Consider the following 144,179-nt stretch of genomic DNA (forward strand, 5'->3'; position numbering starts at 1 on the left):
TAGCCAGGAGTAACCCCTGAGCACCAAACGGGTGTGGCCCGAAAAACCAAAAAAAAAAAAATTAAAAAAAAATTTGGGGGTGGGCCGGAGAGATAGCACAGCAGTGTTTGCCTTGCAAGCAGCCGATCCAGGACCAAAGGTGGTTGGTTCAAATCCCGGTGTCCCATATGGTCCCCCGTGCCTGCCAGGAGCTATTTCTGAGCAGACAGCTAGGAGTCACCCCTGACCACCGCCGGGTGTGGCCCAAAAAACAAAACAAAAAAAAAAATTTGGGGGGGCCACACCCGGTGACGCTCAGGGGTTACTCCTGGCTATGTGCTCAGAAATTGCTCCTGGCTTGGGTTACCATATGGGAGGCCAGGGAATAAACCGCTGTCTGTCCTAGGCTAGCAAGACAAGGCAGATGCCTTACCCTTTGCATCACTGCTCCAGCCCCCATACTTAAATTTATTTTGAAATATGATTTCATATAAATGAAATGAAACTAATCTCTTCAATGGCCATAGCTTTGTGACTTTCCTAAGTCTTCTTAGTCTCATGAAAGGATAGGAACAATGCTGGAATGAACCTTGATGGCCTCTCTAAAGTCTAAAGGCTCTGGTTTATTTTCTGTTTGTTTTTGTTGTAGGGTCACATCCAGATGTGCTCAGGGCTTACTTTTGTCTCTGCACTCAGAAATCACTCCTGACAGGGCTTGGGGGAGCATAAGTGGCTATGTTCCAAGTGCAACAGTGCAATACTTACTGTGTCTCTCTGGTCCATTAGTTTGCTGTTTTTCAAAGGTAAAATAACTTGCAACTTCTCTCCAGATTGAATCTTACCCTGATTTGTATAATTTTATACTGCTACCAAAGATAATTTTTGTTTTTGTTTGGTTTGGTTTGGTTTGGGGGCCACACTCCTGGCTCTGTGCTCAGAAATCTCTCCTAGCAGGCTCAGGGGACCACATGGGATGACAGAATTAAGCCTAGGTTAGTCCCAGGTTTAATTTTTTTTTTTCCGGCAAGCCAAAGCCCTACTGCTGCGCTATCACTCCGGCCCAGTGTCAAAGATAATTTATGGGGCCGGCAAGGTGGCGCTAGAGGTAAGGTGTTTGCCTTGCAAGCGCTAGCCAAGGAAGGACTGCAGTTCGATCCCCCGGCGCCCCATATGATCCCCCCAAGCCAGGGGCAATTTCTGAGCGCTTAGCCAGGAGTAACCCCTGAGCATCAAACGGGTGTGGCCTGAAAAACCAAAAAAAAAAAAAAGATAATTTATATGAATCTTCTTGAGTGTTATCAAATTAAATTGGCAAATTGCTATCAAGTATTGGTTTTTTTATATGGGAAGAAGGACGGGAACGGAGGTGGAGGGAGGACAATTTGATGATGGGAATTCCCCTGATTTTATGTTAATATGTACCTAAAATATTATTGTCAATGATATGTAAGCCACTATGATTAAAATGAAAATTATATTTAATAAAAAAGTATTGGTTTTTTTAATTTATTATTTATTTTAAAATATGGGCCCTGAGAGATAGCACAGCAGCGTTTGCCTTGCAAGCAGCCGATCCAGGACCAAAGGTGGTTGGTTCGAATCCTGGTGTCCCATATGGTCCCCCGTGCCTGCCAGGAGCTATTTCTGAGCAGACAGCCAGGAGTCACCCCTGAGCACTGCCAGGTGTGGCCCAAAACCAAAATATATATATATATATATATATATATATATATATATATATATATATATATATATATATATATATACCACATTCATCTGTACTAGAGGGAACAGACAGGCCATGCCTTGAGACAATGACCCCTGCAATGCTGGCCATTTGGTTCAGTGTTTAGCGCAATAACACAATGCTACTTGGGTCCACTGGTGCTGAGGAGGGGAGGCTTCTAACTGAGGAACCTTAGTTCTCATACTTGCTAGGACTGTACACTAGCTTAAAAATAGCATCAATATATTTCTCACCACTGAATGGTATGCCTGCATCCACAAGTTCCTTGCATGCTGGGAAATGGCAAAGGTTTGTCTGAGAGAGCTGGGATTTCCATAACACAAGTTTTGTGGAGAATACTCTCACGTTGTCATAGGCAGCACTGATAAGCTGCCCGGGCCTTGTAACATCTTGTTTAGTACATTCAGCTTATGCTTGATGTCAACAAGAAAAGCTAAGTCCATGAGCCATTTGTGATCACTCATCTCAGAAACAGCATTCCCATCCTTCTCCATGAAGGCTTTCACTTCTTCTCTCAACTCAAAAAATCTTTTCAGGACATTTCCCCTGCTGAGCCTCAGTGAAATAGAGCACATCTCCATATTCTGACTCCATTTCCTCTAAAAAAGCACGACACCTCCTGTGCTTTAAACCCCTGGATCTGATTTGGTTGATGCATTTCACAACAACAGACATCATATTGTCACACGGCAGGCATTTACTGCAAAGGGCCTGCTGATGGAAGAGCAATGGCCTTCTCTACACCCTCCTCTTCAAGGTTTTTTTTTTGAACAAGTGCCACCAGTCCATTTTTCCTCCCTGTCATCGATGGCGCTCCATTGGTTATTATTCCAACAAACCTCTTCCATGGCAAACCTGCATTCTCAATGGCATCACACAGATGCCGAAATATCTCATTAGCGGTGGTCTGGCCATACATTGGAATTATTGTGAGCAGCTCCTCTGTCAATTCAAAATTGCAATCAATGCCACAGACATAAATTGTGAGCTGTGCAATGTCTATCTGTGCCCTCGTCAAGAGCAACTGAGTATGCATCAAAACTTTTGGCTTTCTCACACAGTTGATGATAAATGTCACTTGACATGTCAGAAATGCGCTCTGCCACAGTGTTGGCTGAAAGGCTGATTTTGCTAAACTGACCTTTCTTTTCTGGACAGATAATACTTGCAGCCTGTAACATCCATTTTTTATCAAACTCTCCTTCTGTGAATGGTTTCCCTGCCTCAGCAATCATCTCACTAACCATGTAACTAGTTTCGACTGATGCAACATTCTCTTTGGTTGCTTTCTTAAAGAAATCTTGTTGCCTCATTAGACATGCTTTAAGACTGGCAACCCGCTTGGCTCTCTCATTTCCTTGATATTTTGCACATTCCTCAGCATGTTTAGTTGTATAATGGCGTTTCAAGTTGTATTCCTTGTGCACTGCTACTTTCTCTGAGCAAATAAGACATGTGGGGATGCCCCTGTGCTCAAAAAAGAAATACTGCATCTTCCACTTTTCCTGAAATTATCTGTGCTCGTCATCAATCTTTCTCTTCACTGCAGGCTTTGATGAAGTCATGATGAAGGTATAACAAAATCTAATTCTGTAATAAACTTCTCTCCCTTCTCTCCCTTAGGCCTCCGATAATGCAAGGGACAGCGGGCAGGAGCAGCGGAAATGATGTCTGCATTAGGCGCAAAGTATTCGCGATTATTCCCTTACCGAATATTCGCAATAAAAAATCGCATTAGTAATAAAAAATCGCAAAAAAAAACCGCATTAAACAAAAAAATAAAAAATGCATTAAGCATTTGCATACCCCAAACGGAACTGCTCAGGGTATGCAAATGTATAATGTGATTTTTTTTCTTACTAATGCGATTTTTATTGCGATTATTCGGTAAGCGAATACTACGATATTTGAATGTTGTACGGAGAGCCGCAAAGGGCCCGCGGGCTGCGAGTTTGAGACCCCTGCTGTAAACCAAGTGGAAGACAAGTATTGTGTTGAACATTATTACCTGGAGGTAAGGCCTTCCAGGCAGAAGGACGGTGGTTTGAATCCCGGCATCCCATATGGTCCCCCATGCCTGCATTGAGTGATTTCTGAGCACAGAGCTAGGAGTAGCCCCTGAGTGCTGCCGGATGTGACTCCCCCCAAAAAATTAAAGATACTTAATGGACAAAATATAGTTCTTAGGGGCTGGAACGATAGCATGTAGGGCATTTACCTTGCATGCAGATGACCTGGATTCAATTCCTGGTATCCCAGGCCCGTAAGCCTGCCAGGAGTGATTTCTGAGCTCAGAGCCAGGAATAACCCCTGAGCACTACCAGGTGTGGCCCAAAAACAAAACGAAAAATATATACAGTTGTTGGTTTTTAATAGATAAGGCTAAATTAGCATAATGAAATACAAGATTCATTATTGTAACATTAGAGTCATAGTTATTTTGGAAAAGGAGAGCAAGCAATACCTTATCTTGGACATATGTGAAGGCTTCTGAGGTACCTGAGAAAGTCCCAATTTTTGGTGTGGATGATGGATGCAAAAGTGTTGTTGTTGTTGTTGTTTATGCAAAAGTTTTAACTTATAATTCTTTTTTTGTTTGTTTGTTTTTTTGTTTGTTTGTTTTTTTTTAGTTTTTTTGGGTCACACCCAGCAGTGCTCAGGGGTTACTCCTGGCTGTCTGCTCAGAAATAGCTCCTGGCAGGCACGGGGGACCATATGGGACACCGGGATTCGAACCAACCACCTTTTGGTCCTGGATCGGCTGCTTGCAAGGCAAACGCCACTATGCTATCTCTCCGGGCCCCTGTTTGTTTTTATTTGTGTTTTTGGGGTGTCACACCCAGCAGCACTCAGGGGTTCCTCCAGGCTCTATGCTCAGCAATCACTCCTAGCAGGCTCAGGGGACCATATGGGATGCCGGGATTCGAACCACCAACCTTCTGCATGCAAGGCAAATGCCTTACCTCCATGCTATCTCTTCCACCCCATAACTTACAATTCTTCACTAAATGATGTATTTGTTTTATTTTTTTAAAAAACGTGTTTTGTTTTACAATGAAAAATGAAGTTAACCCCACCAGAAGTGATTCCTGAATACAGAACTAGGAATAAGCTCTGAGCATAGCTGGGTGGACCTCCCTCCCCCCAAAGAATATATTTTAAAAAGTTATATAAACAGAAAATCAACCTGGAATTGGTGTGTCCAACAGATCCTTATTATAATAGATTTGGTTGCTATTATATATTGATGCCATTACAGGTTCATTTTATATCTTCTAAAATTTAACCACATAAAATAAAATATTTATACTAACCCCATAAAAGTTTAGAACATATGGAAACTCAACAACACAAAAAGCTCTTCCAACTCAGTATTTTCATGAAATTGGCCTCTTGGGGTTGTGGATATGGTTGAGGGGATGAAGTACATGCCTTACAAGCATAAGGCTTGGGGTAGATGCCCAGAACAGCAAACAAGAATACAAACTTAGCTTCTTCACAAATTCACTCCAAAAGGGATTAATAAGTGCCATTAAAAAGAAGTGAAGGCTGGGCCCGGAGAGATAGCACAGCGGCGTTTGCCTTGCAAGCAGCCGATCCAGGACCAAAAGGTGGTTGGTTCGAATCCCGGTGTCCCATATGGTCCCCCGTGCCTGCCAGGAGCTATTTCTGAGCAGACAGCCAGGAGTAACCCCTGAGCACCGCCGGGTGTGGCCCAAAAACCAAAAAAAAAAAAAAAAAAAAAAAAGCCTCACAAATAAAAAAAAAAAGCCAGAAAAATTGAGCTAAAAAATATTTTTATTACCTAAAACCTTTGGAGATTTAAAAAATGAGTTTAATTTGAAGCATTAAGAAAAGACTATAACTATATTATTCTCTAAATGAAGTGACCATAGCTTTTTCTTGTCTTCTCTAAAGACACATATGTAGTAACTTTATTACATAAAGTTGTCCCATGTCTAATACCAACAAGTAAGGATTTTATTGTGTCTATTATCTCATAATACACTGTTTACTGAAATTAGAGACATTATTATTATTAATATTAATATTTTATTTGGTTTTTTTTGTTTTTTGTTTTTTTTTTGGTTTTTTGGGCCACACCCGTTAGATGCTCAGGGGTTACTCCTGGCTACGCGCTCAGAAATTGCCCCTGGCTTGGGGGGACCATATGGGACACCGGGGGATCGAACCGTGGTCCTTTCCTTGGCTAGCGCTTGTAAGGCAGACACCTTACCTCTAGCGCCACCTCGCTGGCCCTAATATTAATATTTTAAACTGTGCTACTCAGTGAGGCATGGAATTGGAGGCTGCATCCAGTCCCAATTCTCAGATACTCAACTGTGTGGTCACCGAGGTTTGCATGCCTTTCCTTGTGGTACTTGCATACATGTTATCAGGACTCACATCCTTAGCTGAAGCACATAGTTACAGTTGTGATGTTCACTGATGTTTCTGTGGTACTCATAAGGCTGTGAGGTCACACTGTCTTGGTGCTCAGATATCTTTTATGTTTTTTGTTCGTTTGTTTGGGGACTATACCTAACTGGGCCTCAGAATTTGCTCCTAGTTCTGTGCATAGGGCTCATTCCTCACAGGCTGAGGGAACCACCTAGGGTGCTAGGGTTTGAATACCAATCAGATGTTTGCAAGGCAAGCTCCTTACTCATTGTATTATATCTTTGGCCCCTTTCACATCATTTTATTTGAAGTGCTTGTTCTGGGTTTCGTCTACTTCTGTAGTGTTTACACACAACTGGCTGTCATATAGCCAGCAATTGCTTGAGAATACAAAAAAGTAGAACTTCCAGTATTGCACTCGGCACATGTGAGATACCAGGGATTTGAGTTTATGCTCATATTTTTGCAAGGCACACATTCTTAGCCTCTCCTTGTGCTATTCCTCTGAGACAAGGAACTTACTCCTATTTATATCTCAATACCTAAAGCAGTGTCTGAATACTAAGGAGCTAATAATGCAGTGAAGTCTTTCTTCGCATTGTTAGATTACTCTTTGTTTACACAAAACAAAAATAATTTCTTATTTTTATATGTTTGTTTATAATGTGATTTCACCCAAAACAAAGATAATTCTTGCTTCCTTTGTATCTGTTTACAAATTGGTTTTACCCCCAGAACGAGATTTTCTATTTTTTTTGTTTTTGTTTTTGTGCCACACCTGGTGACGCTCAGGAGTTACTCCTGGCTATGCGCTCAGAAGTTGCTCCTGGCTTGGGAGACCATATGGGATGCCGGGGGATCAAACCGCGGTCTATCCTAGGCTAGCGCTGGCAAGGCAGACACCTTACCTCTAGCGTCACCGCACCGGCCTGAATAGAGATTGTCTTACATGTAAACCTGGGTAGGACTGACTCTGGATAACCTGAGCTATCTGTCCTTAGCCTGTCCTTACTCCCCCACCTGGAGGTCATCTCTATAGTCAATAAAAATGGCAATTCTGGCAGGCAGCTTGCTCTTGATATAAAGTAGAAAAGTGCCAGACTACCTGTGTTTCACTCTTTTTTTTTTTTTTTTTGGTTTGTGGGCCACACCCAGCGGTGCTCAGGGGTTACTCCTGGCTGTCTGCTCAGAAATAGCTCCTGGCAGGCACGGGGGACCATATGGGACACTGGGATTCGAACCAACCATCTTTGGTCCTGGATCGGCTGCTTGCAAGGCAAACGCCGCTGTGCTATATCTCCGGGCCCTGTGTTTCACTCTTAACCTAATTTGGATTATTTCATGTGTGACACTGCTTCAGACCCTGAGGTTAGAAATACTGTGCATGGGGTGAATTTACATGCATTTTACATTACATTTTACAGCATAAAAAGTAGACAGTCCAGTAGGTCTTGTACATGGTCAACCCAGATTTAATCCCTCACCCCACATATGGTCTCCAGGAATGATCCTGCCAGCAATGATTCCTGAACACTTCCTGGTGTGACCCAAAAACTGAAAGAGAGAGAGAAATTTATTTTGCATAAAATCAAACTCACTTTAGTTTTTATGGAAAATCAAGCAAAGATTAGATTAGTAAATAATATCTGATGTCATCTTTGGAACTTAATGTATCTTTCACATTATTATGCTTCCACCAATAAAACTGAAGAAACAATTATCTAACAAAATTATTCTTAAGAATAACATATAGGGCCGGGAAGGTGGCGCTAGAGGTAAGGTGTCTGCCTTACAAGCGCTAGCCAAGGAACAAACCACGGTTCGATCCCCCGGCGTCCCATATGGTCCCCCCAAGCCAGGGGCGATTTCTGAGCACAGCCAGGAGTAACCCCTGAGCGTCAAATGGGTATGGCCCAAAAAAACCAAAAAAAAAAAAAAAAAAAAAAAAAAAAGAATAACATATAAGGGCCGGGAAGGTGGCGCTAGAGGTAAGGTGTCTGTCTGCCTTGCAAGCGCTAGCCAAGGAAGGACCGTGGTTCGATCCCCTGGCGTCCCATATGGTCCCCCCAAGCCAGGGGCGATTTCTGAGCACAGCCAGGAGTAACCCCTGAGCGTCAAACGGGTATGGCCCAAAAAAACCAAAAAAAAAAAAAAAAAAAAAAGAATAACATATAAGGGCCGGGAAGGTGGCGCTAGAGGTAAGGTGTCTGTCTGCCTTGCAAGCGCTAGCCAAGGAAGGACCGTGGTTCGATCCCCTGGCGTCCCATATGGTCCCCCACAAGCCAGGGGCGATTTCTAAGCACATAGCCAGGAGTAACCCCTGAGCGTCAAATGGATGTGGCCCAAAAACCAATAAATAAATAAATAAATAAATAAATAAGTAAATAAATAAATAAATAAATAAATAAAAGAATAACATATATAGGAGCCGGAGAGATAGCACAGCGGCGTTTGCCTTGCAAGCAGCCGATCCAGGACCTAACGTAGTTGGTTCCAATCCCGGTATCCCATATGGTTCCCCATGCCTGCCAGGAGCTATTTCTGAGCAGATAGCCAGGAGTAACCCCTGAGCGCTGCCAGGTGTGGCCCAAAAACCAAAAAAAAAAAAAAAAAAGAATAATATATAGGGGCCAGAGAGATAACGTGGAGGTAAGGTGTTTACCTTGCATGCAGAAGGTCAGTGGTTCGAATCCCGGCATCGCATATGATCCCCTGAGCCTGCCAGGAGCGATTTCTGAGCTTAGAGCCAGGAGTAACCCTTGAGTGCAGCCAGGTGTGACCTAAAAAAAAGAAAAAATAAATTAACAGCTTTAAAAAATTGCCTAAGGGCTGGAGTATGCCTAAAGGAATAGGAGGTAGAGCACTTTGCTTACATGCAGGCAGTCCAAGTTCTATCTCCCATATTCCATATGATTTTTTGAGCTCACCAGGAGTGATTCCTGAGTGAAGAACCAGGAGTATCTTCTGAGTACTCCAGGATATGACCTAAAAACAAGACAAAACAAAAATTAAAATTGATTAGGGATGGCTGGAGAGATAGTGCAGCAGATAAGACATTTGCCTTGTACATAGTGGTCCCCTTTTAATCCCAGAATCACATATGGTCTTCCAAGCTCCAAGAATAGTCCCTGAGCATAGAACCAAGAGTAGTCCTGAGCACTACTGGGTTTACACAAGTAGTTTTCCGAAACTTTCATGTTATTGTTTATAAGCTTGCCTTTGTACCTTGCACCTCTGAAAAGGCAATAGACATCATTGTTAATTGAGATCACAGGCTTTGAATTTAGGCTCTGACATCCCATTCTACTTATTTCCTCCTATTATTACAAGAGGAAATTTTAATACCAAAACATAGTGTGATGTCATGCTAGAAAGGAAATCAATCGCCAGTTGAATTACTGCATGAATCTAAGACTCTGCCCCAGATTGCATTCCCATGGTGTCCCACTCTGCTATTTATTTCAGTTTGGCATTTTGACAGAGAAAAGTAATCTCATGACTTCAGCCTTGAACTAAATTTAGAGCTGTTTATTTTTTCATTTTTAGTAATGACAAGCTTCATTACCATGAAAAAATTAACATAAGCACACTTATTATTTCATCTATAGCAAAGACAGAATTCTGATCTTCAGGGAAACATAAGATGATAAAAATAGCATATATATTTTTATCCAAGCAATTAAAGAAGCGACAGGGTTTAATGAAGAGTGCGGTAGGCTGAAAGAAAATTTGGATTTGTGCTCTGAAATATTTTGATGACTGAGTAAATTTGCACACTATACTGAATCTTTGGGTGCGAATCTGGTTGCTGCTAGTGCTCTTTCAGAGCTTAAAATAATGTTTCAGAGGAAAGATAGATAGTATAACAAAAAGTGCACCTCCCTTGCATGCAGTCAACCTAACTTTGGTGTGGAAATAACCTACACCACATCCCTGATACCTACCACATAAGATTTGAGCCATGCTAAGAGTGATCCCTAAGCACAAAACCAAAATTGGTCCCAAACCAAAACCCACCAAACAAAAAGTAGCAGACTTCAAACAATACTCTGGGATTTATTCATATACATGTTCAAAAATTTCAGTAACTGCTCTTTTATTGTATTGGCTTGTTTTTAGGGAGCCTACATCCAGTGGTGCTGGGAGTTACTCACAATTCAAATTTTGGAGATCACTCTCAATGGCTCTGGGGGCCCAGAGATGGCACTGGGCCTCCCAAGTGCCAAGTAGGGCTGAGCCGATTGAGTTCTCTCCAGCCTAAACCATTTCCTTTATTGTCTCATGCAGGAATCTTCAAGGCACCCAATGACTATTATCTCTTTCCTGTTCAGATTCTGAACCAACTGCAAATAAGATCTTAGAGCTTGGAAGGAGGTTAAAAAAACAACCCTTGGGGCCGGGCGGTGGCGCTAAAGGTAAGGTGCCTGCCTTGCCTGCGCTAGCCTTGGACGGACCGCGGTTCGATCCCCCGGTGTCCCATATGGTCCCCCAAGCCAGGAGCAACTTCTGAGCACATAGCCAGGAGTAACCCCTGAGCATTACCGGGTGTGGCCCAAAAAAAAAAAAAAAAAAAACAACCCTTATTTATAAGCACTCCAGTACAAAATATGGCATCTACCTATGGGTGAGAAGTAATTCATGGTACCCCCTCCCCCAAATATCCTTGAATACGAAGCCAGGAGTAAGTCTGAGATACTCTGGGAGTTGCTCAAAAATAAGAAATGATGAGAATGGGAAGGTCACAAGGACAATAAGAAGAATTTTCATTAAGTTCTTAGTACAAAAACCAGATCTAGGCTGGAAAGATAGTAGAGGGTCTACAGCACATACTTTGCAGGTAGGTTCGAAGTTGGCACCACACAGCCCTTGAGCATCACTGGGTGTAGCCCTGGAGGCCTGCTGATGTGTCTCTGAGGGTCTCAGAAACACAGGATCCAAGCAGTACTAACCCTTGGGCCCTTATACTGAAGAATTGACATAGCTGGCTAAATATTGAAAGTGACTCCAAGGCCTCTGAATTCTACTTGAAAGTGTTGCCACCCTCTGCTCTCATCTACCAATCAGAAATACCAAACATGGGTCTGGAGAGATAGCACATCGGTAGGGCATTTGCCTTGCATGTAGCTGACTCGGGAGGGACCCGGTTCAATTTCCAGCAACTCATTTGGTCCCCCCGCCTGCCAGGGGCGATTTCTGAGTGCAGAGCCAAGAGTAACCCCTGAGTGTTGCTGAGTGTAGCCTAACAACCAATCAATCAATCAATAAAGTTTAAAAAAAAAAAGAAGAAAAAGAAAAGAAATACTGATCAACCAGATCTGGCCAAAAGAATTGAAGAATTTTTATAAGAATCTAATTATTTTCTAAAAATCATAAAATCACATGTATTTTCTTATATAAGATTTAAATTTCCTGAAATAGTGTTCTCTTCAAAGGAAATTTTGAAAATATTTGGAGGCAGACAAATTATGAGACAAGAGTTTTTACTTGGAGTTATTTAAAAGTTGAAAGAAAACAATCCTTTTCCACACCTGAATAGTATAATAAACTGTTATTACAATCCTTTACTATTGGGGGCCAGAGAGATAGCACAGCGGTAGGGCATTCACCTGGCAAGCACTCAGTCCAGGAGGGACAGTGGTTTGAATCCCGGCATCTCATATGGTCCCCCATGCCTGCCAGAAGTAATTTCTGAACACAGAGCCAGGAGTAACCCCTGAGTGCCGTTGGGTGTGACCCCCCCCCAAAAAAAAAACTTTTACTATTACTAAATATGTCTATTTTTTTTTTTTGTTTTTGGCCACACCCAGCAGTGCTCAAGGATTTCTCCTGGCTCTATGCTCAGAAATCGCTCCTGGCAGGCTTGGGGGACCATATGGGATGCCAGATTAGAACCACTATTCTTCTGCATGTAAGGCAAATGCCCAACCTCCATGCTATCTCTCCGGCCCCTAAACTATGTCTTAAAAAAAAAGATAGGGGGCCGGAGAGATAGCACAATGGAAGGGCATTTGCCTTGCAAGCAGTCAATATAGGATGAATGGTGGTGTAAATCCCGGCATCCCATATGGTCCCCGAGCCAGTCAGGAGCAATTTCTGAGCACAGAGCCAGGAGTAACCCCTGAGCACTGCTGGGTAACCCAAAATAAAAAAAAAAAAAAAGATGGAACTGGGCCAGAGAAATAGAAAGTACAATGGGTAAGGTTCTTGCCTTGCACACTGCTGACCAGGGTTTAATTGGTTCTTAAGCACCACTAGGAATGATTTCCTGAGTGTAGACCCAGGAATAAGCCCTGAGAACTGCCAGGTGGCCAAAAAAAATTTTTTTTTCAAAAAACTATGGAACATGTTAATAAAATATCTCTGGGACCAGAGAGACAGAACAGGAGGTAAAGAGCTTCTCATTTATGTGACCTATCCTGTTCAATCTTAGAACTACCATGCTATATAGTTCTCTGAGCACAGAATCAGGAATAGACCCTGAGCTCTGCTGGTGTGGCCCAATGCTCCCATCTCCAAAGAAAAAAGCAATCCTTTCTGATTATTAAAACAAAACAAAGACAAAAAAATCCATCTATTCTTTCAGTACATTTTTGTTTATTTGTTTTTGTTTGGGGGCCATACCTGACAGTACTCAGGTGTACTCCTGGGTCTCGCTAAGGGACCATCTGGGATGCCACAGATCAAACCCTGGGTGGGCCCTGTGCAAGGCAAACATCCTACCTGCTGCATTCTCACTCTAGCCCTAAAAAATTCAAAAATTCTTATTCCCCAAAACCCATCCTGATTCTCCACACCTGCTACATTCCTTTTCCCTTGATAATTTATTGCTTATTTATACAGGACAGCTCAGCAGATGTCATATCTGGTTATCCCATAGATTTGGAACTTTAGTTTATTTTTTGCTGGAGGGCAAGCTAAAGTTTCATGTCTTGGATAAGCTGACAGGACTAAACATTTTACCCTGAACTCTACTTTGTTTAGTATCTTTTCTGAAATTTTAAGATTAGCCTGATAAAGAAAAAAATAAAAATTTTCAAAAGAGGAAAAGAAAGAGGATGGGTGGGGGAGAACCATTTCAGGCCCTATCAGATTAACAATTCACCCAAGATCTGATGCAGTTTTGAATGCTCTATTTTAGGCAACCTAGATCTGCACACTATGCAAAACAATGATAGACTCTCTTACTGTGAATGTTAGCCCAGTTTTATAATCATATTTTATTGTATTTAACTATATGGGTGACTCCCTGATCATGTGGCAGGCAAAATATTAAGTAATTTTCACAGTGTTTACCTATGGGTTTATCTAATGTATAGCCCATGAGAATCTTATCTTTATTATTGTGAAGCACAATGAACAATGGTAAAACCATTTCTTTTGTTTGTTTGTTTGTTTTGGGGTCAGGGGTCACACCCAGCGACGTGAGGGTTTACTCCTGTCTCTTCACTCAGAAATAGCTCCTGGCAAGCATGGGGGACCATATGGGATGCTGGGATTCAAACCACCATCTTTCCTGGATTGGCTGCATGCAAGACAAATGCCTTACCACTGTACCATCTCTCCAGCCCTGGTAAATATCATTCACTACCAAAATGAAATATGACCTAAAACCTCTATAGGGGGCTGAAGCAATAGCCAAGAAGTAGAGAGTTTGCCTTGCATGCAACCGACCTGGGATGTACCTGGATTCAATTTTCTGCATTCCATATGATCCCCCAAAGCCTGCCATGAGCAATTTCTGAGGGCAGAGCCAGGAATAACCTCTGAGTGCTGCTGAGTGTGTTCCAACCCCCCCACAAACCAAAACCTTTAAACACAGCAAAACACACATACATGCATGCATGTACCCAAATAAATGTGCACAAGGCTATCAGTCAAAATGTAATAGTTTGATAAAAAAAATGCTATCTAAATCAAATAACTTCAAAACAAAGATACCAGAGATGAAAAGATATAGGCCCAACAAGAAACCTGTTTACTCCTGCAGGAAGTGGTTATATGATATAAGTCCCTTAAAGAACAATTTGGCAATATCTAGTAAAAAGGTGTGCAGGAGGGGGCAGAGTGATAGCGCAGTGGTAAGGGATTTTGCCTTGCATGTAACTGACCTAGGATGGACCTCGGTTCAATCCCTGGCGTCCCATATGGTCCCCCAAGTCAGGAGCAATTTCTGAGCACATAGCCCGGAGTAACTCCTGAGCATCACTGGGTGTGACCCAAAAACCAAAAAAAAAAAAAAAAAAAAAAAACCCCAAGAAAAAAACAAACAAAAAGGTTTGCTGGATGTATTTTTTAAAAATATATATTGGGCCACACCAGGTGGTTCTCAGGTTACTACTGGCTCTGCAGTCAGAAGTTATTCCTGGCAAGCTTAGGGAACAATATGGGATGCTGGGGATCAAACCCGGGCCTGCCACGTGCAAGGAAAATTCCCTACCCCCTATGCTATCTCTCTAGCCTCAATGTGCAGGATTTTTAATGAGGCAACTTCCCTTTTAGGTAGAGATGCTAGAAAATCCTCAGATACATATGCTAGAAAATTTGTTAAATGCAACATTGTTCTTATCAGAGAAAATAAAGGATAATCTAAACTTTTTTTTTTTTTTTTGGTTTTTGAGCCACACCCGGTGACGCTCAGGGGTTACTTCTGGCTATGCGCTCAGAAGTTGCTCCTGGCTTGGGGGACCATATGGGACGCCGGGGGATCAAACCGCGGTCTGTCCTAGGCTAGCGCAGGCAAGGCAGGCACCTTACTTCTAGTGCCACCGCCCGGCCCCGGATAATCTAAACTTTTAATAACTTTTTTTAAAATAAAAGTAAGTCTCAAAAGGTAATACTATTCCATCATTAAAATGAATATACTCAGTGTACATTTATCAAAGTCTTACTGAATAAACATGATGAATTACATAATGACATGAACAAAAATAGTGACTACATTTTTTAAGAGTATAGGAGAGACTTTTTTGGTCATACCCAGCAATGCTCAGAGGTTATTCCTATCTCTGTATGCAGGAATTACTCCTGGCAGACTTGAAAAATTATTCCTGGCAGGCTCAGGGGCCATATAGGATGCCAGAGATTGAATCTGGGTCAGCAATATGCAAGTGAAATGCCCTACCTATTGTACTATTGCTTCAAGCACTAAGAGATACATTTTAAAACATTTATTATATATCTGTTAATAAATATTAAACCAAGGGCCCGGAGAGATAGCACAGCGGTGTTTGCCCTGCAAGCAGCTGATCCAGGACAAAGGTGGTTGGTTCGAATCCCTGTGTCCCATATGGTCCCCCATGCCTGCCAGGAGCTATTTCTGAGCAGACAGCCAGGAGTAACCCCTGAGCAACGCCAGGTGTGGCCCAAAAAAAAACAAAATAAATAAATAAATATTAAACCAAAAAAGTATATTGGTTAAGTATCAAATAAAAATTGACTTGCTTACTTAGGCTAGACCATATTTCTGTTCTTTGAAAAATAAACAAACAGATCAAGTTTCAGAATATATTAGTTAAAAGTTAACCATAGAAATGTCCTTTCTTGGGGCCGGAGAGATAGCATAGTGGTGTTTACCTTGCAGGCAGCCGTCCCAGGACCAGAGGTGGTTGGTTTAAATCCCAGTGACTCCCAGCGTCCCATATGGTCCCCCGTGCCGGCCAGGAGCTATTCCTGAGCAGATAGCCAGGAGTAACCCCTGAGCGCCGCGGGTGTGGCCCAAAAACAAAACAAAACAAAACAAAAAGTCCTTTCTTTTCTTTTTTGTCCGTTTTTGAGTCACACCCGGCAGTGCTCAGGGATTACTCTTGGCTCTAGGCTTAGAAATCGCCCCTGGCAGGCACAGGGGACCATATGGGATGCCGGGATTCAAACCACCATCCTTCTGCATGAAAGGCAAACGCCTTACCTCCATGCTATCTCTCCAGCCTTAAAATGTCTTTTCTTTTGTAGTTCTAACTAGGGTTAGAACTCAGGTCTCAGATATACATCTAAGAGATACATTTCTTATTCGTAGGAAAACATTTTCGGCACTAAATTCCAGTGTGAGATGGTAGTTTAGTGGGCTAGAGAGCTCAATAAAGTAGAGAACATGTTTTGCACTCAAGAGGCACAGATTTGATCACCAGGACCATATGGTCCCATGAGCACTAATAGGAGTGGCCTCCAAGGAAAAAGCTGAGAATAGCACCATCTAGTGTGAGTTGGAAAACAGGAAGGAAGGAAGGAAGGAAGGAAGGAAGGAAGGAAGGAAGGAAGGAAGGAAGGAAGGAAGGAAGGAAGGAAGGAAGGAAGGAAGGAAGGAAGGAAGGAAGGAAGGAAGGAAGGAAGGAAGGAAGGAAGGAAGGAAGGAAGGAAGGAAGGAAGGAAGGAAGGAAGGAAGGAAGGAAGGAAGGAAGGAAGGAAGGAAGGAAGGAAGGAAGGAAGGAAGGAAGGAAGGAAGGAAGGAAGGAAGGAAGGAAGGAAGGAAGGAAAGAAGGAAGAAAGAAAGAAAGAAAGAAAGAAAGAAAGAAAGAAAGAAAGAAAGAAAGAAAGAAAGAAAGAAAGAAAGAAAGAAAGAAAGAAAGAAAGAAAGAGAGAGAGAGAGAAAGAGAGAGAAAGAAAGAAAGAGAGAGAAAGAAAGAAAGAGAGAAAGAAAGAAAGAGAGAAAGAAAGAAAGAAAGAAAGAAAGAAAGAAAGAAAGAAAGAAAGAAAGAAAGAAAGAAAGAAAGAAAGAAAAAGAAAGAAAGAAAGAAAGAGAAAGAAAGAAAGAAAGAAAGAAAGAAAGAAAGAAAGAAAGAAAGAAAGAAAGAAAGAAAGAAAGAAAGAAAGAAAGAAAGAAAGAAAGAAAGAAAGAAAGAAAGAAAGAAAGAAAAAGAAAGAAAGAAAGAAAAGAAAACAAGCCAAGGTGATAGGAGCAATAGCATAGTAGTAAGGTGTATGCCTTGACCAGGCTGGTCGACTGGGGACAGGCCCAGATTCTATTCCCAGCATCCCTGTGGTCCTCTAACCCTACCAGGAGTGATTTTTAAGCACAGAGGAAGGACAGACCAAGCACTGCTGGTTGTGGGCCAAAAACTAAAAAAAAAAAAAAAAAAAAAAAAAGAAAAAAAGGAGGAGGAGGAGGAAAGAAGGAAGAAAAGAGGTAAAGAAAGAAGTAGTAGTTAATTTAGGACACATCCTTAAATTTTCATAGTGAAAAATAAATCAAAATCAATAGATTTTGTATATATTTGATAAAACCTGAAATGAAGGTATATGATATTAAACTAAAAGGGGAGACTGAAAAACCAGGTGATTTCTAAAAAATTAATTAGAGGAGCTGGAGAGATAGCATACGGTCAACCCAGGATGAACGATGGTTAGAATCCCGGCATCCCATATGGTGTCCCGTTCCCCCCACCCCCTCGTGCCTAGCAGGGGCGATTTCTGAGCACAGAGCCAGGGGTAACCCCTAAGTTACCTGGTGTGATTCAAAGCCAGAATAAATAAATAAACAAACAAATAAATAAATAGAGGAGGTGAGGATATTAGGTGAGGTGAGGAAAAGATTAGCTGAGGTGAGGAAAAGATTAATTAGCTGAGGTGAGGAAAAGACTTTTTTTTTCATATTTAAGCTCGTTCATTCTAAATTTTTAAATTATGTGTGTGCAGTTATTTTTAACAAAATGTAGGCTAAAAATGTAGGCTAACCAAATAAGACAATTTAAAAGTTATCATGACATTAATTTGTATAAGGTAAAATTTTCTAAATAATTCAGACTATAAAATCTACTTGTCAGGGGGCCAGAGCGATGATAGCACAGCGGTAGGGTGTTTGCCTTGCACAAGATTGATCTGGGGAAGACCTGAGTTTGATTCCCAGCATCCCATATGGTCCCCTGAGCCAGGGGGGATTTCTGAGCACAGAGCCAGGAGTAACCCCTGAGCACCACCGGATATGGACCAAAACCTCCCTTCAAAAGTCTACTTGTCAGGATATGACTCAGCAATAAAGCCTTACATGCATAAAGATTTTTAGGGCCAAAGTGATAGCACAGCGGTAGAGCGTTTGCCTTGCACTCTGCTGCCCAGGACAGACCTGGGTTCGATCCCTGGCATCCTATATGGTCTCTTGAGCAGGAGCGATTTCTGAGCTTATAGCCCAAAAACAAAATAAACAAATAAATAAATAAAATAAAAAGATTTTAAAAAATGTTTTCAGATGGCAGGGCTGGAGAGATAGCATAGTGGTAGAACGTCTGCCTTGCACGAAGTAGACCCAGGATGGACAGTAGTTCGAATCCTGACATCCCGTATGCTCCCTCGAGCCTGTCAGGAGCAATTTCTGAGCATAGAAGAGCCAGGAGGAACCCCTGAGTGCCGCCGGTTGTGACCCAAAACCAAAAAGCAAAAATAAAAGAAAAAAAAGAAAGAATGTTCTTAGGTGGGGCTGGAGTGGTAGCGCAGAGCAGTACGGCCTTGCCAGCGCTAGCCTAGGATGGACCATGGTCTGATCCCCTGGCGTCCCATATGGTCCCCCAAGTCAGGAGCGATTTCTAAGTACATAGCCAGGAGTAACACCTGAGCGTCACCGATGTGCCCCCCCCCAAACAAACAACAACAAAAAACAAAAAAAGGGGGGGAGGGCAGAGAGTTGGCTCTAGAGGTAAGGCATCTCCCTTGCTGACATCAGCCTACGATGGATAGTGGTTTGATCCCTGGGCGTGGTGTCCCATTTGGTCCCCCCAAGCCCGGGCAATTTCTGGCGCATAGTCAGGAGTAACCCCTGAGCATCAAACGGGTGTGGCCAAAAAAAAAAAAAAAACAAAAAAACTAAAAACAAAATGTTTTCAGGGACCGGAATGATACCACAGTGAACAGAGCATTTGCCTTACATATGGCCAATTCAGGTTCAATCCCCAGCATTTCCTATGGTCCCTCACACCTGCGAGGAGTAATTCTGAACACAGAGCCAGGAAAGTGAGCATTGTGTAACTCCTGAGCACTGTCGGGCATGATCCCAAAACAAACCCAAAAATGTATTTTCAGTTATCTGAGTTTACATACCATACAAATTTGCTGTTTTGCATATCTATATAATAAAACATTATATGCATTTCATTTTTGTTGTTTTCTCAAATTTGTGAGTTTTTAGTTCTGTCTAAAGATTCATTAATAACTTTTTTTTTTTTTTTTTTGGTTTTTGGGCCACACCCAGCGGTGCTCAGGGGTATCTGCTCAGAAATAGCTCCTGGCAGGCACGGGGGACCATATGGGACACTGGGATTCAAACCAACCTCCTTTGGTCCTGGATCGGCTGCTTGCAAGGCAAAATGCCGCTGTGCTATCTCTCCGGGCCCTTATTAATAACTTTTAATGATCAAACTAACTAATGAATGAATAAAAGGTTTTTGATGGGTTCAAAAAAGAGATAGGAGGGTGGGGTGGGGAGTAGGTAAATCCAGGAAATTAGTGGTGGGAATCCTGCACTGGTGAAGGGGGGTGTTCTTTACATGACTGTCATCATACAACTACTATTATATTTGTAATCGCGGTGTTTAAATAAAGATAATTTATAAAAAAAAAAAAAGAAAAAGAAAAGAGAGAGAGAAGAGTTAAGAAGGCTTCCTTGGGACCAGAGAGATAGCACAGTGGTAAGGCCTTTGCCTTGCAAGCAGCCAATCCAAGATGGAAAGTGGCTCAAATCCCTGAGCGCCGCAGGGTGTGCCCCCCCCCCCGAAAAAAGGGAAGGCTGCCTTGCAGGTGAGTCAACCCCAGTTCAATCACCAGCACCACATATGGCTCCCTAAGGAGGAAGTCATTCTTGAGCACAGAGCCTCTGAACACTGCTGTATATGGTCCAAAAATTCCCATCACTCCACCCCCACAGAAGAAATATTAAAAAGTTAGTTTCTACCTTTTAAAAAGTCCAAATGGACATTTGTCACTGTGTATATGTTGAAAAGTAACTATAAGAGTTGCGTATCTTAAGCAATAACTCAGACTATTCTGAGTTAAGAGAAATCTTAGCTGAAGGCAGAGAGTGTATAGAGATTAGGATACTTGTTTTGCTCACTACCCAACCATATTTGATCCCTGGCACCACATATGGGTCCCCATAGTCCCTGGCCTCCAGGAGTGACTCCCAAGTGCAGAGCCAGAAATAAGGCCTGAACACTGCTGGGTGTACTTATTTTGCATGCAGGTTCAATCACTAGCACCCTATGATTGATTTCTGAGTGCAGAGCCAAGAGTAAGTCTGGATGTGGCCTATCACCCGTGGGAAAAAACTAACAACCAATTCCAAAGCAGAAACAAACAAGGAAGTCTGATGGGGAAATATCTCTTATGTTTGTTTTTCAGAAAGACTCTATTAATTTAGAATTGAGCCAGTAACACTAAAATTTGTCATTCTAGCAGTATCGTTTTGCTAGCAGTATCTTTTCATTTCAAAGTATTTTAATTTAAAATTCACAGTTTCTGGGGAGAGATAGCTATCGGTAGGGCATTTGCCTCGAACACAAACAACCCAGGACAATGGATTGATTCCCGGCATCCCAGAGGGTCCCCAGAGTCTGCCAGGGGCGATTTCTGAGAGCAGAGCCAGGAATAACTTCTGAGCGTCCCCAGGTGTGACCCAAAAACCAAATAAATAAATAAAATAAAATAAAATTCATGGTTTCTACTGATAGACTTTTAAATGCTACTGTTACTATTTGCTAGAATTTAGGTACTATTTATTAAAAAATCAGTTAGTTACCAGAGATATTAAAGGAGTTAAGGTGCTTACCTTGCAATGTTAATCCCCATTTCATTCTAGCACCACATATGATTCCTAGCACTGCCAGGGGTCATTCCTAAGCACACTGCCAAGACCCAGAAGACACTATAGTTGCCCAGTTAATTTCTATCACTTGTTTTTTTTTTTTTTTTTTTTTTGGTTTTTGGGCCACACCCGGTGACGCTCAGGGGTTACTCCTGGCTATGCGCTCAGAAGTCGCTCCTGGCTTGGGGGACCATATGGGACGCCGGGGGATCGAACCGCGGTCCGTCCTAGGCTAGCGAAGGTAAGGCAGGCACCTTACCTTTAGCGCCACCGCCCGGCCCCCATTCTATCACTTGTTTTACAAACATATTAGGAAGATAACTGTTTCCACACCTTCCCCTGTTATGACAATAGTTTACTAAACCAAGCTTTGGTTCACCTTTATTCTGTACTAATAAGGCATATTCATTCTTCATAAAAAATGTATTAGTCATGTAAAATAAGAGGATCATCACACCACAGGGAGACAGATTTTTAAAAAAGAGAATCCTTTATCATCCTTTAATTCCAGTAGACAATTTACAAACCCTTTTATCCTCCTTTCAGTTTTAACCTTTTCAGAAGAATTGTTTGTTTCATCTGCCACACAGCCCCACTCCCTGCTTGTCAGAAACAGAGCTAGCTCAGGGAACACAGGAATATTTTTGTTTGTTTGTTTCCTTGTTTGTTTTCGTTTTGGGGTCACACCTGGCAGTGCTCCTGGCTCTACGCTCAGAAATCGCTCCTGGCAGGCTCAGGGGACCATATGGGATGCCGGGATTCGAACCAACGACCTTTTGCATGAAAGGCAAACGCCAACCTCCATGCTATCTTTCCGGCCACAGGAATATTTTTACCTGGTTTGGGCCTATCTGTGACCAACAATCACCCTTAAGTGGTTACCATCTGACAATCAAGCTCTTTAGGGAGGGAGGATCATGTAACTCTCACAACCATATAAAGTAGGTGTGGGTGTTCCTATTCATGAAGCTTGAGGACAGAAACAGAGCAGCTCCAGGACCAGAGTCCAGATTAGTTAAAACCTAGTTAAAATTTTAGTTATAAGTTAATAACTGGGGGCCCGAGAGATAGCATGGAGGTAGGGAGTTTGCCTTGCATGCAGAAGGACAGTGGTTCGAATCCCGGCATCCCATATGGTCCCCTGAGCCTGCCAGGAGTGATTTCTGAGGATAGAAGTGCCAGGAGTAACCCTTGAGTGCTGCTGGATGTGACCCAAAAACAAAAACAAACAAAAAATTATTACCTATAATTTTCATCCATGAATGACTTTTTTTTTTGCTACTTTTGGGTAATCCGACTGCAAAGTTTGAAGACCCTATTTTGTCATATGTACAAATGAAGTCCTGTGGATGAAGACCACCAGGACTTCACTTGTAGTTGAAGTTTGTTTTATTTACTTGCTGTTGCAAAGGCTACCATAAGACCTCTTCAAGAAGCCTGGATGTCCAAGCAGCTGAGGGTTTAGGCTGTGCTGAGTAATTCTCGTGAGAATCAGGTCTCAGCTCAGGATTTGGTGTTGTTGGGAAGTATGGCAATTTAGAACCTGAGGTTTCTTTCATCTTTGCTCTGATGTCAGCAGAATCACTGCTGAGCAAGGAGTATCCTTGGTGACTGGAAAAGGGTACTTGTACTGTAAAAGAAGGGACTATGTCGTGTGAGCAGTAAAATTATTTACTTAGCCTTGGTCTCTTTTGTAAACTTTTAAATTAGTTTTTTATTTTATTTTATTTTATTAAAACCATTGTGATTTACAAAGTCAGTCCTTCATAGCTGAGTTTCAGACATACAATGAATCAGGGCCAATCCCACCACCTTCTTCCACTAAAGTCCCCTAAGTGCATCCCATACCACACCCCCTGCCCCCGGCCTGCCAGTCTAACAGATCCATTTTAAGTTTAGATTGTTAGTTTGAGTCTCTTTATTCCATTATTGTTGCCTTTGGATTGAATATTTAGTTCTGTCCTTTATTTAATGCTACCAATGCACCTGAGACTGCTTAGCCCCTGACCCTCTCCTTTCATATTTGTGTGTCTCCTCCTTTCAATTTCTTTCCTTCTCCTAGCTATAATCTGGGGCCACCATTTTTCTTTTTTTGGTTGTTGTTCAAAATATTCTTCCAGCCTGATTATCTGTTTCCTTGGAAACTACATTTAAAAATATCTTCTCTGAAGCTCTGGGTTAGAAGTTGAAACTGCTTCTCTGTGTCAAAGTAACCCACAAAGCTCTGATCTTTTTTGTAGGAGTGAGACATTCCATCTCACTGATATTTCAAGTAGTAGTTTCCAATCAACTATAAGCACATTTTTTACTTTTGTAGCTGTGGTAGTTGTTTAGGGATCACACCTGGCTATGCTGACTGTTCTGGGCTTCCTCCTGCTCTATTCTCAGGGATAATTTCTGGCAGGGCTCAGGGGACCATATGTGATACCAGCAATTAAACCTGGGTTGGCTGCATGTGAGACAGCATCTTATCTATCACTTCAGTTCCACTGAGTGCATTTTTAAATAGAAATATAGTGCAAACTACACACAATTAAAATATTTCTAATATCTATATTTTTTAAGTAGAAGACATGGTTAATTGACATAAAGGTGACTATACCATCTAATGGAAAATAAAAAGTCTCTTCAACAAATGATGCTGGGACAAGTCAGATATTAAAAAAGGGAAAGTAGGGCCCAGAGAGATAGCACAGCGGTGTTTGCCTTGCAAGCAGCCGATCCAGGACCAAAGGTGGTTGGTTCGAATCCCGGTGTCCCATATGGTCCCCCGTGCCTGCCAGGAGCTATTTCTGAGCAGACAGCCAGGAGTAACCCCTGAGCATCGCCGGGTGTGGCCCAAAAACAAAAACAAAACAAAACAAAACAAAAAAGGAAACGTAAATCACTGTTTTATTACCATAAGCAGAACTTAACTCAAAATATATTTTTAAATATAAGGCTTGAAACTATAAAATATATTGAATGGGATGTGCAATATTTGTCTTTGGAGACTCAACTCAAAAGCAAAGGTCACAAAACAAAGATGAATTAATGAGGGTCAGGGCCTAGAAATAATTCAGCAGCCCAGGGTCTATGCCTTGAATGCACAGGTTCCTGTGTTCAAATTCTGACATGACCTTTGAGAACCATCCCATGTGGCCCTGGTGGCCTCCAAGCAACTTGGAGTTCAAGTTGTCCTATTGGCCCCTAGCACACACTGTGGGCAACTTTGTTGTCTGTAAGAATATATCAGGACATGGGGGCTGGAGAGGTGGCACAAGCAGTAGGGTGTTTGCCTTGCACGCACTAACCTAGGAAGGATCTCGGTTTGATTCCCCCCCAGCATCCCATTTGATCCCCCAAGCCAGGAGCGATTTCTGAGTGCACAGCCAGGAGTAACCCGTGAGCATCACTGGGTGTGGCCCAAAAAGCAAAAAAAAAAAAAAAAAAGAAAAAGAATACATCAGGACAGGGCACATCTAATCCAGTTCCCAGAGATCAGGAATGATTGAGCCTTCTGATGATTCTGAGTTTTGTTTCTTTATCTGTTTGTTTGTACCGAACCTGGTGTTCAAGGTTTACTCCTGACCCTGTGCCCAGAAATTACTCCTTGTAGACTTGAGGGAACATATAGGATACCAGGGATTGAATCTAGGTCAGCCTCAAGCAAAGAAAACTCCTAACCCACTGTGTATTGCTCTGGCTCTCATATGATTTCTTTTTGTTAGTTTTTTTTGTTTGTTTGTTTGTTTTTTGTTTGTTTGTTTTTGGGCCACACCCGGTAACGCCCAGGGGTTACTCCTGGCTATGTGCTCAGAAGTTGCTCCTGGCTTGGGGGACCATATGGGACACCGGGGGATCGAACCACGGTCCGTCCAAGGCTAGCGCAGGCAAGGCAGGCACCTTACCTTTAGCGCCACCGCCCGGCCCCTTGTTGGTTTGTTTTTTTGGGTCACACACGGCAGCACTCAGGGGTTACTCCTGGCTCTACACTCAAAAATCGCTCCTGGCAGGCTTGGGGGACCATATGGGATGCTGGGATTCGAACCATCGTCCTTCTGCATGCAAGGCAAACACCCTACCTCCATGCTATCTCCAATATGATGATTTCTTTTTCCTTTTTTTTTTCACCTTCTCTCTATATTTTTATTTCCTTTTTTTTTTTTTTTTTTGGTTTTTGGGCCACACCCGGTAACGCTCAGGGGTTACTCCTGGCTATGCGCTCAGAAGTCGCTTCTGGCTTGGGGGACCATATGGGACGCCTCCACCTTGAACTTAATCACAACATACTAGGGGAGGTATGTGTATTTCTTTATTGAGAACATTATTGTTTTGAGCTTGTTCAACAGGAAAAAGGAGATATGCATTTTTCTTTATATGTATTTCCTGGGAAACAGTATTGTTATTAGACCTATGTATAGAGTATGGGTCTCAAACTCAATTTACCTGGGGGCTGCAGGAGGCAAAGTCGGGGTGAGGCAGGGCCGATAAGGGATTTCACAAAAAAAAAAAAAAAAAAAGGACAGCGAGCAGGAGCAGCGGAAATGATGTCTGTGCTAGGCGCAAAGTATTCGCAATTATTCGCTTACCGAATATTCGCAATAAAAAATCGCATTAGTAAGAAAAAATATCGCAAAAAAACGCATTAAACAAACAAACAAACAATAAAACCAACAAAACGCATTAAACATTTGCATACCCCGAACGGAACTGCTCAGGGTATGCGAATGTTTAATGTGATTTTTTTCTTACTAATGCGATTTTTATTGCGATTATTCGGTAAGCGAATAATCGCGAATACTGCGATATTTGAAGGCCGGCCGCGGGCCACAAAATGTTGTACGGAGGGCCGCGAGTTTGAGACCCCTGGTATAGAGTATGACATCTCCTGAGGAATAGATACTACAACCTAATTATAGTCCCCTGGTGCCCTAATATTACCTTGTGACAATATCCTTTTTTTTGGGGTGGGGGGTCACACTTGGCAGCGCTCAGGGGTTACTCCTGGCTCTACGCTCAGAAAGGCTTTATGCTCAGAAATCGCTCCTGGCAGGCTTGGGGGACCATATGGGATGCTGGGATTCCAACCATCGTCCTTCTGCATGCAAGGCAAACGCCTTATCTCCATGATATCTCTCTGGTCCCGCAATAATCATTTTAATTTTTGCAGAGACTCATAAAAATAGGGAAATCTTTTTTATTTTGTTTGGTTTTGGGGTCACACCCAGCAGTGCTCAGAGGTTATTCCTGGCTCTGTGCTCAGAAATTGCCCCTGGCAGGCACAGGGGACCACATGGGATACCAGGGTTGAACCACCGTCCTTCTGCATGAAAGGCAAATGCCTTATCTTCATGCTATCTCTTCACCCCGGAAATCTTATGAAAGAGAAAAGTTTCCATTCATTAGGAATAGGAACTCCATAATTTATCTGTTGTAAGTAGGCCCTAAACTCTGAACATTTGTCATATTGGCTTGACTTAAACTTCAGAACCAGGGCAAACTTCATGCCACCCTATCATCGACTTGCTTCTGGGGACATGCTTCATGATACCCTGGCAATGATTTAGGACTTGTGAGAGCCCAAAGACTCTAATGCAATGCCTGACAACGACAGCCACCAAAGAGATGATGATTAAGAAAAGAGAACCTTTCACTTTTTTAGTAAAAGTAAAAGGAGCTAGAAGACACACTGGGGTTAGGCAAATTATTGACTGGTGTAAAGTCTGAAGTTGGACTGTATGACCAAATGCTTCCTGAGAAAGGCCACCATACTCTTATCTAGATTAAAAGTTTTTCTTAGTGCTCACTTCGGCAGTACTTATACTAAAATTAGAACAATACAGAGAAGATTAGCATGGCCCCTGCGCATGAATGACATGCAAATTCGTGTTTCTGGCAGGCTCGGGGGACCATGTGGGATGCCAGAATTCAACCACCATCTTTCTGCATGCAAGGCAAATGCCCTTACCTCCATGCTATCTCTTCGGCCCCACATTCCATGTTTTTTTTTAAAGAAAAAAAAGTTTTTTTAATCTAGATTAAGAGTTTTTTTTTATTTTATCTAGATTAAAAGTTTTTTCCCCAGTTTTTACTGTGCCTATGCAAAATAATAGCCATTTAAGTATATGTGCTGCTGAGGCGAGCACAGTAACAGCCATTTTTATAAACTCCTATTTGGGGCTTCTCGCCTCTTGTGGAGAACAACAGAACACGATCTTTTCTGGTTCATCTCATATTTCTGCATTTTATTAAATAGAAAAGGGAGAATTTGTTGGCTTACAAATTGTTTCACCCAAAACAAGGCTGGCTTTCAGCCTCATCTCTGCCCTCTTTATATGTCAAAGAATCACCTAGATGGGACTAGTTCTAGATAGACTTTCCCCCCTCACCTCACCCAGGGAGAGAAGCGCTTAACAAAAACTGCCTTAGTGCTTAATAAAAACTGTGGTTTTGGCAGGCAGCTCTTCTCTCTTGCTCCACAAGGTTTAAAGCTCTTTGACCTGCTAAAGTTTGGCCTGGTTTATTTCTGTGGCTACCCCTGCTCTAGATCCATTTTCCAGGGGTCAGATTATTTTGTGTGGAGCTCCACATTACATTATATAATTTATTTTGATGGCTAAATTAATAAATGCATGTCAATGCTAAAATTTGGGTAATAGTGATTCTTCTTCCAACTCTGCCACTCTTTACCATTTGATTAATATCTTAAGATATTAAAAATGGGGGCCAGAGAGATAGCATGGAGGTAGAGCATTTGCCTTGCATGCAGAAGGATGGTGGTTCGAATCCCAGCATCCCATATGGTCCCTCGAGCCTGCCATGAGCGATTTCTGAGTGTAGAGCCAGGAGTAACCCCTGAGTGCTGCTGGGTGTGAACCAAAAAAAAAAACAAAACAAAACAAAAAAAAAGATATTAAAAATGACTAGGTTGGAGAGAAAGTATAGTAGATAAGGTGCTTGTCTTGCATCCAGTCCACCCAGATTCAGTCTTAGGTACCCCATATTGTTCCCCAAGCCATGCCAATAATGATCCCTAAATACAGGTCCTGTAATCCCTGAATACCACCATGGCTAACCCAAAAAACTAAATAAATAAAATGCCTATTGGAATGCAAGTATTAAAGTAGAAGAGTCACTGCCTAACCTGCCAGTCTTGCAAATAACCACTTGACATGTGGCCTCAAAATAAAAACAAAGAAACAATCAAAGGCCAGAGACAGAAGTCAAGTGCCTTACTGGCTGTACTCTCTCCAGCTCCTGGGAGAACATATTTTTAAAGTGAATCTATCTGACAAACAACTTCTGCAAAATCATACAAAACAAACAACCAGACTCAGAGAATAGCCCCAAACTTCAAAAACGCAGGAATAAGACATGAACAGGTATCCACAAACACAATATAAAAATAGTTGATAAAGCATGAAAGGATGCTCAGTCATGGGGAAATTATGAAATGAAAAGGAGATATTATTTCACACCCACCAGTGGGGTTAAAATTAGACTGACAACTCCAAATGTTGGCAAGCATGTGGAACAGCTGAAACTCTTGCACAAGATGAAAGTAAACTGGCAAAACAGTACAGCTTGTTGGGAAACTGCTTAGCAATTTCTTGTAAAGTTAAGAATATCAACTTAGAAATCCCATACCTATATTTCTCCCAAGTGAAATAAAACATGCCTTCCAAAAGGGTTACGAGAACGTTTATAGCAACTTTATATATAAAAGTGTAAAAAAAACAAAAACGAAAAAAAACTAGAACAACCCTGAAGTCCATAGACTTTAGGTGAACAGATACTTTTCAGCAATAAAATAGCAAATTCTAGCAGCTTAAGGATGACTCTCAAAAACATTCCTTGGTGAGAAAGAAGGCAGACTGAAAGAGCACCAATTATTTATTGTAATAAAAGTAAGGGGAAAGAGTGATCCTAAAGGTTGGGTTATTGGGAAGAAGCCAGGAAGTTCTTGAGTGATAACTTTTTTGTTTGTTTTTTGTTTTTGTTTTGTTTTTGGGCCACATCTGGAGGGCTTAGTTGTTATTCCTGGCTCTGAGCTCAGAAATTGCTCCTGGCAGGCTCAAGGGGACCATATAGGATGCAGGGGATCGAACTCACTGCTTGCACATCATTTTAGAGCTGACACACACGGGCTGTGTACTAGAGAATACTTAGTTGTAAATCCAGGGCCAGGAAACAGCACTGCAGGGACCTATCAGAGCCATGTAGCAGCATAGGAGAAGTCAGGCTCAGGGTTTTGCAAGGCTGACTCTTTTCTGGTGAGTCATTTCCAAGGCCCTATCTAATTGTACACTTTAGAAAGTAGGGTCTTCAAAAGAACAAAGCCAAGCAAAAATTCTGGAGGACTTGGCAGAATTGGGGTTCCCAAAGGGTGGGGAGAGTTTGGAAGGTTAAGTGCGGCATGCCTTTTGAAAAAGCAGTACGTTGTGGCTCTAGGGGCCAGAGCATCTAATAGAACAGTGGTCGGGCAGGCATTCTGCCTTGTACATGGCTGACCTGGGACGGACCTGGGTTCGATTCCCGGCATCCCACATGGTCTCTCCAGCCTGCCAGGAGCGATTTCTGAGCACAGAGCCAAGTGTAACCCCTGAGTGCCGCTGGGTGTGGCCTAAAATCCTACAAATAAATAAATAAATAAAGGTTTATTTTTCTCTAAAAAAGAAGTTATAGCTCTATAAAGAAAAGCAGAATCATTAAGAAAATTTCTCAAAAAAACAATTTCTCCAGTTTTAATTTCACTATATCTAAATTTTGCTTCAATATCTTTTGTTGTTGTTGTTGTTTGGGCCACACCCAGTTGGTGCTCGTCTATTTATTGAGCATCTAGCTCGGTGCTCAGTTCTGTCAATGCCTGCCAGGCCCAGGAAGTTCTGGTCAAGAGGCCCTAAACCCACCAAGCCACTTGGGTTCAGGCCTAGACGCACACGTTGCCCCAACTCAAAGTTCGTTTTGTTTGTTTTTTGTTTTTTGTCATTTTGGGCCACACCCAGTGATGCTCAGGGGTTCCTCCTGGCTCTGCATCCATATGGGATGCCGGGGAATCGAACCGCGGGATCCTAGCCTAGCGCTCGCACGGCAGACGCCTTACGCCTTGCGCCACCCTTCCGGTCGACCCCCTTCCCCCGCCCCATCCCAACATTCGTTACCAACCAGGTCCCACGCTTCGAAGAATCCCGCCCGCCTCCGCCCCGCCCGTCCGACTGTCAATCAATTCAAATAGGCGGGCGACTAACCAATCGCAAGCCTCGTCGGAGGAAAGGGGGCGGGCTCATCGCCGGAAGTCCTGGGTAAACCCCCTCCAATCAGAAGCTCGGTGCGGGAAGTTTGAATTCCTCTGCGGTGTCGACTTGTTTTGGAGCGGGGGTCCTACTTTTTGGGGGACGGCGGCGGTCCTGCAGCCGAGGAGTCGCAACACTTTTCTTTGGACAGAGTCAGAGGCGTGTTGGCGCCACCAGCTGCTGCAGGTAGGTGGCCCTGGAACGCGGGGGACGGCGGGGTGGCCTGCTTCCTCGGGCAGCTCGAGGAGCCCGCCGCGCCACTGAGGCTCCTTCCGGTTTGCTCCACTTGTTTACAGGTGTTTGTTCCTCGGGCCAGGGGTTGACTAACGCACCACACACACACACACACCCCACATACACACATGTATTTGTTCCCTGGAGCCTCGGGCCAGGGTTTAACACACACACACACACACACACACACACACACACGGTTTAACATACACACACATGTATTTGTTCCCTGGAGCCAGAATTTAACACAGACACCCAGGACAGGGTTTAACACACACACGTATTTGTTCCCTGGAGCCAGGGAACACACACACAGCGTTTAACACACACATAGGATTTAACACACACAGGGCTTAACACACACAAACCCAAGACAGGGTTTAACACACAGTTTTAACACACACACACGACCCCCAGGTATTTGTTCCTTGGAGCCAGGGTTTAACATACACACAGGATTTAACACACACACAGGGTTTAACACACAAGGTTTCACACACACACCCAGGACAGGGTTTCACACACACACACACACACACACACACACACACACGACCCCCAGGTATTTGTTCCCTGGAGACAGGGTTTAACACACACACAGGATTTAACACACACATAGGATTTAACACACACAGGGTTTAACACACACAAACCCAGGACAGGGTTTAACACAGTTTTAACACACACAGGGTTTAACACACACACGACCCCCAGGTATTTGTTCCTTGGAGCCAGGGTTTAATATACACACAGGGTTTAACACACAAGGTTTCACACATACACACACACCCAGGACAGGGTTTCACAAACACACGACCCCCAGGTATTTGTTCCCTGGAGACAGGGTTTAACACACACACAGGGTTTAATACACACAGGGCTTAAAACGCACACACACACACACACACACACACACACACACACACACACGACCCCCAGGTATTTGTTCCCTGGAGCCAGTATTTAACCTCCGGGCCTTAAGTGGCTTATATATGTAATTATATATTATATTTAGGCTTATATATGTAATATATATTATATTTTTATTTATATGTTTTATATATTTAGTATATATAAAACTTATATGTCTTGTATATAACTATCATATTCCATTGTATACTTATACTACTTTTTTATTCATTCATAAGTGTATTTCCATATCTTGGTTCTTGTAAAATATGCTGCAGTGAACATAAGTGTTCATACATCTTTTCAAATTAGTGATTTCCTTTCCTTAGAAATTCCTATTCCTTGGATAAATAGTCTGACTTGAAATGGTTGGGTAATATGATCATTCTTTAATACTTGAGAAATCTCTACTGTTTTTGTTTGGTTTGGGCCATACTTTCTGGTGCTTGGGCTCTCTAGTTAGGGGTTATTCCTGAAGGAGCTCAAGGGGCAAAAAAAGGATTATAAGGATTGAACCAGAGTTGGCCACATGCAAGGCAAGTGCCCTACCCTCAATTAGCTTTCTGGTCCCTCAATATTTTCTGTGGAGGCTACACCAGTTTACATTTCCACTAACATGCCGCAAGTGTTCCCTTTTGACCACATCTTAATTTGCATTTTTCTAATGAGACATGATGACAAACATCTGAACATCTTTTCTTGCATTTGTTGGCCATCTGTATGGGATGCCAGTGAATGAACCCAGATCAGGCCAGGCAAATAACCAATCCTCAGTAATATCTCTCTGTCCCAAAGGGCCAGCCATTTCTATATTGCCAGCAGTTGATAATAGCAGGGTTTTTTTTTGTTTGTTTGTTTGTTTGCTTCTTTTAGTGGTTTTGTATAACAGATCCTGTATGATCTTTTAAACACAACGTATGCACCTTTCTACCACCAAACTACTTCTGCAGTTTAACATTGGTTTACAGTACATGTTTATGTGTTTTAAGAATACAATGTTGGTAGGAACCGGTGAGGTGGCGCTAGAGGTAAGGTGTCTGCCTTGCAAGTGCTAGCCAAGGAAGGACCACGGTTCGATCCCCTGGCGTCCTGTATGGTCCCCCCAAGCCAGGGGCAATTTCTGAGCCCTTAGCCAGGAGTAACCCCTGAGCATCAAAAGGGTGTGACCCAACAAAACAAAATAAAACAAGAAAAAGAATATAATGTTGGGGGGCCGGAGAGGTAGCATGGAGGTAAGTCGTTTGCCTTTCATGCAGAAGGTCATTGGTTCGAATCTCGGCATCCCATCTGGTCCCCCGAGTTTGCCAGGAGCAATTTCTGAGCATGGAGCCAGGAGTAACTCCTGAGCGCTGCTGGTGTGATCCAAAAAACAAACAAATGAAAAGAATACATTGTTGGGGCTGGAGAGATAGCATGGAGGTAAGGTGTTTGCCTCTCATGTAGAGGGTCGGTGGTTCGACTCCCGGCATCCCATATGATCCCCCAAGCCTGCCAGGAGTAACCCCTGAGTGCTGCTGGGTGTGATCCAAAAAAAAAAAACAAAAACAAAAAAGGATACAATGTTAATGTACCATGTCCACTAAAATGCCAATATCCCCATAACTGTCCATAGGACCCTGTCTGTCCACCCACCTCAATCCTTTCTGTTATTAAATTAAAATATTTTTATTATATTTATTATAGACATGTGGTTTACAGAGTCCTTCATAATACAGTTATTCTGACATTCAGTATTCCAACCAAGCTACCACCAGTGTAACATTCCCTCCACCCTTGTTATCAGTATCCCAACCTCCCTGAAGCCTGATGAGTTCATATAGCAACAGTGGAGGTCAGATGGGGACCCTCCCAAGCGCCCCAGTATGATCAGCTGCAAAACTAGTATATCTCTGAGATTATTCCTGATAGTTGGGCCTCTTTCAAGAGTTAGATTCAGGGTCTTCAGCTGAATTTATTTTCCCACTTTGGATTTTTTTGGCCCACACCTGATGGTGCTAGGAGTGATTCCTAACCTTCTTCTGCACAGGAGTAATTTCTGGTAGTGTTCTTGGACCATGTGTGGTGCTGGGAATCAATTGTGTTGGCTATGTGCAAGGCATGTGCCTTAACACCTGTACTATCTCTTCTGTAGCTGAACCTTAATATTTTTAAGTAATAAAAATAAATTTCTCATAGTTGTTCTGTTTCTTACCCCACAGGATGTCTTCATCACATTTTACTGGTCGACAAAGAAAAGATTTAAGTGTCGAGATGATTAGAACCAAAATTGCTCATAGAAAGTCACTGTCTCAGAAAGAAAACAGACAGAAGAAATACCAGCAAAACAGACACTTTGGTTTGAAAGATGTCAACATCCCAATCATGGAAGATAGAAATCTTGAAATAAATAAAACATATCAAGAACTTGTTCCCATGAAGCCAAGTAAGTAAAGATCTATTGTAATTTTTAATACCATTTGCCTAGGAGTGCTAGTCAGGGACCTATCTGGCAATACTTGGGGATTACTCCTGACTCTATACTCAGTAATCACACATAGCAGAGTTTAGGGGACCATATGGAGTTCTGGGGAATTGAACCCAGGTCAGCTAAGTAGTACTAACTACTCTTCAGTACTGCCTCGCTGGCTCTGTTTAGTTGATTTTAATGAGGGAATTAAGCTAGAATATTTCTTCCAGCGTTACCATTTTTATGATTCTAAAAGATAAAGGTTTTAAGGTTCTGTTGTTTGGTTCTGAGATGAGCCAAGATAAAAAGGAAATTGCCGGGTAGTATGTATTTGTGAGGGAGAATACATAATTTTAGAAGCTGGGAGGAAATAAAAAACTGCTGGAGCCAGAGTACAAGTGCTGTCTTGCATACCTGGGTTTGAGCCCTGGCATCCCATATGGTCCCCTGAGCCCCACCAGGAATGAGTCCTAGCAGGTGTGGCCCCAAAGCAAAAACAAAGCTGCATGCACTTCAGCCTTTGTGCTATTTTCCCCTCGCCCCACAAACGGCTCTTTTTTGGGGGGTGAAGAGGCTTGGGGTCATACCAAGGAGAACTCAGGGCTTACTCCTGGCTTTGTGTTCAGGGTTCATTCAGGGTGAGCTTGGGGATCATATGTGGTGCTGGGGATGAACCCAGGTCAGCTATGTGCAAGGCAAGCATCCTACGTGTTGTAATATCACTTAGGCCCAGGACTTTATTTTTTTTTTAATCATACTCGTCAGTGGTATGTAATTGCCAGTGCGCTATTAAATCCTTTATTTCCCATTTGCAGAGGCCTAGACTTGAAAGTGAACTGGCATTTGCTAGAGAAAGCAGAGGGCTGTCACTATAAGGACTTTGACTATTACTCTGAATGGGTGAAATAAGAAACCATTTATGAATTAACGGTTGCCATGTAATCTAATTCATGGTTCTGTTTTTGTTTTCTTTCTCTTCCCTTAATTGATCATGTTTGATTTACAACTTGTTTCACCCTTTCTGCCTCTTTCCCTGCTCACTTCGCTCTCTTTACATATCAAAGACACCTAGGTGGGATTAGTTAAGCATTTTTTTTGTCTTTGCTTTGGTGCTTAATAAAAACTGCTGTTTTGGCAGGCAGCACTCTTTCACTCCATGAAGTTGAAAGCTCCTCAAATACACATTTTTCACCCTACTCAGCTGGGTTTGATTTATTTTCTGCAGCCACACCTGCTGCAGACCATTTTATCCCCCTGGGTTTGGATTACTTTGTGTGGAGCCCCCACAAATCATACATTGTTGTGGTTCCAGAGTTTATATATTTGTGTGCCATACCATAGCTCTGGGCATCACAACAGCAGTACTAGGAATTAATTTTGCACACGTGGGTCAGTGATAGGATTTGAGCCTACAACTTCAGGCATGTAAGGCAGATGTTCTTTCCATTAATCTACATCCCTGGTGTATGATTTTGTTTTTGTATTTTGGGGCTATACCCAACGATGCTCAGTCGTTTATTTCTGACACTGCACTCAGGAATCACTCTTGGTGGGCTCAGAGAACCATATGGGGTGCCAGGGATTGAACCTGGATCAGCCGCATGCAAGAGAAGTGCCCTACTTATTGTACTATCTCTCTAGTCTAGCCTGTGCTTTATTTTTTTAAAAACATCTTTTTGCTCTACTGAGAGTAGACAGGCAAGCATGGCTTTAGGGAGACCAATTTCTATTGCAAAGTAGTAATCTGTTTTTTTTGTTTTTTTTTTGGGGGGGGGGAAGTGGGGGCACACACCCAGCAATGCTCAGGGTTGTTACTTCTGATTCTGTATTCAGGAATCACTTGGTGGGCTCTGTAGATTATATGGGATGCCAGGGATCTAGTTCAGTTCTGCAGAAGGCAAAATGCCCTACCTGCTCTACTGTCCTTAAGCAAGTGAAAGTATGGAATCGCTATGGACCGAACTGTAAGAGACTGAGGCAGAGAACAATTTTGAGGGGATGGTAAAATGTAAGTTGAGTCGATTTTGGATATGACATGTTGCATGTGAGATGCCGATCAACCTTGAAACAAGTGATGATGTAAAGGTAGATGTGCCAGATGAGCTCACAGAGGAATCTGAGCTGGAGCTATATATGCAGGAGTTGTCAGCTATATGTGGTTTTTGAAGCAGTAAATCTAGATGTGATCATCTAGAACTTTGTCATGGAAAAAGGAAAGAGGCAGAGTGAATGTTTCAATATTTAGGGTGAGGACAAGAAAAACTAACAAAGAAATGAGCGTAGTGCGAGAGCAACAGAGAGTGGGCTGCCTTGGAAACAGGAGAAGCAGGAACAGCAAGGAGAGGAATATTATTATTATTATTAGTGAATAGTGTGCTTACTAATGTACTTGCTTACTATTAGCCTTTTTTTTTTTTTAGTGGGGTGGGATTTTGGACTATAACTGATATGATCAATGCTCAGGGAAATCATGGTCAGGTGATTGACCTCTTATGCTATTGTATACAGAGCACATGTCCACCTTATTTTAAGTAATATTTGAAGTAAGAAGTAGAATCACTGTGTAGGTCCCAGGTATTCTAAATTTATGCTCTTCAATTCTGTTTCTGTCATTAGTATTCTTAATTTGTAGATTGCTAGGTAGTTTTGTTTCCAGAGATAAGTACCATTTAGGATATATTCTCCCAAAAATTGAATTTGAGGGGCTGGGGCAGTAAGTAGGGTGTTTACCTTGCACATAGCCAATACAGGTTTGATCCCTGGTACTCCAAGCACCACCAAGAGTGATCTCTGAGCACAGAGTCAGGTGTATGCCCTGAGCACTGCCAGGTGTGCCCAACAATAACAAGTTGAATTTGAGTCTAATCAAATCCTGAGATAGTTTCTAGGTTATTGGAGATATGAGAATTAGAGAAATAAGTAAAAAGTAGGAGAAAATAAACAGATGTATATGGTGGAAGACAGTCTGTTGAACACATTATTGAACAAATTAATGGCATGAAATGTGAGGTGGAAGAAGGATCTGATTTAGATGAAGACATTTAGAAGACATCTATGTACCACAAGTAGATGTTGCTTGGTTTGTTTCCAGTGATTGAAAAAAAATCTCCTTGAAGCAAGGACATTTATATCTTGTCCTTGGGATAACATCTTAATGGCTAATTTTGTTAGGTGTGATGATGGTACTGGGTTTATGAAAGAGAATTTACTTTTAGATGTCCATTCTGAAATATATAGGGATAAAATTTGTTGAGTAGAAAGTTTTTTAAGATTAAGAATTGAAATAGCTATGGTTAACAGACTAAGGAATTAGTAGAAGTTACTTAAAAGCATTTCTTAGGGGGCAGAGAACTGGTACAATGGATAAGGAACTTACCCGCATGCAACCAAATCAGGTTCAATCCCTGGAATCTCTCATAATTCCCTGAGCCCTGCCAGTAGTGATCCCTGTGCATAGAGCCAAGAGTAAGTCCTGAGCACCACCAGGTGTGTACCCCAAACAACAACAACAACAACAAAAAATGTGTCTTAGCAGCAGTTGAAACTTGATTAAAGCAATCGAACAAAATGAATTTTTAGACATTTGCATTTGTTTTTCTTTTCCTGAAATGTTTTATGTGCTGTTTGTTTTCTTCTTCTTTGGGTCAATGAAAACTGTTCTTAGGCGATCATCGAAGACAGTTGCTCCAGAAATACAAAGAAGAGAAGCAGCTTCAGAAGCTGAAAGAACAGAGAGAGAAAGCTAAAAAAGGAGTCTTTAAAGTGTGTCATGTTATACCCGACAAGCCTTCTTTTCTGTCAAATAAGAAAGCTGTGAAAGCTGAGCCCAAAATGGTAAATGTATCATATTAATAGTAGAAAGCTTAAGATATTAAATGACTAAATTTTTTATTAATTTTCCCCAGCCCTTTATTCATTGAACTAAAGTTAATAGAAGGTATGAATGACATAGGGTGATGAGAATCGAAGCTCTCAAATAACTTGGGTAAATTGTGCATAGGGTGACCAGAGAGATAGCATGGAGGTAAGGCATTTGCCTTTCATGCAGAAGGACAGTGGTTCAAATCCCGACATTCCATATGGTCCCCCATGCTTGCCAGGAACGATTTCTGAGCAGAGAGCCAGGAGTAATCTCTGAGTGCTGCCAGGTGTGACCCAAAAACAAAAACAAAAAAAAAATTGTGCATAGGATAAACTATATGAGACAGAGCAGAATGAACAGTGAGCATTATGTCCAAGGATTTGTCATTTCTCCTTAAATGAGATATCTTTGTCAGGTTAATAATTTTGGAGGAGTTTCTTAGCTAGGAAGATTATAATTTGGAAAGGGCAGTGTTTATTGTTTATAGATAGAAAGACCAGATTATTTGCTAAGTAGGTAAGGCTCGTGAATCTGGCTTGGTGGATTTAAAAAGAAGAAATAGGTAAAAGTCATCTTTTTGTGTGTGTGTGGTTTGGGGAGGCAGGATGATGTTCAGGGATTACTCCTGGTGGTGCTCAGGGGACCATATGGATTGAACCTGGATTGGCGAGTGCCCTACCTGCTCTACTACCACTCTGACCCACAAAAGTCATTTTTAGAGAAAATTTGAGGGGGTTGGAAAGATATTAAATAGTGGGTAGGGCATTTACCTTGCATGTGGCCAACCAAAGTTTCATCTTGGGCACCCTATGTGGACCCCTTAGCTCAAGAGGAGTAAACCCTGAGCAAAGCTGGTGTGGCCTAAAAGCAAACAAAAATTTGACAGTTAAGGGGTAAAGGAAATTGAAGAGTCAGAGATAAGATGATTCTGGTATTGGTTTGAGAAGCTAGGTAAATCATGCTGCTTCTCAAAAGATGTAGAACACAAGAGAAACGGAATTAAGTGGGTGTGTATTAATAATTGAAAAAGACCTGTTTGAGTCATCTAGATCAGCATATCTCAACCTTTTCCAACAGTGACCTTCTTCCCACCCTGTTTCATTCCTGTGCCCCGTTCCTCATCCTATCTTTTGGCCCCCAAGTCTCATGACTGGCCCCAAATTTACACCTAAGCAATGGCTCTCTTGGAATATTGAGGGAGCTCCCACGGTACCATAGATTGCTGGTTGAGAAACATTGATCTAGCTAATAGGCCATTGTAGGGAATAGTTTGGGAAGTCACTAGAGGAGATGGCTTGTAAGGCCCTTTGACACCACATGGTCCCTCAAGCACTGCTGGGTGTGACCTCTACCCCCAAAAGTATTTTCTTTTGGAATCAGGATGGAGATTCCATACTAAGTCAGGAATCTAGTCTATAATAATTGGAATCTAAGGTGGGCATCTAAGATATAGAACTGAATGAGAACACTTCAGTAAATCTACAAAGGTTTAGAAGAGTCCATTCTAAGAGAGCTTCTTTATCCAGACAGAAATTGGGTGCCAGTTATGAAATGTAATTTGACTTTAAAATTTTGGGGCTTCACTTCATGAGGAGACATGGAAATAAACTTTTTTTTTGGTTGTTTTGTTTGTTTGTTTGTTTTTGGGTCACACCCAGCAGCGCTCAGAGGCCACTCCTAGCTCTATGCTCAGAAATCGCTCCTGGCAGGCTCAGAGGACCACATGGGATGCTGGGACCCAACCATTGACCTTCTGCATGCAAAGCAAACACCCCACCTCCATGCTATCTCTTTGGCCCCAGAAGTAAACTTTTTTGTAGTTTTGACCACACCCAGCAATGTTCAAGGTTTTCTCTAGGCTCTGCCCTCTGGTTACTCCTGGCAGGGCTCATGGGACCCTATGGGATGTCAGTGATTGGACTTGGACTTGCTTTGGGACCACATGGGATGCTGGGACCTGAACCACTGACCTGCATGCAAGGCAAACACCCCACCTCCATGCTATCTCTTCGGCCCCAGAAGTCAACTTTTTTGTAGTTTTGACTACACCCAGCAATGTTCAAGGTTTTCTCTAGGCTCTGGTCACTCCTGGCAGGGCTCATGGGACCCTATGGAATGTCAGTGATTGGACTTGGATTTGCTTCCTATCAGGGAAACAGCTTCCCCAGGATGTTATCTCACTGTCCCCAGCATGACTTTTTAAATGCTCCCCTCTTTTGATTGCCTTAAGGATGTTCAACCATCTGTACGGATTACAAGGACAAAGGCCAGAGAACAAATGGAACAGATTAAGGTATACTTGGTAATTATTACTTAGTGACCAACAGTACTTTTCTTTTTTCTTCAACGAGTAAATTCAGCTTTAATCTAATGTCAGCTTTAAGGACATCAATTGTCTTCTTGATAGATACATCTAAAATTGCTTTTCTTGGTTGATGGCAGATCAGTTTTAGCTGGATACGAAGGAAATTTTTATGAGCTCCATAATGAGCTCTACCTTGGTGTAACACTCATTTTGTTAATAGGCCTTCTAAGATCTGTGAGTGCACCTAGGGAAGTGAGGCACATAGGAGAGGTATTAAAAATGTTTGGGTCTAAAAAAAAAATGTCTGAGTCTTCAAGACACCATTATGGATAAAGTTAGGAGAGTTATTAAAATTGAGTGAAATGGTCAAGGAGGAAAATAACATGCCTTTTTGATGAGTAACATCTTCTATTCAATAAATTTGAGTCACTGTAATAGGTTCTGGAATACAGTGATGAATAAAAGAAATAAAATTCCTTGGTTTCATGAAACTTTCCTGTGAGGTAAGCAAAAAAAATATAGACTAGTAAGCATAATTACCATAAAAAGTTTTATTTTTCTTTTTAAAGAAAAAGGAACATAGTGAGTACTGAAATAAGTATGGGCTAGAATCTTAACTGGAATAGGAAATAGGTTTAGGAACCAATTTCTGATGTGTGTGGGGTGAAAGTTCACTATGTACATAGCAAGCAGTTCTCTGAATGCCAGTTTTGTGTCCTGTACTTGGGCTGTTCTGGTGTATTTTCCCAGTGAGGTATCAGGTTCAGCAGTCATGGATTCTGAGGGAAGGCATAAGGAAGTAGAAAGATGAAACAGCTCTTTCGTGGGAAAGAACTTTCTATTTTGGTTAATTTTCTAGGCAAAAATTCAAAGGGCTTGAAGTGAAAAGAAAATGTCTCGTTTTCTGAGGGCCCTCAGATTTTAGTCAGCTATTGCTAATAGCTTCGGTTATTAGTGTTTTCTAAACTCTAGAGAACTCTAGAATTCTAATCATGCTTCTAAGGAAATTTATGTGATGATAGTTTTTTTTTTTCTTTATCTCATGTAGGAGAGTGGACTTTTTGTTGGGTCATTTGTCATTGTCATGTTTCAGATGGTTCATTTTCAGATTTAAAGTGTGTTTTATACAATTAAATCATGTAGCACCTCATCTCTTAAACAGGTCAATAATGCTACTAATGTTCGAGCAACTCGATCTACTCAAAGACAAATGTTTGAAAAGAAAGCGTTGGACAAAGAGAAACAAGGTGGGATATTAGCAATTATTGTACACTCTGATATAACTGTAATTTAATAATTGCAAAAAGCATTTCATTTGATTATTTTTCTCTCACAGCTTCACAGCCTGTTGTGGCTCCCATGATGAGAATGACTCGATCAGCTACAAATAGCTTACAGTCAGGAAAACAGATTGTCAAAACAGTGTCCTCTACTACAAGAAAGCCAGTCATGAGGGCTACGAACGGTCAGTTTTTTTTCAATCTATAAATGAGCTAGAATGTCCTTAAAGTTTTTGTACATGTTTCGTGTTTTTTTGTTTTGTTTTTGGGCCACACCCAGTGATGCTCAGGGGTTCCCCTGGCTCTGCACTCAGAAATTGCTCCTGGCTTGAGGGACCATATGGGATGCTGGGAATCGAATCCAGGTCCGTCCTGGGTCCGCTGTGTGCAAGCCCTACTGCTGTGCTATATTGCTCTGGCCGCCCTTGTTTCATGTTTTTAAATCAATGTATTCCCTTTCATTTAAAGTAGAAGGAGAGGAAGCAGGATATTTTAAACCTTGCTGGTGGTTATGCACCCCTACAACATCCAGGGTTGCTGTTGAAGTGTTGATTGGTTAAGCAGTACTTCCAAATAAGAAATTAATTGGCTCCAGTGATGAAGGCTCCATCCACTTATTGGAATACAGTGTAGCCATCGAAGAACAATGAAAAATACACTAGAATATTGTTTCTGATGTAGAAAAGAAAAACAAACTAAACTTGGAACAATATGATGACAATTCTAGAAAAGTTGTATGTGAATAGAAAAAATTGGTAAACACACTGAAGTTTTATCCAGAGTACTGAGTTATGTAATCTTGGGGTGTCTTTTTTCCTTGCCCATTACTGTTCTTTGTGCTTTTATTTATTTTTTATTTTTTCAGGTATATTTTGTTTTTGGGGGCCAGAGATCGAACCCTGGTTGGCCATATGCAAGGCAAATGCCCTACCCATTGTGCTATCACTCCGTCCCAGTGCTTTTATATTTTGATGATTGTTTGTTATTGTCGCATAAAGTAAAATTCGAAAACATGAAAAGCTTGGCATGATATTTCATTTGGTTTTGACTTTGGCTTTTGGACCACACATGGTAGCATTCAGAAATCATTCTCAGCTGGCCCAGGGGACAATATGGGATGCCAGGAAATGAATTTAGGATAGTCACATGCAAGACGAACACTACCCACTGTGCTATCACTCTGGATCTTCATTTGTTTTTGTTTTATTTTATAATGGCTTGTATATATTGAGGGGTCATGATGCTTGGGACTATTATTTGACATGTAATCATAAAATCCATCTAGACATAACTTTCTGTGGATGCTCTTTTTTTTTTTTTTTTTTTCAAATCTACCATATTTTCTGGCATATAAGACAACTTTTTAACCCATGAAAAGCTTAGAAGTCGAGGGTCATGAGGCCGGAATGGTGGTGCAAGCAGTAAGGCATCTCTACCTTGCTTGTGCTAGCCTAGGATGGACCTAGGATGATCTCCCAGCGTGCCATGTAGTCCCCCAAGCCAGTCGTGATTTCTGAGCGTATAGCCAGGAGTAACTCCTGAGTGTCACCGGATGTGGCCCCAAAACAAAAGTCGGGGGTTGTCTTATACACTGGTATATGGCATGCTGAAACTTACTCCAGCTTCAGGGACAAGTGATCCAACCCCCTCTTACCGCCACATCTCATCTAGCTGCCAGGTGTCATCACTCAGTTCTCTGCTTGACCTGGTTAATCTTTCAGGGCACACAAAGGAGCTGAATTACCAAGCGCTGCATCTCATCCAGCCACCAGGTGTCATCGATGATATGTGGATTTCTGGTGCTCAGTCCTCTGTTCAGCTTTTATGGGACACAGAGGAGGTGCTGTCTCCCTTTAGCTGTCCTGTTAATCACTGCACCTCAGCCAGTTGCTCTTGGAGGAGCCTCCCACCCCGCTCTCAATGCAGATCACAATTAAAAATCACAGTCACTTACTACAAATGTCAAATGTAATATGAATGTTGGTACTCCAAAGTCTATCTTTATTAAACATATACTGTTAACCTTTGAGGTTTCTACTCTTTTTCTCTTACAGTTAATTTTTTTTTTTTTTTTTTTTGGCCATACCTGTTGATGCTCAGGGGTTACTCCTGGCTATGCGTTCAGAAAGCCTTACTGCTTGCATCACTGATCTGGCCCCTTCTCTTACAGTTTTTAATTTTCATTTGGTGTGCATTAAAAGAGAGGTAGTCTTACATGCCAATATAGCCTATACCCTTTATTTTAACAGGAAAAGTAGGGGGTCATCTTATATGCCGGAAAATATGTATGTTGCCGTGGTCCTCAAAATATGGCTCTCAGGCCACATATTGTATTTGTATCTGTTTTGTTTCTTCATTGCAAAATAAGATATATGCACTGTACATAAGAATTCGTTCATAAGTTTTGTTTTTACTGTAGTCAGATCCTCCAATGGTCTGAGGGACAGTGAACTGGACCCCTGTTTAAAAAGTTTGAGGACCCCAGTGCAACATTATTTGGTCAAAATGAATGTCTTATTTCATTTATTTTAGAAGCAGAGAGAAAATCATCAAATGAAGAAAGAACGATGAAAAAGATAGAAACAAAGACTGAAAAGGTAAATTATAAATACTTGTTTAAATCTCATTACTGCTCTCATGAAGTTGAATTAAACATATAGATTTGCTTCAAAAGGCTAAATTCTATGTATACCAAAACCTCTTGAAAAGTAAAGAAACATGGTTGAGGACAATTATTTTGTTTGTTTGTTTTGGGCCATATCAGCAACACTCCTGGCTCTGTGCTCAGGAATTATTTCTGGCATTGCTCAGGGACCATATGGGATGCTGGAGATTGAAGCTGGGTCAGCCATGTGTGAGTCAAATGCCCTACCTACTGGGGCCTGGAGAGATAGCATGAAGGTAAGGCATTTGCCTTACATGCAGAAGGACAATGGTTTGAATCCCTGCATCCCATATGGTCCCCCAAGCCTGCCAGGAGCGATTTCTGAGCGTATAGCCAGGAGTAACCTCTGAGCGCTGCCGGGTGTGACCCAAAAACCAAAAAAAAAAAGCCCTGCCTGCTGTACTATTACTGCTTTGGCCCTGTGAGGACTTTTTTCTAGGCTTTATAGGAGTTTTGTAGGTATAGAAAGCACAACTTGGTTAACAAGAATTAGGAACAGTAAGTGCTGGAGAGATAGCACAGTGGTAGGGCATTTGCCTTGTACGTGGCCAGCACAGGACTAATGGTGGTTCAATTCCCAGCATCCCATATGGTCCCCCAAGCCTGCCAGGGGATTTCTGAGTGCAGAGCCAGGAGAAACCCCCTGAGCACCACCGGGTATGACCCAAAAACAAACAAAAGAAAAGAGTTAGGAAAAATAATAAAAGCACAGCTGACAAGCTTTTATGTGTGACTAGATAAGAGGGAATAGGCACTGCTTATTGCTTCCAATTTCTTGGGCAAGTTTTGAATTGTTTTCCTGTCTCTAGCATTGACTACCTATATAGGGTAGTTTTAGTAAGATTTCTAGCATCTACTAGAATCTTCAAAAAATGACTAAAGTTCATTTTGTCATGGAGCATACATGTGAGACAAGCAAAAATAAGTATTTTAGATATAACACAGTTCCTTGGCTTATACTTTGTGCTATGGTTTCTTAACCCTGGGGGAAAAAGTTACACCAGCATTTAAGAGAACTGGTTAGATTTTTATTGAAAATCGAGCATAGCTCCTTCAAGGAAGGTGACAGAGGGTAAACTTTTATAGACAAGCCACTGAACTTCACAGCTGTTTGTTGGAAACTAATTGCATCTTATGGATAACAGGGAGTTTTTACTTTCACTGCCATACAAGCCTCAGAGACAGTGTTATACATATACTTCTGTCTAGGTTAAAATACTCATAGCATGAATCCATTCAAGGTGGTTAAAAGGTACAAAGTTTCACTTATAAAATTAGTCCCATGGATTGCAATGTACAGCATGTTGAGTATAATTAAAACTACTATTAGATCAGGGGCTAGAACGATAGCGCAGTGGTTAGGCAGCAGCAAAACTACTAGATTGTTAAATATGAAAACATTTCCATAAGATTATTATCATACTGATCATACCCTAATCAATTATTGTACCCACCCTAGGGTGTGATCAGAATACCAAGTAAGGAATAATCCAATATACTAGCTCAATGGGTTGGACATATGTTTTGAATGCAAGAGCCTTGGGTTTCATTCCTTCTACCAAATGGCACCCTGAGCATTGCCGGGAGTGAGCACCAAACTGGGAGTTGCCTCTTGAGTATTCCTGAGTACTGCCTGTGGCTCCAATACCATAAAGATAGAAATTAATAGTACTGTATTGTTTATTTAAAAATTGCCAAGAGACTGGGCCAGAGAGATAGCATGGAGGTAAGGCATTTGCCTTGCATGTAGGACTGTGGTTTGAATCTCGTCATCCCATATGGTTCCCTGAACCTGCCAGGAGCAATTTCTGAGCATAGAGCCAGGAGTGCTCTACGGGTGTAGAGTGCTGCCGAGTGTGACCCAAAAACGAAAACAAAACAAAAAATTGCTAAGAGAGGGGCCAGAGTGATAGCATAGCAGTAGGGTGTTTGCCTTTGCTGATCCAGGATGGACCTTGGTTCAATCCCTAGTGTCCCATAAAAATCACCAGGAGTGATTTTTGTTTGTTTGTTTTTGTTTTTATGATCACACCCACTGTTGCTCAGGGGTTACTCCTGCCTCTGCTCTCAGAAACTCTTTCCTGGCAGGCACGGGGGACCATATGGGATGTTGGGATTTGAACCACGTCAGTCTTGTCAGTCCTGGATCGGCAAATGCCCTTTCACTGTGCTATCTCTCCAACCCTCCAGGAGCAACCCCTGAGCACCATAGGGTGTGGCCCAAAAAGCAAAAAAAAAAAAAATTTGCTAAGAGAATATATCTCAGTTATCAAGGACAGAATATTATTTGATGATCCATGTTGACTTATATAATTTTATATTTAATCACATTATACACCTGAAATTATATCAATAAAAATACCAAAATTGGGGGCCGGAGAGATAGCATGGAGGTAAGGCATTTGCCTTGCGTGCAAAAAGATAGTGGTTCGAATCCCGGCATCCCATATGGTCCCCCAAGCCTGCAAGGAGCGATTTCTGAGCGTAGAGCCAGGAGTAATCCCTGAGCACTACCGGTGTGACTCAGAAACCAAAATTGGGGGTTTCTGTAGTTTTTTTGTTTTTGGGGGGGCCACACCAGCAGCATTCAGGGGGTTACTCCTGGCTCTGTGTTCAGAAATCACTCCTGGCAGACTCGAAGGACCACAGGGATTGCTGAACCCATGATTGTACACAGTTTATCTGTGTGCACCCAAATGCCCTACCTGCTGTGCTATTGCTCTGGCCCCCCAAAATTGGCTTTTATAGAGAAAACATTCTTCATATTTTAAATGATAAATATTGATATACACACTGAGAACTTTTTTTTGTTTGCTTTTGGGCCATCCCTGCAGGTGTTCAGAGGTTATTTCTGGCTCTGTTCAGGGGTCACTTCTGGCAGTGCTCAGGGGTTCCAGGGATCAAACCTTGGGAACTGCATGCAGGCAAACACCATATCTGCTGTATTATCTCACTGGTTCTTTGCTTATATTTATATTTATTCAAGGTTATTTTTAAAAAGATTTGATCCAGGGCCAGAGTGATAGCATAGCAGTGGGCGTTTGCCTTGCATTCACCTACCCAGGATGGACCCAGGTTCAATCCCCAGCATCCCATATGATCTCTGAGCCTGCCTGGAGCAATTTCTGAGCTCAGCCAGGAGTAACCCCTGAGCACTGGGTGTGGCCCAAAAACCAAAACAATTAAAAAAGATTTGATCCTTTGTAAAATCACCCCAGTGTGCCTTATTTCAAAGCACAGGTGAACGAGTTTGAATCAGTCGCACAACAAATAATCCAGACCAGACTGAGGGTGAAACACATGTAGTCTGGCAGTCTTTTTACCTATTATGGACCTCACTGCCTGCCAAAGCTACCATTTTTGTTTTTGTTTTTGTGTTTTTTTTTTTGTTTTGGTTTTGGTTTTGGTTTTTGGGTCACACCCGGTGGTGCTCAGGAGTTACTCCTGGCTGTCTGCTCAGAAATAACTCCTGGCAGGCAGGGGGGACCATATGGGATGCCGGGATTCGAACCAACCACCTTAGGTTCTGGGTCGGCTGCTTGCAAGGCAAACACTGCTGTGTTTATTTATTTTGGTGTTACACCAGCATTTCTTAGGGGCTGTGAGTTTTGGGAATTGAACCAATCAGTGCCATATACAAAGCCTTTTGAGCTCTCTTCCACTCCCTACTTGTGTTATATTCGAATACCTAAAACTGTACCAAGTCCTTTAATTAGGATTGGTTCTCTTTCTGGATCACTATTCCATAATACTTTTATCAGTCATTTTTTTTTTTGTTTGTTTTTTATTTTGGGTCACACCTGGCAGCGCTCAGGGGTTACTCCTGGCTCCGTGCTCAGAAATTGTTCCTGGCCGGCTTGGGGGAACCATATAAGAAGTCGGGATTCGAACGAATGACCTTCTTCATGAAAGGCAAATGCCTTACCTCCATGCTATCTCTACGGCTCCAGTATTCCATAATACTTTAAAATTTTTTTTTTTTTTATTATTTTTTTTTTTTTTTTGGGGGGGGCCAGGGGTTACTCCTGCCTATGCGCTCAGAAGAAGTCACTCCTGGCTTGGGGGACCATATGGGATGCCGGGGGATCGAACCGCGGTCCGTCCTAGGCTAGCACTCTCAAGGAAGACACTTTACCTCTAGCGCCACCACGCCGGCCCCTTATTATTATTTTTTAATACTCTTAAATTTTGTCTTAAATTGTGAACTCAGGACTGCTCAACTTTCACGTTTCAGACCTGTAAATAATTGGTTGATTCTATCTTCAGTAGAAGAATTTTCACTTTATTCTGTTTACTTGTACTTAGGTAATTTCTTTTAAAATTGGTAGTGAAGAAAATACTTTGGATCCACAAACCCATACACCAAATGAAATAGATCCAGATGGAGTTCTCTCAAAAATGGAAAACTCACCAAAGATAAATACTACCAAAATGAAAGTGAAGAATTCCTTTGCACCTAAAGATTTTATGTTTCATCCGCTAAGTGGTCTGACAACCTATAAAGTAGCCCCTATGACTCCTCGAAGTGCAGATGCTTTCTTGACACCCAATTACATATGGACACCTTCAGAAGCAAAAGTGTAAGATATACTGTTAATAATGAATCCCTTTCTAACATGGATAATAACAAATTGCCTTTCTTATATTTGACCTGTATCTTTAGAAGTTACTTAGTGAACTGTATTGATTTTGAAAAACGGGTGCAGATCTGGTATTTTGAAAGTATTCATCAGGACAGGAGAGAAGTATAGGAGTTAATGTGCTTGCCTTGCTTGTGGGACCCTGGTTTGATCCAGCACCACTTGGTCCTTTTGGGTTTCACTACAAAAATCCCCTCCCAAAAATACTCCTTAGTGGATCACAGTAAAATATTTGATAGTTTTAATATTTCCTATACACTGTTTTCTGTTATTTTTGTGATATGATGTGAGTTTAAAAAAAAATTTTGGGGGGGGTCACACTCTGCGTTGCTCAGGGGTTACTCCTGGCTGTCTGCTCAGAAATAGCTCCTGGTAGGCATGGGACACCGGGATTCAAACCAGCCACCTTTGGTCCTGGATCGGCTGCTTGCAAGGCAACAGCTGCTGTGCTATCTCTCCGGGCCCGAGTTTAAAATTTTTAATATGTAACTTACATTTTTAGAAAGATGAAATTGCTATTAATACTTTAGCTCGGTCTCATAATTGATAGTAGTACTGGTATTACTGTTTTATGCCTACAGTACTGCCACACCATGCCCCCCACCAGAGTGTTGTGTCTCACAGACCTTTCCCCCACCTCTCTTAGTCAACTCAGTTCATAGTTCTATTGACTGTATCTCAGGATTTGTTTCCCTAGGGGGCGTTTATACCATAGTTTCTTGGTTTTGACTTCTGATTTTTTTTTGGGGGGGGCCACACCCATTTGACGCTCAGGTGTTACTCCTGGCTATGTGCTCAGAAATCTCTCCTGGCTTGAGGGGACCCTATGGGACGCTGGGGGATCGAACTGCGATCCATCCTATGCTGGCGCTTGCAAGGCAGACATCTTACCTCAAGCGCCACCTTCCCGGCCCTGACTTCTGATTTGTTCTGATATGATATTCTCCAGTTCCGTCCATGTAGCAGCAGTTTGGAAAGTTTCATCTTTTCTTTTTTTGTTTTTTTTTTGTTTTTTTTTTTGTTTTTGGGCCACACCCAGTTGACGCTCAGGGGTTACTCCTGGCTATGTGCTCAGAAATCGCCCCTGGCTTGGGGGGGACCATATGGGACGCCGGGGGATCGAACCACGGTCCTTCCTTGGCTAGCGCTTGCAAGGCAGACACCTTACCTCCAGCGCCACCTACCCGGCCCCTCATCTTTTCTCATAGCTTAGATAGACAGACAGACAGACAGATTAGATAGATAGATATGCATATGTCCTTTCAAATTAATGATTTGGTGTTCTTGGGGGTAGATGCCCAGGGCAATCTGGGAGTTCATTTGGAAGTTCTATTTTGTAACTTCTTAATTTTTTGGAAAGTCTCCATGCCATTTATCAAAGAGGCTAAATCAGTACAACAGTCTTACCAGTAGTAAATGAGAATTCAAAAGAAAAATTAACTTATGGGGCCGGAGAGATAGCATGGAAGTAAGGCTTTTGCCTTCCATGCAGAAGGTCAGTGGTTAGAATCCTGGCATCCCATATGGTCCCCCAAGCCTTCCAGGAGCGATTTCTGAGCATAGAGTGAGGAGTAACTTCTGAGTGCTGCTGTGTGTGACCCAAAAACCAAAAACCAAAAAAAAAAAAAGAAAAGAAAAGAAAAGAAAAGAAAAGAAAAATTACCTTGCAAAGTGTGTATGTAGAGTTTGGAGGGTGGAGGGCATTGTAATGTGAGAAATGAGTTAGAATCTTTAAAAGAAAAAAACTGATTTTTTTGCAAATACTAGTTGATGGTAAATTTATTGGAAGTTGCTCAGGAGCATTCAAGATTACTAAATGCTTATATTCCATAAAGAGATCTTCAGGGGCCAGTGAGGTAGTTCCAAATGGTAGTTCCTTGCATGTGTGAGGCCATGAGTTCAATCCCTATCAGCACCCAATGTTCTGAGTACCACTAAAGAGATTCTAATTGAATAAAAAAGATCATCAAAATCCTCGAATTTCACTACTATTAATAAAGATGAAGTATATATATTGGTATTTAATTTGTTCTCTGCCCCAGAATAGACATTTAACTTTAATTTCTATATCAACTTTTTTTAAAAAAAAGTATAATTTTGAAATCTTTTAAGTATCTGGATTCATGTTTTATGAAACCTTTTTGCTAATTTTCATTTTTAGTGATAAGATTAAAGAAGCAACAAAAGAAGTTTTGACACAAGAATGTGAAACTTGCTCTACTGAGACAGTATATCAAGATTCAAATAAATTGCAGTCTCCTTTAGATTCTCTACCAGTTTGCAGTAAAGGTATGGTATTTTAATGTTAATTTGTGCTTCTTGATTAAGATTGAGTAGAGATTTGTTTGGCACTTTTTTTTTGTTTGTTTGTTTTTTTGTTTTTTAACAGGGATATGACTTCAGTATTAGGAAAAAGGGAAGGGCTAGGAAAAGGCACCTAGAGAGGAAACTGGAATGAGGAATTTAGACTATTAAGAGAAGGAGGATAAATAAATGTAATTTGGAGAGGTAGACTATTTAGAGGGACTGCTTCAGTAGCATAGCAGTACGCTGTTTGCCTTGCACGCAGCCGACCTATGTTTGATTCCTGGCATCCCATATGGTCCCCTGAGCCTGCCAGGATTGATTTTTGAGCGCAGAGCCAGGAGTAACCCCTGACCATCACCGGGTATGGCCCAAAAACCAAAAGAAAGAAAAAAAGGAATATTTAGAGACTATAAGTAGACAAGATTAATGAAATCATTGCCATAGAAATCAAATTCTAGGGCCGGAGAGATAGCATGGAGGTAAGGCGTTTGCCTTTCATGCAGAAGGTCATCGGTTCGAATCCCGGCGTCCCATATGGTCCCCCATGCCTGCCAGGAGCAATTTCTGAGCCTGGAGCCAGGAATAACCCCTGAGCACCGCTGGGTGTGACCCAAAAACCACAAAAAAAAAAAAAAGAAAGAAATCAAATTCTAAAATTCAACATTTAAAAAAGAGAATTAAAACTTGGGGAAAGTGTCATTTTACTTTTAAATTTTATATGTTATGTATTATTTTCTTTATAGAACATGTCTTAAATAAAAATGAAAATATTAAGAATTCCAATGGTCATTCAACCAAAGAAGTTCTGCCACTTCAGATAAATCAAGAACAGGTGTCTCAGCCAGAACACGATGTGCCATATTTCAGGTTTGTCTTATTGGTTTTAAAGTCTATTAAGGGTATTAACATCTAGATATGTAAAGCTGAAATTAAGCTCTTTTTTAAAAATGCTTTTTGTTTTGGGGCCACACTTTGGTGCTCAAGGCTTATTTCTACCTGGTCAGGGAAATCTGGCATGACTTGAGGGAACTTGTGGGATGCTGGTGATCAAACGAGGATCCCTCTCATCTTAACCTTATATTAACAAAACATTTAGGGGGAAATTGTCTTTGAATGCTTTTGACTTTTTTCTTTTGGTTTTTGGGCCACATCCATTGATGCTCAGGGATTACTCCTGGCTATGCACTCAGAAATCACTCCTGGCTTGGGAGACCATGTAGGACGCTGGGGGATCAAATCAAGGTCTGTCCTAGGCTAGCGCTTGCGAGCTAGACAGACGCCTTACCTCTAGCACCACCGTTCCAGCCCGCTGATTTCGACTTTTTAAAAATGTTCTCTTTAGGGACCAGAGAGATAGCATGGAGGTAAGGCATTTGTCTTTCATGCAGAAGGTCATTGGTTTGAATCCTGTCATCCCATATGGTCCCCCGATCCTGCCAGGAGCGATTTCTAAGCATAGAGCCAGGAGTAACCCCTGAGCTCTGCCGGTGTGATCCAAAAACCAAAAAAAAAAAAAAAAAAAAAAAAAAAATTCTCTTTAGAGGGCCAGAGAGATAGCACAGCAGTAGAGCATTTGCCTTGCACGCAGCCAATCCAGGATGAACCTGGGTTTGATTCCTGGCATCCCATATGGTCCCCCAAGCCTGCCAAGAGCAACTTAATAGTATGAGAATATGAAAAGGTAAAAGACAAATAGGCTAAAACAAATTGTTTTACTTTCTTGTGATGATACAAGTTAGATTAATAATGTTAGAAATATTCACTACACAAGAAGATATCTCACTGATGTTCAGTGATATTTTTATTCCTGGGCCTGTTGTTCAGGAACTTTCTGATTAAGTCTGCATTTAAATTGGGACTGTAAGGCAGTGCTCAGTGGGTGTTGGGAGTCACTCCTGGTGATAATCACCAGCCTATGCCAGTGTTCTGTGGCATCTCAGGCCTTTGGTCGTGGTTCCAGAGAGATACTTATCAGTGCTTATAGCTTTGTAGGCCATACAAACCCAGCAATGTCCAGGAGATCATGTAGTGCTAGGGATTAAACCCAGGCACCCAATCCCTATACTACTATATACTAAATCTATGTCCCTACATATGTAACTTTTTGTGACTATCTTTGGGGTATATCTGGTTGTGCTCAGGGCTTACTGTGCTCTGTGCTTAGGGATCACTCTTGGCAATACTCGGGACCACACAGAATGCCAGGGATCAAACTCAAGTCAGCTCTAAGGCAAACTCATTACCTCCTGTACTATCTTTGGTACCCAAAAGTAATTATTTTTGTTTTGTTTTGTTTTTGGGTCACACCTGGCAGCGCACAGGGGTTACTCCTGGCTTTACGCTCAGAAATTGCTCCTGCAGGCTCAGGGAACCATATGGGATGCCGGAATTCAAACCACCGTTCTTCTGCATGCAAGGCAAACACCCCACCTCCATGCTGTCTTTCCCCCGCATCAAAAGTAATTTTTTTTTTTTTTTGGTTTTTGGGCCACACCCTGTGACACTCAGGGGTTACTCCTGGCTATGCGCTCAGAAGTTGCTCCTGGCTTCTTGGGGGACCATATGGGACGCCGGGGGATCGAACCGCGGTCCTTCCTTGGCTAGCGCTTGCAAGGCAGACACCTTACCTCCAGCGCCACCTACCCGGCCCTATTTTTTTTTTTTTTTAGTTTTTGGGTCACACCCAGCAGCGCTCAGGGGTTACTCCTGGCTCTATGCTCAGAAATGCCTCTCACGGGGCCCATGAGGTGGCGCTAGAGGTAAGGTATCTGCCTTGCAAGCGCTAGCCAAGGAAGGACCGCGGTTCCATCCCCGGGGCGTCCTGTATGGTCCCCCCAAGCCAGGGGCGATTTCTGAGCACTTAGCCAGGAGTAACCCCTGAGCATCAAACAGGTGTGGCCCAAAAAACGAAAAGACAAAACAAGGGGCCGGGAAGGTGGCGATAGAGGTAAGGTGTCTGCCTTGCAAGCGCTAACGTAGGACAGACCGCAGTTTGATCCACCGGTGTCCCATATGGTCCCCCCAAGCAGGGGCGATTTCTGAGCGCATAGCCAGGAGTAACCCCTGAGCATCAAACAGATGTGGCCCCCCCAAAAAAAACAGAAAAAAAAAAAAAGACAAAACGAAAAAAAGAAATTAGCAAAAGTAATTTATTTATTTATTTATTTATTTATTTATTTATTTATTTATTTATTTTTGGTTTTTGGGTTACAGGGTTACTCCTGGCTCTATTCTCAGAAATCGCTTTCGGCAGGCTCGGGGAACCATATGGGATGCCAGGATTCAAACTACCGTCCTTCTGCATGCAAGGCAAACGCTTTACCGCCATGCTATCTCTCCGGCTCCCAAAAGTAATTTTTATACAAGAATATCATTATATTATATAGCCAACTCCATAAATTACAGATGCTCACTTCATGCATAGCAAATGTCCTTAACTATAAAGATGTTTAAAAATGTTCTCTTTAGGGACCAGAGAGATAGCATGGAGGTAAGGCATTTGTCTTTCATGCAGAAGGTCATTGGTTTGAATCCTGTCATCCCATATGGTCCCCCGATCCTGCCAGGAGCGATTTCTAAGCATAGAGCCAGGAGTAATCCCTGAGCTCTGCCCCTAAGCTCTTTCCTTAAGCCCTAGCATATATTTCATTTTATGGATAAATATTCAGGAGCAGGGCTGGAAAGATAGCATGAAGATAAGGCGTTTGCCCTTCATGCAGAAGATCATTGGTTCGAATCCTGGCATCTCATATGGTCCCCTGAGCTTGCTAGGAGCGATTTCTGAGCATGGAACCAGGAGTAACCCCTGAGAGTTGCTGGGTGCGACCCAAAAAAACAAAAAAATTTAGGAGCAACTTCTGAGCACAGAGCCAGGAGTAACTCCTGAGCATGGTTGGGTGGGACCCCCCCCCCCCAATATTTTTTCTCTTTAGAGACTAGAAAGTTTGTCTAGCTAGGGCATTTGCCTTGCGTATTCCCCAGGAGTGATCCCTGAGCACAAAGCCGAGAGTAAGTCCTGAGCACTACCAGGTGTAGCTGCAAAACAAACAAAAAAACCCCAGAGGCAACTCCCAACTGTGGAGCTATGTTCAACCCAGTAGAATGAGCTTAATAGGTCACAGCTACCAGTTGCATATCCTCCAAACATTAACCTTCTCCCTAGCCACAGACCAAGACCTCCTTGATTCTCTTGACGTTGTAGACTGGACAGTTCATCTTTGGTTTTGGGTCACACCTGGTGGTGCTCAGGAATTACTCCTGTTAGACTCAGAGGACTCTATGGGATGCTGGGGGTTGAACCTTCATCAACCACATACAAAACAAACATCTTAACTACTTTACTATCTCTTTGGCTCTTAGACTGGACAGTTATGTTTGTGAAGTCCGTCCTCGACATTGTTGAATGTTTATATAGTGTCCTTTGCTGGTGGCACCCCTGTAATTTGTTAGTATCAAAAATACTTCTAGATCAGTGGTTTTCAACCTTTCATACCTGTGAACTGACAGTTGAAAACTACTGTTCTACACATTAGCTCATGTCTTAGTTGGGGGCCAAGCTGATTCCATTTAAGAACTACTACCTACGGCCATACCACCCTGAACGCTCCCGATCTCATCTGATCTCGGAAGCTAAGCAGGGTCGGGCCTGATTAGTACTTGGATGGGAGACTGCCTGGGAATACTGGGTGCTGTAGGCTTAAGAAAAAAAAAAAGAACTGCTGCCTTTTTAAAAATAAATAAATAAATAAATAAAATAACTAAATAAAAAGTCATATCTTTAGAATCTTTAAGACCCTATTACTGTAATTTCAGGCATAAAGAATTTAGCTTCAACATAAACAGCAGTTGGTTTTAGTTCCATGGATCTAACAGTACAAAGGAATGTCTGTTTCTACTCAACTTCTGAAAATAAAAACAAACAAAATTAGAACAAATGAGGGGCCAGAGCCGTGGCACAAGCTGTAAGGCATTTGCCTTCCCCGCACTAGCCTAGGATGGACCGCGGTTCAATCCCCTGGCATCCCATATGGTCCCCCAAGCCAGGAGCAACACCTGAGCGTCACCAGGTGTGGGAAAAAGAAAACAAACAAAATTAAAACAAATGAGAAATATTTGCTTAAAATGTGGTCACTTGGCACTATTCATATGTGTGTGCCATAGATATAAAAAAGATGAAGGAGCAGAGTTCAGGAGGCAAGGTTCTTGCTTTGTACACAGCCCACCCAGGTCAGTCTCTGACACAACCTACGCTTCCTCAGGAAGCACATTCAATAATGATCCCTAAGCACAGAGTCAGAAGTAAGCTATGAGCACAGCAGGGTATGGTTCAAATGAAACAAAACAAAACTTAAAAATAGATGGACTTGGGCCAGAGAAATAATATGAAGGTAGGGCATTTGCCTTGCATGCAGAGGTTCAAATCTCGGCATCCCATGTGTTCCCCCGAGCCTGCCAGGAGCGATTTCTGAGCATAGAGCCAGGAGTAACCCCTGAACGCTGCCGGGTATGACCCTAAAACAAAACAAAACAAAAAGATGGACATATATAGGGTATCACCTTCACCTTCTATTTATGGATTTCAATGTCACAGTTCCTAAAATGATTAAGACTTGACTCTTAGAAATTAATATTATACCTGTCTTTTACACCATCCTAATATTCTGTGGCTTTATGCTGATACATAATTTGAAAAACATCTGTGAAATGGAAATGTTTCATAATTTTAGAAATGTTCTTCAATCAGAAACTGAGAAATTAACTTCGTACTGTCTTGAATGGGACAAGAAGATTGAATTGGATATTCCAGATGATGGTGAGGAAACATTTTTTTAAGTCTTTTATTTCTTTTAGTATGGTTATATTTGTGTGAAATAACAAATGTAGTGTCCAGTTTTAATATTCAAAAGGGTAAGGATATTTTTAAATTTCTCAACATATGTTTACATCACTGTACTAAAATAATAGCATGATTGAAAGGATGTGTTATTCTATTGATGGTTATTCCTAAGTTTGGCATTTGCTAATTTATCATTAGATATTTTTGGTTGTTCCTTTGTATTTGACTTCTAGGTCTGGTGTTAGATTTGATGATTTTTATTTTGTTTTGTTTTTTTAACAGAGGGAAATTGGGCCACAACTGATGATGCTCAGGGGCTACTCCTGCATCTGCACTCAAAAATTACTCCTGGGCAGTGCTTAGCGGGGCCAGAGATCTAACCCTAGTTGGCCATGTACAAGGCAAATTCCTACCAGCTATGTATTGTGACTCCAGCCCATCTAGGTGTTTAATTTTTATAAAGTAATTTCTGAATGAGGAGCTGGAGAGATAGACAGCAGTAGGTTGCCTGCCTTGCATGCAGCCGATCCAGGACAGACTGTGGTTTAAATCCCTGCATCCCATATGGTCCCCCATGCGTGCCAGGAGCAATTTCTGAGCATAGAGCCAGGATTAATCCCTCAGCGCTGCTGGGTGTGACCCCAAAAACAAACAAAAACGTAGTTCCTGAATGAAAATCACCTTATAGAGGATATTTTCTAAAAAGTTTATCTTATTTTGAAAAGTCATCTGTTTGCTTTGAATGCTTACAAATCAGTTGTTTGAGGGTAAATTTTAAAATTCAAAATAAAGAATGCCACTTGTAGTAATACGTATGTATGAAACAAATATTGTTAATTTTTAGTAGGACTCAAAAATGCCCAATATTTGTGTGATGAAGTTTGATAGGAGATTTGTTATAGGTAAGAATTTGATTTTGTAAATCTTAGGGCACTAGGAAAACTAATGCCAAGTAGATGGCTTGAAATATAGGTCTTTAAATTAAGAAAAGATGGGCTAGAGTGATAGTTCAACGAGAAGGCTACTTGCCTTGTGTTGGCAGTCCTGGGTTTGATCCCTGTCATTCCATATGGTTCCACAGCACTGCCATGAGTACGGGCCAGAATAATCCCTGGGATAAGAAGGCGGCCCTTACCCAAAAAAATTTTAAGAAAAAGTCTTTCTTTAAACTAAAACTAAAAATATTTTATTTTTTTTTTAGTTAAAGATCGTATCCACTTAGCAGTTGGTCAAACAAGACTTCTTATGAAAGAAAGATTCAAACAGTTTGAAGGACTGGTGGACAATTGTGAATATAGACTAGGTGAAAAGGAGACTACTTGTACAGATCTGGATGGATTTTGGGATATGATTAATTTTCAGGTATGTGATCAAGTATTTTGAGTGTATTAACTTATTGTTATTGCACCTGGAAGTACTCAGGGACCACACCCAGCTCTGTGCTGGGGGATGCTGCAGTGTCAGGAATCAAATATAGTCCCTCTCTATACAAAGCATGCAGTCTGCCCATTGAGCAGTTTCTCTGGCCCCTGAGTGTATTATCTTTTGAGTTTTATGACTGCTGTTTTTTAACGAAGTGACAGTAAAATGGATATGGTAGCTGTTGAGTTAATTAAAATGTTGAGCGAAATATTAGACTACATTCATATAAATAGTAAAACACAAGTTTTAATTACGAATATCTTCCCCCATATTGTTAGAATAACTTCTACTTAGGTTGGAAATTGGAATTATATTGTTGAATATTCTATAATGATTCTACATATGAGATGAATAAATCTAGACTTTGTAGTTCAGTCCATTTAGCAGGAGTTTTTGGGTGTGTATGTCTGTCTCGGATTGGTCCCAGAGCTTCAATTATGCTGCCCCTTCAAGTAGTTATTGCGTTCTTGCTATGTAGCAGGCATTATATACTAGGAACTAATAAATAAGGCACATTCTCTGTCCCAGAGGAGTTAGTTGTTTTATTAGTGAGTCAGATACAACATATGATTCCAATCGAATAGAACAAGTTTATGCCAGGAATTAAACATGGGTTGGTTGCATGCAAAGCAGATACCCTCCTGCTGTACTATCTCCCCAAGCCTATTAGCTTGTAGTTTTAATGAGGCTTTTACTGATATACTTATGCTGTATTTATTTAACAGATTACCGATGTAAAACAAAAGTTCAATGATTTGACCAAACTTGAGGAATGTGGATGGCAAGATAGTAATAATAAGATGAGCAAAAATGTTCGGGTGAGTTTTATATCCTAATTCTAGTATAGATTCTTCTACTTTGACTCATTTCTTTTACATTTTAAAAATATTTAGCTTCAGAATTTTCCATTTTTTACAAAATCCCATGTATTACTCACAATACCCTGGATGCTTCTGGAGAAAGATAAGGAAATGATTAAGACAAAACTCAGGGAGGTCATTTTAAGAGGAGGAAAATGACTGATTAAATAGTTCAATCATGGTTGAATCCAAAAGACTTTTAAGTTAGTAAATAGTACATCTGTGCATTTATACTGTGCCTATGCATTTTATTGTAGTAGTAGTAGAAAAAGAAGATAATTTATATAATGCTCAATATATGCCTTATCTTATTCCAGATACTCTCTATATATGAACTTGCTTAATCTTCACAACAGTCCAATGTTGTGTACCCCACTCTTTTGTGTTGCTGTTTTTGTTTGTTTGTTTGTTTTTTGGTTTTTCGGGCCACACCCGTTTGATGCTCAGAAGTTACTTCTGGCTAAGCGCTCAGAAATTGCCCCTGGCGTGGGGGGACCATATGGGACGCTGGGGGATCGAACCGCAGTCGCGTTCCTTCCTTGGCTAGTGCTTGCAAGGCAGACACCTTACCTCTAGCACCACCTCACCGGCCCTGGTGTTGCTGTTTTTATGGGTTGTTTGGCTTGACTTTTTTTTTTCTCCTATTTTGTTTTGTTTTTCATTCCTGGTTTGGCTTGGGAGACTACGGGATTCCAGTCCTACACAAGATAGCCTTATCCACTATCTATTGCTCTGGCCAACCCCTTGCATTTTTGTTATCGGTTTTGTTTGTCTTCTCTACAGAGGTCACTCTATGTGGTATTAGGATTATGCCAGCAATGCCAGTAGTTTAACTCAGGGTCTCAACATGCACAGCAGTGCTATCTTCTTTTCTCCTCATTTTTTTTCACAATGTTTAAACTATTTTCACTTTATATATTGGGAATCCATACCCCCAAAACATTAAATCACAATCTAATATGGAGCTGATTTTAGGACACACTTTCTCACTCCAGAGTTCGTGTTTAAATACTATTCTGTATACTTACCTGATAGTGCTAAGGGCTCATTCCTGACTCTGCTCAGGGATCACTCCTGGTGGTGCTCAGGAGACCATATGGGCTGCCAGGGATCAAACTCAGGTCAGCCACGTTCAAGGTAAGTTCCATATCTGCTGTACTATCTTTCCAACTTCTGTGTGGTACATTTTTAAGTGAAAGAATTTTTTGTTTAAACTTAATTTTATTTTATTTAAAGCATTATGATTTACAAAGTTATTCTTAGATGAGTTTTAGACATAGAATGTTTCAGTACCAATTCCACCACTGTTAAGGTGAACCCTTCACCCAACAACACTCTTTTACCTAAGCTTTCTTTTTTCTTTTTTCTTTTTTTTTTAGTTTTTGGGCTCAGGAATTATTCCTGACTCTGTGCTCAGAAATTGCTCCTGGCTATGGATACCTGATTCTGGATTGAACCAGGTCCATCGTGGGTCTGCTGCCTGCGAGGCAAAGCTGTGCTATCACTTGCCCCCCTAAACCAGTGTTTTTCGTGAATTTCAGTGTTATCGGTTTGGATACTTAGTTCTTTTTATTTTTGGTTTTTGGGTCACACCCAGCAGTGCTCAGGGGTTCCTCCTGGCTCTATACTCAGAAATTGCTCCTGGCAGGCTTGGGGGAACATATGGGACGCCAGGATTTGAACCACCGTCCTTCTGCATGCAAGGCAAACGCCTTACCTTCATGCTATCTCTCCGGCCCAGATATTTAGTTCTTTTTTTTTTTTTTTTTTTTTGTTTTTGTTTTTGTTTTTGGGCCACACCCGGCGATGCTCAGGGGTTACTCCTGGCTGTCTGCTCAGAAATAGCTCCTGGCAGGCACGGGGGAACCAACCACCTTTGGTCCTGGATCGGCTGCTTGCAAGGCCAGACACCTCTGTACTATCTCTCCGGGCCCGATACTTAGTTCTTAACACCACCAATGTGTCCGGATCCCTTTGATAACTGTCCCCGGTTATTTCACATCTGTCTTTCTCCACTATTAATTTCCTTCTTTCTTTTTTTTTTAATATAATTTTTATTTTGATCATAGTGGCTTACATATTGTTGACAATAATATTTTAGGTACGTATTTACATAAAATCAGGGGGGATTCCCATCCCCAAATTGTCCTCCCTACACCTCCGTTTTTGTCCTACCTCCCATTTCCTCTTCCCTCACCCCCAGGGCAGCTAGAATATGTGATCCCCTCTGTATCTAACCTACTACTTAGTAGTCTTGCATCAGTTTGTCTTGATGCCTCCCTTATTTCCCCCTCTAAATGGAGGCAGGGCTAGCTAGTTCAAGCTGCATAGCTTTGCCTGAAAAAGAGAAGATAAATAAACTGGGGTAAGAGACTAATACCCCGAAAATGGGTAGAATCCTTCTAGAGGCTCTCATCATCGATTTGGGAAACGAGGGAGAAAAAGAAGGTGAAACACTCCACCAGTACCAAAAGAAGTGTCAAATATCCAGTGAGGACTCCAGCTATATCGACAAGCACCACAAAAAACAGATAAAACAAACAAACAAACAAAAAACAAACAAAAACAAACAAACAAACAAAAAACCGCCGTGGTCTTGAAATAATAAACATGGCGTAGCACATAACGAAAGAAAAGAAAGGAAGAGAAAAAAAATAAGAATAAAAACAAAAAAACAAACAACAAAAAAAAAACGCCACCGGGAGAGTAATGATCCTGAGTAAAGTCTATAGCTGATCCCATGACAGCATACTCCAAGGACGGAGAAACCCCATATCTCATAGGGCAAGTGAATTCCTTTTCGAATGACCCCAATATTTACTGTGCCAGGGCAGGAGGGAAAAAAACAAAAATACAAAAAAACACACAAAACCTTGGTTATTTTTTATATATATATCTTACCTTCATTTATTATTGTTATTATTATTTTTATTTACCTAGCTATTTTGGTCGATTTCTCTGTTTGGATGTGATAATTTCCTTCTTTCTATACTTTGAGGCCAAGAGTGTTCTGGACAACCACTTAAGCCATTGCATTCCCTCATGCAGTTATTCTGAGTACCACATATAAGTGATATCCAGTATTTATCCTTACTTAATTTAACTTGATATCTTCCAGTTCCATTTTGAATTAAAGTGCTTGATTACATCATTCCTTACAGCTATGTAGTGTTCTGTTGTATATATGTGCCACATCTTCATGATCCACTCATTTGTCACTGAACAACTTAGTTGATTCCAACTCTTGATTATTGTACTGAGTACTATCTGTCTTCTTTACTATATAAATTTTCTTGATACTGCTTTTATTTTTTATTTTATTTGGGAGGGTTTGGGGGGGTTACCCAGCAGTGCTCAGGGGTTACTCCTGGGTCTTTCTCAGAAATCGCTCCTGGCAGGCTCAGGGGACCACATGGGATGGACCACTGTCCTTCTGCATGCAAGGCAAACTCCTTAACTCTATGCTATCTCTCCGGTCCCTTGATACTGCTTTTATAAAAAATTTTTGGTTAGTATGATACATTTTATTCTTTAATATTTGTGGAGGGCAACGTGGGCCACACCCTGGCAGTGCCTGCTCCCATATTCCACTTTTTCATGAACAACTTCTTTGTAGTCATTTTTTTCTAGTAATATTTTTGGATTCAAAGTTTCTGATTCAGATGGAGACTTTATAAATCAACACAGCACACTGCATATTTATCTATTTAAAAAATCCATAATTATACTTACCTGGGAGGGGAGATACCATGATCACGAAGGTGGTTTCCCCAGGGCAAGGCTTATCCATTGCACTCCAGATGTGCTGACCCCTGCGATTTCCCCAAATGTGGGAAATTTGTGGTAGTGAGGGACTGCGTTAGCACTCTCCCCTGAAAAAAAAAATCCATAATTATCCTAGATTATAGCCAGAAAGTTGTGCTTTATTATGATATAGCACTCTAAATAGAAACTGTTAGTCCTACCTTGGTGTTTAAGATGTTAGAATACTAAAAGAACCTTATTGTAATTTTTTACTAATGAATTACATCACAGAAACCTTGAGGACATTAATGAAATTAAATTTCAGTTCTAAAGAGTGGAGACTGATTGATCATTCTAAATTACTTTAGGTATCATTTATGAGGCTCAATTTTGGAAAAGTTACCGGTAATAGCATCTGGTGGTTTGGATCATGACTACCTCTAAAGAGCTTTTCATCAGAGCCTTGTATTTCTACTGTTTATCACTAGGTGTCTCTCTCCCCCCATTTTAGCTCCTACTGTTGAGATTATTGAATTAGTGAAACAAATTGACTTCTTCAACCTTGTTTTCTATCAATCACCCATCTTTTTTGTTTGTTTTGTTTTGATTTTGGGCCACACACAGTGACACTCAGGGGTTACTCCTTAATAACTTCAACAACTGGTGGATCATATCATTAGCGATAACAATTCTAGAATCATAGTGAGTGTGGCCCAAAAAACACAAAACAAAAGAATAGATATGGAGAAAGGAGGAAAATCAGTAGAATATAATTTCAAGTAAAAGAGATTCCACTTGGGGCCGGAGAGATAGCATGGAGGTAGGGCATTTGCCTTTCATGCAGAAGGATGGTGGTTTGAATACTGGCATCCCATATGGTCCCCCGAGCCTGCCAGGAGCAATTTCTGAGTGTAGAACCAAGAGTAACCCTGAGCACTGCCGGGTGTGACCCAAAAACAAACAAAAAAAAAAGAGATCCCACTTGGGGTTGGAGAGATAGCATGGAGGCAGGGTGTTTGCCTTGCATGCAGAAGGATGGTGGTTCGAATCTCGGAGCCCTGAGCCTGCCAGGATCGATTTCTGTGTGTAGAGCTAGGAGTAACCCGAGTGCTGCCGGGTATGACCCAAAACCAAAAAAAAAAAAAAAAGAGATCCCACTTAATACTGCAAAGAATAAGCTCTTACAATTAAGTCCTTAATAACTTCAACAACTGGTGGATCATGTCATTAGTGATAACAGTTCTAGAAGCATAGTGAGGGATGAAGTTGCACTGCAAATTGGAGAAACAAAAGGACAGAATTTTGAAACATTTTCAGGAAGTCTGTAACTTGGAATAAAAAATGGAACAGGGTAGTACAGATAACCAAAGCAAGAAGAGACATCACAGGTTTAGTTTTGCTTTTAACTATAAATAAAGACCTTTAAACATGTCTAAATACTTGACAGAAAAGATCGGTGATTGTGGGGCTGGGGCAGTGGCAAAGTGGTAGGGCGTTTGCCTTGTGCACGACTGACCCAGGATAGAGAGTGGTTCGATCCCCCAGAGTACTATACGGTCCCCCAAGCCAGAAGCGATTTCTAAGCTTCATCCCCAGTGATGCTCAGGGGTTACTCCTCACTATACGCTCAGAATCGCTCCTGGCTTGGGGGACCATATAGGATGCAAGGCAAGTGCCCTATGACTTCTCCACCGCTCCAGCCCCCTCCATATCTATTCTGCAGTCATGTTTGCAAGATTACTTTTCTATTCCTTAGTTGTTTATAATGTTCAGAATTCCTCTCAACTCCCCTCTCTTTCCATCAGCTTCCCTTGCCTACTTATTTCATTATTATTTCTTTATTTTGGTACTGTGGTTTACAGAGCTGTTCATACTACTTGGTACAACTAAACATAATAAGTAATAAAATGTTGAAAAAAGTTCATTAAAAGAAAATTTGTGAAACCCATCATATCTTGCAATGGGGTCATTATGTCATTGTCAAGGTTTACTTTGGTTCTTTTGTTTTGGGACCAAACCTAGAGGTTACTCCTCAGAGTTTCAATGCTCCTGGTTCTGCTCTCAAGAATTATTCCTGGTAGACTCAGGACCATATGAGGCACTGGGAATTGAACCTGGATTGCTCTGTCCACTATACTATTTCTCTGACCCCTGTTTTTTTCCCTTTTATTTTTCTTTCTTTTTTGCTTTTTGGGACTCACCCAGCTGTACTCAGGGATTATTCCTAGTCCTGCATTTAGGAATAACTGCTGAGGTCGGAGCAGTGGAACAAGTGGTAAGGCATCTGCCTTGCCCATGCTAGCCTAGGATGGACCAAGGTTCAATCCCCCGGTGTCCCAGATGGTCCCCTAAGCCAGGAGCGATTTCTGAGCATATAGCCAGTAGTAACCCCTGAGAATCACTGGATGTGGCCCAAAAACCAAAAAAAAAAAAAAAAAAAAAAAAAAGTAATGAACCTGAGGTTGGCTGCATGCAAAGCAAACACCCTACCCACTGTGCCATCACTTCGGCCCCCTGGTTCTTTCTGTCACCATCTCTACCCTACACATTAACATCTGTATCTATAATACTAATGCTTAGTACAAGTACCTGTACTAATACTTAGTCTCACCTTAGTCTCCTTGCTAACTTATAACCAGTTCTTTCTCCAGGCTTTTGACAGTGTCCTTTCCAAATCAGAGGTCCATTTATGTTAATCTCCAGATTAAAATTCATCCTTGGTTTCTCTGTTCCTTTGACTCTGTATAAATGTAGCTCCTTTATCATTACAGGTAAGGGACTTTATAATTCCCTTTCACTAGCTGTGACTTGTCCTTACTTCCTCCTCTGAACCTTCTTTCCATTTGGGCTGACAAATATGCTCTTTTCTCAGCTCATCTGTTTACTCCACATGATTTCAGCTTGAATCCTGCTTCCTATAAACATTTCTTGATGCCTCTGAAGACTGATTTGTGTTATCCTGTATTTTCTAACCCTCTTGAGTTTATCTCTTACAGCTTTATCTTGCTTTTTTAATGAAATTATGAGTTCTTTTGAAGGCAGATATTTACTTTGTTCTTTACATTTCACCACCTGCATTTTTCTCACTAGGAACTGGACAAGTGTCTCGCTCATATAGTTTATTTTTTTATAAGTAACATTCATAAGTGTCATAATTTTTCTTTGCAGAAAAAAGTTGTCCCAAAAATAGCAAGTCAACCCAAACAGGACGACAGTGCAAGAATTGCTGCTAGAAATCGCCTAGCTGCCATAAAAAATGCAATGAGAGAGAAAATTAAACAGGAAGAACGTGCTGAGGTGGCAAACTCTATAAAGCCAAAGGAAGTGGATAAAGTAGTGTTTGATGCTGGGTTTTTCAGAGTGGAAAGTCCTGTTAAATCATTCTCAGGTCAGTTTTTCTGCTGACATTACTTAAGAGAACTATTTGGGTTTGATGAGCGTGTATAGAGGTGAAAAAGTGTTTTCACACAGTAAATTTTCTCTGACTCCTGGAAAATTGACTATAGCTGCTCTCTCACAGACATGTGCAGATTACAGTTTGATGAGTCTGATGAGACTGCATTAAGTGAGATTTAGCTTCTAGAATTTTTTATATGTTCTTAGAATTTTTACATGTTATGCTTCTTTCCCTGCAAAATGTAAGATAGGCCACAGTATTCTAGGAGATTAAGGGATTCCATGGCAGTATGAGAAGTTAGGTATTGTTCTTGTGTTTGGCTGGAGGATTTGTACCACACCCGGTGACACTCAGGGGTTACTCCTGGCTATTCGCTGAGAAATTGCTCTTGGTTGTGGCCAGAGAGATAGCATGGAAGTAGGGCATTTGCCTTGCATGCAAGATGGTGGTTCAAATCCTGGGATACCATATGGTCCCCAAACCTGCCAGGAGCGATTTCTGAGTGTAGAACCAGGAGTAACTCCTGAACACTGCCAGGTGTGATTTAAAAAAGAAAAAAGAAATCGGGCCCAGAGAGATAGCACAGGGGCGTTTGCCTTGCAAGCAGCCGATCCAGGACCAAAGGTGGTTGGTTCGAATCCCGGTGTCCCATATGGTCCCCCGTGCCTGCCAGGAGCTATTTCTGAGCAGAGAGCCAGGAGTAACCCCTGAGCATCGCCGGGTGTGGCCCAAAAACCAAAAAAAAAAAAAAAAAAGAAAAGAAAAAAGAAATCGCTCTTGACTTGGGAGACCATATGGGACGCCAGGGAGTCAAACTGTGGTCTGTCCTAGGCTAGCGCTTGCAAGGCAGATGCCTTACTCCCTGCGCCACCGCTCCAGCACCTGGGGTGATTTTCTTTAGGTTAGTTAGGAGTTGATTTGGTCTTTCAGATGCAAAGGAAGAATTAAAGGTGTGGAATTATGACTGAGTAGTTGCACTTATGTAGGAAGCCCTGGATTCAATTCCTGCCATTGCAAGGAAGGGAAGACACAAAGGATTCAGACATCATACAACACTGCCTCTTCAGATATGAAACTTAGAGAAGCTGAGGGTTTTTTTTATCATCTATAAATTCCCTCATTTTAAAATACTCAAAGCCAGAGAGATAGTACAGTGGGTGGGGCACTTGCCTCTCGTGTGGCAATCCCCAGCACCCTGAGACCTAGCAGGAAGGAGCCCTGAGTTACTGGGTATAATCCTAAAGTTTGTAAAATAAAAAGTTATTCAATAGGGGCTGGAGTGAAAGCACAGCAAGTAGGGTGTTTGCCTTGCATGTGGCCAACCTGGGTTAGATCCCCAGCATCCCATATAGTGTCCCTGAGCCTGTTAGGAGAAATTTCTGAGCACAGAGCCAGGAGTAACCCCTGAGTGCCACTTGGTGTGGCATCAAAACCATAAATAAATCAATAAATAAAATACCAGTCTTCCCTTTAAAAAAAGTTATTTAGTAAAAGTATTTTTTGATTCTTTTAGGAACTGTTATCTTAATTTTGCAGCTCAGGTTTTTCAACTAACTATTTTTCATAGAAAATTGATCTAGATGATTTTTCTGATTTAAGTGATTTTTCTGCTCGATGGGCTCTTGCTTGGTCAGCTTCGTCTTTGTAACAATATACCTTTTAATTTGGTCTGTTACTAATTTAGCAGTAAACCTTTAAGAAAGAACAGTTTCATGGGGGTATCTTCTCTATTTATATATATTTGGGGGGGGGGGGCCGCCCATATCCGGTGACAGGGATTACTCCTGGCTATGTGCTCAGAAATCACTCCTGGCTTGGAGACCATATGGGACGCCGGGGGATCTAACTGCAGTCTGTCCTAGGCTAACGCAGCAAGGCAGACGCCTTACCGCTTGCGCCACCGCTCTGGCCCCTATTTATATTTTTATTGTATTTATTTAACTGAAAGTCCTAGACATTTTGGGGGGGGGGTTTTGGGCCACACCCATTGACACTCAGGGATTACATCTAGCTCTGGGCTCAGAAATCGCTCCTGGCAGGCTTGGGGTACCATCTGGGATGCTAGGGATCGAACCTGGCTCTGTTCCAGGTCAGCTGCATGCAAGGCAAATGCCTTGTTGCTGTGCTATCATTCTGGCTCCTAGACATTTAATTTTTTGTTTGTTTATTTTTGGTGTTTTTTGTTGTTTTGTTTTCTTGGGTCACACCTGGCGGCGCTCGGGTTATTCCTGGCTCTGTGTTCAGAAATCACTCCTGGCAGGCACAGAGGGACCATATGGGATACCGGGATTCGAACCACCATCTGCTCTGGATCTGCTTTGTTCAAGGCAAATGCCCTACCACTGTGCTATCTCCCCAGCCCCTAGACATTTTTTTTCTTTGGTTTTTGGGCCACACCCAGTGAAGACCAGGGGTTGCTCTTGGTTATGCGCTTGAGAAATCACTCCTGGCTTGGGGGACCATATGGGGTGCCACAGGATTGAACCAAGGTCCATGCTGGATCAGTCATATGCAAGGCAAACGTTCTACTGCTTCTCTATTGCTCCGGCCCTAGACATTTAATTTTATTTATTTTTATTTATTTATTTATTTATTTATTTTTGTGGCTTTTGGGTCACACCCAGCAGTGCTCAGGGGTTACTCCTGGCTCCATGCTCAGAAATTGCTCCTGGCAGGCACGGGGGACCATATGAGATGCCAGGATTCGAACCGATGACCTTCTGCATGAAAAGCAAACTCCTTACCTCCGTGCTATCTCTCTGGCCCCAGACATTTAATTTTTAACTAACATAACTTTGCAGGAGAAAGAGGCTAGTTAGCGGTGAGTGTGTGTGTGTGGGGGGGGGGGGCAACTAGTCCTGCCTTCCTAGTTAAAATGAAAAACAAATGAGAGAACTTTAGGATATTGAAGTGAGTTTCATCATCTTTTAGGGCTTTCTATCTCTTCGGAATCTCAAAAAATTAAAACACCAAAGTCTGCCAGCAAAGCCGTGTGTGAGGGCAGGACTAAGGTAGACCTTCCCGGACAAACATCACCAGCAGCAATTTCTCAGCCAGGTATGGTTGGGGTTTTTTGGGGAGTGGGGTTGGAGCCATACCCAGGGATGTTTCTGCCTCAGTGCTCAGGGTGACCCCTAGCAGTGCTATATACAGGGTCAGGAATTGAACCAGATCAGCTGCATGCAAGGCAAGTGCCAAAATCCTGTTCTATCTGCAGCCTAGATGAGGTATTTTTGATATATTAAAATAGACTGTTAAATAAATCAAGGCTTTTATTGTACTGGTTGATTGGTTTTGATAAGAAAGGGTCAGACTCAGCCCCTCTTGGCTGTGTGGACTGGTAGTCAGGATCACAGCTAGTGTGGGAGGATGATGTATAGGCTGAGGAAGGAGCACCAGACTTTGTACATACCTGATTGTATTCTATCACTTGAGCTCTCTCCTTGACCCTGAAGACTTTGAGGGGGATTTTTTATTTATTTATTTATTTATTTTGGCCACACTCAATGATGCTCAGATCTTGCTCATGACTCCATGCTCTGGAATCATTCCTAGAAGGTCTTCGAGGTTAAACCTGGTTCAGCCATATATTAGGCAATTGCCTCCACCCACTTTCAGCCCCCTTGAACAGTTTTTGTTTTGGGGACCATACCCAGTGGTGTTCAGGTCTTACTCCTTGATATGTATTCAGGAATCTAACCTAGGATGGCAACATGCAAGGCAAGCACCCTTCTTGCTGTACTATTGCTCTGATCCTTGAGACTCATTTAAGTTTGGGGTGAGAATTTCGGGGAGGCATTATCAGTAGGGTTCAGGGGATACTTCTGGCTCAGTGCTTAAAAGTTACTCCTGACAGGCTTAGGGGACCATATAGGATGAATGCTGGGGATCGAAGCCAGGTCAGCCTCTTCCAAAGCAAATGCTCTTCTCACTGCTATTGCTATTGTCCCACAGGTGAGTATTTTATTTTAAATGCTATAGTGTGGCCAGAGCAGTGGTGCTAGAGGTAAGGTGTCTACCTTGCAAACGCTAGCCTAGGATGGACCAGTTCAATTCCCTTGGCATCCCATATGGTTCCCCCAAGCCAGGAACAATTTCTTTTTTTTTTTTTGGTTTTTGGGCCACACCCTGTGACGCTCAGGGGTTACTCCTGGCTATGCGCTCAGAAGTTGCTCCTGGCTTCTTGGGGGACCATATGGGACGCCGGGGGATCGAACCGCGGTCCGTCCTAGGCTAGCGCAGGCAAGGCAGGCACCTTACCTCCAGCGCCACCGCCCGGCCAACAATTTCTTTTTTTTTGGCTTTTGGGTCACACCCGGCAGCGTTCAGGGCTTACTCCTGGCTCTACGCTTAGAAATCGCTCCTGGCAGGCTCGGGAAACCATATGGGATGCCGGGATTCGAACCACCATCCTATTGCATGCAAGGCAAACACCTTACCTTCATGCTATCTCTCCGACCCCTGGGAGCAATTTCTGAGTGCACAGCCAGGAGTAATCCCTGAGTGTCAAATGGGGATGGCCCAAAAGACAAAAGACCTAAAAAAAATTTTTTAAATGGTATAGCATACAATGATCCATATTTTTGTTCTAGGATTTTCTGTATGGAACTTAATGGTTGTGTTCACTGTTGCAACATTGAAAATATTCTTTAAAAAGGTTAGAAAGGAGGCCAGAGCCCTAGCACAGTAGTTAGGGCACTTTTCAGGAATACCCACTATATCCTTAAGCACCACTAGGAATGATCACTGAGTGCAGAGCCATAAGTAATCCCTGAACATGCTAGTTGTGGTCCAAAACCAAATAAGTAAATAAACTTTATTTAAAGTCAGAAGGCTAGAGCAATAGTACAGCAGGTTGAACATTTCCCTTGTACTCAGCTATCCCAAATTCAATCTCCACCATTCCGTATGGTCCACCAAAGCACTGCCAGGAGTAATTCCTGAATACAGAGCATAGCTGGTTATGTCTAAACCTCCTGTGCTCCCCCCAAATTAAAAATAAAATAGGAACTGGAAAAATAGTATAGTGAGAGGGTGCTTGTGTTGTAGTTTGTCTAGTTGGCCATCCCATATGGTCCCCCATATACCACCAGTAATAATTCTTGAGGATCCGGAGTGATAGCACTGTGGGTAGGACATTTGCCTTGCACACAATGAACCAGGATTCGATCTTTGACATCCCATATGGTCCCCAGCCTGCCAGGATTGATTTCTTCCAGGAGTAACCCCAAAGTACCACCAGGTGTGACTTAGAAACAAAAAAACAAGAGGCCGGAGAGATAGCATGGAGGTAAGGTGTTTGCCTTGCATGCAGAAGGACAGTGGTTCAAAAATCCCGGCATCCCATATAGTCCCCCAAGCCTGCCAGGAGCGATTTCTGAGCATAGATCCAGGAGTAACCCCTGAGCGCTGCCGGGTGTGACCCAAAAAAACAAAAAGAAACCAAACCAAAAAGAAACAAAAATACCAAATTATTGAACACAGAGCCAGGAGGAACCCCTGGGTATGGTCCAAAAACCAAACGGGAGGGGGGGGTTTAAAAATCTTAAAATACTAAAAATTATTCTATTGTTTTCCAGTACCATTTGACAACAAAAAGATCTCTACTGAATGCAACCTTCTTGATTCTGTAAGTTTTATAACTTTTTTTGAAAAATATGTGTTATAAATTTATAAAATATTACTCATCTGTGTACAGTTTAAAACCTGTATCTTGGGGGCTGGAGAGACAGCACAACAGTAGGGCGTTTGTCTAGCATGTGGCCAACCCAGGACAGACCCAACTTTGATTCCTGGTATCCCATATGTCCCCTGAAGAGTCTCCTGAGGATTTCTGAATACAGAGCCAGTAGTAACCCCGGAGTGTAGCCGTGTGGCCCAAAAGACAAAAAAGAATGACTCGATCGGCTACAAATAGCTTACCATCAGGAAAACAGATAGTCAGAACTGTCTCCTCTACCACAACAAGAAAGCCAGTCATGAGGGCTATGCATGGTCAGAAGTTTTTTTTTCAATGGGTCAATGAGCTAGAACGTCTTTGAAGATTTTGTACGTTTTGTGGTTTTTGGGGGGTTTTTTTTGTTTCTTGTTTTTGTTTGTTTTTGGGTCATACCCAGGGGTTACTCTTGGCTATGCGCTCAGAAATCACTCCTGGCTTGGGGGACTATATGGGACTCCGGAGGATCAAACTGCAGTCTGTCCTAGGTTAGCATGTGCAAGTCAGACGCCTTACCGCTTGCACCACTGCTCTGGCTTCTCTTATATTCTGGTTTTTTGTTTTGTTTTGTTTTGTTTTTTTTTGGGGGGGGTCACACCCGGCAGTACTCAGGGGTTACTCCTGGCTCTATTTTCAGAAATTGCTCTTGGTAGTCTCAGGGACCATATGGGATGCTGGATTCACACCACCATCCTTTTGCATGCAAGGCAAATGCCCTACGTCCATGCTATCTCTCTGGCCCCGTTTATTCTGTTTCTTTTAGGTGCCTTTACTTATGTTTCTGCTATCTTATTTGGAAACTCTCCTGGTCTCTTTAGTGACTGTTTGCCTCTAACTCTCAATCATATAATTCACCATTCTGTAAAGTTTTCCTGTGAAAGCTACCAAGTTAATTTATTTTAAGAAAAAAAAAATTGGGGGGCATAGTAATAGCACAGTTGGTAGGGTGTTTGCCTTGCACATCACTTACCCAGGATGGACCCAGGTTCACTCCCTGGCATCTCAGAATGCCCCCCAAGCCTGCCAGGAGTGATGACTGAGCACAGAGCCAGGAGTGATGACTGAGTGCCACTGAGTGTGGCCAAAAAAATTTTTTTGTTGTTGTTATTATTGGGGAAAAGTAGGGGCCTTTCTCAGGGCTTATTCCTGATTCTGTGCTCAGGAATCACCCTTAGCAGTGCTCAGGAGACCAGCGGCATGCTGGGATTAAATTCAGGTCATTTGTGTGCAACCAAGTGACCTAACTTTAATACTGTATCTTTGGCCTTACTCCCATTTAAGTTTATTATCCAGCACTTGGGTACATAATGCTTACAGTGCACATATTTATGCTCTTATAAAGAGAACACTAAATTTGAGAAACTTTCCCCCATTTTGTGTGATTGTTTGTACTAGGAATTGACTTAGAAAGCAAGTACTCTACTGTTGAACTCTATTCTTTTGATTTTCCTTATGAAGTGGGAAAATTTCTCTTCAGACAAAGCTGTTTTATATTCCTATATGTTGGCATTATGATATGATTATGAGCATATGATATGATACGAGCAGCAGTGCTCACTTGCCCAATTACATTGATTTTTCAGCCTAATTTCCAGATTTTTTTTTTTTTTGGTTTTTGGGCCACACCCAGCGGTGCTCAGGGGTGACTCCTGGCTGTCTGCTCAGAAATAGCTCCTGGCAGGCACGGGGGGACCATATGGGACACCGGGATTTGAACCAACCACCTTTGGTCCTAGAACAGCTGCTTGCAAGCCAAACGCCACTGTGCTATCTCTCCGGGCCCTTTTTTTTTTTTTTTTGGTTTTTGGGTCACACCCGGCAGCGCTCTGGCAGGCTCATATGGGATGCTGGGATTTGAACTACTGACCTTCTGATTGCAAGGCAAATGCCTTACCTCCATGCTCTCTCTCCAGCCCCATCATTTCCAGATATTTTTATTATCTGGAACAGACTTTTGTTTATTTGGGTTCACATACAGAAGTGTTCAGGGGTTACTCCTGACTCTGCACTCAGGAACCACTCATGGCATTGGTTGAGGGACCATAGGAGATGCTGAAGATTGAATTTGGTTCAGGATCATGTAAGGAACACCTTACCCACTATACTGTAGATAGCTCCAGCTCCTGGAGCATTTTTTTTTATCAGGTGACTTTAACTTGTTACAGGGTCAAAAACTCTGGTGTACAGCCATATCTTTGAAAATTTTCAGGACTAGATGCTAAATCCCTAAATGCTAATTTAGAGAATTGCCATGATTTGCCAGTCTTTGATCACATACTATTAAAAATTCATTAAGGTAAAAAAATATTCATTAAGGTAAAGATACGATTGTGAAACCTGACAGATATTTGGCTTCCTTACACACTAATTCCTTTTATTTCTTTTGTTTTAATAATCTTTTCCTTTTTTGGTTTTGTTGTTGTTGTTGTTTTTGGGCCACACCAGGGTGCTGCTCAGGGCTTACTCCTGGCTCTTTGTTCAGGGATCACTCTGGTGGGCTTGAGAGACTGTCTGGCATTCTGGGGATTGAACCTGGAGTCGAGACACTTGCAAGGCCGCTGTACTATCACTCTGTCCTTGTTTTCATCTTTCTTTGGACTGGCCCACAGCAGAATGAAGTACCTCACTGAGACCCACCCTCTGTCATTTCTTGTTCTTTAATCTCTTTGATTCTAGGATAAGAGCTGAAGTCAGGGACTACAAACAATTTATATAAATCTGATCGATCTGTCCCCATATTTGACTTGTGAATGCTTTGTTCTGCTGATCTATGACTTAAGGCAGCTCAAACTCAATTTACCTGGGGGCTGCAGTAGGCAAAGTCGGGGTGATCCTTGAGTGCAAAGTCAGTAGTAAGCCTTGAACATTGTGGGGTGTGACCCAAACAACTAAAACAAAACAAAACAAAAAAAGAGTCCTCTAGGCTAGGGCAGGGCCACAAAATGTTATACGGAGGGCCACGAGTTTGAGACCCCTGATTAAGGCATGAACCAAGGTGGCTGAGAAACAATACAGCAGGCAGGGTTCTTGCCTGGCAAACTGCTCCTGGCAGTGGTCAGAGGCCTGCACATGCTGGACATGCATTCTGCCACTTGAGCTATTTTTCTGGCTCTGGGATAATTTTAGGGCATGGAGTAAAGTTGCTTTACCAGATTATTGCTCCGTGGTATCATTTGAAACTGAAGTAGGATTTGATGGGGAAATAATTTTGATTGGTCCAATAGGACTCCCTTGTGATGGGCCTGTTTAGTGTCATTAGGTAAATTAGCCTTTATGGAGTCTACACAAGTAGCTTAAACATGGTCTCAATTTGGGCCCGGAGAGATAGCGCAGCGGTGTTTGCCTTGCAAGCAGCCGATCCAGGACCAAGGGTGGTTGGTTCAAATCCCGGTGTCCTATATGGTCCCCCGTGCCTGCCAGGAGCTATTTCTGAGCAGACAGCCAGGAGTAACCCCTGAGCACCGCCTGGTGTGGCCCAAAAACCAAAAAACAAAAAAAAACATGGTCTCAATTTTATTCATCTTCTATATTCTGTGGAAATCATCATATCATTGAACATTATTAACATGCCTTTTCAGTTAAAAATTACTATAAGCAAAACCACATCTGCAGCCATGTAGTATAACTATAATTTATTATGTAGGGAAAATGTTTCTGTTATTAAATAAACTCCTATGAACTTGCAATGTTGAAGACTTTGTGGATGAAAAAATCTGACTGTTGGCTTGAGTGATGTCTTTGAATGTGTTTCTAGTCCCGCCTCAGCTGTGGTAATCCGTTTGCACCTGTGGAGAGGAGACACCAGGGCAACTCCAGGCACATTTCCTTTGGTGGCAACCTCATCACCTTCTCACCTTTGAGGCCTCCCACTAGAGAACAGTCAGAAGATTCTTAATTGAAAATAAGTCCCAGTTTTTGTCTTTGTTTTATCAGTGCTGTAATAAACTATTGGGTTATTGACAAGTTGAATGACGTGTGTATTTTTGTATCACTTTTGTTCACATATATATATATAGAGAGAGAGAATGTCTGGTTCCTCACGGTCCTTGTTCATCTGCATATTTTATTTTATTTTATTTTAAAGCCAGTCAAATTGAGCAGTGGGGGGGGTTATATACCAACTTTTATGATACTAACGTTAATAAGTTCTGATAAACCACTGCCATCGGACCAGCCATCTGCATATTTTAGATATAGTACTGTTTTAAGGAAGTGGGGACATTTTATACATTAACCGCACAGAATAAAACATGTTGTATGTCTTGCATCTCACTTAAATGTATAAATAATGTTGCTTAATTGAGAGCTTAATATTTGATTTAATCAGAATACATTGAATGTTTCTTTAAAAAATGGATCTTTTGGGGCCGGCAAGGTGGTGCTAGAGGTAAGGTGTCTGCCTTGCAAGAGCTAGCCAAGGAAAGATTACGACTGCGGTTCGATTCCCTGGCGTCCCATATGGTGCCCCCCAAGCCAGAGGCAATATCTGAGCGCTTAGCCAGGAGTAACCCTTGAGCATCAAACGGGTGTGGCCCGAAAAACCAAAAAAAAAAAAAAAAGGATCTTTTTATACTGTTTTTTGGGGTGTTTTTTTTTGTGGGGGGGTCACACCCGGCGATACTCTGGCTATGTGCTCAGAAATGGCTCCTGGTTTGGGGGACCATATGGGACGCCAGGGTATCAAACCACGGTTTATCCTAGGCTGGCGCATGCAAGGCAGATGCCTTACACCCTGCACCACTGCTCCAGCCCCTATACTGTGTTCTTTTTTTTTTTTTTTTTTTTTGGTTTTTGGGCCACACCCGGTAACGCTCAGGGGTTACTCCTGGCTATGTGCTCAGAAGTTGCTCCTGGCTTGGGGGACCATATGAGACACCGGGGGATCGAACTGTGGTCCGTCCAAGGCTAGCGCAGGCAAGGCAGGCACCTTACCTTTAGCGCCACCGCCCGGCCCCTTTTCTTTTTTTTTTGTGTGTTCTTAATTTAAATTTTTAGATGTCGTTTGTTAAATTCTTAGATATATTAATGTTCACACCTAATATTGGCTTATTTATGTAATGCTATTCAGTTTTCTTTTTTGACTTTTTTGCAATTTCAAATGGTTAATTATTAGAGCATTCCATTAACGATTAGAGATTCCCACAAACCCCCCTGGGAAGTATTTTTTTGAATTTTGTTTTTGGTTTTTGGTTTTTGGGCCACACCTGGCGATGCTCAGGGGTTACTCCTGCTGGCTGCTCAGAAATAGCTCCTGGCAGGCAGGGGGACCATATGGGACACCGGGATTCGAACCAACCACCTTTGGTGTTGTAGCCGCTGTGCTATCTCTCCGGCCCGGTTTTGTTTTTTTGTTGTTTTTATTTTCCCCTTGACTTTACAGCCCAGGAAATAACCTTCTTCCCTCGAAGAGGATTATATCAATAATTACTATGCTGAGATAGATTTGAGGGTTTTTGTTTGGTTTGTGTGTGTGTGTGTGAAGTAAGTTTGTGCTTGCATGGGCAGGTTATGGTAGTGGGTGGGAAATTGGGGCACTGGTGAAGGAAAGGTCACACTGATAACGGAAATGATGTTTGAACATTTAATTTCTGAAACTAGTGTATTATGAACAACTTGTTAAATTATGGTGTTATAATAAAAATTGGGGGGGGGTGTGGAATGTGATCCACCCTTTCTAGCTATCTCCTCAGCCCTGAAACATTTTCTTTTATAAACTCATACCTATCCCATTGTAGAAGAGAACAATGGCTTCTGGCAGACTAGTATAACCAAAGCTCATACTAAATCTAGTTATTTCTCAGTGCAAAGGTATCTGCCAAACAGTGACTTGTGGGTGGCCCCTTAAAATTTGCAGTTATTGAAAAAAACACATCTACTTTTTTTTGTCAGAGGAAGGAAAACGTACTAACTTGTGGCAAGAAAAGGCTGAGGTTCAGGTGAACTGTAACTTATGTGAAGTCTGCTGGCTTAGAAGAATGTTCTCAGAAAACCTACTTGTATTCTAGTTGTACCAAAAGATAATTTTTTTTTTCTTTTGGGGTAGGAATGGGGGCTGTTTTCCTGTGGGTTTAGGGTGGAGCACTTGGTTTTGGGTGGAGCATTTGGTTTTGAGGGGCCACACCCAGCTGTGCTTGAGCCCTCCTTGCTCTTTACTCAGGTCATTTTTGTCTCTTATAGGTAGAGAGTTTTTAGGCTTTTGAATCCTCGCATCATTTGATATTAGGCAAATATTTGAAGACACAATAAAGGATATTGCTTTCATTTATGAAAAATGTTTCCAAGATTGAATTTTCAAAGTCAACTGGGAATGCCTGTGTATTAAGGACCTGCCATATGATAACCTTTTTTCCTCTTGCCCCACATATGATAGCCTTTTGAAAACTATTTCATGATTAATATGTTCATTTTTACAAAGTAACCAGAGGATGTAAGTGGGTTTGTGTAAACCAAATTCTCCACTTTTCTCCAAAGCTTAGTTCTTCCATTTGTTTATTCCAGAACAGTCAAAAGCCAAAATGTTAGGATAAGGAATTTTTAACTTTGAAATAGCATTTCTTTTGCTGGCAGCCTATCTGTGCTTATCCTCTCAGGTTCATAGATTCCTTTACCCAGACTGAATGCGGATGTTAAGGACTTCCCCTTCTCAGCATCCTAACAGGTCACCCCAGCTTCAGAACCCGATAGGAGAGGACTGAGGCATGAATGGTCAACTCTCAGCCCCACAACTGTTTGTTGCAGGAGCATTTGCTTGAATTACTTGTATTCAAATTTACTTCGTAGAGATCCCAACTTGTGACAATTAGTGTGTTGAAGTATATTGTGGAAACAAATTCATATTTTGATCTTTTGTACGATGAAGGTGTATCATCCTAATTTTGAATTTTTCTTGCATTTTGGCTTGCTATTAGAGATGAAAGTTGTGTTAATGTGTTCTGTGGCGGATGCATGAATAATGAAGGTGTAGTACATCTACTCAATGGCATACTATGCAGCTGCAAAGAATGATGAAATGAAAATTTGTGATAGCTTGGAACTAGAGTGTATCATATTAAGTGAAATGAGTCAGAAAGAAGTTTCTGGATGATCTCACTTATCTGTGATATTTAGAATATGAGAGAAAGAATGTGAAGTCTCAATGCAGGGGAATATAGTTTAGCCTGTCCCTAAATTGCAGAAATTAAGAACAGGGAAGGAAAGTAATTAAGCAGGAATTATGAACAAGCTGACAGGAGGCAATAGGCAGTATGAGACATCAAGTGGACCTAACAGCCTCACACCTAGAAAGTGGGTGCCACAGCCACTGTTCTAGCATCCACCCACCCACTCCTATTTCTTTTCTTAAAACTATATTTTAGCAGGGGTCGGAGCAGTGGCACAAGGAGTAAGGCATCTGCCTTGCCCATGCTAGCCTAGGACGTACTGCAGTTCGATCCCCCGGCATCCCATATGGTCCCCCAAGCCAGGAGCAATTTCTGAGTGCATAGCTAGGAGTAACCCCTGAGCGTCACCAGGTGTGGCCCAAAAACAAACAAACAAACAAAAAAACCACTATATTTTAGCAAATAGAAAACTGGAGGGGGTTGGAGTGATAGTACAAATGATAGGGATCTTTGCCTTGCTTTTGGCAGACCCAGGTTCAATCCTTAACATCCCAAATGGTATTCTGTGCACCACCAGGAAGGATTCCTGAGTGCAGAACCAGGAGTAAGCCCTAAGCCCTGGTCACTGCCAGGCATGGCCCGAAAAGAAAACAAAAGACAAATAGAATAAGAATATTTATTAAATGACTGATTTATAAGAAAAATTACAATGAGTTTGCATACAATATTTCACTCACTATGAATATTAAATGTGAAACGTTAATTCTCTTTTTAAGTATCAACCCCCTTAGACTTATATCATAACATGTGAAGCACTGGTAAGGTCTATGTCACCAGAAATGCCCAGTTGGTTGATATCATTAAGATTTCTCATCCGATGGTTGTACTGCAGCAAGTGAGCATCATTGACAGCCACCTTGAAGTGGTCATTTTCAACCAGTACTTGGATCTGAAATGACATGTACACAATACCATTAAAAATGTCTGTTATAATGGGGCCGGCGTGGTGGCACTAGATGTAAGGTGTCTGCCTTGCCAGCGCTAGCCTAAGACGGACCGCGGTTTGATCCCCCGGCATCCCATAAGGTCCCCCAAGCCAGGAGCGACTTTGAGCACATAGCCAGGAATAACCCCTGGGTGTGGCCCAAAAACCAAAAAATAAAAATGTCTGTTATAGGGGCCGGAGACATAGCATGGAGGTAAGGTGTTTGCCTTGTGTCCAGAAGGACAGTGGTTCAAATCCCAGCATCCCATATGGCCCCCTGTGCCTGCTAGGAGCGATTTCTGAGCATAGAGCCTGGAGTGCCCCTGAGTGCTGCCGGGTGTGACCCAAAAACCAAAACAAACAAAAGTCTGTTATATAGTTATATATGTTATATAGTCGGTATATGCTTCATGAGTAGAGACACCCTGTATCTCAGGCCAAGGGAATTTCTAATTTCAATGTTTACTGCACCTATGCAGAAAAAAAAAAATAAAAGCAAAACTTGGGGTCAGAGTGGTGATGCAAGCGGTAGGGCATTTACCTTGCATGCGGCTGACCCAGGACGGACCTGGTTCGATTCCCCAGCATCCCATATGGTCTCCCAAGCCAGAAGCGTATTTCTGAGTGCATAGCCAGGCATAACCTCTGAGTGTCACCAGGTATGGCCCAAAAAAACAAACAAAAAGCCTGTTACACCTACCCCCCCCCCTTTTTGTTTTTTGGGCCAGACCTGGTAGCGCTCAGGGGTTGCTCCTGGCTGTACATTCAAAAATTGTTCCTGGCAGGCTCGGGGGACCATATGGGATGCCGGGATTCTAACCACTGTCCTGCATGCGAAGCAAATGCCCTACCTCCATGCTATCTCTCCAGCCCCGTGCCCCCCCCCCGTTTTAAATTTAATTTAATTGGTATCTTCTAAATAGGAGCTCCCGCCTTTTTCACAGAACCCATTACATGAGTAGTCCAGGGGGCTAAGGGTGGAGGTATGGGATGCATGCTGGGAACACTGGTGGATAGAGATCAACACTAGTGGTGGGAATGGCCCTAATTCACTGTCATTGAAATATGCCTGAAATACAAATATGAAGGATTTGTATTCACAAAGGTCTCAATAAAAATGTAATGCCTAGGGGCCGGAGAGATAGCATGGAGGTAAGTCATTTGCCTTTCATGCAGAAGGTCATTGGTTCAAATCCCAGCTTCCCATATGTCCCCCAAGCCTGCCAGGAGCAATTTCTGAGTGTGGAGCCAGGAGTAACCGCTGAGCACTGCCAGGTGTGACCCAAAAACCAAAACCAAAAAAAAAAAAAAAAAAAAAAATGCCTGTAGTTCCAAAGCTAGTCTAAGCTTAACAGGGCCAATATTTTATTTATATGATCACTAGTGGACATATTAAAACTCAAAGTAACTTGACACAAAGATAAATTCCAAGTGATTCAAAGATAAAACTTTTAGAAGGCTATGTATGAGAAGTCGTTAAGGAGAAGATTATTTGTGACCTAAAAATCCTGAAAATAAAAATAAAGAAGGAACGTCCTACTGGAGAAAACTCTTTAGATCAGGGAGCTCATATTATTCACAGATGGTCTATAAGCCAGTAAATACCAGAGCTGGTGGGATCAGAACCAGTAAAGGCCTTGAAACTAGATTGAAAAATATTTTTATATATTCAAAGAACGATCATTTGAACTACAAGCTTTTGTTCTCCTTTGAATATGTGTCTCACTCACTTGTTTCCTTGCTTATTTCCACTCTGGAGAAGCCTATGTTCTCTCTTGAACATGCATTTCTTCTCTTCCTTTTCTCTCACCTCTTTCTAAGCAAGTTTTGCTCAACAAAAACTATCTTGCTTCACTAAAAAAATTGTCTGAATAAAAAAAAGGACAAAATGTAAAAGTATTCCTAATATGTAATATTGTCTACTTTTCATAATAGAAAAGCATTTGATTGGGCATGGGGGACCAATAAGGTGCCGGGGATTAAACTGAGGTTGACTACAAACAAGGCAGATGCCTTGGATCCCCTATCTTTCCGGCCCTGATTGCCAAATGGTTTTAAAGAACTCTCAGTTTAAATGTATCATAAAGAATTTCTGTTTTTATTAACTATTCCATTTTTTCTCATTTCTAGAAAATCTTGAGCTCAGAGGAGCAGTAAGGCACAGCATAGATTGAATGGTGCTAGGGAGATTCTTGCCTACTGAACCTGGTCTCCTGGGTGAATGAGAAGCTGTGCTGGTCTGATATGGTAGCAGAGGAGATGGAAATTCAATCCAGCTGCACCAGTGTTTCAGAGTGATTTTCTGTGAGCAATCCTATACCATCAGCATATGAGAACAGTAACTTACTTTGAATGGTTTACCACTTTCAAATGGGAAGGTCGTCTGTCTCTCTTCCTTGCCCCAGATATTATCCGTCTTTGTATTGCAGACGATGACTCTCCTGTTGTCCTCATTGAAGCGTGGGTTAAAGTGGAAGGCCACGTCATTCCCTTTCTTGAAATCTAAAGCAAGTCTGTTTGAAACCCAAGGCCAGAGATAATAAAAACAATTCAGTCAATTATGTCAAAAATTATGTCAAACATAATTTTATAAAAAGCACAGTATAAAAATAAGTATCTTTTTCTCAGTAGGAAGTAGAAAACCATAAAATGAGTTCTAACTGGAAAAATCTGTGAGGTCCAGTGAAAGCACTAGCAAAAACTTCTGTTTTTTTCTGCTCATGAGTCAGTAATGCATGTTCATTACTGATTTAATAAATGTTAGATTGGAGCTGGAGCAATAGCACAATGGATAGGGTTTTTGCCCTATACATGGCCAACCCAGGTTCGATCCCTGGCATCCCATAGGGTCCCTCAAGTCTGCCAGGTGTAACTTCTGAGTTTTTTTTGTTTTGTTTTGTTTTTTGTTTGGTCACACCCAGCAGCGCTCAGAGGTCACTCCTGGCTCTGGGCTCAGAAATCGCCCCTGGCAAGCACTGGGGACCATATGGGATGCCGGGATTCGAACAACCATCCTTCTGCATGGAAGGCAAATGCCCTATGTCCATGCTATCTTTCCGGCCCCCAGGTGTAACTTCTGAACACAGAGCCAGGAATTATCCCTGAGTGCCACCAGGTGTGGCCCCAAAACAACAACAAAATAATAATAAATGTTATAGACTATGTTTCCTCATTACATTTTAGTTGGTTTGGTTTTGGGCTACTTCTGGCAGTGCTCAGTGCTTACTCCTGGTTCTGAGCTCAGTAGTGACTCCTGGCAGTGCTCAGGGGACCCTGTGGGATACTGGACATCAAACCCAGGTATGCTACAGGCAAGGCAAGGACCCTACCCACACTGTACTATCACTCCAGCCCCCTCATTACTCTTTTTTTTTTAAGGCAGGATAAATGTATTAAACATTTTCTTTTTGTCGGGAAGAGTTGGCCATCTCCATCAGTGCTCAGGGCTAACTCTGGGTTCTGTGTTCAGGGATCACTTCTGGTAGAGCTCGGGTGATCATATGAAGTGCCTGGGATGAAACCTGTGTTGACTATATGCAAGACAAGAACCCTGCCCACTGTATTATTGTTCTGATGCATATTAAAATTTTTCTGCATCTTTGGTCACATTCTTTTCTGGGGGATTTTGTGAGGGAGGGGTTGTGCTTAGGGGCTATTCCTGGTTCTGTTAAGAACTTACTCCTGGGCATGCTCAGAGGAACCATATAAGATGCTAGGGATTGAACTGGGGTCAGAGTAAACAAGCCTCTCTCAGGCCCGTGATGTTAATTTTTGGGGAGGGGGGGTTGGATCACACCCGATGACACTCAGGGTTACTCCTGGCTATGCACTCCAGAAATCACTCCTGGCTTGGGGGACTATATGGAACATCGAGGATCAAACCAGGTCTATCCTGGGTCAGCACGTGCAAGGCAAACGCCCTACCTCAGCACTGTCATTCCGGCCCCTGTGATGTTAATTTTTGATAAGCACCTAGACAGAAAGTGCATGCTCAATCTTTTAGGAACTATATGACTCGGGTGCAAACATTCCATCATGAAGACTGTTTTCTTCATTCTAAGGCTTTCACTGTCAGGAAGAATCAACAGAAGGGGTTTTCTGCTTTTCCTTAGGGTCTTAACAAAGTAGGTCTGTGATATTCTGGTTATGGGGAAAGCACAAGATTTGGTGTGGGAAGCCTTATTCTGTTGGTGGAGAATAATCCTCACTGGAATTACCAAGATTCTAAATAAGTAGTTTGAAAGAAAATAGATTTAAATGGATCCTTTACTCAAATAGCAGTCAATCAATGTGTCAATCTTGTCAGTTTTGCTTTACCTGTTTGCATTGGGCTTGACTGTACCCATAATGGTTATCAGCATGCGGGGCTTGACTCCTGTAGGTAGAGGCAGGTTATAGGGCACATTCTGAGGATGAAAAAAAAAAACAGTATTTGCATCAATACAGAGTCAAGTTTTCTGAGAAAGAAACAAAAAGCTGTTAGAGTTCAGTCACTTTTTCAGGGGTTGGAGCCACACTTGACAGTGCTCAGGGCTGATTCCTGGACCTGTACTCAGGGATAACTCTTGGTGAGACTCAGAGGACCATATGTGGTTCTGGAAATCAAACCTGTATGGTTCTGTGCAAGGCAAGTGTTCTACCCTCTGTACTCTCTCGCTTCAGCCCAGGTTCAGTGGCTGTTAATCCATGTGTAACCCATAACTAATTGAAGCCACTGTCCAGACTTTCAGCCATTATGCCAGGGGTCTAAGAGCTAAGGCTTCTTCCACACACAGCTAACAATGGAGAAGAATGACATCCATAAAACAGCATAGAAGCAGAACATACTCCCATGGGGAGATCAGTATCTTTCTGCAGTGAACCCTCGGGAACCTTCTGTGCCTTTGTGACCCAAGTCACTTCCCATACTGCTGCTCCCTGTGACAGGCAGCAGGTCACATTCTGGGCTTCTGGGTTCTCATAAATTCTCACATTGCACTGAGTGTGCTTTGAACTGAAACAGATCCTCAATATTGTGGAATGCACTTTCCAATCAATGCATTCCCTAACTCTTTACAGAGACAGTTATCAGCCGCCTCTGTTCCAGCACCACCTGTTCCAGCCACCTCTGTTCCATTTCCAAAGTTCTCTTTGGCCTCTCATCTTTTCCCACTCTTCTCCTTAGATTCAGCCACCACCCACTCCTTTTCTCTAGGCCTGACCCATACCAGTCCTGTGCTTCCACTAACCTATTCTTGATTGGGATAGCAGATCCAACAGCTGATCCAACAGGTGGGAGCTGCTTCCCTGCCTCCTTTTTCATTACCTCCCCTTCCTGGACTCCTGTTTGGGGGTGACCCTGGGCTGGTGCTCTATTTCCACCTTAAAATGCCACAATCTGACTCCTGAATTCTTCTTTTCCCTTGCAGTCTCATATCTGCTCTCCTCAACCTCCATGACTTCTCAGTGACTATAAGGGGAGCAGGTGAGGGCTCTACCTGTGGTCTAGGCTTACCTTGAGGCCACACCCTGCACCCCATTGCTTTCTCTCCACTGTCTTCTAGGCTACCTAACATCAGATGCTTCTGGATCACCTTCTGATCCTGAGATCCTCTGATTACCCACTTGTGGAACTTTCCTCACTCCTACTTCCTATTTCCCTGAAGGACTGTTCCTCTAATGATGTGTATTCTGTACAAATAAGAGCCCAATCCTTACATCACAAAAATTACTCAAAGCCAACTGACACTGGTTTCCCACCTGTTTACCTATTTCCCATCTGGTAATAAAAGTATTTGGGGGGGTATTCTGTTTATGACTGAAACCCAACTATGAACATGCTTGTAATCATGGGCTTAAATTAAGATTTATATTAAAAAGAAAAGTATTTTCTATTGATGATGTAGAAGACACCAGTGCTAGGGATGGGACCCAGGACTTCACCTATACAAAATGCTCAAGCACTGAATCAAGCTGCTGCCCCTTTGATCATGTATTCATAGATGCTGGGTCCGTGAGACCAGCTATGTAAGAAGAACACTTGGCATAAGGGGCATACTCACCTTTGGTTAATGATAACCCAAATTCCCCAGTTATTATGACACTAACTCCATAACTCCATGTCTATAAACTGATTTACAGATGTCTTTATTCTGCATTAGCTTCTCCTTTTGATTTTTTTGTTTGGGGGACCACACCCTGCAACTCTTGGTTTACTGTTGGCTCTGTGCTCAACCTTGATGGATCTCGGGACCATATGAAGTGACAAGAATGAAACGAAAGGGCCAGAGAGATAGCGTGGAGGTAAGGTATTTGCCTTGCATGCAGAAGGGCAGTGGTTTGAATCCTGGCATCCCATATAGTCCCCCGAGCCTGCCAGGACTGATTTCTGAGTGTAGAGTCAGGAGTGACCCCTGAGCACTGCCGGGTGTGACCCCAAAACAAACAAGAATGGAACCAAGTTCCATTCTTTGCAACTGCAAAGCAAGCACCCAATCTTCAGTACTATTTCTCCAGCCCCCGCATGAGTTTCTTTCTATACAAATATTATCCATACTTAGTACCACTCATTTTTATGTATTGTTTTTTTATCCCTAGCATTAGTATCTTGTTTATTTTTACATTTTTAAATTATTTTATTTAGAACCATGGTTACAAGATTGTTCATAATACAGCTTGTTTTGTTGTTGTTGTCATTTATATAATTATTTAAACCATCATTACAAAATTGTTCATGGTTGATTTTAGTCACAGAATGTACCTTCACCCCACTCATTTTGGTCTGGGGGACTAAGACTCTACCACTAGTCCTGGAAATGTGACTCAGAGAAAAATTTAAGATTACAGGTCTTTCTACGGCCAGAAGCTCATGGGTGCCTGGAGCCAGCCCCCAGCCAGAGCCCCGCAGGTTAATGGCAGTGTGTGCCAGAAGTACACTATGTCCTTTTCTTTTTTGTTTTGTTTTGTTTTCTTTTGTGTGTTTTTTTCCGGCCACACCCGTTTGATGCTCAGGGGTTACTCCTGGCTAAGCGCTCAGAAATTGCCCCTGGCTTGGGGGGACCATATGGGACACTGGGGGATCTAACCGTGGTCGGATTCCTTCCTTGGCTAGTGCTTGCAAGGCAGACACCTTACTTCTAGTGCCACCTCACCAGCCCCACTATGTCCTTTTCTTAGCAGAACAAGATAAATAGTCCACTCATCTTACCAGTGGTCCAGCTGGAGTACCATAGGGACCAGCAGCAGGGTATGTGCCGGGAGCGCTAGGCTGTCCAGGAGCACTGGGCTGTCCAGAAGGAGGGTAAGCCCCAGGCCCACCTGGTTGCCCAGGATAGGCACCTGGTGCAGTTGATCCTGGATAAGCAGGTGCTGTTGGGCCAGGATAGGCTCCAGGAGGCGCCTGTCCAGGGTAGGCCCCAGGAGGTGCCTGTCCAGGGTAGGCCCCGGGAGGCGCCTGTCCAGGGTAGGCTCCGGGTGGTGCCTGTCCAGGGTAGGCCCCAGGAGGTGCCTGTCCAGGGTAAGCCCCGGGATAGGCAGTCCCACCAGGCTGGTTTCCCCATGCACTAGGCCATCCTTGAGGGTTTGGGTTTCCAGACCCAGATACGGCATCGTTAAGCTGGAAAGAAAGACAAACAATTACAAGATGAAAAAGTCACAAAAACAAAATTTAAAAACAAAAAGCAGGAGTCTATGATCTGAGAGGTAGAGAGTCACACAAGTATGAAATTCATATTCACACCAAATTCCCCCTATTTGCTTCCAAAGACTAACATGAAACTTCTGTTGAAATAATGTAGGCTTGGTCCACCGAGCCAGCCAGGAATGATTTCTGAACAGACCCAGGAGTAACCCCTGGGCGCCGTTGGTGTGGCCCAAAAACAAACAAACAAAAAAATGATGACTATTATATTCTTGCCTCCCCCTTCCCATCATCTTAGATCACAGTAGATTCTGTTTTTGTTTGGAGTCAGGTATCGACCATCCATAAAGAGGCATGGCAGAATCAGGAACTAGAGCATGGTATTGTGCTGGCATTCCAAGGATTTCACACACACACACACACACACACACACACACACACACACACACACACACACACACACACACACACACACACCAGCTTTGCTCAGCAGAAGGGTAGGACTCCAGCTAAGCAAATTCTTCTGTGGATGAAGTCAAAGAAAGGCATGGGTATGGAAATTACGGCGCTCAAAACCCTTTACTTGTTAGGAAGAGCATGATGGCTGAAACAGCCCTACAACACTTACCGAAAAACTGTCTGCCATTTTTCTGAAAGGAAAAAGAAAAAAAAAACTAGGTTATAATTTGATCCTTAAAGATTGTGCTGATTACCACAAATAAGTCATGATGTCATGATTAAGTCTTCTCCCTCTGTGGGCCTCTTTCTGTGCCACCCCCTGGCCACCTGGTTTTTGTTTGGGATCCATATCCAAAGGTGCTCAGGGCTTTTTGTTTTTGTTTTTTTTGTTTTGTTTTGTTTTGTTTTGGCTTTGCACTCAGATCATCACTCCTGGTGGTGCTTGAAGAACTAAAAGGAGTGCTGGGGATTGAACCCTTGTGCAAGGCCATTTTGCCTATTGTACTATTTCTGTTCACCTCCAATGCCCTGTATTTCTTTTCCACTTGGTCTGCTTCTCTTCTTGCTTTTGTTTGCTTGCTTTTGTTTTGGAGTCACACCTGACACTGCTCAAGAGTTATTCCTAGTGGTGCTTAGGAGACCATATGAGACACAGGGAATAGAACCCTGCTTGGCTGTGTACAAGTCAAGTGTTTTACTTGCTGTGCTATCTCTCTGGCCACATCACTCTCTTCTCTCCCCACTGAGAGTGCACATCCTCTCCTGGGGTTTAGAAGGAAAGCGGTGCTTTTGGATTATAACTGAGCCACAAAGAATATTGCCCCAGACATGGTTACTGCCAATCACTCCCAGCCTGGGTTGGGAAGACAGACTGGCTGAAATCTATACAACCAAAAGGCTCACAGGCTGGTGGGAATTACGCATGATCCTATGTGCTTGATGCTATGAGCCGACTGTGTGTCATAAAAAGTCATACAGGGAAGGCTGCCATCAAGAGGGGAGGGATGAGGTCTGTTAAGCAAAACCTCTCAAAGGAGAGTGAGATTTGGATTTGGAACAACAGAAAAAGACATGTATATAATAACTGATTTTGGAGGTATGGGGGATGGCTGGTATAAAATCTTCAGTAGAAAAACAATATTTTTCTATATCAACATTTGTTGTTGTTTTGCTTTGGGGACAACATCTCATAGGATGCTACCAAAGAGTTTACCTTACTTAAAGCAGTTTCAGAGAGAGGACTCCCTGCTTCTATATCCAGGTTTAGGGAAGAGCTCTGCAACCCTCAGGCCTAAGATGCCTTTTCTTTCAGCTTAGGATCACAGAGTTGTGGCCAAAATTGTCTGCACCCTACTTGGAGTTTTATTTGCTTTGCTTTGCCCTTTATGAGATTGACATCCTTAATTCTTAATTGACATTCTTAATTAAGAATTGACATTTACCTACCACCACCACCACCAAAAGAAAAGAAAAGAAAAGAAAAAAAAGAATTGACATTTCGGGGAGCCGGAGAGATAGCATGGAGGTAAGACGTTTGCCTTGCATGCACAAGGTCGGTGGTTCGAATCCTGGAATCCTATATGATCCCCTGAGCCTGCCAGGAGCGATTTCTGAGCATAGAGCCAGGAGTAACCCCTGAGTGCTGCTGGGTGTGACCCAAAAACCAAAAGAAAAAGAAAATAAAGAACTCAATAAGTCCTGAAAATGTGAACTTAAAATTGTTTTGTAAAAACTATATTAGGCATACTCTCTCAGAACATCATTCATGCACACCAGACATTGCAGCTCATTCTATTGAAACCACAGTTAGATGTTGCCATCCTATTATTATTATTATTATTATTAATTATTATTATTAATTATTATTCCTTTATGCATTCTTTCTTTTTCTTTTGTTTTTGTTTTGAGACCACACCCTACTGTTCGAAGGCTTATATTCCTGGCTCGGCACTCAGGGATCATTCCTGAAGGTCTCAAGGAATCCTATGTGGTGCCAGGTGTCAAACCTTGCTGATTGTGTACAAAGCAAGTGCCCTATCTGTTGTACTAGCTGGCCCTTATTTGTTTATCTGGGCCATATCTAGCATGTTCAGGAGCTATTCATGGGTTTGTGCTCAGGCATGGCTGTCAGCATTGCTTGGGAAACAATGTGGTATTAGGGACAGTGCCCAGGATCAGATCCACAAGCAAAGTTCGAGCTCAGCCTGTTGAGATGATTCTCCAACCATTCATGTTACTTCTTTAACTTGGTTGTAATCAGACCATTTTGGAAACAGTTTAAGTTATCCTATGGCCTATCTGCCAACATGACAAACTCCTGGCAGTGTGCCTGGAAAGGCTCTGGTGTGGGCCCAGCAGAGATGACATTCACTGCACTTTTTTTTTTGGTTTTGGTTTTTGGGTCATACCCGGCAGCACTCAGGGGTTAGTCCAGGCTCTGCATTCAGAAAACATTCCTGGCAGGCTCGGGGGACCATATAAGCTGCTGGGAATCGAACCAGATCTGTCTGGGGTTGGCCGCATGCACTTTATATTTTTTTGGTTGGTTTATTTCTGGACATATCCAGAGCTGTCTCAAAGCTTATTTCTTGCACTGAGCTCAGGGATCACTCCTGGAAGGATTCTGGGGACCATATAGAGTGGCAGGGATTAAATCTGAGTTGGCCACATGTAAGGCAAATGCCCTGCCCATTGTGCTATCACATACCACACACACACACACACACACACACACACACACTCACATACACACACACACACACTGTACTCAGGGCTTATTCTTGACAGTGCTCAGGGTACTATATATGGTGACAAGTATTGAACTATGGCCAATTGTGTGCAAGGTGTGAGGCAAACACCTTACCCACTCTACTATTTCACCCCAATATCACACTTTTATAAGATGACCTTCTAAAGCAAAAGCCAGTTAGTCTCATTGTACTTCCTTAGCTGAAAAGCTGTCCCCACTTAGAAAACTAGTCTGCAAGAAGAAGAGCATTACAAGAAAAATAAAAGAGGAGTTGCTCTAATTTAAGAAAAGAAAGTCTCTTATTTTCAATGCCGATAGGAAAGACTTGTACATAACATAGGGTATCGAGTTTAGTTCCTTTGATTGCACAAAATCTTCTGCCTCTTCTGGACAACATCCTACATATCTGATAATCACTTGGTAAGTGTGGCAATTTAAGCTGTCCCTACTACAGGGGAGCTTATTTCCAGTCTCAGCTCCATTTCAGGTGAGATACTCCCCTCAGACCATGCTGCAGGGTGTTCAGTAGAATGCTCCTCTTTATTTTATTTTATTTTATTTTATTTTGGCCATTCCCGGCAGCACTCAGGGGTTACTGCTGGCTCTCTGCTCAGAAATCGCTCCTGGCAGGCACAAGGGACCATATATGGGTTGCTGGGATTTGAACCACCATTAATCCTGGGTCAGTTGCTTGCAAAGCAAACGCCCTACAATTGTGCCCTACGCTGTGCTATCTCTCTGGCCCCAGAATCCTCCTCTTTAATAGACAAGCACCAGCAGCAAACTTGCCCCATCCCACTATGCAATCAAAAAGAATATAAACATCCCCACAACCATGACTTGGGATGAAAAAAGGACAAAGAAATACTGGTTTCTCTGGGGCTGGAGAGATAACATGGAGGTAAAGCGTTTGCCTTGCATGCAGAAGGATTGTGGTTTGAATCCCGGCATCCCATATGGTCCCCTGAGCCTGCCAGGAGCGATTTCTGAACATATAGCTAAGAGTAACTAACCCCTGAGCGTTGCTGGGTGTGACCCCCCCCAAAAAGAAAGAAAGAAAGAAAAAAAAAGAAAGAAAGAAAGAGTTTCCCTACATGGAAGTATATATATTAATGAATTTAAAAAATCATTTTAATTGTTAAAACTAGCTGGGGCCAGAGAGATAGCATGGAGACAAAGCATTTGCCTTGCATGCAGAGGATGGTGGTTCAAATTCCGGCGTCCCATATGGTCCCCCCTATTTGTTTAATACAGCTGATAAGACATTTGTTTTGCACACACCTGACTTGAATTCTTGGCACTCCATAGGGTACCCTGAGCACCACCAGAAGTGACCCCTAAGCAGGAGCCATGAATTAAGTCCTGAGTACTGTATGGTGTGGACCTAAAACCAAAACTAACCAATCAAAAAAGGGCTAAGTGCAATCTTAGTGAGTCTTTCTCAGAGAAAGGGGAAACTTCCAAATTCTAACACTGGGAGGTTGGCATAATAGTACAACAGGTAGGGTGTTTGCCTTGCTAGTGATCAATCCAGTTTTGATTCTTAGTACCCCATATGGTCCTCTGAACCCCAAGAGAAGTGATTCCTAAACTCAGTCAGGAGTAAGTCCAGAATGTCATATGTGTCCCCAAAACAAAGTAACATTGGTTCTTTACAAAGTCCCTGGGAAAAGCATATTCAATTTACTTCTGATTCAATCCAACAAACCTGATGGGGGGGAAAATGCTTTCACTTTCTTCCCACTTGCTTTACATGACATTTGAATGATAATTTAGTTTGTGTTGTTACACATTAAACAAGCCCATCAGAATAATGATACTCTGCAGCTGGGTGGTGCTTGTCAATTTACAAAGCATTTGCATAGTATGTTTTGATTCTGAACATATTCTTATGAAATTGACAAGGGAAAATTAATAATCCCACTTTAGAGGTGAGGAAACTGAAACTCAGTTTCTCTTTGGTGGTGGCCCAAAGTTATTTCATAATTGATATATCGGCCAACAACCAGGGTTCAAGTGTCCTGGCTCATTCAACACTAATATAAAAACTCACTTTGACATTTTAAAATATGTTCCTCTGCAAGTGTTCATTGCTTCACTTCGAAATTAACGCCAGCTTAGTCATTAGGAACTACATAACATGTTGAAACTGCAAACTTTTTTTTCAAAGATTATGTTTTTGTCAGAAAACTATCTGGGTGAGTCAGTACCCGATGATACTGAATACAAGAATGCCATTGTGTACAGTCACTTTGCTAAATAAAGTTACCAATAAAGTGTGCTTTTTCCAAAAATGGAGACTGTACTGTTTTTGTTATGTCAACTTCTTGCCACTGATTTTTTTTTAAAAAAAAGAATCATAACCAGTGTTTGGTTGTTTTTGTTTGGTTGTTTTTCATCAAGGCTGGCAGGCCTAGAACTTAAAAAAATATTGACAAATATTTTCTTTACTTGCCCGGAAACTTTGAAAAGTTTGCAAAGACACACTGCATTATAGACAACAAGAGAGACAGAAGAGAGACACAGTATAAGAGAGAAAAGGGGGAGGTGGAGAAAGACGCTACCAGACTACCTTGAGTCTTGACATTTGACTAAACATATATATAGGAAGTAGTCTGATAGTACAGCAGGTTGCTTTACATGCAGCCAACCTGAATTTGATCTGAGGCATCCCATATAATGCCCAGAGCACTACCAAGAGTAATTCCTGAGTGCAGAGGCAGAAAAAGTAGTTCAGGGTCATTATGGAATAAGGAATTAAAACATGGCTCAGAAGATCACGTCCACTGGCTGTTACTTGGCAACTCTCCCTTGAAAAGAAAGGGCTAGCCACTGTTCCCCAAGTTCCACCTCATCATTAAACCAGTTGCTCAGGTTACCAGGAGCATTTCTGAAGTTTCTGTTTAGAAAGAGCCCGACCTGGGCCGGAGAGATAGCATGGAGGTAAGGTGTTTGCCTTTCATGCAGGAGGTCATCAGTTCAAATTCCGGCGTCCCATATGGTCGGTCCCCCGTGCCTGCCAGGAGCAATTTCTGAGCCTGGAGCCAAGAATAACCCCTGAGCACTGCTGGGTGTGCCCCAAAAACCACAAAAACAAAAACAAACAAAACAAAACAAAACAAAAAACAAAGGGCCCGACCTTTATACAGGCTGTAAGGGAAATGGCTCATGAATGGATTTCCTCAGAACTCCAGTGCTATGTATGCCCAGTCCGCTCAAAGGACCAGAGGAGCATGGTCTACTTCCTGTCCTTGGTAAACTACAGAGCAGGGCTTGAAGAAAGCTGCTGCAAAGCTGAATTCAGTGAGGCTGAGTTGAAAGAAAGGAACATATTCTTCCCAAGATTGATTTCTAGTTTTCCTATGATATCTCCTTGGATTCTAGGAAGGTAGAGCTAGGATTTTGCCTCACACTTGCTGGTTTCTTTACCCCATGTCAAGCTGAACTACAGTTAGGACAGAACATATGACACTTAGTCAACAGCAAGCTGGGAGAGAGCAAATACTCCTTGACAGGCTTCCTATTTGGAATTTAATGAGAACAAGTTCAGGCACCAGATGCCAAATGCCAGCTCGTGTCCTGTTTCCCAAAGGATCACAGGAAAGAGAGGTGGGGTTCACATCAGTTTCCTTGAGTCCCAGCCGGTAACTTTACAAGCCAATTAGTTTTCAAGGTCAGCATAAGATTCTCCAGTTAAGTCATATTGGTCTCTGTAGCAGTTAAGCCTTGGAGGCCTGCTAATGAGGGATCTAAGCAAATGGCTGCCTAAATTACAGGCAAGGCCAAAATTAGCTTCTCAAGCTACTAGCAATAAATAAAAAGTCCTTAGATTTAGCAGAGAGAAATATCACTTATGAAGGAGTCCTCAGCTGAGCAAAATGTACCTGTTCTAAAGAAAACAGATCTAGGGGCCTATCAAGTATTTTCCTTCTGCTACTTCTATAACTAGCACAAGTTATAAACCATAACCCTCCTTAAACATCTCCCCAGAATATGGAGGAAGTTCTGATACAAAATGGAACCCTCAAATATCAAGCATGTAGGAAGCATCTCTAATACCCCCAAACTCCATCAAAGGGATGAAAGACCTTGCTGCTAAAAATTCAATCATTGAGGCCAGAGCATTAACACAGCGGGTAGCGTATTTGCCCAGCATTCCCATATGATTCCCCAAAACTGTAATTTCTTTTTTTTTTTTTTGGTTTTTGGGCCACACCCGGTGACGCTCAGGGGTTACTCCTGGCTATGCGCTCAGAAGTCGCTCCTGGCTTGGGGGACCATATGGGACACCGGGGGATCGAACCACGGTCCGTCCTAGGCTAGCGCAGGCAAGGCAGGCACCTTACCTCTAGCGCCACCGCCCGGCCCCCCAAAAACTGTAATTTCTGAGCACAACACCAGGAGTAATTCCTGAGCACTGCCAGATGTGGCCCAAAAAACAAACACAAAAAGTTCAGTCAGTATCTGAACAGATGATCCCTACAGATAAACATATTTTGTATTAAACCTTCAGAAAAACACAATTTTCCTATATAAAACTTGATGGGCAGAAACAGAAACAAGGCAAATGAGTCAGAATTTTGAAAGGCTATAAAAAAAAAAGTTCTCTCCTGTCCAGCAATGGGTCTATGCCTATCTTGTTTTTTTCCCTCCTTATTTTGTTTTGGGACAATATCCAATGGTACTCAGACTTTCCTCTTGACTGTGTGACCGAGGATTACTTGGGGGACCAGATGGGAGTGCCAGGGATTGACCCTGCTAGAAACTCTATTCATTGTACATCTCTCTGGCCTCTACTTTCTTCGAGACGAATAAACTGATCCAGTCTTTCAGAACTTTTCCAGCATCCTAGAAGTTCCAAGTCATCACTAGCCCTTTAGAAACCTGCACACATACCCACGTACCCCCATATCCATTGTCGGGAATAAGAATAATTTACTTCAAGGGGCTAAGCAAGCCACAGTCCTGTGCCCCCATCCCCACCTCACCTCCCATAAACTCACTCCCCTCCGAAAGGACCTCTAAGGAAAGAGTTTATTGTGAGCAACAGATAGTTCTTTCAGTGCTGCCCACCCTTCCAGCGGCTAGGGCTGGGCATGTTCCCTACTTTCGACCACACCCCAACCAGCCTCCGCACACAACTAAGATCCCTAGGGCCCAGGTTAGCCAATTTGGCAGAGATGAGTCACAAGTTTGCAAACGCTTTGTATTTGCGGGGTTTTCTTTTGTTTTGTTTTTTGCCAGCCAGGCTCATGCCCACTCAGGCCTTCAGCCCCCCACCGCCTGTGGGCTCAGCACCCAGGGGGACAGCGCCCTCGGGCTCATTAGCGTCCTACGCAAACTCCTCGGTTCTGGACTGCAGAAATCCCATGTTGGGGGCACCCCCAAATCCTCTCCATTCCCCTCTAACCCGCCTTTCTTCGCTGCTCAGTCTGTGCGGGCTGGGGAACGTGCCGGGCTCCTCCAGGGTCTGCAATCAGGACCCCCCCCCCCCATTCTTAGGGATCCTCCAGGTACAAAGACTCCGCACCCCGGTTCCCCAGAGCCGTCGAAGTCGCACCCACAGCCCCAACTGGTAGCTCTCAGCCTGCCTGGTGCTGCTGCCCACCATGCCCCAGAGGCGAAGGCTCCCCAAACAGTGCGCACCACTTTGCACTCACTTGCGGGGCTCTCGGTGCCCGCTAGCTCCCAGCACCTGGGTCGAAATAGAACCCCCAAGTCTTCCCCGCGACCCCCAGAGTGTCGCCTCTCACTCCTCCCTTTATCCCTCCCGGCCGCCCCAGTCACTCACCTTGGTGCTAGGTTGCTCGCTCGTTCCTGGGACACTCCTGGCAAGGTGCGGCAGTGGCTGCGGGGGCTCCTCAAATACCCGCCGCCCGGCCCGCCTCTCCCAGGGCGGGCCCACCCCTGTCCACACCCCGACCGCTCCCCGGACCGCGGGCTCCGGGCGCCCCGGAGAGGAAGCGATGTTAGAGACCAGGGACCCTGCAAAGAGACCCTTTCCCAGGGGTCCCCTTGGCTGCCGCAGGCAGGTTGAGCGTGGCCGCTGTCACTCTTTCCCTAGTTGCGCCCAGGTGCCGCATTCCAGTGTGAGCTATTTTGGGCAGGTTTTACATTTTGTTTTGTTGGTTGTTGTTTTGCATTTTGTTTTATTGGGGGACCACGTACACCCGACGGGGCTCTGGGTTTATTTCAGGCAGGCTCTGCATTCGAGAATCACTCCTGGTGGGCTCGGAGGACCTGAGTTGGCCGGGTGCTAAGGAAGCGCCCTCCCCATTGGGCTGTCGCTCAGGCCCTTCGGGGAGGTCTCTGCACGCTCCTTTGCTCTTTGAGTTTCTGGGGACCCGCCAGCATCGTTGGGTGCACTCCCGCCCGAAACCGTCTCCGCCTTCCCCCGCGGGCACCGAGCCCCTGGAGGTGCTGCAGGGGCACGCCTACGTTCTTGGCCTCTCCGTGCGGGGTGTGGGATACTGCGCCCAGACCAAAACCCTAGTCTCTTGGGGGCCGGCTAAGGCGTCCGCTCGCTTGCAGCCTCTGAGTTTGATGTCTAGTAAGCACTGCGTAAATGTCTAACGAATGAACGAACGGAAGGATGAGGTTTTGAGTAGAAAGTTTGTCTTCACCAGGGTTCCTTTTGAAGGACGAGAATTGTCCTATACAGATGTACCTTTGGCAAAGGTACAAATTGAACCAGATGACAGGTTGTCCAACAAATAGGGGTGCTTTCCAGAAAGATGGGCCATTGCTTCGACGTATTTAGTAGGTAATAACTGGGTTAACTGATTCGAGATGGTTTTTTCCCTTAAGGTCAGATAACTACTAACAAAAATTAACTCAAGGGACCAAAGAAATTGTACAACGGACAGAATACTAATACTACCTGTGGTGCATTTAAAAACAAACAAACAAACAAACAAACAAACCACTTTGGGCCAGAGCGTTAACACAGGTAGGACATTTGCCTTGCTTGCAACAGACCTGGGTTCAATTCTCAGCATCCCATAGGTCCACCCCCCCTCCCCGCAGCCTGCCAGGAGTAATCCCTGAATCTGCAAAATATAAATAAATAAATAAATAAATAAATAAATAAATAAATAAATAAATAAATAAATAAATAAACTAAAAATTAAAGACATAAGTTTAAGATCTGAACTGTAAAGCTCCTAAGGAAAAACAAAACACCAGGGAAATCTTCATTAATGTTGTCTTGGAGGCAATTTTGTTGAATCTGACATGAAAACACAAGAAGCCCAAGCAAAAGTAATAAAGTGGACCTACATCAACCTAAAACAATCAAAAAATAAGAAGTGAAACCACTTGCAAACTATGTTTCTCATAAGGGTTAATATCCCATACATATAAGAAATTTAAAGTGCTCGCTTCCGCAGCACATATACTAAAATTGAAACGATACAGAGAAGATTAGCATGGCCCCTGCGCAAGGATGGCATGCAAATTCGTGAAGTGTTCCATATTTAAAAAAAAAAAAAGAAATTTAAAACACGTTGACTGGGAAGATAATAAAATGGGTAGGGCACTTATTCAATCACTGGAAGGAATCCCAGTCCCCCAAACATCATCAGGAATGATTCTTGAATACAGAGCCAGGAGCAACTCTTGAGCATCAGGTTTGGCCTAAAAAACAAAGCAAACAAACAAATAAAAAAAGAAATGTATAACACTCAGTAGTAAAAAATAAATAATCTATCTTAAAATTGAACAAAGTGGGGCCAGAGAAACCATACAAGAGATAATATACTTTGTCTTACATGTGGCAAGCCCCAATTTAATCCCTGGCATACGGTCCTCTGAGCACTGCCAGGGATCTTGAATAGACTATTTTTTTTCAAAGAAGAAATATATGACTAATAGGTAAACAAAAGGTTTTCAATATCACTGATTATTAGGGCAATGCAAATCAGAGTCTTAATGATTTTTTTTTGGGTCACACCCAGCAGCACCCAGGGGTTACTCCTGACTCTGCACTCAAAAATAGCTCCTGGCAGACTTGGGGGACCATATAGGATGCTGGGGACCAAACCTGGGTCAACCCTTATCGCTGTGTTATCACTCTGGTCCCAGCCTTATTGATTTCTTAGTACTTCATGCCTATTGGAATGGCTGTTATCAAAAAGACAAACATTAAATGTTGAGGGGGATGTGAGAAAATGGAAGCCTGCATACCATTGGTGAAAATGTTTCTTGGTGCAGCCACTAAGGAAACCACTATGGAGATTCCTTAAGAAATGACACAGAGGGGCCAGAAAGGTGGCGCTAGAGGTAAGGTGTCTGCCTTGCAAGCGCTAGCATAGGACAGCAGTTCGATCCCCCAGCGTCCCATTTGGTCTCCCCAAGCCAGGGACAATTTCTGAGCGCACAGCCAGGAGTAACCCCTGAGCGTCAAACGGGGGTGGCCCAAAAACCAAAAACAAAGCAAGAAAAAAAAATGACACAGAGATGGGCCAGAGGGATAGTACAGTGGTAGGGCGTTTGCCTTAGATGCTGAAGGACAGTGGTTTGAATCCTGGCATCCCATATGGTCCCTCTAGCCTGCCAGGAGTGATTTCTGAGTGTAGAGCCAGCAATAACCTCTGAGCGCTGCCAGGTGTGACCTAAAAACAAAAAAAAAAGAAAAGAAAAAGAAAGAAATGACACAGAGAAAGAACATATATATGATCTTACAATCTTCCTCTGGATCTATATTCAAAGCAAACAACATCATAAATCATAAATCATGAGGAAATATCTGCCAGCCCCTTGTCCATTGCAGCAGTGAAGTGTTCATAATAGGCAGAATGTGGGAACCACCTAGGTTCTGTTGATAGATATAAAGATATTTTGTTATTGTTTTTTTGGGGGGGCCACACCCAGTGGCATTCAGGGATTATTCCTGGCTCTGTGCTCTTAAATCGCTCCTGGCAGGCTCGGGGACCATATGGGATGCTGGTGATCTAACAAGGGTCCATCCTGGGTCGGCAGTGTGCAAGGCAAACACCCTACTGTTGAGTTATTGCTCTGGCTCCACGATAAAGATTTGACACACATACACACACTGGATATGTGACTCAACCATGAGAGAGAAGAAAATCCTGCATTCTGTGACAACTTGGACAGACCTTGAGGGCATTAAGTAGAGTGAAATGTCAGGCAGAGAAACACCACATGATCTCATTTACATGGTGTCCCCCGTAAATGGCAGAACTCAGAAGCAAAATTAGATGTTGGCTGGAAGTGAAGGTGGAGGTTGAGATGTGGAAAAAAAGAACTGTTGATGAAAGGGGTAAAGAAAGTTACAAGATGAGTCAGTTTGGGAATCTAAAATACAGCCTGCGTTCCCAACAAGGTTGTGAATTTGGAAGTTGCTAGGAGAGTAAGTCCTAAATATTCTTACTACAGTAACCAGGTGAGTCAATGCTTGTACGAAGCAACTTCACTGAAGTCATTTTACACTGCAATGGGTCTGTCTTTGTGAAAGTCTTAAAAGAAGTTGCTTCAAGTCCCAGGTAACAAGGTATAATTGTGGAGTACGAGGCACTTGTTTTCTCCTTTCAGCACACACTTGTGCAGATTTCAAGAATAGCCTCATGGGACAGAATGAGTCTTCTCACTGTGAAGAAGCGTAGGCAACACCCTTAAGAGTTCCCCAAGGAGCTAATGATGTTCTAAATCAGGGTAGATGCTGCCATAGGTTTGGGTTCACACACCTGTTTGTGGAGCTGACAACAGGGGTCTGTTAGGTAGAAAGAGGTACAGGAAGTGACCTGTTCATGCAAAAGCCTGGCTCTAGAGGTCTGTTCATAACATCAGTGTGATCAAGAAGGCCTGGCCACTGGTGTTCGTGATGTAATGTCGTAAGATAATTACACATAGTGTCTGAGTTCACATGGAAACTGGAGCCCCACATGGAAACTGGAAGTGTGGGACTCTGCTGATATCTCACAATGTGAGTGAAGGATGAAAATTAGCAAAAAGCGGGGCCAGAGTGATAGCACAGTGGTAGGGCATTTGCTTTACATGCTGCTGACCCGGGACAGACCCGGGTTCAATCCCCCTGGCATCCCATATGGTCCCCCAAGCCTGCCAGGAGTGATTTCTGAGTGCAGAGCCAGGAGTAAACCCTGAGAGTGGCTGGTGTGGTCCAAAAACAAAAACAAAAAAGGGCCGGAGAGATAGTATGAAGGTAGGGCATTTGCCTTGCATGCAGAAGGACAGTGGTTTGAATCCCAGCATCCCATCTGGTCCCCTGAGCCTGCCAGGAGTGATTTCTGAGTGTAGAGCCAGGAGTAACCTTGAGTGCTACCAGGTGTGACCCAAAACCAAAAAATAAAAAAACAAAATAAAAAGAAAAGAACAGAAAAGAAAATTAGCAAAAAGTTTAAACGATGTTTTACATAACACAGTTATAAATATTAGCCAAGCAGATCTACATCTAGCTCAATAACTCTAAAAAATAAGTTAAAAATCTGTGCTCTCCAGTGTGCTGCAATGTTCTATGAACTTTAAATTTAGATAAGGTGAATCAAATAATGGCTGTGTTGGCCACATGGGATTCTGTGATGTCAGAGGACAAAAGATGTGTAACATAAAATGCTGTATATTACTAAAATTTTTTTTAAAAAGCTTTATATTACTAAGGATCCTCAAAAAGTGGGGCTGGAGAGATGCTACAGTAGTTAAACACTTGCTTTGCCAGTCATTGGTCCCAGTTCAGTTGCCAACTGCATGTAGTCTCCTGAGCCCTGCCAAGAGTGACTAACTCCTGAGCACAGAATCAAAAGTAAGCTGTGAGCACCACTGATGCAGCCACCAAACCAAAACAAACAAATAAAGTAACAAAAACCAAAAAAGAAAACAAATTCTAAAATATGGAAGTTAACTCTAACCTTTCCTCATATAAAAAAAATCTGTAAATTGCTGTTGTTGGCAGAAAAGAAACCTCCTCCAATCACTATTGGTGGGAATAGTGTTTTGCTTGGGTTAGTCTCTGTGGAAAGTCATCTAAAATAATAGGAATAAAGGGGCTGGAGTGATAGCACAGCAGTAGGGCATTTGCCTGGCTTGTGGCCGATTCAGAACAGATCTGGGTTCAATCTCCGGCATCATATATGGTCCCCCAAACCTGCCAGGAGCAATTTCTGAGGGCAGAGTAATTCGAACATCGCAGGGTATGGTCCCCCCCGCCAAAAAAAAACAAACAAAAAAGTAGGATTAGAACTTCTATACAGCCTAGTGATACCACCTCTTGGCATAAATCTCCAAAAACACTAATTTGAAAGAACATATGCACAACTATATTCATTGTCACACTTAGTGCAATAGCCAAGATATGGAAACAATTCAAATGCCCAACTATGGATTGAACAAAAAGTTGTGGTATTTATACACAATATATGCAGTTCTAAGAAAGACAAAAATCATGCAATTTGCAGCAACATGAATAGAACTAGAGACTATAATACTGAGTGAAGTCAGTCAAAAAGAGGTAAATGCAGAATGTTTTCTCTCAGGGGCCAGAGCAATAGTACAATGGATAGGTCGTATACATGCATGCGACCAGGGTTTGATCTCTTGCAAGGTTTGGTTGCCCAAAGCACCAGCAGGAGCCTGAGTAGTAGTTCCCAAAGTACCACCAGGGATGGTCCAAGATAAAATACACAAAAAGAGAGCCAAAGAGATACCACAGCGGTAGGGTGTTTGCCTTGCATGCAGCTGATTTGAACAGACGGTGGTTCATATCCCAGCATCCCATATGGTCCCCCAAGCCTGCCAGGAGCAACTTCTGAGCGCAGAGCCAGGAGCAACCCCTGAGCACCACTGGGTGTGACCCCCCCAAACAACAACAACAACAACAACAACAACAAAAAGAACCCAGAGAGATCGCTCACATATGTGGGACTTAAAGGTACATAGCAACATAGCAATGAAGGTCTAAGGGCCACACAATGGGAGAACTGATCCACACAATCAATTGGGTGTTGAAAGGGAGGGTGTTTTGGGTTTGGGGAAAGAGAGGTGGTGATGGGTGTGGTAGAAGAGATATATCCATGAAAAATCATTACTAACAGTATTATAAATAACAGAAACTAAATTTTTGTTTTTGAGCCACACCCAGCATTGGCTGCATGAGAGGCATGTATCCTACCAACTATTAGTTCTCTGCACCCCCTTTTGAAAAAATGAATGTGGGGGCCGGGCGGTGGCGCTAAAGGTAAGGTGCTTGCCTTGCCTGCGCTAGCCTCGGACGGACCACGGTTCGATCCCCCGGCGTCCCATATGGTCCCCCAAGCCAGGAGCGACTTCTGAGCGCATAGCCAGGAGTAACCCCTGAGCGTCACCGGGTGTGGCCCAAAAACCAAAAACCAAAAAAAAAAAAAAAAAAAGAATGTGATCTGAAAAAGAAAAAGAAAAAAAATTCCAAACTTTCTTCCTTTCCACAGCCCCTCCTTCACCACAACAGGGTTTTCTTTATTCCTCCTAGCACACAAGACTCCCTCCAGCTTAGCTCCAGCCTTTCACACAGGCTGTTCTCTGTGCCTGGAATGCCCTTCTTCTATGATCTACTTCCTTCCTCACTGCCTTTAGACTTTTGTTCAACTATGACCTTCTCCATGAATCTACTTTCTTACCACCTGTAAAATGCAGCTCTTTCCCCCCCCCACCTCCACCCGACCTTCCTAATTCTGAGTCCTCTTTCCCAATTCTATTTTTCTTATGAGAAACAGTATTTATGATGACTTATAAATAGTATTTGTCCATTTCCAGCATGCTGCAAAATCCATTCCTTAGCTCTACTACTTACTATTGATTCTCTTGACTTTTCTTCTCGCCCCACCCTGACTCCAGAGTCTTTGACTGGAGCATTCTCTGATGACACATAGTAGGTACTCAGTATTTGCTAAGGGAAAAAATTCTTTAGTGCAAGCCTTAGAATAAATCCTGTACTTTGATATTATCAATTGTGGTATATACTTCCTTCAAGTTAACTTCCTTCTAGTTATCTTAAAAATATTTTTTAAATACAGGTTCAAAGAAATAGAGCAGAGATTAAATACTTTGCAAATGGCAAATGCTCTGAGCACATGGTCCCCTAGAACTTCTGGGGGTAGCCCTGAAGCCCCTCATCTTGCCCCAGTATCACAGAGGTAGGGGATGGCTTCTTAGCACTGCAGGGCCAAAAAGCATCACATCCTCAGGCCCTTGCATTGAAAAGGCCCAGCTAGTTGAGTATCTCTAGGTGGAATCCCTGGGCCTCTTGAGCACTGTTTAGAAGATCCCCCCCCCCAAGTTTTTGTAGAAGCTAAGAGGACAATTCAATGAAAAGGTTATTGTGTTTGTACACAAAAGAAAACAAAACAGATATCCAGCAAGACCTTTGTGATGTCTGTTTTCCAGGAAACAGGCTGAAACTGACCACTTGTTTTGGAAAAATAAATAATTGCAAACAACCCCATGAGGAAACAATTATCAGCCAGTACTATAATATATTTTCAAAGGAAACTAAAATTAGTTATTTTCTCTTTTTAATCTCACCATACATTTTGTTGAACAAAAAGTCCAACATTATGGTCATATGCCATATGATCAGTTTTAGGGAAATTGATTTACTAATATAAGCCATTATATTAATACTTATAAAATTCAGGAACAGAGTCTGAAAGTCCTGGGTTGTTTTTTTGTTTTGGTTTTTGGTTTTGGTTTTTGGTTCACCCCCAGCGGAGCTCAGAAATCTCTCCTCGCAGTCTTGGGGGACCATATGGGATGCCAGAGATAGAACCTAAGTCCGACCCAGGTAGGCCACATGCAAGGCAAATGCCCTACCATTATGCTATCTCTCTGGTCCCTGGAAGTTTTGGGTTTTCTAACTCCTCTAGTGAACCTCTAGGAGAAGTTGCAAAAGCTTGCTAATGTAAACTATGCAACTTCATAAATAATTAACTTCCTAAATAATTAATGTATTGTGTAAAGATAAACTATTTTAGTCACGGGGAGGGTGGGAAAAATATTTTAGTTGATTTCCAGAATAGGAGGAAAAAAGATTCCAGTGTGAAAAGGTCCGGGGTGGAACTGAGTAGTGTCCGTGGAGTCCTCTAGAATAAAACCAAGGAAACTTCTTTGGGACTTTGTGAAGGGAAGCAGATACTCTGGGGAAGGGTATCGTGTTGGACTGATGTATGCATGAAGCATCATTAATGATATTGTAAATCACAGCACCTCAATAATGACACAATTTTATTAAAAAGATCTGAGTACATTTATAGTTGGTGCTGCCCATGTATGCCTTTAGATGTGTATTCACACTTCACTGGGTGCCAGAGGTTCTTTATGAAACTCTACCCCCTTTCTCTATAAAGGGAACCTGCAACCAATTGTCTTAAATGTCTAATTCATGGTCAGTGACTAACCTGTGGTTATTAAAAAGGACTTGCCCATAAGAATAATTTTTGTTTCTGAGGAAAACGCTCTAAATCTTAAGACTTTGAGTCATGAGGTCACATGGCTAGGCGTGGCACCACTGCCCACATTGGTTAGCCATGGTAATGTTAGCCGAGCAGGTTGTTGTGGAAACAAGGAATGAGTCACCTTCTTGCCTTTCTTTGCGGTAATCTTTGGTTGGTTGGGCACAAGTAAAATTCATGTCCTTGCTGCATAGCTGGGTTCATGCACACTTGTATGGTCAGATCTATATTTTTGGCTTTTCTTCCTACTTGAGCATTTTCTTACACCCTTTGTGCCAGCTTCGTGCCCCCCGTATGGTCCTTCATCTTCAGTTCTATTTTTCGACTAAAATTTTGGCTTACAAATGTGTTTGAGGGCCAAAGAAGTAGTATAGGGGTTAAGGTGCAGGCAAGTCTAGTTTGACCCCCAGCAACACATAATCAGGGTGTGCCTGAGCATTTATAATCTGTACACATTCTTAGTATCCAACCCAAAGCCTCTATAAATGCTAAACATAAGTGCAAAATGCAATGCAATAAAATTACTAATATATTGTTGAGTCAGTATATGAGTCAATCGACCATTTGATGAAGTGGTAAAGCCTAATGTCACCCTTTAAGCAATAGGTTGACTAATCTATACACTGAGATATTAAAACCCTGATACAATGGTAAGCCTCCTGCAAAGACCTCCTTCCAGGGGTGGGTTGAAGGTATTAAAGGAATTTGGGAGATCAGGTGGTCCAGAAGACATCTGGAGAAAGTTAGAAAAAGTCAGAAGAGGGCCGGGCGGTGGCGCAAGAGGTAAGGTGCCTGCCTTGCCTGCGCTAGCCTAGGATGGACCGTGGTTCGATCCCCCGGCGTCCCATATGGTCCCCCAAGCCAGGAGCGACTTCTGAGCGCATAGCCAGGAGTAACCCCTGAGCGTTACCGGGTGTGGCCCAAAAACCAAAAAAAAAAAAAAAGAAAAAGTCAGAAGAGAATAAGATATGAAGAAGAGAGCAAGGAGAGGATCTCCAAGGCTGAATGATAAAGATAGGAAAGATAAATTGAAGAAGGAGGCAGATTCAACTATTTTTTTTTTTGAAAATTTTTTTTTTTTTGGGCCACACCCGGCATTGCTCAGGGGTTACTCCTGGCTGTCTGCTCAGAAATTGCTCCTGGCAGGCACGGGGGACCATATGGGACACCGGGATTCGAACCAACCACCTTTGGTCCTGGATCGGCTGCTTGCAAGGCAAACACCACTGTGCTATCTCTCCGGGCCCAGATTCAACTATTTTTGCAGGGTTTATGGTCAGAGGTTCTTGGGGTCACTCCTGACATTATCTGTCCAATTAGACTGATGGTCAATACTAAGTCTGAAGATAAAGTCTGTTTAGGCCCTATTGTGTCGGGAAACCCCTAGGCCACCCCATCTATTACTGGGGGCTGGGGGATCATGTGTTGCTGGGCAGTGACCCCTGAGCATTGCTGGGTGTGTCCCCCCCAAAAAAAACAGCATTATAAAGGACCTTGATGTAGGTTAAACAGCATAAATTTACCTCTATTTCTATTGTCTGGGGGCAGGATGAGGAAAGATGAAATCAAGACCTAAGGCATGCCACATGCTCCTGTACTCACAAAGACTGGAATCTGAGGGTTCAGGGTCACAGGCTTTGTTTCTTCAAGGCCTCCCTTTGATTGGCAGGGATTCCATAACTAAATCTCAGTGTAATACTACCTTAGTGTCCAGCAGACTTCAAATTTCTTCTAGGGTCACTCTAGGGAGCTCCTTTTGTTTATTTGTTTGTTTTTGTATCACACCCAGAGGTACTCAGTGGTTACCCCTGGCTCTGTGTTCAGAAATCACTCCTGGCAAGCTCAGAGACCATATAGGATGCCAGGGATCAAACCCAGGTTGGCTATGTGCAAGCAAATGCCCTACCTGCTGTGCTATCACTCCAGCACCAGGAGCTCCTTTTAACATACCAAGTTTTTGAAAGCCTGCCACAACCCTTCTCAGTTTCCCCATTTCCCCTAGTGCCTCATAGCAATTGTGGGTAAGACAGCCAAGGTCTCTCAAGGCCTAGTGCCCTCCTTTGGGTAAGGAACTCTGACCCAGAGGCCATTGCTAAGGGAGGGCACTGGGCTCAAGAGACCTTAGCTGCCTGTTTCTTTTTTTTTTTTTGGTTTTTGGGCCACACCCGTTTGACGCTCAGGGGTTACTCCTGGCTATGTGCTCAGAAATCGCCCCTGGCTTGGGGGAACCATATGGGACGCCGGGGGATCGAACCGCTGTCCGTTCCTTGGCTAGCGCTTGTAAGGCAGGCACCTTACCTCCAGCGCCACCGCCCGGCCCCAGCTGCCTGTTTCTACTAAGGAGGACACTAGGCATTGAAAGACCTTGGCTGGCTGATTGTACCTACAATTGCCATGATGCACTCAGGGAAATGGGAAAACTGATAGGGGTCATGGAAAAGACCCAATTTCTGAGTACTAAGGTGAGAGCTTGGATAGAAAAATTTGGGGGATACAATAAAGCTCTAGTTTTGAAGGAAGGTTTGATGAAGATTGAGGAGTTATTTAGCAAATAGTGCCAGGAATGATGTTCTTTTGTAGCTGAGACCTGAAAACTTCATTCTGATAAAATGCTAATGAGAAGGGGCAGTTTGAGAATGGAAAGAAAGAGGAAAGAGCGGGGCCGGCGAGGTGGCGCTAGAGGTAAGGTGTCTGCCTTACAAGCGCTAGCCAAGGATCAGGACCGCGGTTCTATTCCCCGGCGTCCCATATGGTTCCCCCAAGCCAGGGGCAATTTCTGAGCACTTAGCCAGGAGTAACCTCTGAGCATCAAAAGGGTGTGGCCCGTAAAACCAAAAAAAAAAAAAAAAAAGAAAGAAAGAAAGAAAGAAAGAGGAAAGAGCAAGAATCCATGGGAGAGTAGTGTCATCTCCTGCCCTCTTCTGGCAGACACCCTCATTCAACCCCCATCCTCTCAGTGGGTTGGCTCCTCACGGCCTCCACACCATGGAGGCAGCAGACTCAGAAAGAAACTCTTGAAGGGAGCTGAGTATGTGTGGCTCTCTCAGAAGAGAGAGGGTCAAACCAGAGAGGTTGTCAGGCAGTCAGCACACAGGGCCATCTCTCTCAATTCATGCGGGAACCGCATAAAACAACATTCTGCTGCAGGAACAAAGCTGTGAAAGTCAGTCTGCAGAACTGAGAACTAAATACCTTTATTGGGGGGGGGGGGGTCAAACCCGGCAGCGCTCAGGGGTTACTCCTAGCTCTATACTCAGAAATCACTCCTGGCAGACTCGGGGGCACCAAATGGGATGCCGGGATTCGAACCACCGTCCTTCTGCGTCTAAGCCGCAAACACCTTACTGCTGTGCTATCTCTCCAGCCCCTACCTTTTAGAGAAAAGGCCCCTCGTGAGTTCAGAAAGATTTAAATTTCCACTTCCAGAGGTCAGAGTGATAGTCTTGCATGCGGCCAACCTGGGATGGACCCTGGTTCAATCCCTGGTATCCCATATGGTCCTCCAAGCCTGCCAGGAGCAAATTTTGAGTGCAGAACCAGGAGTAGCCCCTGAACACCACCAGGTGTGGCCCCAAATTCCAAAATAAAAATAAATAAATAACTTCCCACTACCAGGCCCTTTCCGCACCTGGAGGGGGAAAGAGAGAGAGAGAGAGAGAGAGAGACAGAGACAGAGACAGAGACAGAGACAGAGAGACAGAGACAGAGACAGAGAGAGAGAGGAGAGAGAAGAGAGAGGGGGAGAGAGAGAGGGAGGGAGAGTGAGAGGAGCGAGACAGAAGAGAGAGAGAAAGAGAGAGAGAAAATATATGTGTGTAGACAAGGAGGGAATCCAGGATCTCACACATAGAAGGCAAATGCACTACATCTGAGCAACTGCACCTGTGTTTGAATTTCACGTGTTAATCTGCCCCCCCCTTTTTTTTGGTTTTTGGGTCACACCCGGCAGTGCTCAGGGGTTACTCCTGGCTGTCTGCTCAGAAATAGCTCCTGGCAGGCACCGGGGACCATATGGGACACCGGGATTTGAACCAACCACCTTTGGTCCTGGATCCGCTGCTTGCAAGGCAAACGCTGCTATGCTATCTCTCCGGGCCCTAATCTGCCCCTTAAAGCTGGCCTCTGCTGGAGGTTGCTGACTGGTTTCAGTTACTACCACCAAGGAGATCCAATATATAACATAGGTCCTTGGTGTGTCACAGTAAAGGCTATGTGCTTTGTGGCAAACTGGTTCTCGAATGTGTACTGCTGGAGACTCAGCAAGAGACAAGTGGTTTTCAGTGTTGTTTGCACAAATGCCATTTGACTCATGTGCCAGGCATTTCTCCCCAAATCCCACAGTACACAGTCATGACTCCGGGGCGCCAGGGACATCCAGCTTCCTAGGAAGACTTTTCTGAGAACCTAGTACTGAGCTGTATTTTCCTTGTCCTCAGACAACTGTGGCTTAGTGAGATCCATGATATTCTGCAATTTGTCTCCTTTCAGATCCTCATGGCTTCTGGCCTCTTCCTGCTACCTACTAAGACAGTTGCTCTCCTGGAGCTCTATTCATCTGCAGATTTTCTTCATTTCTCTCTTCCCCAAAGATACTCTCCAGACACAACTCCCCAACACCACACAGGCTTGCTTCTGTAGAACCCCCTTTCCAGGTTTTCCTGAAGCTGTAACAGCCTTGAAGGCTCTCTGGGAACAGCTTCTTTGATTTGATGGTTTGTAGGTGAGGGATAGTAGAGGGTACGCACACAAGCACTCCTGATGCTATGGGTGGCCTTGCCTCTGAGACCTCTCCAAGCAACATGAGTTAGGACCATTGCCAGGGCCATGGCGGTAGGGTTGGAACAGAACTGACAGACTCCTGCTGGAGGTCTTTCCCCATCTGCGTGTTGGAAGCCCATGTGGTGCTTTCCAGTGCATCAATCAGACATCACTCTCTGAAGCATACTGGGGAGATTTGGGTTATGTAGAAAACAGGAGGTTGGAGTCTAAGTATTTTCTCCTCTCTGCTCTCCTGAAAGTCATGTTATGTGCTCTGAACCCACAAGGATAAAAGCAAGGTCAGAAAGCTTGCAGAGAATCAATGTGCCATATCAATATGTGGCTGTTTACTATAAACCATGTGAGGCAAAGCACATTCTACTCATACCAAAAGCATAGGGCAGTAAATTATGGTAGCTATTTTTCAGATAGGGACTCATTTAAAATATATATAAATAAAATTATATTTTAATTATATTATACATGTATTCTGTATATGCATACATATTGGTTTTGGGGCCACACTTGGTGCCACTAAGGGGTTACTTCCTGGCTCTGTGCTCAGGAATCACTCCTGGCGGGCTCAGGGGACCACATGGGATGCCAGGGATTGAATCTGGGTAGACTGCATGCAAGGCAAACATCCTCCCTGCTGTGCTCTTGCTTTGGCCCCATCATTTTTTTAGAACTCAAGCTATATTTCAAATGTTTCCTAATTCCTTATTCACGATGATATTCATAAGTGTGGAATCATCGTTGTGGCCTGTCCATGGTCCTATTAAGAGTAAAGGTCAAGGTTTTACTGATCAAATAGGGACCCTTTCTTTGTTCAGTGCAGCATAGAACTGAAGGAAGCAGAGTATTTAGGCCATGGAAAGTTTTGTTCATGTAGAGAGGTGAGAAATAGAAATAGAATAAGGCTTCCTGGGGAAAGAAAATAATCAGAGCCAGGTGACTGATTTTTAGTGATATTTTAGTATCACATCTAGATACATAAACAACCAATTACTGGAATAATATTTCAGGAGTAAATTATCACTTATTATCTCCTTATAGGTAAACAACAGTTTCAATTTCAACTTTAAAAAAAATTTTTTTTTTCCCGGGACTGGAGCAATAGTGCAGCGATAAAACATTCACCTTGGACATGGCTGACCCAAGATGGCCCGGGTTTGATCCCCGGCATTCCATATGGTACCCCAAGCCTGCCAGGAGCAACTTCTGAGCCCAGAGCCAGAAGTAGCCCTTGAGCGCTGCCAGGTGTGACACAAAAACAAAAACAAAAAAAACTTTTTTTCACTATTCAGCACTTATACTGTCTTCACTTCCAATTCATTAATTTATTCATACATCATTCAGACAGAACCATGTGTATTATTTCATGTTCAGTAAAGAAGACATATTCCCTAACTTCAAGGAGCCTTCAACTACTGGCATTCTCTCTCTCTCTCTCTCTCTCTCTCTCTCTCTCTCTCTCTCTCTCTCTCTCTCTCTCTCTCTCTCTCTCTCTCTCTCCCCCCCCCCTTCCTCTCTTCCTCCATTTCTCCCTCCCCCTTCCCAATAAGTCATACACAGAGCCAACCTTGACTAAAGTCTATAGAAGAATAAGTGTACAAGTTATGGCAGCAGCAGTAAATATTTTCATAGTGTTTATTACATCTCAGGGGCTTTTCTAAGCATTTTTTAAGTCATTTAATCCTCACAATAAGCCTATGTGTTTGCTGTGATTATGCGCCTCATTTGCACAGGAAGTAGACACGAAGACTCAAATAACTTGCTCAGGGTCACATAACCAACTAGTTGTGAGATGGTGCTTGAATCTGGACAGAAAAGCCTCTGCCCTGTGCTGTGAATGCTCTGAACAACAGTGCTGATACTGGGCTAGCTGACCTGGGGCACCTGGGGAGCGTGGCAGTTGTGACACAGATTTAGATTCTAAAATTGCATCATACTGGTGGTAAAGAGAGTAATGTGTCTTATTTAATCATGGCTAACCCAGGTTCGATTCCTGGCATCCCATATTATCCCTTAAGCCTGCCAGGAATGATCCCTGAGCACAGAGCCAGGAGTAAGCTCTGAGCATCACTGGGTGTGGCCCAAATCTCTCCTTCACCCCAATGTGTTAGTGTTTTTATGCTTTATCCTAGCATGAGAATGCCTGTAGCGAACGGCTACATATATAAAATCTTTGACTTCTCTGTAGTAAAAACATTTCAAACTTTTAGCTAGAGGTCAGGGTGTCAGAAAGAAGGTCCTAATAGTAAACTAAGGGGCTCTTAATGCAAATTATTGGAATGCTGATACCCCCAGGGAACAACCTGGGGTGGGAGTCCTGTTTACAATTTCCTTTTGGTCAACCTTCCCGGGAGGAAGGCAACCTTCAGAGATTATCCTTAAACCTCCTCCTTCCTCACATTCCCTTATGAGATTACTACCCCCCCTTAAAGGGTTTAATTAGCATTAATTGAGAATCAGTATGTTATCTGCCCTTCTTTCTATGTGGAGAGAACAGGCAGTTAGCCCCCTAACCCCATGCTGTTTCTCTAATGTCTGTTTTGGTTTTTTGGTTTTGTTTTTTGTTTTTGGATGACACTGGGCAGCATTCAGGGATTACTCTTGGCTCTGCGCTCAGAAATAACTCCTGGTAGGCTTGGGGGACCATATGGGATGCAGAAAATCAAAGCCGGGTCAGTCCCAGGTTGGCTGCATGCAAGGTAAATGCCCTACCGATGTGCTACTGCTCCTGTCCCAAATGTATGTCTTGTTTTCTTAATTCTGGTGGTCACCCTGATTCAGGTCCTTCTCCTGGAGCTGGACTCTGGCAGATGACTTGTTTTGTTTTCAAAATTTACTCCCGACTCTATGCTCAGGGATCACTCCTGGTAGCATTCAGGGGACCAGATAGAATGCCAGGGATCAAGCCCAGGTCAGCTCTGTGCAAGGCAATCAGCCTACCTGCTGTACTATCCCTCTAAATCCTAAAAGTCCTTTAGGGGTCATCTTTCTGCACTGCCAAGAAAAAAAAAATAGTAGGTATATATCACAGAATGTAACTGAACAGTTTTGCTGTGACTTTTACCTATAACTAGTCTAAGACTCTGTCTCTATTTCAGTCACTATTTTATCTCTAGAAGGTCCCAAAGTTCCAGATGTGGCTGAATAAAGAAACTACATGACTGGAACAGGAGCGATAATGCGTTTGCTTTGCACCTTGGTTTGATCCCTGGCATTTCATTTGGTCCCCAAGCCAGGAGCAATTTCTGAGCACATAGCCAGAAGTAACCCCTGAGCATCACCAGTTATGCCCCCCCCCCAAAAAAAAAAAAGAAAGAAAAAGAAACTACATGACTGACTGAATATTTTCCCTTTTTCTCAAATGTGAAGAAAGGAGTTAATATCACAAATACTAAGAGATGAAGGTGTTCACATTAGTGTCACACACAAACTCAAATATCTTGGAGTCAACTTGACTAAAGATGTGAAGGACCTATACAAAGAAAACTATAAAACCCTGCTCTAAGAAATGAGAGGACACACAGAAATGGAAACACATACCCTGCTCATGGATTGGCAGGATTAACATTAAAATGGCAATACTCCCCAAAGCATTGTACAGATTTAATGTGATCCCTCTAAAGATACCCATGACATTCTTCAAAGTAGTGGATCAAACACTTCTGAAATTCATTTGGAACAATAAACACGCTCGAATAGCTAAAGCAATCCTTGGGAAAAGGAATATGGAGGCATTACTTTCCCCAACTTTAAGCTGTATTACAAAGCAATAGTTATCAAAACAGCATGGTATTGAAATAAAGACAGACACTCATGGGGCCTCGAGAGATAGCACAGTGGTATTTGCCTTGCAAGCAGCCGATCCAGAACCAAAGGTGGTTGGTTCAAATCCCGGTGTCCCATATGGTCCCCCATGCCTGCCAGGAGCTATTTCTGAGCAGATAGCCAGGAGTCACCCCTGAGCACTGCCAGGTGTGGCTCAAAAACCAAAAACCAAAAAAAAAAAAAAAAGACAGACACTCAGATCAGATCAGTGGTATAGGCTTGAGTACTCAGAGAATGTTCCCCAGACATACAATCACCTAATTTTTGATAAAGGGGCAAGAAATCCTAAATGGAGCAAGGAGAGCCTCTTCAACAAGTGGTGTTGGCACAACTGGCTAGCCACTTGCAAAAAATTGAACTCAGACCCCCAGCTAACACCATGTACGAAGGTAAAATCCCAATGGATTAAAGACCTTGATATCAGACCTGAAACCATAAGATATATAGAACAACACATAGGTAAAACACTCCATGACATTGAGACTAAAGGCATCTTTAATGAGGAAACGGCACTCTCCAAACCAGTGGAAGCAGAGATAAACAGATGGAAATATATTAGGCTGAGAAGCTTCTGCACCTCAAAGGAGATAGTGCCCAGAATACAAAAGCTGAGTGGGAGAAACTATTCATCTAATACCATCAGATAAGGGGCTAATATCCAAAATATACAAGGCACTGACAGAACTTTATAAGAAAAAAACATCTAACTCCATCAAAAAAAAAATGGGGAGAAGAAATGAACATTTTTATTCCACTCCTAGGGATATACCCCTAACCCTAACCCTAAGAACACAAGAATACAATACAAAAACCCCTTCCTCACACCTATATTTATTGCAGCACAATTCACAATAGCCAGGCTCTGGAAACAACCAAGATGCCCTTCAACAGACGAATGGCTAAAGAAACTGTGGTACATATACACAATGGAATATTATACAGCCATCAGGAGAGATGAAGTCATGAAATTTTCCTATACATGGATGTAATTGGAATCTATCATGCTGAGTGAAATAAGTCAGAGGGAGAGAGAGACACGCAGAATAGTCTCTCTCATCTATGGGTTTTAAGAAAAATAAATGTCATTTTTGTAACAAGCCTCAGAGACAATGAGAGGAGGGCTGGAACACAGCTCACTCCATAAAGCTCACCACAAAGAGTGGTGAGTACAGCTATAGAAATAACTACACAGAGAACTACCATAATCAAGTGAATGAATGAGGGAACTGGAAAGCCTGTCTGGAGTACAGGTGGGGGTGGGGTGGGATGGAGGGAGATTAGGGACATTGGTGGTGGGAATGTTGCACTGGTGAAGGGAGTGTTCTTTACATGACTGAAACCTAATCACAATCATTTATGTAATCAAGATGTTCAAATAAAGAAGGAAAAAAAAGAAATGAACACTTTGACAAAGAAGAAATACAAATGGCCAAAAGGCACATGGAAAGAAGTTCCACATCACTAATTATCAGGGAGATGCAAATAAAAACAACTATGAGGTACCATCTCACGCCACAGAGATTGGCATACATCACAAAGAATGAGAACAAGCAGTGCTGGCGAGGATGCAGAGAGAAAAGAACTCTTATTCACTGCTGGTGGGAATGCCATCTAGTCCAACCTTTATGAAAAGCGATATGGAGATTCCTCCAAAAACTGGAAATTGAGTTCTTATATGATCCAGCTATACCACTCCTAGGGATTTACCCTAGGAACACAAAAATACAATACAAAAATATTTTCCTCACACCTATTTTCTTTTTTTTTTTTTTTTTTTTTTTGGTTTTTGGGCCACACCCGTTTGACGCTCAGGGGTTACTCCTGGCTATGTGCTCAGAAATCGCCCCTGGCTTGGGGGAACCATATGGGACGCCGGGGGATCGAACCGCTGTCCGTTCCTTGGCTAGCGCTTGTAAGGCAGGCACCTTACCTCCAGCGCCACCGCCCGGCCCCTCACACCTATTTTCATTGCAGCACTATTTACAATAGCCAGACTCTGGAAACAACCAAGATGCCCTTCAACAGATGAATGGCTAAAGGAACTGTGGTACATATACACAATGGAATATTATGCGGCCATCAGGAGAGATGAAGTCATGAAATTTTCCTATACATGGATGTACATGGAATCTATTATGCTGAGTGAAATAAGCCAAAGGGAGAGAGATAGACACAAAATAGTCTCACTCATTTATGGGTTTTAAGAAAAAAAATTGCAATAATTCTCAGAGACAAAAGAGATAAGGCTGGTAGGTCCAGCTCATGACATGAAGCTCACCACAAAGAATGGTGAGAGCAGTCAGATAAATAACTACACTGAGAACTATCATAACAATGTGAATGAATGAAGGAAGTAGAAAGCCTGTCTCAAGTACAGGTAGGGGAGTGTGGGGAGGAGGGAGATTTGGAAAATTGGTGATAGAAATGTTGCACTGGTGAATGAAAGTGTTTTTTACATGACTGAAACCCAACTACAATTATATTTGTAATCAAGGTGTTTAAATAAAGATATTAATTTTAAAAAAGAATAAATGAATAAATAAATAAAAGAATTAGAACAATAAAAGTCGATTTGTGTTCATTGTTATATCAAAAATAAAGAGATGAAGGTCATTTTTTTTTACAGATGATACAGGAGCAGTGAAGAGTGTAGGTATGGACCAAATTGATCAGAATTTATATAACACTATACCTGAATTTTCACTTTAAAGACATAGGTAATTATCTCTTTTAAAAATACACACTAAAAGTTATGTGACAAAGAATTTATGAAACTGAGTAATTAATAGCAGATGTAGCACCTATAATTTTCTCTCCTTTCATGAGCTAAGACAGAAAGTAAACACAGAACAGCCAATCTGCCTTCTAGCATTTCTTTGGCATATTTATATTTAGAGGTACACTACTTTTTCAAGTATTCTTGTGATCAGATAGGGGGAAAAGTGCTCTTCCACGTATGACTTCTCCTTGTTTTTTTACCTGGGAATCAAAAACAGTTTTCAGATATTTAATCTTTGTAGTTATATAGTTTATTTATACTTCTATATAATTAAGATGAGATTGCTATAAAAATAATATGTAATGTTGTAGTTGATGGTATTCTTCCTCTCTTTCTTATCTGCTTATTTGTTTTTCTAAAGGCAGGGGTACATTTACACATCAGCTACTTGCAGTTTCAGAGTCTTTAGATAGCTCTCTCTAATTACAATGTACCTGCTTCTCACCTCCTCTTTATATTCTCCAGTGTCATCGAACTTGGGGAAGTTCCACTATGCAAGACCACAGGACAAGCCACACACTTCAGATTTCTCACTTCTAGAAGAGACAGAGCCTTGTTCCTCCTTCTCCTGGGGAATGTAAGGATTGAGTGCTAATGACTGAATTTTCTTGAAACATATTTGAAATTCTTTGTGTTTTGTTTGGGGGCTACATCTCGTGTTGCCCAGGGAACTATTGGAACCAGAAAGGGGACCTGGGCCTCCTATATGCAAAACTTTTCCTTTTTAATTATCTCTACAGTAGTGATATATTTGATTTTTTTTTTTTTTTGGTCAGGGAAAGGAAAGGTTAGGAAAGGGAAGGCCACACTCAGTGATACTCAGGGCTTACTCTTGGCTCTAAGATCAAGAATCCTTCATGGAGGGGCTTTCGGGACCAAGCCTGACTCAAGCCCGACCAAACTTGAACTCAAGATGTCTGCATGCAAGGCATGTTCCCTAATTGCTGTACTATTGCTCCAACCCATATTTGAAATTCTATTTGTTTTGGGCCACACCTGGCTGTGCTCAGGGGTTACTCCTGGCCCTATGGTCAGAAATCGCTCCTGGCTCAGGGGACCATATGGGATGCTGGGATTCGAACCCAGGTCCGCCCTGGATTGGCTTGTGTGTAAGGCAAATGCCCTACCACTGTACTATCTCTCCAGTCCTTGAAATTCTATTTTTTAGGAGGTCACACTCTGTGGCATTCGGGTTACTTTTGGCTCTGTGCACAAAAATTACTCCTGGTATGCAAAGTGAACCATATGTCATGCTGGGGATCAAATCCCAGGTCAGGTCCAAGCAAGACAAACGCCCTACCTGCTATGCTATTGCTTCAGCCCCAAACCATATTTGAAATTGGGGGGGGGGGCTTGGGCCACATCCGGTGATGCTCAGGGGTTACTTCTGGCTATGTGCCCAGAAATCACTCCTGGCTTGGGGGGACCATATAGGACGCCAGGGGATCGAACCGCGGTCCATCCTAGGCTAGTGCAGACAAGGCAGGCTCCTTACCCCCATATTTGAAATTTTTAAAGAAAAAGTCTAAGAGAAGCCAACATGGTTTTGACTCAGAAGTTAATTAGTCTTATAGGAGCCATTAGCAAGGGTCCCCAAAGTTAGGAAAGAAACAGATTCTAGAGCAACTTGAACACTGTTCCTGAAAACCAACTTCTGGCAGAGTAGATATGTTAATGTTTGGGACTGATCTCTTTAGCTGCTTTTTAAAGGCAGGTGCTGGTAGTTACTCTTATTATCTCAGTGGAAATCAAATCATGTGCTTCTGTATTTGGACATCAGTCTCCTCCCTCCTGACTCTGTATTTAGAGGCATCTTCAGGTATCCAAGTCCAAGAGTCTCTGTGAATTCCTTCTTTTCCTGTTGCTACAGGTGAAAGTGTCCAGGCATTTCAAAACTGGGCGTATGCACTGTGTTAGCATAGATGGGGAAATCAGAGATAGAACTCCAGCCAATAAGCTTAAGTATGGAGTGGGGTTGGCAGCAAAGTCTCTCACAATCCAGGAGACTTGTTTCAAAGCAGGGCAGAGTCTTGCATCTGGGTGTAGCTCTTCAGGTTCTATCAAAGCTCCATGTGAAATCAAAGACAGCCTACGTGGGCTGAATGGAGACAAGAGAGTCTGGCTTGAGTCAGAGCCACAAGGAGCTGCTATCCATCAGTCATCAATGTATATCCAAGTGGGGAGTGGACCAGGGCAAACTCTGAATGAGACTATGACCATGAGATTTAAGCTTCTGTTATTGGCTTCACTAGCAGCTCATGAACTTCTGAATTCAGATATAAAGCTATGCTTATAGGAGGGAAAGACAGATTCAAGACACAATTTTATTTATTTACTTTGCTTTATTTTATGGCCATACACCCAGTGAGGCTCAGGGGTTTCTCTTTTCTCTGCACTCATGACACTCAGGAATTACTCCTGGTGGTGCTCAGAGGACTTACAAGGGAAGCCAGAAATCAAACCTGAGTTGGCTGTGTGCAACACAAGTACCCTACCTGCTGTACTATCTTTCCAGCCCCTCATGACGCAATTTTAATTTAAAAATAAATCATTCTGGGTTGGAGAGATAGCATAGTGGTAGGATGTTTGCCTTGCATGTGGCCAACCCTAGACAGACCCAGGTTTGGTTCCTGGCTTCCCATATGGTCCCCTGAGCCTGTCAGGAGCAATTCTGAGCACAGAGCCAGGAGTAACTCCTGAGTTCTGCTGGATGTGGCCCAAAACAAAACAAAACAAAATTCACATTCAAATATATATATTCAATATATATTCAAATATATATATATATATATATATTTGGAAGCTGCATTAGGCTGTATTCAAGAGTTACTCCTGGCTCTGCAGTCAGGAATGACTCCTGGTAGCGCTTGAGGACCAAAAACAGGGAACCCCAGGTTGACTCATGCAAGGCAAATAGTACAGCATTCTACCTATGTACTATCAGTTTGGCCTCTACACTGATTTTTAAGTCCGATTAAGTCATTTGTAGAATTTTATTTTAATATGCTAGGTGCCTCAATGTGAGTTTTCTGGGACTGAGAGGGAGAGAACTGGTGAGATAGAAATCCTGTGTTTGGGGCCAGAGAGATAGCATGGAGGAAGGCATTTGCCTTTTATGCAGAAGGTCATTGGTTCAAATCCCTGCATTCCATATGGTCCCCCGAGTCTGCCAGGAGCGATTTCTGAGCGTGGAACCAGAAGTAACCCCTAAGCATTGCCGGGTGTGTCCCAAAAACAAAACAAAACAAAACAAAACAAAAGATAGAAATCCTGTGTTTGCAAAATGAACCTGTTATACTAGTAGACCAAGGGTCTAAGGGTGGAGGTATGGGATGATTGCTGAAAACTATGGTGGAGGGAGGCCTACACTGGGTAGTGGGAATGGCCCTAATTCACTGTCACTATAGGCATGAAATACAACTGTGAATGACTTGTAATTCACAATGGTCTCAATAAAAACATTTTTTTTTCTTTTTTGTGGTTTTTGGGTCACACCTGGCGCTCAGGGGTTACTCCTGGCTCTATGCTCAGAAATCACCCCTGGCAGGCACAGGGGACCATATGGGATGCCGGGATTCAAACCACCGACCTTCTGCATGAAAGGCAAACACCTTACCTCCATGCTATCTCTCCGCCCCCCCCCCCCCCCATTTTTTTTTAAAGGAAAGAAATCTTGTTTTTGATCACTTGCAGCTTCTGGACAGAGTCTTGATGGCTCCTAGCACTGCCAGCCAAGCACAGAATACAGACTGGCACCTCAGGCCAAGTAATGCTGAGTGTGGTCCTTACTAGGGAAGGGAAAGGAAAGGAAGAGAAGGGATGGGGAGGGAAGAGGAGGGAAAAGGAGGGGAGGGGAGGAATGAGAAGGGGAAAGGAGGAGAGATAAGGGGAAGAAAGGGGAGGGAAGGGTAGAGGAGAGGAGGGGAGAAGAGAAAAAGGGAGAGAGAAAGAGAAAGAAAGAAAGAAAGAAAGAAAGAAAGAAAGAAAGAAAGAAAGAAAGAAAGAAAGAAAGAAGGAAGGAAGGAAGGAAGGAAGGAAGGAAGGAAGGAAGGAAGGAAGGAAGGAAGGAAGGAAGGAAGGAAGAAAGAAAGAAAGAAAGAAGGAAAGAAAGAAAGAAAGAAAGAAAGAAAGAAAGAAAGAAAGAAAGAAAGAAAGAAAGAAAGAAAGAAAGAAAGAATGAAAAAGACAGGAGAAAATTAGTTTTGAACTGTTTTTGCTTCCTTGCTGACAGAAGGGAGGGGTCTTTAACCTGTATTGACTGAATAATTGGGCACTATGAATCCTGAATGCTTCTGGAAAGTTTACCTAGAGAAACAGCTCCACACCCTTTCCTGACATTCAGAAGTCCCCTGTTCATCACAGGGAAAGTGTAGTTCTAATAACCATAATCAGCTGTTTCCACCTATCCTAGTGTCCTGGCAGTTCCAGTAGAAAGGTCAACAGACTCTTCCTGTTGGGGGCACAGTTGGCAGTGCTCTGGGAGCTACTACAGGCAGTGCTGGTGAGATCAGGAAGTCCCAGGGAAAGAGCTTGGGGCTCTTGAGGGCTCCAGCCCTTTGAACCATCTCCCCAACCCACAGCTTCCTCTTTGAGTGGCTCTCTACTCATTTTCTGATGATGTGGACTTATGAGGAGCTGCTGTTCCTCATCTCTCTGGAAGGGGACACATGAAAGAGCAGTCATGATTAGGTTGGCGTTTCCCTCTCACCAGCAGACACAAAGTTCATGATTCTTCATGATTCCTGTTTCAATATGAGTGGTACGAAGGTAGCATTCATTCCTCACTGGCTGAGTGCACATCCTCCTTGAAAGCTGCACCTTTGGCCTTCTGATTTCAGCTGCTGCATGCTGAGTAGCAGGATAAACAACCTCGGGCTCTTTCAGTTAAAAAGCTGGTTCCGAATCTACTCTTCCCAGGTTTCTTATCCCAACACTAATGTCTTTATTGAGGTAAATCTATTTAACCCTCTCCCTCCACCCTTTTCTACCTTTCTTTTTTGTTTTTGTTTTTGTTTTTTGTTTTGTTTTGGTTTTGGTTTTTGGGCCACACCCGGCAGTGCTCAGGGGTTACTCCTGGCTGTCTGCTCAGAAATAGCTCCTGGCAGGCACGGGGGACCATATGGGACACCGGGATTCAAACCAACCACCTTTGGTCCTGGATCGGCTGCTTGCAAGGCAAACGCCGCTGTGCTATCTCTCCGGGCCCCCTTTTCTACCTTTCTATGTTGAAATCCATTCTAGCAAGAGCAAAGGACATAGGAAGAAAAGGCCAGAACATATTCATGAATCCGCTAAGGGCAGGGTCACTAAGGATGTTTACTGCAGACAAGGGAAAAGAAAGAGATGGAACAACAAAGATAGCTTTTATTGGGGTGGGGGCACATCCCTGGTGCTTGGGCTAATTTTAGCTCTGCACTCAGTAATCACTCTGGTGACCTCAGGGGACCACGTGGGAAGCCAGGCTCAAATCTCAGTGGGTCACATGCAACTAAGAGCCTTACCCACTGTATTACCACTTTGGGCTCAAAGGTAACTTTTAGATCATTCCAAACCAAATCCCTGAACAGAGATTTCATTTCTCTCTCTCTCTCTCTCTCTCTCTCTCTCTCTCTCTCTCTCTCTCTCTCTCTCTCTCTCTCTCTGTGTGTGAGAGAGAGAGAGAAAAGAGAGAAAGTGAAAGAGTGAGAGTGTGAGAGAGAGGAGACAGAGACAGAGGAAAAGTGAGAGAAGCGATAGAGAGACAGAAAGAAAAAGTGAGAGTGTGTGAGAGAGAGGAGAGACAGAGAAAGTGAGAGAGAAGAGACAGATAAAGTGAGAGAGAGAGAGAGAGCATGTACTCTACCACTGAGCAATCTTGGATCCTTGAGATTTCATCTTAAATTATACTTATTATGAAAGACATGGGATGCCTTTCTTCTCTTCAGATTCAAGAAATACTTCTACTCCCTTTTCATGGAGGCCCAGGGAGATTAGATGACATAAGTGGAGATAGGGAGAAAAGTGTGTAGATGGGCAGATGGGGTCATCCTATAAAATTCTTTTGGGACCTGGATTCTAAACAAGGAGGGATGCCATTTTGTGGCAGGATTCTTCTCAGGTTCTGAGCAGGGAGAGACACCATTTTGTAAGAACCACATGGTGTAAGCCACATGCTAGATCTTCACAGCCTATTTCCATAAACACCACCCCAAGCTACCTGGTCATGCCAGGTAGCCTATCAGGGAAGGGCAAAGGAACAATAGGAAGGTATCCCTAGATAATAGCCAATCATTTTAAAGATCATTAGAAAACGGTAACCTCCCTATATCCTTTCCCTATGTAATCTCCCTCATGACCTTGGGCAGGGCTCATCTCCTTCGGGAGATAGCCCTGGCTGGCCAGTGTGGGGGCTTTTGGGTAGACAGATTAAAGTATTAAACTTTATTCCACTTGAGTGGTCTCATCCTTCGAGTCTGGACTTGAGCAATCCATTTTTGTTTTGTTTTGTTTTGGGACCACACCCGGTGGGTTCTGCAGCTTGCAAGGCAAACTACCTAACTCCATGCTATAGCTCCACCTTCCCTATAAAATTCTTTATTGCCATTGGCTGTAAATCCCAGCGATGGGAACAATTCAAAACTTTCACTGGGAGAGACACATAACTACACTATGTGAAGTGAAGCTTTCAAACTTCTGGGTAGGAAGTTTCATGGATCACAAATAAAAGCAACCTGGGAGCACATTATTGCCTTATGGGTTTTTTGTGTGCTGGGTGGTAAAACAAAGTACATTACTTATTGTGAGCTGATGACAGCAGATTTGGAACATCCCTTCTTACAGAGGTTAATCATGGACTGAGGTAGGAGCTGGAGGCTGGGGGTACAGTTAGGAGGCTCATCAGAGTCTGAGTGGATAGCAGGAAGAGAAAGGAGCTGACAGACAGGAGGGATCACTCAGTGGCTCAGAGTCTCAGGATGTAGGAACTTGCTGGTTTGGGGGTGGAATGGGGGCTGGGAGCTCAAGAAGAGGAAACTCCAGTCAGGGTGATTCAGAGTCATGCTCAGAAACACCGGGGCCTGCTGTTCCAGGAAGATACTGAAAGAAGGGGCTGCTTTTTAAAAAAATATTTTGTATTGTTTTTCTTGGGCCACACCTGGTTGGCAGTATTCAGAGGTTATTCCTAGCTCTGCACTCAGAAATCTCTCCTGTCAGGCTCAGGAGAACAAACGGGATGCTGGGATCAAACCCAGGTCTGTTCATGGTCTTCCACATGCAAGGCAAATGTGCTACTGCTGTGCTATCACTCTAGCCCAAGAAGGGGCTGCTTTAAAGACTGATAGAAAGACACAGACACTCTAGGGGTTACCGGATCAGTAGGGGTCTCCACAGGAGACAACCCACTGGGATGGTTCCAATGCCTGAACTTTAAGAGCTGTATGGGAGTGGAGGGTGTCGAAGGGAATCAGCCTGGGGTGATGACACGCCCAGAGGTTAGTCAAAGTTGGAAGCATTTCCTTTCCAGCTATTCTGGGTCGCAGGTGCAGGGGACACCTTTCCCCAACTTCTCTCAGCTTATCACAGAGACCAGCACACAACTGCAGCTGACTGGCCATTGTCCTTCTCCCACTCCTCTTCCACACCCGGCTGCAGCAAACATTCTCTGAACCCCAACTCTGTGTCCAGCCCTTTGCTTGAGAGACCACAGTCCTTGACGTTATCTCTTGACTCAAGAGTTATATCAAGAGTTATATCAAGCTTGAGTTTACTCCAGCCTTAAACATGAGATATAGATAAAGGGACATTTTAAAATCCAACCAAGTTCACACAGTTAGTAAACAGAAAAATTGGACTAGGAGTCCAGAAGACTGACTTTGTTTAATTTTCCTTGTATTTATTTGTTTCCTCCCCTCCCTTTGTTGTGGTGATGACTGGGCTCATACACACTGATTGAGGGGGTGGCTGGGGCTCACACACTTGTATGTTTGAGGCCCTACAATCCCCAAAGAGGTGCCTCTGAGCTGGCATTCAGTATGTGAGGGCAGGGCAGGGATCAAAATTCTTACAACCTCACACTCCCACTGGGCAACACCCTGAGTGTTCTTGATCACTGGAAGGTACGAATGGCAGAGAAAAGTGAGTAAGTGATGGGGCATCTGACAAAAGAGAAACTTCACACGGAGTTGGTGGATCACACTTGGATTCAAATGGAACTAAGCCTTTCAGGCTACTTCCCTTATCCCTTGTTAGAAGTCCTAGGGAGGGGGCTGGAGCAATAGCTGAGTGGGTAGGGCATTTGACTTGCATGAGGCCAACCTGGGTTCTATCCCCTGCATGCCATAAGACCCTTGAGCCCACCAGGAATGATTTCTGAGCCAGGAAATTCAGGAAATTCAGGGCCAAGAGTAACTTCTGAGTGCTGCCAGGTGTGGCCCAGAAACAACAACAAAAAAAGAAGTTCTAGGGAACTTTACAGGTTTTTTGTTTGTTTGTTTTTTTGGGGGTCACACTCAGCATTGCTCAAGGCTTATATTCCTGACTGTGCACAGGGGGTCACTTCTGGCAGTGCCTTAGGACCTGCTGGAGGACAGGGGACTGCTAGGTCAAATATGTGCAAAGCAAGTGCCTTAACAACCGTAATATCTCTCTAATCATTGTCTAGATTTTATCTAGAAAATTGTCTTCTGTCTTTCCTACCACTTTCAATCATGGTCTCCTCTAAGGGTCAAAGCTTGTTCTAATTCCCCAGCTGTGAGTTCTTACAGAGCCTTCTCCCATTCTAGTTAGGTCTCTAGATGGTGCCCTAGGCCTTAAGTCTAGTCCAGTAGGAAGCCCCTCCCTTCCCACTCTCTACTCCCACTTCCCACCTAGGAATCCTGCTCTTTCCATAACCCAGTTCCCAACTTGTGCCAAAGTGCCAGGGCTTGTTACCTAATCAGGTGTAAAGGTTGGTTCTATCCTGACAGCTCAACTCCAAATAGCCCAAGCAACTTTCTGGAACTCATTTTTCATCCTCTGGGTGTCCTCCGTCTCTCTGCCCGCCTTCTACCCTGCCTCCAATAGCCCTCCCAACCTCCTCCCTCTACATCTGGCCCCTCTATATCTCTTAGCAGGCCTCTGCTCATGTCTGAACACTTTTCCTAGTTTACTTCGGGTTCTGAGCCCTGTGACAGATGAAGCAAGCCAGGCTCCCCATTACATTGGCAATGCTTCGCTTGTGCTTGCTCAGCTGGTTTTGATGACTCACTGCCCTCTCACTCAAGCTGTTCTCCCACTTTATTTCAGAAAATGAGGTATGTTTTTTATTTTGTTTTTGTTTCTTTTATAATTTTTTATTTGTTTTGGTTTGGGGGCCACACCTGGCAATGCTCAGGGGTTAGGGTTACTCCTCCTCTGCACTCAGAAATTACTCCTGGCAGGTTTGGGGACCACATGGGTTGTCTAGGACTGAGCTTGGATTGGACGCATGCAAGGCAAGCACCCTACCCATTTTATTATCCTTCCAGCCCCCCAAATAATGTTTTGTTAATAGTTTAAAAATGTTTTAGCTCTCTCTCTCCCCTCTCTTTCTCTCATCTCTCCTCTCTCACTCTTCTACTCTTCCTCTCTGTCTCCACTCTTTCCTCTCCTCTTTCTTATCTCTCTCTCCCCCTCTCTTTCTCTCATCTCTCCTCTCTCACTCTTCTACTCTTCATCTTTTTGTCTGTCTCCACTCTTCTTTCTTCTCTCTTTGTTTGCTCTTTCCCCCTCTCTTTCTTTAATCTCTCCTCTCTCACTCTTTTATTCTTCCTCTTTCTGTCTCTCTCAACTTTACTTTCCTCTCCTCTCTTTCTTCCTCTCTCTCAAAAAAAAAAAAAAAGAAAAACATGCTTTTCACTGGGGCTGGAGAGATAACATGGAGGCAAGGCGTTTGCCTTGCATGCAGAAGATCGGTGGTTCGAATCCCGGTGTCCCATATGGTCCCCGAGCCTGCCAGGAGCTATTTCTGAGCAGATAGCCAGGAGTAACCCCTGAGCACTGCCGGATTTGGCCCCCCCCAAATAAAATAAAATAAAGAAATGACCATCACCAATTACAAACACACATACATAACTTATGCAAAACTTCAAATGGGGCTTTTATTTATTTTATTTGTTTGTTTGTTTTGGGGTCACATTCAGTGGCACTCAGGGATTACTCCTGGCTCTGTGCTCAGAAATCGCTCCTGGCAGGCAGAGAGAACCATATGGGATGCCGGGATTCGAACCACCTTCTGTCCTAGAAGGACTGCATGCAAGGCAAATGCCCTTCCACTGTGCTATCTCTTTGGAAAAGGGGCTTTTTAAACTCAGTCTTTTTTTTTTTTTTTTTTTTTTTTTTTTTTGGTTTTTGGGCCACACCTGGCGGTGCTCAGGGCTTACTCCTGGCTGTCTGCTCAGAAATAGCTCCTGGCAGGCACGGGGGACCATATGGGACACCGGGATTCAAACCAACCACCTTTGGTCCTGGATCAGCTGCTTGCAAGTTGCCTTAACAACCGTAATATCTCTCTAATCATTGTCTAGATTTTATCAAGAAAATTGTCTTCTGTCTTTAGCAATATCATGCAAGACACACGATATTTTACAAATATATATATATATTTGGTTTTTGGGCCATACCAAAATAGCTGTGCTATCCCTCCGGGCCCTTAAACTCAGTCTTGGGCAGAGGATGTGGCTTAGTGATAGAGGACTTGCCTGTGTGTGAGACTTCTAAAATATATCTTCTGCATTTTATGGTCCCCTGAATATCACCTAAGCAGCCTCAATCACTAAGCTGGAAATAACCTCAGAATACCACAGGGTGACTAAAGAAATAAAATACAATAAAGACTTCTCCTGATTCAATGTTAATATGTACCTAAAATACTACTATGAAAGATATGTAAGCCAATATGGTCAAAATAAAAATTATATATAATAAAAAATAACAGGGGAAAATACATTAAAGCCAAGCGTACAGGAAGGGAGAGGCAGTCCTGATGAAGATGGTGGAGTGTCAGCTACTTTGTTTCCACTGCTTCCACAAATACAGAAAGTGCTTCAAACTACATAGGAAAAAGAGGGGCCAAACTTTCACCTTGCAAGTGACTAACCTAGGTTTGGTTACCAACATCCTGCATAGTCCTTTGAGCTTGCCAGGAGTGATCTTTGAGCAGAGTCAGAAGTAAGCCCTGAGCACCACCTGCTGTGGCTCCCAAAAAAATAAAAAACAAAAAACAACAACAAAAAAAACAAATTAGATAGGAAAAGAACAAGCACAATCAAGAAGAATGTATACCTGAAACCAATATATGAATAACTGCCCTGGATCTGAGGACTGGTAGCTTAAAACAGAGAGGCATATGATCACAGGCTTTGGGCTAGACCCTGGCAACTTACTGTTTGTAGTTCCTAATACTATAATCAGTTTCCAGCCACACTATCAGGAGGTGTGTGTAAGCACCAAAAAGAGATAAATCCTGCCCCAAATATCCCCAAAGCACTGAAACTAAAAGATGTACTTACATCACTATTAGAAAGTGTAGAGCCACCTCTCCGGTTCCTAAAAATTATTTCTAAGATAAAAATTATTTTGTGGGGCCAGAGCAGTGGCGCAAGCAGTAAGCCGTCTGCCACAAGCATGCTAGCCTAGGACTGACCACGGTTCAATCTCCCAGTGTCCCAAGCCAGGAGCAATTTCCGAGCCCATAGCCAAGGAGTAACCCCTGAGCATCACCGGGTATGGCCCAAAAACCAAATATATATATAAATATATATATTTATGAATATATATATATATATCCCATATGATATCCTCTGAGCACAGATCTAGAAATAAGCCCTGAGTACAATCAGATATGGACCAAAACCAAACCAAAACAAAAAAGTATGTGTCTTTTCTTTTTTTAAGATTTTTAAAGCCAAATCCACCTTAGGGTTCACTTGATCCATGCAGTATTCAGGAGACTATGTGGATCCAGGGATCAACCCAGATCAGTCTGTCTAAGGCTTCTTGGCCCCAAGAAGTATAGGTCTTTGTTTGTTTGTGGGGGGGGTCATATTAGGCAGGGCTTAGGGCTTACTCATGGCTGTAATCAGGGATCCTCATTGGTGGGCTCAGAAGATCATATGGGGTGACAGGGTTCCAATCCTGGGCTAACCTGGGTCTGCTGGATGCAAGGCAAGAGCCCTGATCATTATAATTTTGCTCTATAAGAGCAGAAGTTGTTTTTATTTGCTTATTTGGTTTGGGGGACATGCCCATTGGCGTTTAAGATTTATTCCTGGCAGGGCCAGATCATATGTAGTTCTGGGGATTGAACTCAGGTCAGCCGCATATAACAAGTGTACTAATCCATTGTAATCCATTGTACTAATTCTCTGACCCTAGATCTATGTATCTTTTGTTTTGTTTTGTTTTGGGGGGGGGCATGCCTGGTGAATCTGACGGATTTCTCCTGGCTCTGCACTTAGTTCGGTCCCCCAGATGGTCTCCCAAACCTGGAGTGATTTCTGAGTGCACAGCCAGGAGTAACCCCTGAGTATCACTGGGTGTGGTCCCAAAATCACACACACACACATATATATATATATATATTTTATATATACATATATATAAAATGAAGGGCTGCACTGCTCTGTCAGCTGCTACCTGGTGCCGGGGCTCCATCCAGCTTTGTGGGGTCTTCCCCCCATTCTCCCAAATCTACTGAGAGCAGCCACTGGAGCATCTAACTGGAACAGCTTCAGGGGCTCTCGAGAGCCCAGGTTCTGGTCACACAGGGAAATAGAACAGAAATTTTTCTGGGATATTTCCTGTCTTCTCTTGTTTGTCTCTCCAACCCAGGGTCCAGCACATGAACTGGGAAAATAAGAACCAAAGGTAGGAAGGCAGAACATGTCTCCTAGAGCTTAATCTTCCATGAGCGTGAACACATGGATTTTCTAGCTTACTGCATGCAGCTGTTGGGGACAGTGTGTCTCTATGGGGGGGGGGGCACAGGCATCACACAGGCATGTTAGACTCTGCTTTCTTGCTTTCTTTGGCTCCCATCATTTCTGCTCTTGGAAGCATAAAAAGGAACATTGATTTTATTTTCAGGACCAACTGCCCCCCTCCTCCAGTTTACTGCCTAAGGCTCTGGGTTACAAGGAAAACAAGTTAGACCTGCCTGCCTCTGGTCTGTGTGATCCTTCAAGTTCCACACCTATTGTGCTTCTCTACACCTATCCTCCTAAGAAACTGGATTTTCATCTTCTCCATCCAGAGATCTATACCCACTTGGCCCTAAGAACAAATCTGTTCCCAAAGAACAGCAGTGTCTACTTAATGTTTGAATCTGTAAATTCTGTCCAGCTCTGTCCAGAAAAGAGACTGAATCAGAGGTTCTTTCAAATCACACTGCCAAGACCGTTAGTCTTTTCCATAAATACAGGTTCCCAGTTCCTGTGGGTGCCTTCTCACTGCTGGAGACATCACCCACTGCCCCCCAACACCCAACACCCACCCCTGGCCTTTTGTCCCTTTGCTGTCTTGGTTTTCCCCTAGGCAACCTGATTATTTCTCTGTATGGTCAGGAGCTGTGGCTCTGCAGACCCTACATCACATGTTAGCAAAGCTGGGGCCATGCCTGTGGGAACTGGCCTTGACAAATGTTTTATCCACAATTTAGTCTTTCTCTGCCCGAACTCTGTGTACTTGTTAAGTTGCAAGAATGTGAACTAGCAGCCTCCACGCCCTGATGACTCAGCCTTGAGCTTCAGAGCTGTGTTTTCAGGCCTTCCCCAGGCAGTACCCACTAATGTGAGCCAGGTGCTATCCGGGCGTGGCCCTGCCTAGGCAGCACCAGCACCGGGATGGGAACAAAACGCTCCACACAGTCTGGCAGAGGGAAGGGAAGGATAAATCTGGTTAATTCCACTGCCTTGCAGCTTTCTTCAGCACAGCCTAGGGTGTGTGTCTGGGGTGTGGAATAACTGAGAAAGTGAATCCATTCCAAACATACTAACAGAATGGCTTCCTCTTTTGGAGAAAATGGCAGTTGATACCCACCAGGGTGAGCATGTGTGGGCCAAGCCTGGCTCACTTGTTAACAACTCTTTGATTTTTGGGGGGGTGAAGAGAAAAACCTGTCTGTTAAGCAAATAGGAATAAAAGAGTATGGAAATGTAAAAATGAGCGGTTCAGAGCTTCTCAGAATCTGGAGGGGGGTGGTGAGGGCTGTGATAGCAGAATAAATCACAGTAATCTAGAGCTGGTTCAGGAAATAAACATTGGGAAATAGCCAGAGAAGAGACATCGAAGAACTACATTTTCATATATCCTTCCTTCCCTTGGGAAAGAAACTGCCTTAAATGGTATGATACTGGCCCGGAGAGATAGCACAGCGGTGTTTGCCATGCAAGCAGCGGATCCAGGACCAAAGGTGGTTGGTTCGAATCCTGGTGTCCCATATGGTCCCCCGTGCCTTCCAGGAGCTATTTCTGAGCAGACAGCCAGGAGTAACCCCTGAGCACCGCCGGGTGTGGCCCAAAAACAAAAAAAAAAAAAAAAAAAAAAAAAAGGTATGATACTAGCAGGAAAATCTGAATTTACTCTCTCTTGACCTCTTTTCGCCTTATTCTCACTCTTTGTTTTGGGGCCAAACCTGGCTCTGGTCAGGGCTTACTTAACTCCTGATAGAGCTCAGAGAATACTCCTGGAGAGGATCAGGGAATCACTGGGGATCCTGGGATGAAACCAGCGCTGGCCACATGCAAAGCAATGCCTATGCCCCTGTCTTATTGCTTTAAGACCCAAGACTGAGATTTTTGAAAAGCAACACCACACAAGCAGTTTCGCATCTACTAGTGACGTACTTGGTGACTGGCTGCAGATAATCTATTAACCAACTGCCACAGAACAGCTGTTAAAGCTGCTTTGAGGACAGGATGGGCACTGGCAGGAACTGAGGCCCAGTTTGTGGCCTAGCGGATTTGCCTGCTACGTGTTTCACAGCCCACACGGACCACGGGGCCTTCAGAGCCTCTCTCCAGCAGGCCTGCTCACCGGGCCAGGCTCCAGTCTCCAGAGGAAGCTCTCGCCTCCTAGAAGCTAGCTCTGACCACACCCATCAGTTTGTTTGTTTTATTGCACTGTGCAGAGAATATTTTAATCCTGATGTATTTAAAACAGGGGTGAAAACTGAAGAACAGTACAAGGAAGTTCTACAACCTTCAATCCTTTGATCCATTTGTTTGCTTATTCTCTTTCTCAGTATCTGCCATGTAAGAATAGGTTGGAGCTGTAGTGCCTGGAGCCCTCATTACTCGGGTACATTTCTCTTACATAACTGCAGGAGAGTTATAATAGTCGGGAAATAAGCATGAATGCTGTATTACTGTTTTATCAACTGCCTTCAGAATTCTTTTATCCTTCTTCTGAGTCCAAATCTAAGATCATAGCTGGCATTTAATTGATAAGTATATTTATTTTCTTTTATTCTGAAGCTTATTTTTCTCCTCATATTTCTTCATGTTTCTCAACTTTGACTTTTAAAAACTTACAAGCTGGGCCTCAGAGATGGCACAGTGGTGGGTGTTTGCCTTGCACGCAGCTGATCTAGGAGGGATGGTGGTTCGAAACCTGGCATCCCATATGGTCCCCTGTGCCTGCCTGCCTGTAGTGATTTCTGAGCACAGAACCAGGAGTGCCACCAGGTGAGACCCAAAAACCAAACATAAACAAGAACAAACCTACAAGCTAACTGTATTTTGCAGAATGTCCTTTTTTTTGTTTGTTTGTTTTTGGGCCACACCCAGCGATGCTCAGGGATTACTCCTGGCTGTCTGCTCAGAAATATCTCCTGGCAGGCACGGGGGACCATATGGGACACTGGGGTTCGAACCAACCACCTTTGGTCCTGGATCAGCTGCTTGCAAGGCAAACACCGCTGTGCTATCTCTCTGGGCCCCAGAATGTCCTTTTTTAGAAAAAGGTTTATCTCATGATTTCCTCATAATTATGTTCAACTGTGTATCTTAGGCAGGATTACCACAGAATTGATGATATGTCTCCAAATATTCTAATCACTTGATAGTGAATATTTGTTTAGAGCAATAAAATGATGTTAGATTTGATTATTAATCTACCATTGTGAAATTATTGCTTTCTACTAAACAATTAAAGAGCTATAATGTAGGCATATTCTGTAATATTGAATATCCTATTTTTCTTTACCAAAATCACCTACCAGCTTTAGTATCTACTATGGCTTTCTACACCTCCCATTATTTTTGTATTTATTTGACATTTAACTAAGCAGATTCACCCTCACCTTTATTTGCTATTGATATAATACAGATTCTAATTTTATTTAAAGGTTATATAATTCATTGCAATTGTGACTTATTTTGATTATAAAATATTATCATAGGAATCCTTAAATTAAGTCTTTTCAGAATATTTTCATTATTCTTGGAATATGTCCTTACTTCTGGCACAAAGATGTTCTGGGCTGGAGCGATAGTACAATAGGTAAGATGCTTCCCTTGCATGTGGCTGACTCCAGTTCAATCTGGACCACATGGTCCCCCAGCACTACTAGAATGGTGAGTAACCCCAGAGCACTATGGGTATAGCCTAAAAGCCAGAAATATTCCCCTCCCCCAGGACCTTTTACTTTCTCTTCCCCAGTTTTAGAAATAAACCAGTTCTCAAGAAGTCCTGATCCTGTTGGTGGGAAATGATACCAACAAACCAAGAGCTGGAATCTAAATATACTCATTCTTAGTAGTATGAGATCTCATCCAGTCCTCTATCAGACAGATTTAGATAATATTATACATGTACATAGAGAAACAGATAAATATATATATTTTAGAAATGCAAAAATTGGGGCCGGAGAGATAGCATGGAGATAGCATTTGCCTTACATGCAGAAGGACGGTGGTTTGAATCCCGGCATCCCATATGGTCCCCTGAGCCTGCCAGGAGGAATTTCTGAGCATAGAGCCAGGAGTAACCCCTGAACACTTCGGAGTGTGACCCAAAAACAAACAAACAAACAAAAAAAGAATTGCAGAAATAAGTGACATATGTATCTATACAAATTAGACAAAAACCACAGCTATATTAAATGTTGCAGTTAAAATACATCAAATACTCATTCTGCATTTCTATATTCCTTCTTCAACAATGAGAACTCTCAAACTCAAGAATATATAAATTGTATGGGGCCAAGAGATAGAACAGAGGGTAGGGTCTTTGTCTTGCATGAGCTGTCCCAGGTTCAATTCCTGGTATCCTACATGGTCCCCTGAGCTTGCCTGCAGTGATTACTGAATACAGAGCCAGGAGCACCTGAGCTCTGTATGGCCAAAAAACCTTAAAAAAAAAAGTTTGTAGCATTAGAATTGCTCTTGATAGCACCACTGGAAGGAAATCTAAGTAGAATCTATTATGTCTACAATAGGGGATGGGTCTCTCAACTAGCACTCAGGAGGTTTGGGGGCCATTTTGGCAATCTTTGCCAATTGGGTGCAAGTCAGTGTGAGGGCCCATAGATGTGATGCTGCTTAGATTCTAGTGTCATGGATTGCCCAGACCCACTGGTGGTGCTTTGGGCTAGCAGGGCTTTATCTGGAGACCTGATGCTGGGAACCAGGTATTGAACCTGCGTCACTTAACCCTTAACCCCTGCATTATCCCTCTGATCAGGTTTACAATTTTTAGGTAATTTTTTTTGTGCCATACCAGAATATGCTCAGGGTTATTCCTGGTTCTGTGCTCAGGGGTCATCCTAGAGGTGCTTGGAGAACCATATTGAATGCCAGGAATTGAACCCTGGCCAGCCATGTGCAAGGCAAGCACCCAACCAGCTGCCCCAGTCCTATGTAAAATTTAAAAACATTGAAAAGCCCAAATCCTAAGAATACAATTGAACAACCTTGGACAAATGGATCCACCATGAGACACATATTTTTTTTTTTCATACCCAGGACATTCATTTCCATTTCTTCTCAGAGTTTCCTCCTAATCCTTCTCAAGAGCAGAGTATTTAGTTTCCTCCTAATCCTTCTCAAGAGCAGAGTATTTGCCTAGATTGTGGACATCCACCAGCTCCCCCCACCCCCCTTTTTCCTTCAAATTGCCATCTTTTTTTTTTTGCCTTTTTTTTTTTTTTTTTTTTTTTTTTTAGTTTTTTAGTTTTTGGGTCACACCTGGCAGTGCTCAGCGGTTACTCCTGGCTCTATGCTCAGAAATCGCCCCTGGCAGGCATGGGGGACATTTAGGGAAGCCAGGATTCGAACCACCATCCTTCTGCATGAAAGGCAAACACCTTACCTCCATACTATCTCTCTGGCCCCAAATTTCCATCTTCTTTTTGCACCTCACTGTGTGCTTCCCTAGACTGAGTTGGCCTGTTTTTTCTTTCTTTTTAAGTGGGTTTTTCTTTTCTTTTCTTTTTCTTTTTGTTTTGTTTTTGGGCTATACCTGGCAGCGCTCAGGGGTTACTCCTGGCTCTACTCTCAGAAATCGCTCCTGGCAGGCTCAGGGAACAATATGGGATGCCAGGATTTGAACCACTGTCCTTCTGCATGCAAGGCAAATGCCTTACCTCTATGCTATCTCTCCAGCCCCCTTAAGTGGATTTTTCTAATTTGGCTTTCAGTTCTGTCTCTGATTCTTCTGATCCTGTGTGTGATTCTGGCCCTAGTGTGCATGTATTGGACATGGATTGCATTCCTGGCAGGTCAGCATTCCTCATTCTCTCTGCGATTTTTTCCCTTTCACTTCCCTTTGTTGTTACTGGGGTTGCACTCATGGGAGAGTCAGACACATGATCTCTTATGGTATCATTGAGGGGTGTGTATAACACGCTTTAGGAATGTGTTTGCTCATATTCTGGTTGCAGTGCTTGCCAGGAGGTGCTGGGGTGGGCATTCATATGTGCTAGGGAAGAGCTGGGGTGCCCACACATGCTCATCCAGGCTGCAGGAATGGTCTGTCTGTGATCACTGTGCTACCACACCTAACTATTAGGATCTGGAGATCATATACTTTGTTGTTGTATGGGGAGGTGGGGACTTTCCAGAGAGCAGACCTGCTAGGACCACACTCAGAGCCTATAAGGGCAGTACCCCAATATTTGTAGCCTTTCATTTGTAAGGCAGACACTTTGGCCACTGGGATCTCTTCCTGAGTTTTTATTTAGTTTTATTTCCATTGGTTTGATTTTGGGTCACCTCTGGCTGTGCTTAGAACTTATTCCTGGCTCAGTACTCAGGGATCACTTCGAGTGGTGCTCAAATGTATGGAGTGCCAGAGATAGAACTTGGGCCAGCTGTATGTAAGGCAACTGCCTTTTCTGTACTATTTCTCCAGCTCTAGACTTTTTTTTTTTTTTTTTTTTTTGGTTTTTGGGCCACACCCTGTGACGCTCAGGGGTTACTCCTGGCTATGCACTCAGAAGTTGCTCCTGGCTTCTTGGGGGACCATATGGGACGCCGGGGGATCGAACCGCGGTCCGTCCTAGGCTAGCGCAGGCAAGGCAGGCACCTTACCTCCAGCGCCACCGCCCGGCCCCAGCTCTAGACTTTTTATAAAAATTAAAATTAGTTGCTTTAGGGGCCAGAGAGATAGCATGGGGGTAGGGCATTTGCCTTGCATGCAGAAGGACAGTGGTTTGAATCCTGGCATCCCATATTGTCCCTTGAGCATGCTAGGAGCGAGTTATGAGCATACAGACAAAAGTAACCCCTGAGCTCTGCCGGTGTGACCCAAAAACCAAAAATAAAAATTGCTTTATTTAAGTATTGTGGTCACAAAATTGTTCATTGTTGGGGCCGGAGAGGTGGCGCTAGAGGTAAGGCATCTGCCTTGCAAGCGCTAGCCTAGGACAGGAGGAAAGGTGGTTAGATCCCCTGGAGTCCCATAGGTTTCCCCCAAGCCAGGGGCAATTTCTGAATGCATAGCCAAAAGTAACCTCTGAGCGTCAAATGGTGTGGCCCAAAAATAAACAAAACAAAATTGTTGGGGCCAGAGAGATAGCGTGGAGGTAAGGCATTTGCCTTGCATGCAGAAGGACAGTGATTCGAATCCCAGCATCCCATATGGTCCCCCAAGCCTGTCAGGAGTGATTTCTGAGCGTAGAGCCAGGAGTAACCCCTGAGCGCTGCCGGGTGTGACTCCAAAACAAAACAAAAACAAAACAAAAACAAAAACAAAAAGAACCTCACAAAATTATTCATTGTTGAGTTTCAGTCATAGAGTGTACACTACCCTTCACTAGTGCACCCTTTTTGCCACCAATATCTTTGTTATCAGCTTTAGGCTTTTGCTTATTTTTTGCTTTTTAAGGCCACATCCAGTGGGGTTCAAGGGTTATTCCTGGGTCTGTGTTCAGAAATTACTTCTGACAGATTCTGGGGACATATGGGATGCTGGGGATCAAATCTGGTTCTACCACATGCAAGTCAAACATCCTACCCAGGTCCCAGCTCTGGGTTTTTGATTGAATCCCAAAGGACAGCCTAATTTACCAATGATCCTTTCAGAAAAGGACTTGGCAATATCTCCTGTCTGATACCGCTTGATGCCCGGGGTATGAGTCTAGCCTGCCCCCCCATTCCTTGTATTCTAGCTCTAGTGGGGTGACTGTCACCATCCTCCTCGTGACAGTGGAGTCTGCAGGGGTAAGGCTTTTTTCCATAGGCAGCCTCGTGAGCGACTGCAGCTGTGGGTCTTGTGTGATTTTAGGAAATGTGAAATCACGCCCACAGACATGGTGAGAGTGCAGACTGAGGGGCCAGGCAGAGAAGGTGGGGCCCAGAACACTCTGTGAAGCTTTTATTTGGGGGGGGGGGCACACCCAGTGGTGCTCAGGGATAACTCCAGGCTCTGCACTCAAAAATTGCTCCTGGCAGGCTCCAGGGCCCATTTGGGATGCCAGGGATCGAACCTGGGTCTGTCCCTGGTTGGCCGCATACAAGGCAAACACCCTACTGCTGTGCTTTCACTCCAGCCCCTGTGAAGCTTTTTTATAAAATCATTTTTAGGGTGCTGGAGAAAGTCTGGAGAGGCCTCAGAGTCTAGAGGCCACAGCTTCAGTGCTGTTCATTGACATGAGGGTTCTTAACTCCCCTCTTTGTGTTGACTCAATCACATTAACAGCTAAGAAGCACTTTCTTCTCTGTCTGTTCTTTTGTGAGCTTGGAGCTAGAGGTTTCCCCAAGCTCACTCAAAGTTCCTTAGGGAGGCAACCATACTGTGAATTTTCTCTCTTTCTCCTCTGCTCAGCTGGTGGGAGGTGTCAATAGAAATTCCACACTGAAGGCCAGAGCAATAGCACAGAGGGTAAAGCATTTGCCTTGCACACAACTGACCCAGATTGAGCTGGATTTGATCCCCGGCATCCCATACGATCCCCCGAGGCTGTCAGGAGTGATTTCTGAGTGCAGAGTCAGAAGTAACCCCTGAGCACTGCCAGGTGTGGCCAATAAAAACAACAACAACAACAACAATAGCAAAAATTTCACACTGAACTAAGGTGTTTTCCTTAAATCCCTTCCCTTTTGTGTGTGTGTTGTTGTTGTTGTTATGGCAGTAAGTCACACACTTTTGCTGTGATCCAGGGAACACACTCTCTATGGCACTGGGAGTTCCAAGCATGGGTCAGGCATTCAGGCTCCCCATTGCCAGGCTGTCTGTCACTTCTAACTCTGACCCACCCAGCCCTGGGCCCACAGTGGTGTCTACTCTGTCACTCCAATGATAGTTTAGTGCTGCAGAGCATGTGCTCTGCCACGAAGCTATATCACAGGTCCTATCCTGATGAAGCCTTTGCTTATCTGGGCCACATCCGGTAGTGCCTAGGGGTTACTCTGACTTGGTGCTTGCAGTTTGCGTATAGTCGTGCTTAGGAACTGATGCAGTGCCAGGGATTAAACCAAAGCCTCCTGGAAGCAAAGCATGTGCTCAGTCCTTTGTGCCATCTCTGTGGCCCTTGAAGTTCTTGTTTTTGTTTCTTGCATCCCAGTTTTTCTATAGTTCTCAGCCATAGCTGTGGCTCAATGGCAGAGCTCTTGTCTTGCATGTGTGAAGCCCTGGGTTCAGCCCTCAGAGCTGAAGAAAGAAAAGTAAAAAATATTTCTACTGCATTACCCAGTAGGCTCTGGTTGAATATATATTAAGCTTAAATTAAAGAATAAATGAGGCTGGAGCAATAGCACAATGGGTAGGGCGCTTGCCTTGTACGTAGCATTCCCTAGCATCCCCTGAGTCTACCGGGAGTGATTCCTGAGCACAGGAGTAAATTCTGAGCATCACCAGGTGTGGCTCCCCCCCAAAATATTTTAAAATTAAAATTTGGGGGTCATTTTGAACCACACCTGTTGTTGCTCAAGGGTTACTGCTGGCTCTGCACTCAGAAATCCCACTTGGTGGGCCTGGGAGACCATATGGGGCACCAGGGATCAAACCTGAGTTGACTGTGTACTAGGCAAGTGCCCTATCTACTGTACTATTTCTCTAGCCTCTAAATAATGTTTTTAGTTTATTTTAAAATCCAATAATGCTGCATTTGCATCATCTCTCATTTAGTCTTCTAGTTCAATTAGAAACTTGAAGAGGTGGGGCCTAAACATGAGACTTTTTGTCTTGTTTTAGGGGGTCACATACAGTGGTGTTCAGGGGTTACTCCTAGACCTGAACTCAGGAGTCACTCCTAGTGGGCTCAGAGGACCATATGGGATGCTAAGGATTGCTTCTCTAAAGACTTAATTAATTTATAACTCATTTCAGAAGGAATGAAAATTTCTCTCACACCCAGTACTTCCTTTTATTAACATAGCAAAACAAGGATTCTATAATTAAACATGTGTCTATGTTAGGGGTTATATGGCTATATAGGCAATTCTGAGATGTGGCCCAAGTGGAGAATGACTCTACTGAAAGCTGGCAATATGCTGTTTGCCTCTTTTCTCACATCTGAGAGATACTGAGTTCTCCCAGCAAGCACCCAGCAAAGAAATTTCTTCCTGATGCCCAGAACTGACCACAACCATGCTCCCTGCGAGAGAGGCTCTCCACCTCCATTTGCATCAGGTGACCTGGAGCTCAGGAAGAGGAACAGAATAGGTGCAATCTTGTGTCACATGCAATCTGCAGCTTGGAGCCCTTACCCAACTCCCAAGCATCTACTTCCACCCTCAGTCCTGACTCCTAGAAGTCTCAGACTGTGCCTACCACCCCCTACACATGCATCTTCTTCCTATTCCATCTCCATAACCTATACAATAAACACACACACACACACACACACACACACGTTTGTAAAAAAAAATTTTTTTTTTGTTTTTGGGTCACATCCGGCAGCGCTCAGGGGTTACTCCTGGCTCTAGGCTCAGATATCGCTCCTGGCAGGCTCGGGGGACCAGATGGGATGCCAGGATTTGAACCAGCATCCTGCATGCAAGGCAAACACCCTACCTCCATGCTATCTCTCCAGCCCCGTACAATTTTTTTTTAATTTTTGTTAGTGTTTTGGGGGAGAGGCACTCAGCGAAGTTCAGGGGTTGCTTTTGGCTCTGCACTCAGGAATTACCTCTGGCAAGGCTCATTTGGGATGCCAGGGATCAAACCAGGATTGGCTACATGCAAGGCAAATACCTTACCCACTGTACTATCATGCAGGCCCATTTTGCCTTTATTTATTAATTTATTTTATTGAGGCAATACCAACAGTAGGGAAGGGGCCACTCATGGCAGTGCTCTGACCATGTGGGTTTTATGGATCAGCAGGATGGCATGGGAAACACCAGAGAGAGCCACACCTGGCAGTGTTCAGCAGGCCTTGCAATGCCAGGGTTGAATTAGAGTGTGACAAATGACAGAGATGTGATCTGCCACTGGAACTACCTCCCTGCTTTTTTAGATTACAAAGAAAGGCCAGATAATATAGAAGGTAGAGCACTTTAACTTGTACATGGCCAATCTAAGTCAAATCCTCAGCATCCCATATGGTCCCCTAAACCCCAAGCTCAGAGCCAGAAATATTCCTTGAGCTCAGCTGTGTGTGGCCCCATAATGAAACAAGCAAAAGCAAAATGAAAATAAAAAAGAGGGGGCTGGAGAGATAGCATGGAGGTAAAGCATTTGCCTTGCATGCAGAAGGTTGGTGGTTCAAATCCTGGCATCCCATATGGTCCCCTGAGCCTGTCAGGAGTGATTTCTCCTGGATCTATGCTCAAAAATTGCTCCTGGAGGGGGCCGGGCGGTGGCGCTCGAGGTAAGGTGCCTGCCTTACCTGCGCTAGCCTAGGAGACGGACCGCGGTTCGATCCCCCGGCATCCCATATGGTCCCCCAAGCCAGGAACGACTTCTGAGCGCATAGCCAGGAGTAACCCCTGAGCGTCACCGGGTGTGGCCCAAAAACCAAAAAAAAAAAAAAAAAAAATTGCTCCTGGAAGGCTCAGAAGACCATATGGGATGCAGGGATTTGAACCACAGTCCTTCTGCATGAAAGGCAAACACCTTACCTCCATACTATCTCTCCAGCCCTGTCAGGAGTGATTTCTGAGACAGAGTCAGGAGTAACCCCTGAGTTCTGCTGGGTGTGACCCAAACACACACACACACACACACACACACACACACACACACACACACAGACAAAGAGAAAATCTCTATTATGTAATAAACAAATAATATGAAAACAACAGCAAAACCTGAAAGCTGCTCCTTACCGCTATTGCTTCCATTACCTTCTATTCTATTGTAGTTAATATTGTTATATTTATTACATTTTAGTTTAGTGTATATCCTTCTTGATCTTTGCTCATTGACCAATAGTGCAAATATATTTGGGTGTGTACATTCATAAAGGATTTAAAATTTTTTATTTTTGGTTTTTGGGTCACACCCAGCAGCGCTCAGGGGTTACTCCTGGCTCTACACTCAGAAATCGCTCCTGGCAGGCACGGGGGGACCATATGAGATGCCGGGATTCGAACCTTCTGCATGCAAGGCAAACGCCCTACCTCCATGCTATCTCTCCAGCCCTTAAAAAATATTTAAATAGGGGCCGGAGAGATAGCATGGAGGTAAGGCGTTTGCCTTTCATGCAGGAGGTCATCGGTTCGAATCCTGGCGCCCCATATGGTCCCCTGTGCCTGCCAGGAGCAATTTCTGAGCCTGGAGCCAGGAATAACCCCTGAGCACTGCCGGGTGTGACCCAAAAACCAAAAAAAAAATATTTAAATGGAATTTTGCTATCTATAGTTTTCTCCAACTTGTCTTTATTATTTAACATCACAGAATAGGAGACTTTCCATGTTCAGTGACCTGGCTCCTTTTCAAAGCTGTTTGATCATCTATAGATATAATAAAAATTATATAATTTAGAACATCTTTTATTGGGTCCTGATGTTAAATTCTGTATTTATTTAAAAAACAATATTTTGGATGGGACCAAACTAATAGCACAGCAGGTAGGGCATTTGTCTTGTACACAGCTGACCAGGGTTTCATTCTTGGCATTAGTATGGTCCCCTGAGCCTCCAAGAGTAACCTAGAGTGCCACTGGGTGTGCCCCCCCCCAAAAAAAAAACTAAATAAAAAATATAACAAAATTAGTTCAGTGCTTAAAGTACTTCCCCTGCCTGCAACCTACCTTGGTTTGATGCCTGGTGCCCTATGATCTTCTGAGCATTGCTGAAGTGGTTCCCAAGTACAAAGCCAGATGTGAACTAAGAAACCCCTAATGCCCATACCACTAGATATGGGCATTAAATAAGGGCATTCAATCTTTCCTCCTTATAAAAAAATAAAGCAAATGAGGCTGGTGAGATAACTCAGAAGATTAGCACATGTTTTGCATGTGTGAGCCCTGGGTTTAATATGACCAATATGACCACCAGGAGTGACTGCTGAGCACTGTGTTAGAAGTATCCTCTGAGCACCACCAGGCATGGCCCCTGAACAAAACAAATATTGGGCTGCAAAAGATAGTACAGTGGATAAAGCTCTAGCCTTGCATGCAGCCAACCTGGGTTTGATCCTCAGCATCAGAAATAGTCCGCAGAAAACCACCAGGAGTGATCCCTGAGTGCAGAACGCAAAGTAAGCCCTGTGCACTGATAGGTGACCCCTCCAAAAAAGGGGGGGAGGGGAAACTATAACCAACGACAACAGTGTTGCAGGCTTGGGATATGACTCAGTGATATGTCACACCCCTGACTCAGTGCAGTCGTAAGATTGACCCCAGCACTGCCTGATGTCTCCCAGGGCAACCTCCCATAGCTACTGTAGTTGCAAACATAGCACCACAGTGCTGAGCAATTCCTGGACTTAACACCAATGCCAGCAACAACACAGGATGAATAAATGAATGAATTACAGAGTCCTTACAGAATCCTGCTGCAGGAGCAACTCATGCATGTGCCTTTGTGTCCCCTCTCCCTGATGTAGGTGTCATCAGGAAATCTCCAGGGCTGGCTCTGACTGCTGCCTCCTTCGGACACTGGGAGGACATGCCTGGTTCCATCCTGGCCTCTGTACCTGTCCTTTTGAGAGCAAAAAACTTGATCGGCTGAGAGCAGAGTTCTTTTTTCTTTTTTTTTGGAGGAAGGGCACACCCAGTGACGCCAGGGGTTACTCCTAGCTATATGCTCAGAAATTGCTCCTGGCTTAGGGGACCATATGGGACAATGGGGATCAAACCCAAGTCCATCCTGGGTCAGCCGCATGCATGGCAAATGCCTTACCACTGTGCTATGGCTCTGGTCTCAAGAAAGCAGAGTTCTTTTTTTTTTTTTTTTTTTTTTTTTGGTTTTTGGGCCACACCTGGCAGTGCTCAGGGGTTATTCCTGGCTGTCTGCTCAGAAATAGCTCCTGGCAGGCACGGGGGACCATATGGGACACCGGGATTCGAACCAACCACCTTTGGTCCTGGATCGGCTGCTTGCAAGGCAAACGCCGCTGTGCTATCTCTCCGGGCCCAAGAAAGCAGAGTTCTGACAACCTCAGTACCATGGCAAGGTGAAAACACAGAAACATAAACTCATGGGACTTGTGTCCCTCTATCACGAAGGGAAGTAAGGTGTTGCTTATCCAAATGCAATTGTGAGAACTGATGTCCACCAAAGAGGTTTGTATGGGCTTGAGGTGAATGCACATGTTTTGCATTCCAGAAGCGTGGCTCCACATGGTCCCATGAGTACTACTGAATGCGAATTGTCCCCAAGCACTGTTAGGGGTATAGCCCTTGAACAACTTCAGGTATTGCCCCTACCCAAACAAAACAACTGGTTTCTCCTGTGTGATTGAAACAGGCAAACCTGTGATACAAGTTTCTGAAGCCTGGAGATGTGGTAGGAGCATCATGGAGCAGTAGAGGGAGCAAGGGAGTGGTGAAGGCACGTGTGAGTGTATGAGTGTTTTGTGTGTGTGTGTGTGTGTGTGTGTGTGTGTGTGTGTGTGTGTGTGTGCGTGCGTGCGTGCGTGCATGCTGTGTATATTTAGCTCTGTACCAAATGTCCTTGGCCCAGGCTTGGAGTTAGCCAATCCTGATCTAAGATTTTGTTGGGCTTTGTCCTTTGAGACTTGTAAGCAAGTCTCACACTGGGCCTGCAGAGAGAGAAGGCTAATGAGAAACAGACTGTACTCTGGG

At 43.0% G+C, this 144,179-nt stretch overlaps 2 protein-coding genes, 2 non-coding genes and 2 pseudogenes across 4 annotated transcripts; 5 read left to right on the forward strand and 1 right to left on the reverse strand.

Annotated features, from left to right (window-relative positions):
- The first annotated feature begins 26,690 nt into the window (after positions 1–26,690).
- On the forward strand, positions 26,691–26,785 carry LOC126002312 (uncharacterized; annotated as a pseudogene).
- Positions 26,786–33,526: 6,741 nt separating this feature from the next.
- On the forward strand, positions 33,527–75,702 carry DLGAP5 (DLG associated protein 5). Its single transcript, XM_049768939.1, is given in 17 exon segments — positions 33,527–33,766; positions 35,333–35,345; positions 37,438–37,607; positions 39,866–39,928; positions 41,103–41,187; positions 41,277–41,405; positions 43,753–43,817; positions 48,191–48,465; positions 50,687–50,814; positions 51,576–51,699; positions 56,559–56,644; positions 57,870–58,030; positions 58,816–58,908; positions 65,863–66,082; positions 69,023–69,148; positions 71,671–71,720; positions 75,562–75,702. Coding segments are annotated over 17 exon segments (2,169 nt in total).
- On the forward strand, positions 55,411–55,529 carry LOC126002975 (5S ribosomal RNA). Its single transcript, XR_007493542.1, has one exon. It is a non-coding gene; the product is annotated as a 5S ribosomal RNA (ribosomal RNA).
- Positions 62,675–62,825, forward strand: LOC126002864 (uncharacterized; annotated as a pseudogene).
- A 3,867-nt stretch (positions 75,703–79,569) lies between the features above and the next one.
- Positions 79,570–88,156, reverse strand: LGALS3 (galectin 3). Its single transcript, XM_049767667.1, has 5 exons — positions 88,139–88,156; positions 87,079–87,486; positions 84,210–84,298; positions 82,240–82,405; positions 79,570–79,856 (listed from the first exon to the last, which is right to left on the reverse strand). Exons 1-5 carry the CDS (start codon positions 88,154–88,156, stop codon positions 79,701–79,703), a joined length of 837 nt encoding a protein of 278 aa, XP_049623624.1. The 3' UTR covers positions 79,570–79,700.
- A 9,934-nt stretch (positions 88,157–98,090) lies between these two features.
- Positions 98,091–98,197, forward strand: LOC126003093 (U6 spliceosomal RNA). The gene has a single exon (XR_007493636.1). It is a non-coding gene; the product is annotated as a U6 spliceosomal RNA (small nuclear RNA).
- Positions 98,198–144,179: the final 45,982 nt, after the last annotated feature.

The sequence above is a fragment of the Suncus etruscus genome, chromosome 2 (assembly GCF_024139225.1).
Source record: "Suncus etruscus isolate mSunEtr1 chromosome 2, mSunEtr1.pri.cur, whole genome shotgun sequence".
Classification (NCBI taxonomy): Eukaryota; Metazoa; Chordata; class Mammalia; order Eulipotyphla; family Soricidae; genus Suncus; species Suncus etruscus.

Coding starts and splice junctions, on each gene's coding strand:
- LGALS3 (XM_049767667.1), bottom strand. Junction 82,406..84,209: donor GTCAAGCCCAATGCAAACAG/GTAAAGCAAAAC, acceptor GGTTTCAAACAG/ACTTGCTTTAGATTTCAAGA. Junction 79,857..82,239: donor AAAGTGGTAAACCATTCAAA/GTAAGTTACTGT, acceptor ATGTCATTTCAG/ATCCAAGTACTGGTTGAAAA.